The sequence below is a fragment of the Choristoneura fumiferana genome, chromosome Z (assembly GCF_025370935.1).
Source record: "Choristoneura fumiferana chromosome Z, NRCan_CFum_1, whole genome shotgun sequence".
Taxonomy (NCBI): domain Eukaryota; kingdom Metazoa; phylum Arthropoda; class Insecta; order Lepidoptera; family Tortricidae; genus Choristoneura; species Choristoneura fumiferana.
In genome coordinates, this window is record NC_133472.1 from 34,283,378 (window position 1) to 34,400,235 (window position 116,858).

Here is a 116,858-nt window from a genome sequence, read left to right on the forward strand (position 1 = left end):
TGTTGCAAAGTTTCTGTTGGTCCAAACTTTCAGCTAAGCGTGGACAGTTAAGCCATTTCACAAATTAAACTAGAGTCGAGGCGAGGTCTGTGCGTCGCCAAACTACACTCCATCTTATTTAGGGATGACGCTTACTCAAAGAAAAATTTTAATCATGCACACTAGTGGATTTCAATCCTAACAAAATTTCAAAATTAACGTTTCACTTAGTCCGATTTGCTCTCAAATTGAAGCAAGCTTGTTAAGGCGGCAATTGTCATGCGGTTGCTGGCAACCCTTGCTGCAAAGAGTGCCGGCTAAGGTGCGGAAAGCGGGCTAGTTCACCAAGTGAATATAAATCAGAGTTTAGCGTCGCACTTTCCTCACAAAACGATAAGCGTCTCTCGGACCGACTGCATTTTCTAATTGCATGACTTTAGTTTACCTTGTATTCGTAACGGGTTCCTTCATTACTAACTATAGTAAAGTAATTTTACGGTGATATCCCTGTGCTCTTCGGATGACATCATTATCTAAATATAGTGATAAAAAAACTACCCAAAGAACGAGTTGGACTCGCGCACCGAGGATACCGTATAGGCCGCAACCACACCAATGCTTAAAAAACGGTGACGATGCATCACTGCGATTCCGTACCGTAACCAGTTTTTAAGCAGCGGTGTGGCCGCTCCTTAGAATTATGTAGGTATCTATGAAAACCCGGTGTTAGCAGAGTCCCTCTCCTAAACAAAATGTACGCAGTGTGGTGTCGTTGTTGTTTCTTTAAAAAAATATGGCTCTGTCCATCGGAGGACAATTTTGCCAGTGTCTAGTAGTTTTTGCCGTTGTACGGTAAAAAAATTCTAGAAAACGAAATATGAGAGGTAATGGTGGATGAACGATGACCGCAAGTCCAGTGTGGTGTCATTTCAGATTGCTACTGACATGTCATGTCAGACAGACATAAAGAATAAGATTATTGGTTGTCATATTATAAGAGCTACTTTCATACCAAATTTCAGGGTACTTCCGGTTGTCCTACAAACTTGAAATTTAGTCTAAAGATAGATTTTATAGCACAAACCATGAGAAAAATCGTTTTTTTTTTGTCAGGTTATCTATCTATCTCAATTACTTAGCATGTAAAACGTCGATGTTTTTAAATAATTCTACAAATTGTACAGAATTGAACAACTACCACGTGGTAGTTTTATATTTTTCAGTGTGGTGTCTACAGTCTATTCAATATAGGAACGGACAGAAGGAAAATAGGTCCTTTATAATGCCAGCTTTAGGAAGTCATTTAAAAAATTGCATTTGTTTTAGTATACGGCCTAAACTTAATTGTAATTAAAATATCGAAGACGTCAATATTATTTTCAATTATTATTCATTAACTAACTGTTGCCCGAGTCTTCGTTCACATAGAATCCGTTTATTGCTATCCCGCGGGAACTATGCAATTTTTCGGGATGAAAACTATTATATGTCCTTCCGCAGGACTTGTACTATCTGTACCTGTACCTACCCAATTTCACCTAAATCGGTTCAGCGGTTAAGACGTGAAGCAGGTAACAAAAAAACATACAGATCTTACAAACTTTCGCAATTATAATTAATATTAGTGAGATTAACTTTGCTATTTTTCATATCATATTTAAAAACAATAAAATAAACTTTTCCTATTTCATTAAAAACAGAAACGTCTTCATATATAAAACACATTCTGCAAGAGACGGAACGTTTATAATATTGTTTACTCACGAAATATTTTGTACATTATTTATAGTTTTTAATCGCCAGTTTAGATCAAAATGTGATGACCTTTAATCATATACGAATAGTTAACTTTTCACAACTAAAGCACTGCACCAAATTTGATGAAAATTAGAATTGAAAAAAGCTTGAGCTTCATAGCAGTAACTACGAGTAGAATATTTTTAAGGGAAGACCGGATGAGTACACGAAACACAGTTATTAAAATTATGTATAAATATAAATCGAATTAATATTATGTAGCAAATTACGTATTAATATTGTATTATTTTGTAAGTACCTACATTACGTATTAATTAATCTACTTACAAACTAAACAAAATTACGACTTCATCTTATTACTTCTTTTATTCATCATCATCATCATCATTATTAGGACTTCACAAAAAAAATTTAGAACCCCTTCTTCTGTGACCTTCTAGAGTCCAATGTTATCCTGAATGGACTATAGGTACATACATCAATCAAAATCACACATAAATCCTGGGCGTGTACGACACGCTCTTGGCCGGTTTTTAATGTACCATCAGCCAAATAAGTGGTCTATCAATTTTCAAACAAGTTCCTATCAAATGAATATGTCGCTAAAGTCGAACTTTCAAGTTGACAGACACGTCTACTGGCATTATTGTTTTATGTCATGCAAACGATTATCAACTTTAGGGTGGTAGACCACATATTTGGCTGATGGTACCTAATTGTTATTCTAAAGTCAGTTGTACTCCGCTTAACCACCCCTTACAATAATTATGGTGATGAGAACGGTCATAATGATGAAAATTGTGAATAAGAAACGCCGCAGTGTGATTGGTCACAATCATAGGAATTTTGTGAAAAAACGTAACTTCAGTCTGTGTAGTCCACACTTGGTGGTATTTTTTGAAATTAATTTGGAGATTACATGAAAGACTGATTGTTCCTATTGCATTTGGCCGTGCCAGGATAAGCGAAGTGATTCTGCCCCCAGCGAGCTTCGGCTTGTAATTTTTATGGATGATGTGGCACCACATTAGTACTTAATCTGCAAAATTTCAGCCTCAAACTCTATAGTTAAAAGAAAAAATAATAATAAATAAATATGATTTTTCTTTAATATGTTTTTTTCCAGCCTACCGATTTTAGCGTACGTCACATATGTTGTACATTTACCAAGGATGATTATGATCATATGACATAAATACACATACATTCTACACTGCTATAATATAAAGCGGAATGATTGAAACCTCTCTAGAGAAACGTGCATGTTGCGTACTAAATACTGGCCACTTACATTTTATTAGGTTAACGTTTCGCTACGGAATATTTAAGTAATTAACTCCTATCATACTTAAAACAAACTTCTATCATACTATATTGTTGCTATTATTTCCGTAACGTACGACAATCGATAGGAGGATTTTTCTATAACCTAATAAATTCCAAGCTACGCTCATGATTCAAACGACACGAGATGTAAAAAAAACTTTGGTCTCGTGTGACACATACAACTTTTCACCTCAGCGGCGAGAACATACTAAGGTTAGACTAAAATCTAAAACCACATATACCTATTTACAAAACAAACAATATAAAAAATATATAAATAATCTGATTATTAAGAAACAAATGTAATAATCACATTAAAAACCTTTACTCAAATGATACGTACAGTAGGTACAGTCGCCATTACATCTTTAAAAAGTCACCTAAAAGATAAGAATCAAAAATCTCCGGCAAGTAGGTAGAGAAGTTTTGAATTCGGAACGAAATAGTGTCCAGTAGGTAGGTACATACAATACAAATCTCATACTCATAACATGCATTGTAATTTGAACTTAAAATTACTTGTAAAATAAGCTATATTTTTAACACTGCAAAAGGCCTAATCTTTGGGTTGAACAATAAACGTATACTTTATTAAAAATGTTATTAAACCTTTAAATATGATTTCATTAAAATTTCTATTAAATAAACATAAATAGATTAGTTGCAAATTCATTAAGTTTGACCTTCGATCATCAATAAGTTACCACAGTTTGAGTTTGACAAATATTTATTCCATATTTATTCCAACTCTATGAGGTAGGCAGTAAGTATAAAGAACGCTTTTATCTTAGACTATATTATATACAGCTTTTATTTAAAAAAAAAAACAAGAGTGGCAACTTTCGTGCAACGAGGTTGCATACTTTATTAAAATAGCGAGAAAATTTTGACATTTTGGAAATATTTCGTTTTCGTGTAATTTATTGTCGATATATTTTTAACACTTACTGTAAATTTAATTTGAGATTGTAATCAACATATTTATTATTATTATTATTATTCCCTCAATGGCGGCCTTAAGGCTTGGGCCAATGTCAGTTGCGATCAACATATTTGATCCTATCTCTCACTTTTTTGTGTTGAAGTGAAAGTGACAGATCAAAATCTGCACTGTCTAGAATTAAAAAAAAAAATTTTTGTCTCACGGAGTGAGCAAAATGTGACTTTGCTCATTGATTTTTAATAGCAAAACCTACCTGTTTGAGCTTCTGAGGTGAAAAGATATTGACAAGTAAATCTAATAACAAGAGCATGCTAAAAACTCTAAACATTTATTCAAGTCATTGCGTATCAACTTCTCCTTGGATTATTTAGAATTCAATTTTCGCGCCAAATCACAAATAATTTTAGACTGTGGCAGCACTGATACCTGTCAAAAGTACCACAGATAGTCTACTAGCCAGGTAATCATAGACTTCATTTTACTTAGTGATTGAAATACTTGTTTTTAGAGCCGAGCCAAGCTAACTCTGCAGAGATTAATATGGTAACACTGCAAATGTAACGCATATTATGTACGTGATTTGACGTTAAAATACAGTGTTGCCAAATTATTCCGTTGTAGACTTAGTTCAGTAAATTTAATTCTAATAGGCATCACAGTAATTTACGTTTTCACCTTTATTTAAAAAACTCTTAAACTCGGTATGTATTATTTATTTCAACAATCGTCTTTGAAATTGCTTAATTTTACCTCTCGTTATTAAAACAATAGGTAACAATAAATTGTAGTTGAGGTTTCTATTTATCCCAAAAATTGATAAATTAATAATATCCAATCACAGAGCCACTAAGTCGTCCCGCCTCGATGAACTCTCCACAATTTCCACAAACAAACTTCGTTTAACTTATCTGTGGTCCTACCTAGCTAGCTCGCTTTACTGTCGATGTCGATGTCGGTCGAATGAATGAACGCATCATAACTGCTAGTTTTGTACTTTTCTTGCACAGTTTGCCAGCTGGGCGGATCCGATATTTATTTGCAGTTTACGGTTAATTAAGTGATTTACGTCAAGACCACGCAACACAATTAATGATTAATAGAAAAACTGTGAGTACTTACTTAATTAGATACGTGCTTATTTGTTTCCATACGTGTCGAATCAATACCCTGACGGCTGACAGGCGGTCTAAATATTGAAAGTAACAGTAACATAATTAGAAGACTCTCATCAAATTACTGACTACGTGAACAGTATATCGGTAGATATCTTTCTAAAACTTCAAGCTGCTGATAATCTTCATTTTTAAGACTTGCTAGACTGAATGTAAACTAATTTTGTTATTTAGCCATCGACATCTATGTGCCGTAAGGTACAATAGATGTCAATGTATTTAGCGCTACCTTTATACTTTTCCCATACTTTTTTACCCATATTTTATTTTTTCTTACAACTGACTATTAGCTCCAGGTACCTACAATTATAATTAAATAAAATTAACACTAACTAATATTATTATGTTAAGAGGACAATTAAAGCTAGACTATATTAGCCTGCAAATCAACAAGTGAAAATCTCTTTGAACTAGATAAATAATGTAAGCAAACTCTTACACCTGTATTGAGTCGGTATTTATTTATTCCTACGCTATTACTATTAGTGACTGCTGAACGGTGTGTTATTTAGTTCCATCCCTGTTAGCATCCCTGTGCTATGAAACGCCAACATACTATCCCGTTCCATGCTGTAAAAAGAGGATGACAAGATAGGATAGGTATGAAACTACTAGCTCCTAGAGCCTGGCCAAGCTAACTGCAGAATAATATGGTAACACTGCAAATGTACCGCATATTATGTACATGATTCAATGTTAAAATACAGTGTTGCCAAATTATTCCGTTGCAGACTTAGCTTGGCCAGCCTCTATTTATAGGTTGGCTCAGTGCACCAAAGCAATTTTTGTTCCAAGAAAATACAATACTTTCATCTGATGAACAGAGACCCCAAGCATTATAATAAAAATTATGCTACTGAATATGTCACTGACTAAGGTTGCTGTTATATTGAATAAACAAAGAAAATCAGTCATTATGCTCATATGTTACCTTTGCAATCAAATGAATTGTTTTATTGTTACCTGTCTTTTAAATGGTTGTTTGTACAAATGATAATTGTTCTCAAAAAGCAACACTTGGCAAAGAAGGATCTATTGCCTGCTTTTATATCAGTTAGTTAATTCTCATGAAATAATATAATAGTCGGCTTTAGTTAAGCTTTCTGAGAGGGAAATCTTTTTCAGAATTTTCTCATCAATAATTTACACACCCTGTTGAAGATGCTTATTATTGCTTATTGCTTGTTTAAATAATGTAATGAAGCATATATTCAGTTTTTTTTTTATATTGTTTTATATTAACCCATTAACCCCCACTGGCCTATTTTTAAGACACCATATTTTATATTAAAAAATTAAAATATACAACCTAACATTATAAAAAAATGTTGAATATTGTGTCTTAAAAATAGGACAGTGGGGGTTAATGGGTTAAATAGACTATTATAATAAGTATTTTTTAGTAACATTTCAATTAATATAATCTCTACAGATTCAGTAGCAATGTACTACACAAACTTGGGCTTGTGAAGGCTTCCCATAGTCATTCATCAACTCCGCGTTGTCTCCATTAGCTCTATCGAATCGAACATACAAACTGAAACACAGATGCACATAAAAACCAGAAAAATAGACCAGCACTGGGAATCAAACCCATGTCCTCGGCATTTCTTGCCACGTGCTATACAGCTACACCACAGGTCCAGTGGTTTGTCCAGGGGTGGTGTAGCGGTATAGCATGTGGCATGGAATGCCGAGGACCTGGGTTCGATTCCCAGCGTTGGTCTATTTTTCTGGTTTTTCTGTGATCTGTGTCAGTTTGTATTTTCAATATGGGTTTTATGGGATGACCATAAAAGTAACAAAATTTGGAGTTGAAATAAAAAATAAAAAAAGACTCCAAAAACCAATCTCCAGCTCTTTAGCTGAATAGAAGGATTGAAAAGCCTAGGGTTTTTCAGTTCATTGTCTTCTGCATTATTATTTAATTTATCTTTAAATATTTATTTTATAGATGAGATAGGATATAATTATATGTATAGGCTGGGATGACGATGATGTTGATGAAATATATTTACTTTATTAATCATATATTGAAATAACACTAGATACGCCAATGCGCATGAATAAGTGTAAAAAAGTAGGACATTGTGAGCTGGTAACTCTTTTTGTAAAACTTTAGTTGTATTATTTTGTCACTAATTTTACTCTTTTTACATTCATCATAATTAAAATCTATAAAATATCATTATTAACAAAAACTACATTGCCTGTGTTTATTTTTTAATTCTTGTTCCTTTGCAAGAACTGAAAATTCGACTGCGAAAGGAATAAAGGCGATAAAATAAACACAGTTCTTCTTTCATCTCTTGTGAAGGAACTAGTGCGAAAAAAAGAACGCAATATTTCCTTCGAAGGAACAGCAAAAGGATCTACAGCGAATAATCCGTTTTTTTTCTCACTATAAACAATTTGAAAGTGGGAAGATGTATGACAAAAGGCTCTGTAGTCAAAATAAAAGTTAAATAGTACTTACCACACACAACAATTGGTAAACTGCTGGAATAAAGACAATTTATGTTGATTTTATTTATGGTGCAATGTATCTCCAAATTAAGTACCTACTCATTACGCGCTATTTATTACCCATATTTTGTATGCCACAGTTCAAAATATAGAAGGAGCTTATAGCTCCGCAAGTATTGATTTTATTCAAACAAAAAACTGATGAATTATTTCTTCACACCATCTGTACAATACCACATTTTAAAATATGACAAAATTCATGTGACCTATTGACAGATCTTTTAAAATAAAATATTATAGATATTTTTTTGCATGGACCAGTATTAGAACAGTTTGTTCTTGAAATTGAAATGCACAGTCTCATGAACTTAGGAGTGTTGAGTTTTTAATTATAGGTTTTGCGAAATTTTTGTGTGCTATGCCAATTGCTTTGCGAGTTTTTTTTTAAGTTATCGAGATGGGTGCATGTTAGATAGTAATTATATATTTTTAAGTTAAACTATCTTAAAGGATAAAGTTTCTTTAACAACATTTTAGACAAATACTGTTACAAATATATGGCCCTGGGTATCCAATATCATGTAACTCATGTAATATCCAAAAATGTGTGTAGAGTGCGAAAATGAAGGGTAGAAAAGGATGAATAAGGAAAATTGTTGCCATATTTAGGCACAGCATAATCCTATTAAAGCCTTTCCACTGATTGGGGATACCAGAAAAGAAAGAAAATTGAAGCTATTTTCAAATATCTCACAGATGTAAAGAAAGAGCGGCCCGCGCTTAATTGTATTATTAACCCTTAATATGGCCCCATTTATTGGAGCATACTACCACAGAATCAAAAGCAGTTATCGAATGCATACCTGACAAAGGATGTTTTTAAAGCTAGTAGTATTTTCAATAATCACAAGGATATTGTATCTTATAACTAATACAATAAGGTTGAATTTCCAAGTCAATGCATGTGGTCGCTAAATCGCCTCTACTTTTTTAAGGGTTAAAACTAGTGTGCATAATTATAAATAATGATATTTAAGAAGCTTAATCATCCGTCAGCTGACCCGCATACTCGTTTGCCCCTCTTATATATTTATATTCTCTAGTATATAAAATTCTCGGGTAAAAAATGTTTGTGACCAAACTCCTTTGAAACGGCTTGACCGATTTTTATGATTTTTTGTGCTATTTTTCATACTTCTACGCAGACGGAGTCGCGGGCAACAGCTAGTAAATATATATATTAGTAGGTAGTACTTGTAATACAAAAAATAATGGGCATGGGTTGGTGTCGGTGGTCCTCAAAAGTCGTCTTGGCAAATAACGCCCCTTAGTTCTTGACAGTATACCATTAAATGGTTCCATGAACATTTTAAGATAATATCTAGTCTAGGAGATATGTCTCTCTTTGTCTAGATGATATGGACAACATTATTATTATTATTATTAGCCTATTCTACCCCACTGCTGAGCAAAGGCCTCCCCCAATACTTCCACTGCTCTCTGTCTACTGCATACAATCAAGGGCTGGCCCTTGTATGCTTGTATGGAGACGATGGCGGGATGAACTGAAGTAGTCCAGTTCATCCTGATATCGTCGTCTAGGTCTGCCAGGTCGCCTTTTCGAGTTAGTGGGCGTCCACTCGGTGGTTACTTTAGCGCATAACTCGTCCGGCATGCGGCAAAGATGACCAGCCCAATCCCACTTCCTCTTAGACGCCGTTGGACCTACATCAGTGATTTGAGTCATGGACATGGAGCGCAGGACGGTGTTCCGGATCCTATCCACGAGTTTTAAACCTAACATGCTGTGCTCCATGGTTAAAAAAAAAGAAAGCCTTTAGTATTACTTCTGATCTTATCATTATTAAAGTATGTATTGGAAATATCAACATTCTCTACCTATGCCTTCTTCTGCCGCAACAGAGTTAAATGTGACTCGAATTTTATGGTACATTGGCATGTGAGAAATCGTTCTAGGGCTATATATGTAATAATTCAGTACAGTAACCTCTAAAGGCTCCGCGAACTGATTTAATATCCTATATATTAATATTAATGTCTATGTTTAATTGCAACGAAGTGTTATGTATAAAGCGGCTCGGTCGTCATTTATTATCCGAACATCTGAGAAGTAAAATTCCCTGCTTGCGTCCTGTGTTTCTTGATTGCTACAATCTGGTCGTCTTCAGGCAGGCGTGATCTATCTTAGTCCAAATTCTAGAATTGCCCTAGGGCAGTAGTACATTTTGAAATATGTCACTATTCAATTAAAGGTCAATTTTAACGCTCCCTTTATTTTAAGTTGTGTCACTATCAAATTTAAGCAACGACATCTTCGCTTACCATCAGGGGGGCTACTCCAAAATTCGAAAATCGTATCGTACCGACCCTCTCACTCTCGCAGTATAAGTGCCAGAGGGATGGAACGACATGAACTTCAATTTTCGAATTTAGTAGTAGTAAGCAGGCGCGTGCGATTGTGGTCTAACGCAAGCCTATTTCTGTATAAAAATAAATTACAAATAGCACTTTTAAGTATTAGCTTAGAACTTTAGTTTTGAGTTTAAAAAAGGGCCAAAAGCGTGTCGGACACGCCCAAGATAAGGTTCTGTAGCCATTACGAAAATATCAAGTAAAATTCTTCTAAGGATTTCGTATGGTGTACGGAATCTTCCAAGTTTGGATATATTTTATACCTTGGGCTGCTATTTACTCTTAAACTACCAGTAATTCTCAAGCAATATTAGCCGTTATAATTTTCCTTGTAAATTTGATATATTTACTACCATTCTGATTTTTTTCACCCAACTGTTTAGATTTTAGAGGGCGTCATCATCATCAAGCGTCAACGGTTTTAAAGAAACTTGCACTTTAAAGTTGAATATTTCGCAAACAAATCACTGAATCGAAAAATCGTCTTAGCAACCCCCAAAAGTTTCAGAAGACCTATCCAACGATACCCTACACAAGGGTTAGTCGAGAAAAAAAATCACCCCCACTACGTCAATGGGAGGGAGGTACCCTAAAAAAATTTTTTTGTTTTTTTTTTATTTTACCACTGTCGGCTTGATATCAATGTAGATTCAGGCCAAATTTGTAACCGGCTAGCCGGTCGGAGAAATGAAAAGGCGTGTGGTTACAAAATAAAATATAATACAAAAGAAAAATATATACAATTATTTCAGTCAGCACTGCTCTTGTAGATAAATTTAAAAAAACACTGGCCTGAGACTTGTAGGATAGGTAGGGAAACAGGGCAGGGTGTTGAGGTAGCCTCGAAGCGTCCAGTCGCGACGGCGATCTGCTCCGAGGCAGCAGAACGGAGAGGAAGTGGAGATGATGATTTGGATTCAGCAGGAAAAAGGAAGGGCTGGAATAAAACACCCTGCTTTACTGCTTGCTTGCAGCACCCATCCAAATCTCGTTATATAGTGTCGGACCAGCGAAACAAAGCTAAACGAGACTTGGATTAGGTTTCACACAATATAAACAAGAATAAATGTTACAAACAGAGCAAATAATATTTACAATACCTGCAATAGTGGCAGCCCTTATATCACAAGTAAAAGTCAGTGAATTAGCTATCACAAAGTGAAATAATTAATTATTTCTATAAATAATCAAATTTCGGCTTACGCCCTGCCAAATATAGTTAGACGCCAATCGCCGATTTTGTACGAAAATTCAATCACATGTCACTTGGAACAGTCGAGCTTTATACCCTGTACCGAATTTCAAGGTGCTATTTTTTTGTACGACCTAATAATCGGAGCCAGTTGACAGCATCCGCACGATTGAAGTTTTTCGTGTACACAATATTAATAAATTTAGTAGTACTTAATTTGGTCCTGGCGCTTCAACGCTCGCTACGCTCGCTCGCTCGCGCAGACAATTGGACCTAACACAACCTAACACAAATCTATGGTCATTCGATTCGATTGGATTCGATTATAACGACGACAATACGAGTATTAACCCGAGCAAAAATTTGGTAATAATGCACGTTAGTACGACTTGATAATTCAATCCAAATGAGTTCGTATTATGTTACAGTGATGGCTGAGCAGTATGTCGAGCATTACTGGTCCCCCAAATAGTAGAGCCAATCGCCGAAAAAAAACAAATGAGTATCAATAATTTAGAATTTAGATTTTTTTTTCTTCTGTAAGCGGCCAGTTGCGCACCGCGGAGGTTTGCCATGTTACAAATTACAGCTTTCTAGTACTAACGGTCTCTAAAACTTAGCCGCGGACAGACAGACGGACAGACATGGCGAAACTATAAGGGTTCTTAGTTGACTACAGAACCCTAAAAATGGTAATACTGTTAGGGTCAATTCCAAATAATTTGTTAGTTTGCGTGATGCGAGAACGACCTACATATGAATTCTACTATAACGTAATTTATTCATTAGAGTTAAATATAATTAAGTCTGTGTGCAAGGTCTTCACTTAAATGTGGTGAATTTGAATTGTTTGCCAATAAATTAGACAGTTTATGCATAGCATTTTTTAGGGTTCTGTACCCAAAGGGTAAAACCGTGATAGCTAGACAGTTGAAATTTTCACAGATTACTTATGTATTTCTGTTGCCGCTATAACAACAAATACTGACGTATATTCACTTTAAAAGTGAATATTTAGGGAGGCTCACACACAACAAACTTTTATTGCTAATGTCTAATGTTGTATTGATAATGGTACTAATCCGACTCGCACTTGGCCGGTTTTACTTTATTTAATATAGTCAAATAAGTAAATTAAGAAAAGACTAAAGTTTCTGATCTCAGAGGCTTTTTTTGCACAGAATCTTATACGTAAACTACTTAAAATACCAATTAATTAATTACACTATTTTAGTGGAACAAATATACTAAAGACAAAGTAATAATAACATCGTCTTTCGCGACTTATTTAGGCATTCGTTGTTTAAATAACGCAAAGAAATAACGGCAATATTCACAGAGGTCACTATTTCATCCACTAAAGATCCTCTCCGAACGATTATATGAGTATTTACTGTTTAATAAGGAAATTATTAGATCAATGCAGCAGTCTACGTGTGTAACGTTTTTACCCGACTGCGTCGGGAGGGAAACTTTTTTAAACGACGACGTCACGCGAGATGAAACTATCGTGCGCCAGAGAGTGGAAGAAGGACGGCTATTGGGTCGATGTACTCTGGGTTACGCGATATAGGTAGGTGCAGTACTCTGAGCGGTGAAGATAAACATTATTAAATAATGCCGCGAAATATTTCAGATTATTTTTCAGTTTTTTTTTTGTTGCACAACCACATTCCAATTTAGTTAACTTAGGGTAGATGTAGGCAGTAGAGGACGGATGGACAATTCTCGCACCAAAATCGTATTTTATATCTTCAAACTGTTTTTTTTTTTAACTTTCTGATTGCCAGTGCCAGCTCGCCCCAAAGTCTCGTGCTGCGGCTGCGACCGCGCCTAAGGATACACAGGCTTACGAATATTAATGGAAGTCGGTTTGGTTGATGTATTTCGATTTTCGGTCCAAATGCAAAGCAGATTCAAATTATATTTTCTACGTGTGATTAGCTTGCTATTATATTACTAATAATCGAATATATATAAATTTGTACGCGTTTACGTCCCAATTTGGTTTTAAGAAGTCAACCTGAAATAAAGGACGCGACATCAAAAGACCAGGATTTTATAAAATCACGTTGAATACACTTTTTCTAACCACACCCGGCCTTTCAATGGATAACTATTACTGACGTCTATCCCGCCGATAATAACGTCACGCTCATTTGTTACGGTACCGGCCTGGCCGTAAAAACCTTGCGAGCACGTTCGCAATGTTTTTTATGAAAATACGTGGATGTAATATTTTGTGCCTCAGGCACTCGATCCACAACTTACAGGTACTTGCCTGCATGCTCGTCAGATCGAGATTTGTATCCAATTGGGTTAGCGAGCGACTACGTCGTTATTTGAAATCAATTCTTAATTGAGCCAAAAGTACCAATTGTATCTTTACTAAATAAGGGCTAATAATAACTAATCAGAGTAATTGGTTTTAGTATGCCTGGTCCGAAAGCGTGGGCCCTAACTCTCATTATGTCTAACTTTTCTAACCATCAGGAAACTTTACGTTAACTTGTCATTGGCGCTAATGGCATTTGTTTTGATAGGTATAGGTATAGGTAGAGTTGTATAGGTAGAGTCATTCACGATGACGCGTGCCGTGGTTATTATTACAATGTCATTAATGTCTTATTTTGACAAAATCACGCGTCTTCGTGGATGGCACTAGGTATAATCGTGTACGTACGAAATATTTGATTGTACAGTCGAGTTCAAAAACTTGTGAGCAAAATTTTGATCAAAATATCTGAACACGCTTCTATAATAATAATTCATTTATTTATCAGATTACATAATTGATCCAGCTATGCTGTCAAGAAGTAAACGATGAAGATTCTGATTTGGCATCAGTTCTTATACAATTAGTTCCATAAAAATTAAAGGTGTAACTCGTAACGGAACTTGTCTTCACTAATTGTTTTTATGTAAGTTACAAAAACTTAGCCATCGGTATGCGTGGCTCTGTATTACTATTATGTACAGCTACACCTATTCATGCAGCAGTCGACGCACGGTAACGTTTCAAATTGGAGAACGGGAAATGTCGGTAGCTAGAGCTGCGCATGAGTCACGGAACGCTCGTTTACCTGCCCACGTGGCGCGCGTGTGTCCTTGTCCTCTGTGTGTATACAGGGCAAGCCATTTAAATTTCTGAGTTCCCCACACTGACCAATAGGGAAGACAAAATATAAGGAATAAGCAAATGGTTTTAAGAACAATGGTGTTTGAATGCTTAAAACCCAAGTAGAATAGTTTGTGTTCGACTCTGTAAAAAAATGAAGTTATATAATAAATAGGTAGGCACATTTTCGATTCCACTCGGTTATCGTGTTTACGGCTTTCGTTCTGGTTCATCTAACTAATAAATGTTTTACCGTGCTTTGTGTGTAACTAAATTCAATTAATACAATTTAAAGTCACATTCATATTTCTGTTGTGTTGTGATTCTCTCGGTCTCTATCTATATATATACAGGGTGTAACATTCAGATCGGTCAGTATGGGAAAGTCTGAAACTATACGACATACGAAGATCTGTTCTTAGGAACCATGTCATCAATTTTAGTAACAAGAAAATCTGCATTCATAGATTTAAAAAAAACATGTACTCAAAACGGGAATCGAACCCGGTTGATTTGAAGTATTAAACTTATCTACATAATTTCTATTTGGATAGCGATAGTGTAGGTCATAAGCAATAAATGTTACTAAGAAGCACGATATCTAAAATGAATAAAATGCATTGTACTTATTTCATATTCTTTAATAATGTAAGTTTTATTTTTTAAATCGTCTAGGTTCGATTCCCAAGCTGAGTATAAGTTTTTTTTAAATGTTTGAATGCAGTTTTTATTTTTACTGAAATCGATGACATGGTTCCTAAGAACAGATCTAGTATGCCTTATAGTTTCAGACTTTCCCATACTGACCTGAATGTTGCACCCTGTATATAGCTTGTAATGCACAACACACTGCATCAGATAAATGTGAACGCAACCAAAATGTATGAAACTGATACCGTTCTGATGCGTCACGACACAACACGACAGATAAAAATGTGAGTGCGGCTTAATTCTTCGACTTCTTGCTTGTCAATATGTTTGGCATCGTGAAATGGGACAAGGACAAGGAAACAAGCTTGCGTGTATGTATGCAGAGGTAAACGTTACCTTTGTTCATTATTATATCATGTCCGCCAAATTGTTTACCTAACAATAAACATATTATACACATTGGACGGCTGAGCCAGTCAAGGGTTAAGTTATTCATTATTATTTGATTTATATTGTATAATAATACTAGCGGACCCGGTAGAAGTTGTCCTGCCCGAAAAAACACTACATTCAAATTCGTATAACATACCAACAACAGCGCCATCAATTTCAGGGGAGAGTTTACTGTATCGACGGGATGAACATAATGTTTGACAGTTACAAAACCCATGAACATTTTGAGTCTTGACTTTTAGTTTATAGACTCCTGAGGATCTCACGGACCAAATAAATTATCTTTTCACAGTCGCCTGATGTACTTTACAAGGCCTTATCGGTATATTTTGAAGTATTTTATACTAAACTTAGTTTGCTTTGTTTCAGTTATTTCATGTTTGAGCCGGCACCAGTTGCAACGACGACTTTAAATCCCATTGAAGGTAATTGGTGACGTATGCACAATCTAACATTATTATCCTTTTGAAAATTGAGCCTTTTGAAATAATTGTCCTGATTTTTTTTTTGCTATCAAGTTGTGCACTGCTTTGAATGCAGTAAATTAGTCTTATCTGCATTTTGATTTTGGCTCTTATAGTAGACATAAATGCTTATGAATGCCCAATTTTAGCTACCAGACACTATATAATCCACCTAAATTATAAATCAGTGTTTAGAACTACTTAATTAAATTTATTATTTAAGTTTGGAAGTTGTGGTCAGTCTCATTTAAAACATACATGTATCTATATAAAGTAGGGAAAATGAACACTTATTTTTTAGCATATTATCAATTAGGTAAGTACATAGATTGCTTTATAAAAATATCGGTCTTATTTAGTAGTATTATCAATTCAAAGCGACCAAATACTTCAGTTTGAATCATAGGCATGAGTAACTGAATACGTAAATATTTTAGTTGGTTTATAAAAGCTATTCTGGTGTCAAATGCCGACTGGATATCTCGCCAAATTCAGTATTAAACACGACTGAATATCTTAACCGTGACAGACGAATCAATAGTTGCCGATGCTTGATATATCTACAGTGAATTATAGTAGTACCTATATAGTTCCTCTGGATACAATAACGTCACCGGTTTCCAGTTCTAGTCGCTTCTTTAATAGGACAAAAATGTGTGCACTAGCACTGTCGTTTGAAGTACCATTTTAGCTTGCCTGCAAACTTGGTTTGTCCAGCCATTAGTTCTCTGTATTCAGGCAGCGTGACACATGATAAAATACTTTGTTTAGCCTTTGAACATGGAAGTTTGCTAACCGTAACGTTACAATTACATTTTTCGCCTGTTTGTCACGTTGCATTTTTCTACTCTATGAATGGAAGCCCTCTGATGCATTAAACCCAATATATTGCCTTTTACATATCTGAACGACTTAAAAAAAAACACTTCTCTAGCAAATAGGCATACGAAGCGGTAACTTCACACATTTGTTCCATTGGAATCAACTTCCAATTATGATTTTAGTATTTATTTTAATTAATAAATTCATAAAATTTCTGTAGAAAGTAAAAAACAATAGTCCCATTTTGTCCTCATAATTGTATCGCCTTACATAAAAAAAATGTATTCGTAAATAAGGATTATTTATTGAAGTCTAATATAAAAATAAGTTACCAGCAACATAATCAGATAGGGCAAAGCAAAACACCCTAATGGCTATACGAATTAAAGGTGCATTAATTATTTTTGAGTGCTCTATCCTATCAGAGCCTATTGCCAGCGACTGTACCTAATTAAGAGCTCTATGAAATCTATTTAGGTAGTCAGCTTAAGAGTTCTGAAGTCTTACGGTATGAATAGCCCGGGCTCCAGTAAGTGGCCGGGTGTAATTGATGTCTCGTCCGGTTCCGTTATGAAATTGTTTCTACTTAAACTAAAGTGTTTTGTACTCTTCAACCCCCTATCTTCAACTCCTTTGCCAGATTGTCAGTTTAATATTTCTAATGCATTTTAAATTAAAGAATTTTGACGTCATTGCATTCGCTTTCGCCATCAGATACTTCGAGTGGTATTCATGATCAAAACGCGAAATAAAGTGACCATAGGCAACTAGATTTTATCTGCGCTAAGGGCAGTAAGTGATCTTATATTTTTGGACACCTCCACCTCTCCTATTAAAACCGTTTCGGTGTAGGTAGTTTCTTAGGTAATGACTGTTGAATTGTAAGAATAGACAAGTGGTAAGTTTAATGTGTCGAGTGTGTCGTTGAGCATGAGTCAGCAGGCCTACTACGAAACTCGAAGTTCGTGTCGTGCGGTCCCTCTCGCTCGCTCTCTTATTTAATAGTATAAGTGTCAGAGGGACCGCACGACACGAACTTCGAGTTTCGAGTTTCGTAGTAGCCCTGCAGTCGCGCGGCAATCTATAGTACTGGTATATATAAACTGTAACTTGATTTGTTTGCCGGCGCCAATGTCAACAACTCAACACCACCGCTTCTTTAATCGAAGCTCTCCGAGAGCTTTTTCGCTCTTACGAACAAAAAAGGTTGCCTATCAATTTTTTCGCAGTTTCCAATTACGCTTTTGTAAATTCAAATTATACTTCTCGTATCCAACCCTCTCTATTTGCCGATAGATGCACAATTTTAATTCATAATCATAAATGAAATACATATAATAAAAACAATTCATTTATCTTTGGCACTTCATCTTAAACATGAAACTACCGTGAGGCTCACTCATATTAAAATTATATTGTAACGGATAACTCACGTCTTAAACCGAGTTTAGCTCGACATGTTTCGGGCTATTTCGTAGCCCTTCTTCATAGGAGCACGCGACTCGGCGGCTGTCGCAACTTCACCTTACTCTAAAATTTCTTAGATTATTCCTTATCGACTGCAACATTTTATTTACAATGCTACCTACCTGCTAAGGAATCATTTCTTAATCCAATTTGCAAATACATATACCTAATCGATCTTTCATACCTATTCGTAATTATTTTTTCAAAACGACATGGTTTTTATATCTTGGAAAATCCTAGATAATCTTAGCGCGTAGACACTCGCATGTTCCCGAGGTACTAGAGCTACATACACCCTGTCCAAATGCTCACGCGCGCTTCCATAGCGAGAGTATAATTATTGCCTTTCAAAAATACATTAGAGCTTATTGATGCCAAAATTTGAACATTAAATCTCGCTTAGGTACTTAGTTACTTTGTTTTTAGTTGTTTTTGTTCATGTATTTATTATTAATAACTTATTTATTAGTTATAGCTTTCTAATAGATGGACTGTCCTAAGCTGTCTACCAATAAGTAACAAGTCACGCCCTCTTTGGGGTGTATTGACCTTCTCACTTTTCCATTTTGTCGAGAAATTCTGTAAAAGCAAAGTAATAAACCTTTCTCATATCTAGGTTATTAGACCTAGGTTCGTTTAAGACAAATCGAGGGCACAAAAAGCTAGACTTAATGCCTTTTTTTTTTGTAAAGCTAAACGATACGTATATCTACACTAAATTATTTTTGGTATAGCGCCACCTAAATAAACGACTAGTCGTGATAAAAATTATATACTATGATTCTTCACATAATAACTTATCATTCAATAATGGCTACTCGGGCTTATGTTAGTACCTAATAAAATAAAATAATTTTAATATGATAAAAGCCGTGGTGGCCTAGTGGTTTGACCTATCGCCTATCAAACAGAGGGTCGTGGGTTCAAACCCCGGCTCGCACCTCTGACTTTTCCAAATTCATGTGCGGAATTACATTTGAAATTTACCACGAGCTATGCGGTGAAGGAAAACATCGTGAGGAAACCTGCACAAACCTGCGAAGCAATTCAATGGTGCGTGTGAAGTTCCCAATCCGCACTGGGCCCGCGTGAGAACTATAGCCCAAGCCCTCTTGTTCTGAGAGGAGGCCTGTGCCCAGCAGTGGGACGTATATAGGCTGGGATGATGATGAATATGACAGATAAATTGTTTTAAATTCTTCTCAGTTACATTTAATATTTGTCTACCTGTGATTATGATGTTTCTGATGCATGCATGATGAAATATCGTGAGTTCATCAAAAGTAATTATGTTTTATATCCCGTGTAAAGTATGCCTTTGATAAATTGTTGGTGAAGAATTCCACGCATCATAGCATATAATTGTGTCGGTATTGCATGCATGCAGACACGCTGCCGTGCGCGCGAGAAGACGTAGCATACGTGGACCAGTCAGTTTTCATGAACGTACGCGCTGCTGCGACCTTCATGCTTAGTGGGCGGATGACCGCCACGAATCACTCTGACTTTCACCAACATTACCACAAAACAAACCTAAATCGTATGCTAAAATAAATCTTTTATCGTTAACGCTGACTTTATTGCGCCGTTTTTGTGTTCGTTAGTGTTGTGGCTCCAATCCTTTCATAATCGTAAATCACCTATCTCGTCATTCATAATGTGTGCATGTTTGGTGGAAATGTCATTTGCATACCTTACCGAACCTTACCTTTCGAACTTTTTTGAAATTGGGTCATCTTTCGACGAAATTTTGCTCTAGCTTCAACGTAGTAGGTATTAATAGAAATTGAATCTTGGCTGTATTTTGTTTATTTCTTGGAAAACAAAAGGCATGTGATTTTATTTGTTTAATGAAATAAATTAAGTTGCATAAATTCCAAGTCCATAAACTAAAACTAGTGCCATGAAGTTTTTTTTCATGATAGATAGATTTCATACGTGTTTATAGTGAAACAGGTTCGTAACGAAAAACTAATGAGTACCTATTATATTCCTATAAATAAATAAAGACTTCATTACAAGTTACAGCATTCAGTGCGATGGATGATGTGTGTTGTAGTAACGAACAAAATTAAGTATTTAAATCAGTAGCCATCCGCATTTAAGTTATGGTCAGATGGCGATGCCGATGTAGGTACAGTCCGTGAGTTGTTTGTGAGTATGGAGCTGATGGCATGTCTGCGCGTGTCTGGTGCAGAGAGGCGCGCGGAGGCGGGGCGAAGGGCGAGGGGAGGGCTCTATATGGCAGATCCAGAGTCGCAATGAAGGTGGAAGCCGAAGCCAAGGACGCGCCGGCCGCAACTCCCGGAACCCCGATCGCTAGTAATACCGAATCGCCTGTGTCATCTCTGGACGGTTTGTTGGTTTAACACTAACATCACTAACCTACAGCACTATTCTAACCCCGCATGCTACCCTCGTGCGTAACACACGCCTCGTCACTTACCCCTAACCTGCCTGTTTGTGCTTTCACGCAAGGAACCCCGACGCGACTCGCTTTCCATGCCACTTGTGAAACAAACAATAATCACTTCATTTATTAGTCCTGTTGGTTTTGCAGACAAGTTTTAGTAATTTTTTTAAGTAAGAAAAATATGAATAAATGTGCAAAATATTTTATTTATATATTTTAGGTGTAAAGGGTAAAATTAGCCACGCGGCGCTTAGAACTTATTACATTAATTTTATTTTATATTAAAGTTATTAAAAATAAAGCTTTTTGTAAACCAACTGAAGAATAATTATAACATTTTAATTGGCTAATCCCGTTGACTAAATAGTTGTGTTAAGGTGCTAAATCCATCGCTAAAACCGGTAATGTGCTTTTAGGAAGCGCCTCCGTTTATTTATATACTATTGTCGCTCCCTATTCCACGATGTTAAAATACGTGCCTTTTACCTAAGATTGCTCATCTGCGTACTAAGCTAGGTAGGTACTTTGTCATTATTAAAAATATTTTGGTATGTGCTTAACAATCGGACTTTATTTATTTATGTCTATGGTTATTTAATCAATATTAGTATTACGGTTGGTTTAAAGTAGTGCAACTGTGTTTATGTCGAACATTATCATTCTCAAACCGTCAAAAATCTTCAATCGGCAATTTGTTTGGTAGAAGGCCGGGTATTTTTTTTAAATAACGGATATATCAATTTTGTCTTATTTCACTAAAACTTGTAGCCTGTACTTGTATGTATCCCTTGTACATAATTGTACAAAATTCTGTGTACAGGTTTCGTAACGACAGAGGCGTCCTACGTGATACCAACGCCCGAACGGGCGCTGCTCGCCAAACTGGAGGAAGCGAACAGGCAGATAGAGGCGGACGCAAAGAGCCGCTCACTGACCACCGTCCACAGCCGAAAGAACTCCGACACATCGCAGATATCCTTGGCCTCTGGTAACTATGCAATTCCCACTAGGCTCTACACCTAACGCCGGTCTTAACTATGGTCGAGGTAGAGCGAATATGTCTTACCCCTGGCAGCGTGATTTCTCTAACAATCCGCATTCAAATTGCCTTTCGGACCTTTTGCCACAATATGCCTATGTTTTTTTTTTAATTTCAAAAACCACCTTATTCCGTTTATTCTATAACTTCCCTAGACTAACAAAATCGCGTGCTTTAATACATTTGTGGAACGTTTTATGTGGACACGGCACGATGGTTGTTCGGCACGTTCTGATGATACCGTAGATCAACATACTTTTAACATGATTATAATATTTGCTGTTAGGTTCAATCGAATTATATTCATTCGAAAGCGAAAATAGATAAGGAAGTGATGTTATCCAAGTATATGTATATGAATAAAGCCTTAAGGATATTGTCCCTTGTACTCACATGGTGATAAAAGGGTAAGATGAGAAAAATATATCTCGCATAACTACTTTCTTATCTGTGGTTTATCTATGGTAGAGCGACGCGACCATGATTACACACAAAACTAAGACGACTCAGTAAAATAATTAAACTGTGCGGAAGACGCTCGTGTTTAACCCACTTTACATTCATTAAATCACTGTAACGGCGCTCATGTACAGAAATGACCTACGAAGGAACGTTATCTAATTGGGATATCTACGAGTCGGTGTTTGATTTTTACCATACACGGTTGATAGCGAATGATGCTGTGAGATATGAAACTGGTAAATATTGTCAATTGCCCTGCAGATTTTATCACGTGCGTTTTAGTATTCCGGTAAACGGCAGGTCAATAGCCTAGTACAGTGAATGAGCTCTTACACAAGTGGACTCTTCGAATATTAGAACGGTTATTTTGCGCAAGAACGTTGCGCAACTTAACTGCACAATGTCTGGATTAAAAACATTGCCAAACTTAACTATTTATTACCATTTTGTGTTATGAGCCATTGTATACCTTATGTCATCGTATAATGTCAGAGCTTCAAATTGTGACCCACTGGCCGCACTTGTGAGAATTTGGGTGGCAGAATCGTTGAGTCACAAACTTGTTCTGTTTTGAATTAACTTTGCTATTTTAATTATGCAAATTACCTCACCCAAATGCTGTCAGAATGCTGTTATTGTGATGTTTGCGAGTTCGTTTACTCTTTGAGACTGCTTCTTGTAATCTAAGTATTATACCTAAATAAAAAGCTAATTCGTCTTCGTCCCGCGTATTGAACTGTCACGGAATAAAAAGTACCTATGCCTACCTATCTATAAATTTCTATTAGTGAAAGATTTTTTTAATCAGTTCAATAGTTCTACTGATTATGCTCTACCAGCATACAAACAAACATTCAAATTCAAATTCAAATGATTTATTCAGTAAATAGGCCGCAAAGGGCACTTTTACACGTAATTTTTTTAAACTACCAGCGCTTTCGGAAAGACCATCATTGCCAAGAAGAATGCGCCGCAAGAAACTTGGCAGAAAGTCATTTTTTCATAAAAATATAATTACAAATAAAATACTTAAAAACTATATTATACAATTAAAGAAAAAAAAAAGAAAAAATAATAATAAAAGAAATACAGGGATGTATGGGGTCCCTTAGTTACAATACTAAACACTAACTATATCTAAACTATATCTACGTTCAGTGGAAGTGTAGAATGCTTCCACCGTCATAAATTTTAAAATAATAATAACAATAATTTAGTTCTGAAATATACATTTCAGGTCAAGTAACCATTAAGCTTTTGGATTTCGAAGGCAAGTTCACGTCTGCCGCCCCCAAAGTTAGCTCACACGCATTATTAAATTTACCTCTTGATTATATTAGTTTAAATATACCTATCTTTGTATAAGTGTACTGATTACCCAAGAAAACTACACGTTTATTGCATCACCGACGGCAACTTTAGAGCTGCGCACTTTTCATTAATCCAGTATAGAGTTTAAGCTTAACTGACAGTAATAATAAAATAATCCGGTCTATTAACCTCTGCTGCTGAACACATGCCTCCTTTCAAAATAATATGAGAAATCTTTCAAAAACTGAAAATAATTATGGGTTTTGTGCGATTGGCAAATTAAGCTAACTTTGTCGTTAAATAAACTGAATGAATGAATTAATGCCTCACCATTCACTAACCAGTTTTCCTCCATTGCATGCATAACTCTCCTCCTTTTAACTTTTAGGTCCAAATTGAACAAATAATCGAGTAGTTCTTAATTCTAGTTCCCATTTTAAACTGGACCCTGATGGGAGCTTAAGCTAAAATTCGCTCAATTATTATTTTATGTTATATTTAGGGGCTGTTTCACCATCCATTGATTGGTGTTAACTGGCGGTTAGGTGTGATGCCGTCTCTTATTTGTTTTGTTCGAATAGACGGAGACGGCATCACATTTAACCGTCGGTTAACGCTAATCAATGGATGGTGTAACAGCCCCTTAATATTATACTTAAAGCCCCATTAATTAAAGCCGAGTTTAGACTTGCAAGAAAAATCGTGCAAGTTGCATTACATTGCGAGGCCGTAAACCCAACGAGTTGTAGCGGTCAATCGAGCGCCGCAATGTAATGCAACTTGCACGATTTTTCTTGTAAGTCTAAACTCTGCTTTAGACTATACGAGAACTTGCATGCAAGTTTAATTACATTGCGGTGGTATTCGTTTGACCAACTGAATTCATTGTCCCTCAATAGTCTGCGATGTAATGCAACTTGTATGCAAGTTCTTGAGTGATCTAAATGGGGCTTAATTCACGCTTTACTTGTTCTGTTTAGCGACAAGCTCTAGTTATGAAGCCGAGGCGCGAGTCGGCAGCGGCAACGGCGAAGAGGATCTATGGAGCACCTGGGGCCGCATCGTCAACAACTGGGAGACCGAGTGGAAGCGCCGCAATCAGTACATTCGCGATCTTGTGCGGCAGGGAGTGCCTCACCATTTCAGAGGCATCGTTTGGCAGCTACTGGCCGGAGTCGACTGCTCCCCGGAAAAGAAACTATACGCTTCTTACATTAAGGTAAGTATCTAATTATTTAGTTAATTCAGGAATCATTTTAAAACACTGCTGTATGCGCATTAGTCATTTACTGATTGTAATTTACTAAAACTACTTTCCAGGCGAAGTCAGCTTGTGAGAAAGTGATCCGTCGAGACATCGCACGCACTTACCCAGAGCATGATTTCTTCAAAGAGAAGGACGGACTCGGTCAGGAGTCGCTGTTCAACGTAATGAAAGCGTATTCCTTACACGATCGGGAAGTGGGATACTGCCAGGGTTCTGGGTTCATTGTTGGACTGCTGCTTATGCAAGTAAGTGCCCCCGTGCCAATTAAAACCACGTGCCGCCGTGTGGGCTAAACGCCAAAATTTAAAACGTGCCAAAATAGGTTTTATTCCTAATAATGAAGTGAATGTCTTTTAGTAAATTAACGCTGCTAGCTACTTTCACGCGACACGATTAAAGTTTGATGTCGAAAGTTGTGTGCACATTTGTTTTAGAAAACGTGACATTTTTATTATTTTCGGTGCACATAACTTAAATGATAGATAATTAAGGGTAGAACTCGACGACGAAAAATAATATGGAGTGCAGCTATACAGTAGTTAAGTTGATACTGCTCATATATTTAATTTATAATTAATTAGAAAAACCTTTATAGTGACTGCCTCAATTAAAAAAAACTTTGGCATCATTCACAATTAATATTGTTTTTATTATTTACGGCTACAACTAAGCGATTCGTTATTCTTTAATTACTTTTGTGTTCACAATTTCACAAAGACACGGATAACTAATGACATTTAAATATAATCGACGCATTTTGAAGTAAATAGTAGTACACTTAAGGACTTTAATTCATTCATGAACCTCCATGGAACTTTTTCAAAGGAAAAGTCAATACGATTTTCATTGTTACATTAATCAATGCGATGAATGAGGGCTATCGCGTATGAATTCGCCACTAGAGGCGCTAGTGTAGCGTGAGGTCTCCGAAATGTCAAATCTCATAGTTTTTGGGTGAGCTACGCGGGTTTATTTATAATTAAAATAAATAAAATTTTGTAAATATTTTTCAATATCTGATGGCAAATATGCGTTCCGGGGCAATGAATGTCTGTGTTTTGAGACAGTTTTGTCTTTCGGGAACCTTTGTCCTCCCTTTTTTTCCGAACAAAACGGGGACTATGCAACACTGTGGCATGCTCGATATTTTTATGGTACGGTTTTAAGGTGTATTAAATATGATTTTAATCTAAATTTGTTTTTACGCCCGTAATAACTGACTTTGAAAGCCATACTTAAAAACCTCACGCAACAGTGCGCCATCTAGTGAGACAAAAAACGTTAGCCCTCATTGCGATGTCACTACGACGTTTACTGTGAAATGGTTCCATGGTGGCTCATGAGTTAAAGTCCTTGACCGTACCTATGCAGTGGTTTTTACTGAATTTACTTTTATTTTTCCCAAGATGCCTGAAGAAGAGGCGTTCGCGGTATTAGTAAAGATTATGCAGCAGCATCGGATGCGCGACATGTTCAAGCCGAGTATGGCGGAGCTTGGTCTCTGCATGTTCCAACTTGAGAACCTCGTCCAAGAACTGCTCCCAGACTTGCATGTCCACTTCCAATCACAGGTAACCTTTTAGAATGTATATATAAAGAGATATGAATGTAATGAATGTATGTGTGATATATATATATATATATATATAATGGCAGTTCCAATTCTGCTCGGGACTAGACCGTTTTTAATGTGATCTTTCACATCTCTTTAGTGAGCAAAGTTTCAATCGAATGAGCGCCCGGCGCTGCTTACTTTTATTGTTACCTTATCCTGTGTGCTGGTAACTTAAAAAATGCACATTTTGAAATATCCAAACATTGGTTGAGAGACTGTTCAGAGCAACGTCCTGTAAAAACGTTTTGATTATTTGAGTAAGTAACTCGAATCCGTGCATTTTAAGTATAACGTGCTAGCTGTTGCCCGCGACTTCAACTGCTAAAAATTTGTTTGAGGCACTCCCTCGGTAACAATTCATTTTTTTCCGGGATAAATGGTATTCTAATATTTATTCTGGTCTTTTAATGTGATGTGTGCACAATTTCATGGCAATCGGTTCAAAAGTAAGGCGTGAAAGCGAAACAAACTCACTTTCGCATAATAAATAGTTCAATAGTACCTAATACTTTAACATTTGTACCACAAAATATGGCGACTACGTTTAAAGCCACCTGTGATCTATTACAATGTAGAACAAGTATGATATTTTACAGATAGCCCAGGTGTCGAAGTACCAAAAATATATTTTGGGACACAAAAGTGGGAGATCAGAAAAAAAATATTATAGAGTCAAGGTGGGGTAAAGTTGGAGAAGCTTAAAAATGCCATAATTCACATTTGTGCGTGTTACACATGCTGGTTTGGGTGTCTGTTGTGTTGTCGAGTCGGGTATTTTGGAACTTCATTTGGGGCGCAAATGTTACTTAAATAAGTCACTCAAATAGTAGGTTGTAGCATTAAACGAGCCACTTTACCCGAGACTTTCATATAGCCACCCGAGCCAGTACGGCGAGGGTGGATAGAGACGTCGAGGGGAAAATGGGCTCAATGCTCGAGTTTTACAATCTGCTTTTCAATTCGATTGCGAGGAAATTCAATAGCATCATTGGAAACAATTTGTTCACTTACTAGGTACCTTTTATTTTTCATGCATTCCTAATTATAAATTTTTACTTTTATTACACGAAATTTTAAACTATATCGCGGTCATTACTATTTTATGATTTAAATTCGGCTTTTGTTCCGCGTACCTTGATTTTAGAGAAGCTCAATATTTCGGCACAGTTGCATGCGCCATGATCAGTTTTATTGGTTTATTTCGATTGATTTAAATGATTTTTAGTTTCATATAAATCAAAAATAAAATAAAAGTATGTGGAAACTTTTTTGTTTGTGGCTGTTGACACCTGATTGACTTGATCTTAGACGAAGATTTTACTTCATGCGCAAGACCATAAAAAGTCGTTTTATGCCGCCGGGATCCAGCATAAATGCAAAGTTTACGAGCATGAGAAGTGAAAGGCTACTTCTTTAAGATGTGATGCCGACACCAACGCGAAGGGTACTTCGCTGGTAGGTACTCACTGACATACTGGACAACGAACACGAAGTTCTATCTCATTCGTACGTTCAGCGTATAAGAGATATAGACTTCTTATACTGTTAGGGGCATTTAATTTAAGACTAATATCGCGTCTCTGTCGTATCGCTTATGAATGTCGGGCCCGAGTACTATGAATCAAGAGGTTGTTGATGAATCAGTGATGTTTATGAATCTTTTGACACGCCACGTTTTTTACGTACAATGCTTTTTTATCGTTTACAGAGTTTCAGTACATCTATTTATGCGAGCAGCTGGTTTCTGACGCTGTTCACGACGACTCTGTCGCTCCCGCTTGCTTGTCGGATCATGGATGTGTTCCTGTCCGAAGGCATAGAAATCGTATTCAAAGTGGCCCTAGCTATGCTCACCCTGGGTAAAAATGATCTTCTATCACTCGACATGGAAAGCATTCTAAAGGTAACAAAAAAAAACGATACGCTTCAAGTCAACATACCAAAACTAGAAGTTCGGTAGTGATATAAATTTTCCTTTGCTTTACAGTATATACAAAAAGAATTGCCAACTAAAGCAGAGGCTGATCAGGACATATTCATGAATTTAGCTTACTCAATTAAAGTTAACCCAAAGAAAATGAAGAAACTAGAAAAGGAGTACACTGTCATAAAGACCAAAGAGCAAGGCGACATAGCAGTGCTCAGGGTAAGAATTATCAGTTTTGAAACAGCTTGGCTGCGTTGTACAATAGTTGCCTTCATATCAAATTTAAAGTTTATACCAATGAGCTGTACACATAACATGATACAAATAATTATAATATGTAATAACAATTGATTCCTCCACGCGTTCCTGACGAACGGACAGACTGACAGGCAACAAAGTAATCCTATAAGGGTTCCGTTTTGCTAACGTACGGAATCCTAAAAAGACTAAACGAGTTGTTGTGTGTGGTATTTGAAAATTAAGTATTACCTCCTGTTCCAACAGTGCCTTCGGCAAGAGAACCGTCTCTTAAAGCAGCGAGTGGAACTCCTGGAAAAAGAGAGTTCGGCGTTAGCAGAGCGGCTGGTCCGCGGCCAGGTAATAACTTATAAGAAAGGAGAGTTGTGTGGGATATGTTTTTCGAGTGTAAGTAAGTACGTATGTATGCATATTTTTTTAACTGATTGGCGTTTAGACTTGCACGAAAAACGGTTCAATGGGAGGTTGCAAATGGAACTACTTTGAACTGGTGAATCGAACGCAGCAATGAGATGTAACTTGTGCGATTTTTCTTGCAGATTTTTCTTGAACTGGGCTTATGAATCGGCCTCATTGTGAAAATTTCATAGGATAATAATATTAAATATGTGAGGTATAAAAGACGAGTTTCTTTTTCATTAATTATACTTGTCTAAACATTATCTAATATTGCAATAATAGTTGAATTAGTTTGACTGAACATCCCTTTATGGTTTTATATCTGCATTTTTGCGTCCTACCTGCTCTAGACATAGAGTCGTATCAGATATTTACGCACGCTTTGTTGTATCAGATATTGGTGCTGGTGACTGTACATCGATCAATGTATGGTGACATTTGTAAACCAAAACTAAAGAAGAATCCTGATAAAATTACAGGGGTGTTCGTTCAGTCAACATAACCGTAACCACGTGCTAAAATCAGGGTAATTTTATAACTCGTCAGAACTTTTTCTGTCTTTCACCAAATATTCGTGGGTTTTTGACTAGGTGGACCGGGCGGAGGGTGAAGAGGAGACGTTTGCGCTCGCTCGCGAAGTGCAAGCGTTGCGGCGAGCCAATATGGACGCGCAACAGCGACTCGCCGTCGCCCAGGACGAGATACGGTCGCTCGAGATGACCATAGCAGAGGTTAGTTACACGTCACGACAACTTGTCAACTCGTTCGGGGCATATTATTTGTATGAAAAAATGTTTGATATCGAGTCTTTGTTGTTTAATATGTCTTTAAGTATGTATCTATCTATTTAAGTATGTCTATCTACCCACAACACAAGCTTTCCTTAATTTGGGACTAGATCAATTGGTCTCATTATTTATTTATTTATTTATAACTCTTTTGTTGGCACATGCATGCGTACTCACCTGCATTAATATCTGCCACAGCGGGGCGTGCAAAAATATTTGATACGTGTGCCACCCTAGAAATAGAGTCGTAGCCGATATTGACGCACACTTTTCATTTTCTGCATTGCATTTCCTGATAAATTTGTCACTGTTATCTGTTGCCACAAGCAAATGAAGCTGGAGCCGAGTTTATTTGCATGTGTATGTTTTAATGATATGCCCGTTTATGATTTTGATATCAATTCGTTTTATGAGTTAAGTTGCAATCGCAAGAGCTTACATTGGCACATAAGTTTTCGACACCTGTTCTTAAAATGCATATTTTGAAATACTGGGCCCTCACGTCAATTGACTGCGTTGTCATTGGTAAACGTGAATAATTAGGCTATGACTTCCGATAGTTTCGTAGTATCCACAAGTCTAGTAACAGAGTGGTCATTGATATTCCCAGCCTTAGTATTTAAAAATGGTATTTACCACCGTGTTACCAGCTTTTCGCGATATTAAATATGAATCTATGCGTTTTTATTAAGCACTCCCTATTGAATGTTTATTAAGGTGCTATTTCTGATTATGATTTGTATGTACCACTTTATGTACACATTTTTTCACAAAATAAAATGTTCTTGAGGTATATATACTCACAATGGGAATGTCTGAAAAAATGTTCTTGAGGTATATACACTCACAATGGGGAATGTCTGAAAAAATGTTCTTGAGGCATATACACTCACAATGGGGAATGTCTGAAAAAATGTTATTGAGGCATATACACACACAATGGGGAATGTCTGAAAAAATGTTCTTGAGGTATATACACTCACAATGGGGAATGTCTGAAAAAATTTTATTGAGGCATATACACACACAATGGGAATGTCTGAAAAAATGTTATTGAGGCATATACACACACAATGGGGAATTTCTGAAAAATTTAGAAACGCTTGAGACTTTTTATATCAATAATAACCTTTCTAATTAACAGTAAAAGACTTTTTATATATTTTTAAGTAGCATCAATTAATTTTAAAAAATGTAAGAGTTTTCTTTACCGCCGGGCCGAATAATACTGACATAGAAATACCGACCCTGTTTTTCATGTACACACCCATAGAAACTGATATGAGCTTCTATGGGTGTGTAGATGAAAAACGGGGTCGGTATTTCCATGTAGGTATTATCCGAGCCGGTGACGGTGTGACCTGTCAAAACGATCGAGTCAAAGACACATAAATTATTTTTTAATGTTTTTTATTCTGGACTATGGAACAACCCGTAACCGCGACTGTCGTAATTTGGCGGTAAAGAAAACTCTCATTTTTTTTTAAATTAATTGATGCTACTTAAAAATCTGATATTTTTTTCTGTTAATTAGAAAGGTTACTCCTATCGATAAAAAAAATGTCAAGCGTTTCTAAAATTTTCATCCATTCCCCATTAGTCTATTATACTAAACATGGATAGTTTTTCGATGTGAAAGTCGTTTTGTCGACCCTAATGTTCATTGTATCCACATGAACAGAACAATTCGCGGCAGTCGTCTCTGGAGGGTATCGAGGGTACAGAAGGCAGCAGCGGAGCGAAGGGCGAGGAGCTGGCGCGATGTCTGCAGCGGGAACTGGTGCGGGCGCGGTTGGACGCGGCGGAGCGAGAGGCTGCCGAGAGGGAACTGAGCGCGCGTATCGATGAACTTGAGAACGAGAATAAGAGCTTAAGGAGACAGCGCGTGGACAATAATGTGGCGCACTTGCAGGTAGCTCCTTAGAGTAAAACAGTAACGCGCGATTTTTTTTCTGGTTGTTTATAATCAGCGTACTGAATCTGAACGTACCATCGCGGACCGTCACCACCACACCACACGCCACTTTTCATAATTTACCCGGGTTATACGTTATCGTAGTAAATATTGTTATTAATAAACCGGAAAAATTGTAACTGGATTTTATTATATTGTTTTAGGACGAACTAATAGCTGTGAAACTGCGTGAAGCTGAAGCTAATCTATCTTTGAAAGATTTGCGTCAACGCGTCACTGAACTGTCTGAATCATGGCAGAGGTACCTTCAAGTAAGTATTATCTTTTATGTATTTCATTCGTAGGTAGTTTACTTCATTGAATATATACAAAAGAGTAGAGTCAGAAGAAAAGGTAGAGGTAATATCATTATTAACGAAAAAATATTGAAACAGGAGCACCGGCAGGAGCCTACCACGGCACCGGTGCAGTCTAATGTCGTGTCGGACATAATGGCGACGCCGAAGAAACTGCTACGGGCGTGGGAGGGCCGCTCCGCTGACATGCAGAAACTGGACGAGGAACTCATGAACACTCGGATACGGGAGGTGGAGGCGCTCACAGAACTCAAGGAGGCTAGGCTAAAGGTCAGCTTGATATTTTTTTTGAAATAAAACTGACCCGAAAATTGATCTTTATCTTACCTGATGAAAAGTGCAGATGAGGCCAAAGGTGTTACTGGTTCAGTGACAGCCTATTTGCGCTAGCCTTAAAGGGCCCTAGGTTGTGCTATTAGGATGTGTAAGTGATAACGATAACTAATATGTAAATTTTAACGAATCCATAACCGCCAGCATAAAGTAAAGAAGGGTTGCTTTTGGTAGTAATAATGTCCCCACAGTGTTGTACGACTATTAAATACTAGTATTAGGTGTTTGTGTTTGTTGATTCCCTAACAGGCCTTGCCCTTATATTACGAAGTGCACCGCTTTGGTGGAAACAGTTGAGCAGAGCGAGACGAGGTAAATTAAGCGTTTCTATTGATTCATGAAAATCACATTCTTTGCAACACATCCTCACACATCTCTGGTGGAAAACGCAGCCTAAAGCTGGCACTGGTTAAAAATCTAAATACGTGTCCTTACAGCTGATGGAGCTAGAGACCCAAGTGCACGTGTCTACGAACCAGCTGCGGCGGCAGGACGAGGAGGCGCGGGAGTTGCGCGAGAACCTAGACGCGGCGCTGCGGCGCGAGCGCACGCTGCAGGCGAGGCAGAGGGAGTTCCAGCACAAATATACGGATCTCGAAAGCAAGGTAGCATGACCAAACACCGAGCTACAGGTCGATTCAGGAGAGCTGGCACGAATGAATCACAGTTCCCGGCCATAAAAATTGCACATTGGTCTTTGGAAAGAAACTTGGCTAATTTCGGCTTCGTAGAGCGTTGTCACACACTACTTATGTCGCGTTTGTCAGTCGTTGTACACAGGTGCAATAGGGAATATTACTGCAGTGTTCTGCCGTCAGAATGCAGCACAGCACATACAGTAAACAGTTTTTTGAGTGTCTTAAATGTCTTTCAAATGTCCGTGGGATGCTTGTTGTAGGATGCCATAATATCATATGATTTCAATTACATTTTTGTAAATAATAGCTCTATCGTTACTATCAATGTAAATGTCAATTATTTTGTTACAAATAAATATATCATGATCCAATGGCGGTTTGTTTACGGTTTGTGCAGTGTCGCCCCCTTCGCAGAGCTTTGAGCAATATTCCCTATAGAGTACGGACGCATTTAGATGAAAATATTAATAACGAGTTGTTGAAACCCCCCAAAGCATTAAATTGTACGATGGCATATTTAGGAAAAAGAGGGAACTATTCTTTTTGTAGTAGTTGCAACAGCTCTCTATAGATATGTGAAGTTTACATGTCATTAATTTGACGTTAACTAATTAAGTCCATAAAGGTGATTGATGTACGGTCGCCAGTGTTCGGAAATCGTCGTGAACAGCAAATTGTCTTTTTCCTAAGACCGATGTGCAATATTTATCGCCAGGTACAGTAAGACCATAGTTACCATCACCACCCCAGTATTTCTATGAAATTTGAAAATATTTTGTTCTTGTGTGACAAACCGCCTTTTTTGCAAAATAATTATCTCCTGTTTTAGGCTAAGTATGACTCGATGCAGGCGAACATAAGGAATATGGAAGACGCCCAAAGAATAGCAGAACTGGAAACCGAAGTATCGGAGTATAAACTCAAAGTGAGTGTTTAGAGACAGTCTTGTTGTTGATGTTTGTAGAAATTAACACACTAATTCTTTGTGCAACTTGTTCAGAACGAAGTTATGGCGACGGAAGGTGAACTCCGAAACAATATGGACGACACTGAGCGAGTTCGTGAATTGCAAGAGCAGGTTGCCGAGCTCAAAGCTGAGGTAATTATGTGGTCTTTTACTCAGCATAAATTTCAAGGAATCTGCGGTCTAATCTGTAAATTTTCTCCCCGACTACATCACATAATTAACGTACTAATATGGCGCCTTGCTTCGCTTCACTTAACACATTTACACATTTGCATCAGACAATGTTTAATTTAACATGCTTCATGTTTCTCACGACCAAATGTAAATACGTGTTCGAAATTGTGCACTACGCACTGAAGTTACATAAGGATTGTACGATTGACAATTGCACTGTGCGTTCCATAATCAATTATAAATATTTCGCCGACTTTCCGCCGGCGCCGGTTTTTCGTCAGAAGATTTTGATTACGATTAAAGTAAAAAAAAAATTGTGGCAAATTATAGATGAGAATGAAAAATACCGCACGGATTCAAAAATCATTACATTGTATGTAAGCCTGACGTATGGCCAAAAAAAAAATCGTATGTGTCATTGTCTATTTACAAAATATGGAAAAAACTGATCATAAGGTCGATTTTGCTTACCATGCTGATCAATATTTTTAAATAAAGTATCGTTTTATTATGAACGTATCAGACGCTTTAAATTTGTTGTTACTCTTAACTATATTAAATTGGACATAATGAATAACAGTCTTGTGTAGCTTACATCTTGTGAATTTGTATACAAATAAACAATGCGCTTCCAGTGATGTGTCTCATAATCTGTTTGGCACTGCACAGTTCCCAACACCCATCACCACTCCGGACACTGAGCCCTGGAAATGGCTCGAGTAAGTTCAACCAACATGTCATTCCAACATTTTGTTTTAGCTGTTATGTGAAGTCGTAAACATTGGTTGGTAACATCCGCAGTATGCTTGAAAACTGCTCACTAATTTTTCCAATTTCCTAGCCTAACTTACCTACTATTGTACCAGTACCTGTTTTTTTAGAAGCTTTTATTTAACCTCACCTATTAGTGTGTAAATATATTACTATGTTTGTTACAAATCTTTTTAGTAATTTTCACTCACATTCAGTGGTCGGATTGACTTAACACGTTCGGCCCCAGTAAGACAACGTCTGTGTCTTTTTAGTTCTTACTCCTATGCCAGTGCCCCGTAGTTGTGACTGCTGTGGGATATGCGCTATGCCCAGGGACCGGCCCGCTATCCCTTACAAAGGGTTTTGTATAAGTTTTGCATAAGGCTTAACTCACCATACCCATTGCCCAACGAAACCTATTCATTTTGCTTTTAAAGCCCTTATATAAACGCTAACCCATTTGAGTAATCGGTATCCCAATACCCTTACAAAACCCCTATCATCCGCTCACCAACATCTTGCATATCGCTTATAAGGGTTAGCCTTATAAAAGGCTTCCCTTTTAGCATATAAGCGTGCTAATTTAAATCGTCTACCTGTATGTACATAAGCGTAGATATATACTAAACCTGTCTTTTTCACGCCAGGCTCAACTACGACATTACTAAAGGGAAAGCTTTATAAAAAGCGCTAAATGATAAGGGTAACCCTTATTAAGGGATTGCAAGGCATATAGGATAGCAGTAAGCAATTGCAAAGGGCTAGCTTTATATTTTGCTAAGTTTTTCGGTAAGGGGTAGTCAAATGAATGGGCTAGCAGTTCAAACTGAAAAGTCTTTCAATGGGTTAGCCGTGTTTAAGGGATGCCCATTGAAAGGCTTTTCTCGCGGAAAGGGTTGTCCGGTCCCTGGCTATGCCTAGCGTAAGAGCTTAGTGAATCGCATTCGGCTCCGGCAACGTTCCGCTAAACCCGTACGCTATGCCAGCTGGGAGGGTGCGAAGTACTAGGTGGGGGTGATGAAATCTATCGCAGCGCTCATAGTGGGAAAAAGTAGAAATAATGTAGGTTCAGTCATCTGTCATTAACAAAGCAATTTGTGTAGACTTAACTGACTAATTTTAGTAATAGATGTTTGTCTTCTTGAATTATATATGTTTACTAGTAAGTATTTAAAGAAACCATTAAAGTAGCTTTATCTTTTTGTTTTACAATAAAAGTACGACTAAACATGTAGTAAACAAACCCTGCCATAACCAAAATAACGCACTTTTTGAATAAATTTTACTTACCTCATTTAATTTTAATGACCAAAAATGAATTCACAGCCCTTTGTCCACCCAAATCACGGTATCACAGTAATTATAAATTAATACGTGATAGGTTTGATTTTTGTCACAATGTCGCAATGAAATTTCAAAACGTCAGAACCTCAGAGCCGACAAACTGGCGGACGCTAGGTGGCGCTGATGTCGTGCACAGAGCCAATAGATGGAGTGAAAAAAGTATTTATCTTAAGTCAATGTCATAAAGACTTTGACACGGAAAAACTTTTCTCACTTTAACTATACGAATTATTTTGACACGACATTCATTTCACTGGCATAGGAGTAAGAAAAGAACTAATAAAGAAAAATTTTAACAAAAAAGTAAAACCGATTCCAAAAAAATAATAAAAAATGGAACCGACTACAAAACCCTTGAAAATATTTTTCTAGGTACGTACTAGCTCGAACTCGGTGCCTCAGCACGAGCCAGCAATGTCAATGGTGAACAAGAATAAAAAAAAATACAAACATTGGAACATAGAACCTCCTCCTTTTTTGAAGTCGGTTAAAAAGTCACAGACGTTATGTCACTGGCATCGGAATGTATTACGTCTGTGACACGAATACGTGTCACTGGCATAGAAGTGACTGCAGTGGGACATGCGTAGGTATAAGGCCGAACGTGTTAAACTTACATACTTGTACGTAAAATAGAGATCAGCCAACATAGTATGAAAAGTGGTATCATAGTAAACGAGAACAAGTAGGCTCACTACGAACAAAAGTACATCGCGCGGCTTAAATGTGTGCGCGCCGGTTGGCGCCGGTACGCATGCACCCTTAAGTTTTTTTTAGTCAAGCAAGGCTGCGCAGCCGTCGGTGCCGTACGTTTTGATTTTAGCTCGCTCGTCTTGCGCTCACTTTTTACGTTCGCGTACTCGTACTTAAGTATTTTTTGTGTTAGGTATAGTTGTAAATTAGTGGTATATAAGTTTAGTGTAATAGTTTCGTGAAAAATAATAAATACCTACCTACCTATAAACAATATAGTTATAGTATTATGTGTAGGTAAACATGAGTAATATGTATACAGTCGCCATCACAGTTCCGGCGAATGTTTTTTTTTTTTATTTAGTATAATAACTAGCTGTGCCCGCAACTTCGTCTTTTATCTCAGTCAGTTATTTATCAGATATTTATTATTAATACTTATTTTTTGGTGTTTTACGTAATTTACGAAGTGCGAATAAATATTTCTATTTCTATTATTGTTTTGACTGCCTAGCAGCTTACAAAAGATACATGCCATCAAAATGTTCACTTCTTATTCATAGTTACCAAATAAAATACCCGTGATTGTGGACTTATCCCGATTAGTTTTTATCCCATTTTGCTTTTCTACCGCATGAGGGGTTGGTGGCATTTCAACGGCTTTATTGTTACCTATTATCACTAAGGCCCTGGTTTCTCAGGCCCTTCACACGCAACCGGCGGCATCTGGATGTGCGTCGCACCACACGAATTAACGGTGCCTAGCCACTTCCACTTGCATATTTTACCAGCTATGTTGGTGTTTCCAGTTATGTATTTATTTCCCTACGTTTTTTGTTACTTTTGTATTTACAAAAAATATATTATAGTTAACCAAAGCTTCGGGTACCTAAACTGACAGTATCATCATCATCATCCAGACATCAGCCAGCAGGTCGTCCACTCCCTTAGAACACCACAATGAACTACAACTCCCCACTTGCATCCATCGGTTGCCTACAACTCTCGCAATGTCGTCCGTCCACCTAGCGGGAGGCCGGCCAACGTTCAACTAACAGTAATTGTGTCAAAAGTGTTCTTTGATTTTTTTATATTGAATTGATGTATCTTTTGTTACTTTTGATGTGAATCGATTCGTTGATCCAAGAAAACTACCTGCCTACAATACATCAATGAAAACCACATCCACTTCGGTTAAGCCACTCCTAGGATTAGCGCGAGAAAACGCACAAACAAACAAACTGACAATATTTATCGCAAATATTTTCAATTGTACAGTACTGACAGATATCGGCCAGTCACAGTTTTTTATATGTATACCCTGAAATCAATCAAATTCTAAAATAGCAAATTCTGATATACCTACCTAACTCACATGAACATGTCCAACTTAAGAGGAACCCTATTTATTATGGTGACCCATATTGTTGTCAGCTCAACTTACGTTGGAAAATAATTTATACGAAATATCCATTTATCGAATTTTATATTCCTGAAATCATTTTACAGACTATAATTAATCAAAACTTTAATAGATAACCGAATTTTTGGCGAAATCAACAACGATTCTTTGAAAAGTGTTTGACAAAATTCTTTAAATTAACATATCTTTTTTATTTGTGAACCGATTCGAATAAAACAAACACTAAGTGTTAATCCAAAGCAAGGACAACACATCAGTGAAACCGCATCCTTCTACGTTGAGTGGTTTCTGAGATTAGCGTGTGCAAACGCACAGGCAAACGGACAATAATTCTAAAAATCATTGTTTTGGGTTCTATTGCGCTAATATAGGCCCCTAGTAACAGTTTTTCTCAAATATTTCCAATGTACAGACACCTACTTTCTACAGATTTATTATATGTATAGATAGATATAACGGCATAGAGTCTGTCTCTGGTTTCTCTAGACAGAGACATTAGACAATTTTAAGTTAACTTTCGTATTAAAATTATTTGCCGGTAGGTAATGAATCTAAAATGGACGTCGACAACCCTAAGCGTCCGCGCCGGAGTAGGCAGTTAAGTCTCCTAAAGGGTCGGAGTGGACCTACTAGTTCTCTTTTACTATGGTGTTATGTTCAATATTAAACAAAGGAACATCTATCATAATCATAGGGCAGTTTAAATCAACTGAGACCCTATTAGTTGAAGAAAATACACATATATATATATATATATATATCCTCCCTGTGTGTTTATATATATATATATATCATAGCTCTCGTTATACATCGCCACTACTCTGAAAAAATCTCGTATTTAAATTCAATATGTCAACAAAATTGAACCTTGACTGATCATAAAGTTAACTCAGAAAAAATATCTATTTTTAGATAAGAGTTTTTTTAAAGTAGTGACGACATGCATGTTAGTTTGATCACCTTATATGTTTTTTGGACGATACGACTGTGATGTAGTTCGCATTCTATTTTGGGTTGCAATTAAGTAGTCATGTTTATTCTGCCACTTCTTCTACGTACTTATTTTTTTAAGGATGTGTGTGCCGCTTTGATTATTTTTTAATTAATTCATCTTGCATTTACCAGAGAACGCTACACAACTAGAAATATATAATTGTCTTAACTTATTTGTCCCTTGTATTTTTCACTCAAGTAGATGAGAAAATAGTATATGTGTGTTTTGATCGTATTTCATTAGAGATTTTATTCGGATACAGTTGATATACTTAGCATGCAGCTCTGATTGGCTCCTTGTAATGTTCTAATTAATGTTTCCTTGTATAGGTCATGAGGCTAGAGGCTTCAAAAGCGCGATCAATGGGTCTGAGCCATCAGTCAGTAGGTATCACTCGCAACATCTCCTTCGAAGACGACCCGTTGGACTTGGAAGACACACATTAATACAGACCCCATCGTGACTCCCCTGCCCCTAGCACTAATATGCAACACTGTCTATGTACTATTGGAAGAACGCATTTGTTATGAACATTGCGATGTAGGTAACTCGTAAGTATTTTGTTCGTTTCTTTGTACGAAGGCTACTTGAATAAAGTCTGTGTTATCGCGGTAATTGTACTCATAATGACAGCCACTGTATTTTTGACTACATGATATTTACCAACGTCAGTTTTTACGGAATAGTATGAAATTCCTCACAATAATAGTGACGTAAAATCTTAATAAAGTCCCTGTAAATTTAACTTGCAGGACAGTTCGGTGTATGTACGTCAAAGTAAATGTTATTATTATTATCTCTGTAAAGTTGTTATTTTTTGTTTTTTATATTTATTGTGCTTCTCTGTGGCTGCTCTTAAGGGAGTACACTGTGTGTGTCCGCAGCCTGAATGACGGCTGAACTCGTAACTTGCAATCTATAAATGATTGATATGATATGATCTTATATCGTAAATTTATACACTATTTTGGAAAATGAAACAGATGCTTATGTATTTAATTTTTAAATAATGACACATTAAATCATTTTAACCGCTAACCCTAAATTATGGGCAACGATGCGCTTTGGCGGTAAAAACATTGAATGAGTACCTAATAATACGATGTAACTCAAAAATAATTACAGATACAAGTCCAGCTGTCAATGGGTTGCACAATATGCAAGGAATGCCCTTAAGTTTAAAAAAGTATTATTTTTAATTATGCCTTTTGTAAAATTTAATAATTGTTTAAATCCTGCGCATGCAAGTAGTTATAGCTGATCAGCAAACGAATACTATGTATTTTTTGTGGATGACTTGCAAGTATTTGTAATTATCCGTGTCAATTCTTTTTAAAAATAGCATTAAGATATCCCAATAAATGTCAAGACATTGTAAGGTAGCTCTAATATAATCCACATTACAGTAGCGTGTATAGAATGTAACCATAGTCTGTAGATGACTGGCATAATATGCTTACGATAACCAAACCGATATTTATGTAACTTCTTTACTTGAAATAAAATTACATACGACCTGCCTGGCTAAGTAAGAAGTAAGAAAAGGAAAGTTATAAACTTTCAAGACGTTTATTTTGAACTTACCTTACATACCAATGTCGTTAGGTTAGACAACAACACAATATTATAAAACTAGAGATAAATGGAGCGGCCCAATGAAATAACATTGCTAAGGCATCACTCGTATTGGCGCTGTTCTCTTATTACAAGGACGCTGTACAGCCCTTATAAACTGAAAGGAACAGTTGCACTCACCGTGTGAATGTGTCGTATGTAATAGTTTTGTACGTAAATCACCCTACCACCTGCGTTTGCGTCGTAACTGTATCTACGAACATCTCTTTAGAAAGTCCACTTAACATATTATTAAACGCAATACGACAGCAACGTGGAGTGTGATTCCTCCATAGTATCTGATAGAGTTATTACTCATGTTGCCAACTACATTGATGCACTGTAGATGTAAATTTTTTATATGGTCGAAATGTAGATTAATATATTTCACTACCTACTTAACTTACTAAGCGGATGGTAGAAAATATTATTATAAGCGTTTGGTTTACAACGTCAAGTATGAGCAGGCTTAATCGATTAAAAAAAGACATGCCAAATTGTTTGATCTCAATTATGTCTTTACTATTGCCGATCCGATGACTGAAAGCCTGCGCTATGCTGTACGTTTTACCGTGTACCGTGTACTGTCTTACAGCCAGCTTGTTTTGCAATAAATTTTCTAGCTTATCACACATTTAATAATCATTTCGCTAAAACATTCCAATTAATTGTAGGTTTTTATTTATAAAGTATTATTTTACTAATGTCGTTGAAGTGAGCGCTAGGAGCTTAGCTATTGATTTCTAGAAATAATATAACGTTTCTTCTACATGATAAGAACGGAATGTCTTTTGTTTTTATAAGATGTGATGCAGGGATCGTAAATCAATTCTTACAGCAAATAGCAGTACTTATTAAATTAGTACATTTAGGGGCTGTTTCACCATCCATTGATTAGAACTGGCAGTTAGGTGTGATGCCGTCTCTATTTGTTTTGTTCGAATAGACGGAGACGGCATTACATTTAACCGTCGGATAATACTAATCAATGGATGGTGAAACAGCCCCTTATTGTTTTATTTAGAAATGTAAGACTTTAACTAACTTCTTAGGTTCGTATTTCGGGTACAATACTCATTTCAAGTGATGTAATCGTGGCGACTTAACTCTTTATTTATTGAATTGCTTCGTGATGTTGTAGTCGCGCCACTTTAATGAAACTGTGATCTGTGACTCTGACTAGCGACTGATTTTGGGCAGCTGACATTAATTAGATACTTCCTCTGACTGGTCCTGACCAGAACAGTGAGGCATTCCAAAAACTACACTTCTACGTAATATTCGCCGTTAGGTTATTTTCGTGTCACCGGATGTAATTTTCCTTGTTTAATAATTATTACATTTTTTGTGACTGTCTTATCTCTCTCTTTCTCTGTGTGTGTGTGACTTTGTAACCAATACTTACTCTGTGGAACAAAGAACGAAACACGGAAAATTCTAGCGGCAAATAATAAATATTTCGTTCTAACTAAGTATAATTAGGTATATTTTTTACAGTATTTTAACGAAAAAAGTACTGTAAGTACCTACTGCCAGTGTAGATCTACTTAATTTTATAGGGTCCATATCGGCTCGCATACTTATAAAAAGTCCGAATGTAATGTTTGTCAGAATGATCATTTGTCATATCTCTTTTTTTTCTCGGAATCCCATAGTAAAATTGTTCAGAATTGTTATAAAAAAAAAAACAACCTAACCTATAGTTTTTCTATAGAATGACCATTTAAATATTTCAGAAAAATTTAAGCTTCCAGTGGGAAAAAAATTATGACAAACGATAACTAGATAACTAGCGAAGAGTATGCGAACTTTGGCTCTCCCAATTTTATACCATATTCCTGTCAAATTTTAATAATGTTATTAATGTAGTACCTATAATAATCAATCACCTCTCGCTTTCTTGGGTTATCTAGTAATTTTATTAAATAAAAAAAGTGTATTGACTTATTCATGTCATAGGAATGTCTCAATTTTTAATAAATTTTAATGCCAAATCGATATTTACAACGGATAATTAATTTGGTTTGCTAATTATAGCAAAAGGTCACTATTACATTGTCCTGTGGAACTGTGTACACCTATCATTCCGCAGTTCACTATCTAAACCATCCTTACTAATAATTTTAAATGCGAAAGTGAATATGTTTGTTTGTTACGCTTCCACGCCTACAGTACTCAACCGATTGTGATGAAATTTGGGTTTGGTTGGTAATGATTTGAGACACTGAGGAGGATATCGTTTTTATTTCCAATAAAGTATATTAGAAAATACATAGCAAATTCATTTATTCAAGTAACAAAACAAAACATAAAAATACTTAGAAACTACAGTATACAATAGGAGGACATTAGATAGTTTTTAGACCGGAAAACGCGATGAACAATTTTTTTTGGAGACAAAGCCGCGGTCATCAACTTACAGTACAATGTAAAAGCGGCCTAAAGTATGAAATTTTAAGATTTTATCCTTGGAATTTATTGCGATGATACAAAACATTAAGTTATTATAAATTTTCGCCACATTACGCTGCCTATCTGATGAATGATATTGTAAGATCAACGCAACATTTTATGCAAAATCGGATTGTCGGCAGAAGAGTTTTCCAAAGTGTTACTTCGATTCGCATGAGATGCATGCCTAATAGAAAACTTATATAGGTGATTGAATTATTTAAACCATGACTATATTTCTATTATTACTATTGATTTTAGTTTAAACAGTCTATAAACTATTGTGTTATTATTGTTGTATTGATTTTATTATTAGACTAAATAATTAGTTATGAATTAAAATATTTTATTTTATCAATATATAGCAGATTGTGAACAGTTAAAAGCACCTTTGATTATTCTTGTTTGTAGTATATTTGGTTTTATGTAAGTCGTTTGATACTATCCTTATTCCCGAATTTCGTAAGACGGATCATGTTTGCTTTTAAAACCGACCAAACATATAACTTTTAATTTAATTGATGAAAACCTGTTTGAGTGATGTAACATCGAAATGGCAGAATTACATATTAGGCTGTACATGTAGCATCAATGACCACTTAACTGTACAGATGCCGTCTGAAGGAAATACTAATAATTCTACTAGACAAACATTTGTATCTTGCCGGCGAATTGTATTTTCATACTGTGCTAGGCTAGCATAAGCATAACTAACTTCAATTTTTTTTAGAAAATAAACTACACTGTTTTAATCATTGGCTTTTCATTTATTTATTGCATGTAGATACTCTAGCTCTACTTCCATCGTCTCATGGATTCCCGAACTGGATTCGTCTATTATAAAATCTAGCAGTACAGTGACCAGCACCAATATCTAATATTATTTCCGGAAATCTTCACTTAATCAAAAAAAATTTTGAGAAACCTATCTTTCCAAAAGAGCTGTCGAACTGTGCCACAACTTGATCCGAATTTTAAAAAAAATATTTCAATTTCTCTTACATGTATGGAGTGCCCCCCCCCCCTATAAATATTTATTTTTGTAATTTAACTAAAAAACTAAATAGCGGCTTTTACAAGACATCTCTGTACTCCAAATTTCATTGATATACGTCTTGTAGTTTTCGAGTAACATACGCCTACGCCTGTGACATACGGACAGACAGACAGACAGACAGCAGACGGACTTAACGAAACTATAAGGGTTCCGTTTTTGCCATTTTAATTCAAAAACTACAAAATATGTGCTCGATGCCAGCAGCATTACGAGTAAGTCGGGAAGGCACGAAGTCTGCAGGGCTACTACGAAACTCGAAACTAAGTTTGTGTTATGCGGTCCCTCTCGCTCTCGTATTAAATAGTATAAGTGTCAGAGGGACCGCACGACACGAACTTCCGAGTTTCGTAGTAGCCCTGCTAGCCTATTTCCTTTCCAGATTTATCTCCACGGTACTGCAATATTTGTACGTGACAATGGCAAGCAAGGGTTATGAATTTGGCTGTATTATAATGCATTTGCGTATACTTACCTACTCCAAAAACACGTATGAAGATAATAACACGAGTGATTATGGTTTTACGTTTGTTCTCTTGTCTATAAGGGGTTGTCTAACAAAAAGTGGTAAACAAAACTCTGGTTCTCTTTGCGAAACATTGTGGCCCATTGCGAAACATTTGATACATTAGTTTTTTGAGTCACAAGTTTAAAATGGGTCATACTCTTAATAATTGAAATGGTTTATTTTAGAGTAAAATTAAAAAATTAAACCAGTTTATAGTAAGTACTTACTTATTTAATCTAACATAATTAAGGCACAACATTTACATTTGAGTTAATAATTCGTTATAAAACATTATAAAATATAATTTATTATTATTTAGAGTTATTTACCACAATTCTTTTTTTGTATTAGTAGGTAATTGCACTCTGAAATTATCTTAGTTATGGCAATGAATAAGTCATGGAAGTAAGTACTTCAGGCCATGTTTTTGTATTTGGTAAATAGGTTGTAGAGCACGCGGAGAGTCGATTTCAGATCTAAGTTTACAATATCTGAAAAATAAAATAAAGAGTTACATTAAAATGAAACCTGATAAACGATTTCATACCAAATCATCTTAAAAAGCAAATCAGTAATCACCTTCAGGTCTCGCCTTAGGTTTAGCAAGCCCAACATCCTGCATCAGTTCGAAAGCAAATGCAACATTATGCACTTTTTGGTCGAAGTCTTGTGGCGTCAAGTGGAAGTCGTAAAGAGGTACAAAGAAGCCTTCGAGGAGACCCATCAACAAGCAGAGATGGACGCCATCGTGAAACTGAGTGTCTAAGTCCATTACTTCGAGATTCACTTTATTCAAATGCTTGTTTACAAATGTAACAAGAGACTGAAACATTAATCGCAAAAATTAAACCAGTAAAACAGTTCCACATAATGAACAAAACTGTGATTCTATTGACAACTGAAGTTTCCATTTAAAATTGATGGTTCTTTTTGATAATCTCAAATCATTGTTCAGGCGAGGAAACTGAATTGTGTACCAGGGTGACCACATAGTCAAGTTTGCTATGATTACTTTGGCAGGAATGGATTTGGATTATATTATATAGTGTCAATATGACATCAGTAGGACAAAGGTTCCCTGATATGTGATTTAGCTTTTTCGGCTGTCTTTAATAATAGTATGTAGATTTCAACAACACAGTTTCTTCTAAAATTACTAGCAAATTAATACATACCTTTTTCACAACCTGAAGTTTATCTGGAGCATGGTCAAACAAAGCATCAAATGCATCGCGCTCGCCTTTCATGCCAAGGTCATCATAGGTAGTTGTGATGTCTTCAATGTATGTTCTAAAATTGTCATATATATCATATTATTAGTTACTCAATTGGGAATGGATGAAATTTTTATTTTTTTATCAATAGGAATAAATGACAGATTATTCCATAGGATCAATTAAAAAAAAAGTTTCCTAGCGCCAAATTATGATAGTAAGCTTGATTATGTTATTCCATAGCCCAGAACAAAAAAATTCCAAGAATTTATGTTGTTTGACTCGTTTTTAGGGTTCTGGAGCCAAAATGGCAAAAACGGAACCTTATAGTTTCGCCATGTCTGTCGGTCCGTTCGCGGCTTTGCTCAGGGACTATCAATGATAGAAAGCTGTAATTTTGCACGAATATATATCTAAACAATGCCGACAAAATGGTACAATAAAATTTTTTTTAATTTTTTTTTTAATGTAACTCCCATAGACGTAAAGTAGGGTTGTTTTTTTTCTCATCCAACGTTGTAGTGTGGGGTATCGTTGGAAAGGTCTTTTAAAACCATTAGGGGATTGCTAAGACGATTTTTTGATTCCCGTCCCCCTCTAAAATCTAAACGGTGGGTGGAAAAAATTCAGGATGATAGTAAGTATACCAAACTTACAAGGAAAACTATAATGGTTAAGTTTGCTTGAAAAAAGTAAATAGCAGCCTAAAGTATAAAATTTACCTAAACTTGGAAGATTCCATATAAAATACGAAATCCTTAGAAAAATATTACTTAATTTTTTCATAAAGGAACCCTATTATGGGCGTGTCCGACACGCTCTTGGCCGGTTTTTCTAGTATGTATGAGTCCAGAAATAAATATTCTCAGATGTTTCATTGTTTATTCATTAAGATACTGCTGATAAATGCTACAAATAAATAAATAATAATAAGACTTATTATTTGTTTGTAGGATAAATGTGAAGAAAAAATTACCTGTGTGAAAGTTGATTTGGCGCATCTTTTTTCACAACCACAACATTGACACGGACATTTTCAGGTAAACGGACCGGAGCGCGAAATTGACGAGCCAAAGCCACCAGCAAATGCAAAATGGACACAATATTTTTTGAATGGACTGAATCAACACTCCATTTTTGAACAGGCTTAGGTGATCCGTAAAGTGCCTATAAAAAAAAGGATATTGTACAAAATTATATTACAAGTTTCTATTGAACATTATAATAGTAAGCGATACAGAAAACAGGTATAATAGATAAAAATTATAAAGTAAACAATAGGTCGCTTTAGAGTGATTTCTTCCTGGCAACCTAATTCCATATAATATATTCCTTATTCAAATGCATAACTAAGTCCTGAATATAGACATAGGTAAGATCTAAGACTTCACTTCAATAAATGTATGACCATGTATGTATCCAGTGATTTATAGTAGTTAACGATGTCATTCATTCTAATTAATTGTACAGTGTGGTAATTGCATGAGACATCACCTATTGAATATTTTTTTGTCCGAGTATAGTATTTTTCAGCTCCTGATCAAAAATCATGTTTAATTCTAAACATGACCCTAGATGTTGTGAGCTTGAATCCCAGTAGAGCCTGTATGATCAATACAGATATCTGTCTGTACTCTGTACCCCAGGCACAAATATTAAATGCTTTTAAGAATTATACTAATAGAAGTTTTGCTTAGTTTGGGACTTAGCGTAATTTCCCCCATGTGAAAATGGTTCATGGGCAAATTTTACACCCTTAAAAACAAATTATAAATGTTTTTACCTTATTCACTTCTTTTAGAACAACTGACAACTTTTGCCTTTGACCTTCCTCTGACTGTGTAACCTCGGGCACATCAAGTTTCTTTTCAGCAAGCTTCTCCAGTAGCTTTTGAAGTACTTGGCCATCATACAAGTCCTCGCTGATGTCCTTTACAATGATCCTTTGCATGGCAAGCTCATCATTAATCCACTCAATGAGAACTTGAATCAGCTCTTTGACTCTTGGGTCTTCTAGCGAGCGGGGCTCAATGATAGCTCTCTCCTCATTGTCAACTGTGAAAAACAATCATTTAAACAACTGTAGCTTGCTTATTGATAATAGTTGATTTAAATGACTTACTTTGAATAATAACTATGCCCACATACTTATCAAGTCTCTTTTGAAACAAATGGTTTGGAAAAGTTGATAAAAAGTAGTAAGTCAGCAAATTCTACTTTTACAAATACAAATGAGAATATTGCTTTTACTATTCTGTGGACCTCTAAATATGATCCAATTATGGGGAAAAATTTGTTGTGTAATTTAATTAATGAACACAAACTGAATATGTTTTTAATAACAACAAAATTGCCAGCTGCTGATAAAAACCTTTTTGATGCTATAGTGGATAGTTTTATAAAACTTACGCAAACTGTATTCCTCTGGCGGAATTTCTGGAGCATTAGGACTTCCTGGTGAATCAATGGCATATTTGCCCTCAGCTTGTACCTCTTGAACTGCAAAAAAGATAACTTGGAAAATGCAAAATGTTTAAGTTGCCAGTATATTAGCTGATAATTTACACAATCGCAAAGCTACATACTTAACGAAATTGGCAACGGAAGCTAAACACTATTCAGATTTTTTTAAGATGAAGTCATTCCTGTGCAAGTACCTGATAGAGCAAGCAACCCACACATACAATGTGCATATGGTTCCTTATTCATAAATATTGAACTCATACCTTCTTTAATCCCCTTTTTGCGTCCAATAGTTCCTATTTTATCCCAAAATGACTCGCCCTTGTCTTCCTTTTTAGGCAAAACAGGAGTTCGAGGTGATTTTGGGCGTGGGGAAGACATCTCGCGTAACACACTGATTCTGAACTACAAGGAAAAAGTAACACAAAATGAATCATACAATTATTAACATTCAGTTTTGTTCAGTATTTATTGGACCACAAATACATACAAGGACAACAACCGATTACATCAAATATCAAAATTAGACTTCCTCTAGAGTAGCCTACTTTACAGAAGTTTTTAACAAGTACAGTACAGTACATCTAAAAACAACTTGACAGCTATTTTTCTTGTTCTTCTTACGAAAGGAAAGGACCTTTGGGGAAAACGTACAATATGAGTAAATTTTCTATATGTTGGCGACATTGAATTGGTTTAAACTAAGGTTTAAAAAAAATAGTCATGCCAATGCCAAATCAGAGGGTCTACTATGAAACTCCAAAATCGAAGTTCGTATCGCACCGTCCCTTTCACTCGCGTAATAAATGACATAAGCGTCAGCGGGACGGCAACATACGAAACGTAGTAAAGGGCCAGTAAGGCTACTACGAAATTCGGTAATCGAAGTTCGTATCGTACCGTCCCTCTCATTCGTATAGTGTCAGCGGGACGGTACTACACGAACTTCGATTTTAGAATTTCGTAGTACCCCTACAGATTAGTTAGTAAGTTAGTATACTTGTCGCACGAGGTCACTGCTGAATACTGGTACTGGTAAAATGTATATCATTAAGCCCTTCCTGTGATGCGAAACTAGGTTTTATGGAGAAGAGAATGTACAATAGAATTACATAGTGCATACACCGATACGATACCGCAAGGGGCATTATTACAGTTCTCTTTATAGTTCGTATATAGTACGATGGAAAAAATATTTGTACTTAAACTGTATTGTTTCTCATGACTACCAACATAATAGCTTTAAATTGTAAATAAAAAACGTTCCTTTACTAAAAAAGTTTTGCCAAAAACCCTCACCCGTAATCGTAGACCACAGATCTCCAATATTTTATATGTTTTGTGGTGTGAACTAGGTGTGAGTGAATGTAAAGCAAATTAAAAATTGAATTTTATTGTTGCATACATCTATCTCGTTTTCACCTGCGCAAACTTTGTAATCAATCAAATCAATCCTAATTTGCGATTGTTTTTATTAGCATAGCAGTGTGTCATATTTACCGGGGCTCTCCAGAGTTAACCAGTGTTCTCGGCATTTTAATCCACAGGTAAATAATAATTACTGAGAGCAAACCGCGTTCCGATGAGCATCTGCTTTATGTTGAATTGCTTCGGAATCATACCTAAAAATAGTCTTTAAGTTTGTATTGCATCATCGCATCTGTGATATTGATTACAGTCCGCGCTGTTGCTTTCAAAAGAATATTGTTTACTTGTTAGTAAAATTAATATCTGCGTTTTAGGCATCATGGAAAAAAGTGGTAATCCTCCCCCATATGGATGGGGCAATGGGCATACACTGCAACCCCCTCCGGCGGCTCCGCCTAGCTACTCCCAGGCTGTTGGAGGCGTAGGACCATCCAGCCCCTACACCCCCCAATATATACCTGGTAAGTGCTCAATTTGAATAAAACCTAATAGTTTATGCCATAGATTTTTTTCCTCAAAAATGGCCTTGTAACAATTTATGCAAGGGCATTCTTCTATATAATTTAATTTGTTTTAGACTTCATCAATCATTGTTCCTTTATTGTAGAGCTGTAGGTATAATGAAATAATAAAATTAAAATTCAAGACATTTGAAACTAACTAGTTTTACTGCTTCATGCTCAAAATGGCTTTTAATTTTGAAGGTTGTAACCTTGTTACCACCTAACTAAGTGATTCCAATTTATGTTTTTGCATACCTTGTTGTTTTTACCTTGAAATGTTAACTGTGTACCTGTTAAGTCTGTATAAAGCTATTTCACTTGTGAACTTTTAATTAATACAAACAATCAGAATTATATTACTCATACCTGATATTTTAGCCAACACTAAACATGGTTCCAAGGAATGCTAGACAAGAATTATTGTGCCCACATTATTAGTGATCACAGACAGATCTAGGACAGCCCTAGGCTGGTTCTAAGATAAAAGATATTTTTCTAAACTCAAATCTTTCTGAGGGCAAACAATTATATGATTATTTTATTTGATTAATATTAATTTACAATAAATAAGTTTTGGTGTTTTATTTGCAAAAAACAACTAGAATTTGACCATGTGCCCCTTGCTCCTGGCTATAAAGCTGGACCCGCCCTAATGATCACATTCATCTCTTACCTACGGGTACTGAAGAAGTAACATTGGGGTCAAATGTTGCAACACTGTTTGTATGAACATTCCTTCTAAAATATTGTAAATGTGTAAATCATATTTTTTATAGTACCTGGACCGCAGATTGTGACAACAGTGGTACCTGTTGGACAACAGCCTACCCATATGATATGCCCGAGCTGTCACGCTGAAATAGACACAGCTACTAAAACGAAACCAGGCCTCATTGCTTATATATCTGGTGCCATCATGTGTTTGTTAGGGTGAGTTCCATTCATTTTGCATCAATTTATTTCCTGTCAATGCTACATTTGATTGAAAATTTAAATTAACATAGTATCACCTCGGTCACTCAAATTAAATAATGTAGTATAAGACCTATTCATGGAAAATCTCACAGAGACATTATCTGACAATCAAAATCCTATCCTATAACCCAGTAAAAAAGTTCTACAGTGTGTCAGGAAACTAAAGGTTTGAGCATACAGTTGGTTCTCTATATCGGGCATAGGTAAATATTTACTTTTCTATGCAGTTAGTAAGAAGAAGTGGATACATAAGTAAGGGACCTGGCTATACTGACACCAGTACCATCATTTGTACTTGTGCTGGAAATTAATGTTTTCTAAAACATCTAACTACCCCGTAAATACTCACCAATAGTAAACAAAATTGTGTGAGTGGCCTAACACACACCACACATTTGTATGTTGAATTTAGAACTATACATTTTTAATTTATCAGTTTGGCCTTCACTTGGCCTCAACCTAGTTGTAAGGACAACTAATGTTTCATACAAAATAAGGTGTTTTTTAATGTTTTAACTTCAACATTTTACTGACATTGTAACTAAATCAAGTGAATCTTAGTATCTTAAATTTTATTATTGATGACACACTGCAAAACCAGTGCTTAATTATTATTTTTTTCAGATGCTTCTGCGGATGCTGCCTAATCCCTTGTTGCTTAGATAGATGCATGGTTGTACATCACAAATGCCCCAACTGCAATGCCTACCTCGGACGTTATCAAGAATAAGTACTTGCTTGCAGTATTATTAGTCACATAAATAATACATAATAGGAAGAAACTTAATGAATCGAATACATCAGTGTTTTTCAATCTGTGGGTCGCCCCTTAAGGGGGTCGCAGTATCTTTAAAATACTCTCACTGTTATTGTGTATGATTATTACAACGTAAAGATAATACAACTAACTGTAAGTGGAGGTAAGCAGGGGGTCGCTAAATATTTTTCAAACCAAAGGGGCCGCAACATGAAAAAGTTTAAAAAACACTGAAATACATGATCTGAAACTGAGTAATCTCTGCATTTAAATTTGTCAGGGATATATTTATAGCAACATAAAATATTAATTTATATTGTAATTGAAATTTTGCTACTAAATTAATATACACTGTAGTTATAAGTTATACAATGTCTGCTTACGAACACAAACCCTGGTTATAGACAGTTAATATGTTGGTGGTAATGGTAACTTGTAATTTATTTATTACTAGCTTTTGCCCGCGGCGTCGGCCGCGTGGAGTTCGGTTATCGCTCGCTGTTCCCTCGGGAACAGTGCATTTTTTCGGGTTGAAAGTGGCCTATGTCACTCTCTATGCCAAAAATGACGTCAATCCGTCGCTCCGTTTCGACGTGAAAGACGGACCAACATACAAACACAAACACGCGCATTTATAATATTAGTATGGATTCAATGGAATCATTTCTCATCTTAAACAAATCCAGTTAATATTATAATTTATTATTTGAATGAACCAGTTTATAACAACCTTGCATGCACCTTGTAAGTGGTAAGGTCAAAAAATATGAGTATTACATAACTACATAATAATAAGTGTGTTTAAAGTAGCAGTGATATTTAGGTGCAGTGTTTTGTGTCACTATATTTTGTATTTTAAGGCTAAGGGCTTGCGCAGATCTAAGCCAGCTAACCCAGTTAATTGTTAACCTAGGGTTAAGTATGAGTAGTGTCAAAATGTATGGCACTGTCATCCCAAACCCTGGGGTAACGATTTAATTTTTAATCCTATACCAAATCATTTACAAGTGACCCTTCATAATTCTTTGAAGGCCACTTGCACTTTCTTGCCAGTCCAGGGTTAAAAAATGACCTAAATCATTAACCAGTTAGGTAACATTTTGACAAAACTAACATCCGCGAATGAGTTTTAAAACCATTATGGGTAATGTAGCTAACCCTGGTCGGCGCAAGCCCGCATAAAGGTGATTTTCCACCGGCGAGGCGAGAATTGAAATCGCACTGGACCTTTTCCACTAAAAATTACGTTAATAGCTATCGCGAGCCCACGTGAGCCCGCGCGAGCTCGCTATTGACATTGATAGTCACCGCGAGCGTTAAAAAGTGGGTAGTCCATGAACACAAAAGAGCCGTGCAACCATCTACGTCACGCACAAATAAGATACTTAAGTATGATAAGGACAGTTGCAGGGGTCGCGCTTCGTGTTCATGGCTTGTACAATCATGACGGTATTCTCAAGTAATAAGCAATAGGGCTACTACGAAGTTCGTATCGTACCTTCCCTCAGACGCTTGTTTTATTTAATACGAGAGTGAGAGGGACGATACGATACGAACTTTGATTTTCGTAGTAGCCCTGCAGCAACGAACAACAAAACACCTATCGCGCGAAGCGTGTTGCTGTTGTATTCTCGCGATACAAAAATTTCAATTCTCGTCTCGCCCCTCCTCGTCTCGCCTCGCCGGTGGAAAAGCACATTGAATTTATATCTACTCTATGTCGGAAGCAATACGGTTTATTTTTACAACAACAAATATTTCAATAAAAGTCTAGCACATCCTCGTCAATGCTTACTATTTTCACCGAAGATGCGCTAGGAGAGGATTGAAAATTTGCCATACAAATTTCAATTCTCGTCTCGCCTCGTCTCGCCTCGCCAGTGGAGAATCACCTAGCCGGACCAATAACGCATTTTTATATGCAATTTAATGGTGTGTTACTGTCATTATGACTTCCTAGTTCGTTACGGACAAACGGAGACTAACAGAGTTTAGCACAATGTATGAAAAAATATTTTTATAAGTATCTAATTATAGATATCTATAACTACTTATCCAAAGTGAAATCGACTTATCAACCTGTACTGACATTATTTCTAGACGTAGAAAATCGGATTTTAGCGCTCAACAGTTAAAAGGGTTTATCCATACATATTCTGTAATGGGGAACTTATATCTTATATGTATAGTAGGTACATATAATATTTTATATTCATAATAATAGTTTTGTTAATCAAAATTATAAAAATAAGTAAAAATATTTTTTGGATTTTATAACCATTTAAAATTGAATAAAAAATATATATCTATTTCTAAAATTATATCGTATATTTTGGAACGCTTACCTATTGAAAAATAATATATTTTATTATGGTACCTACATGTAAAAATACTAAAAAAATACGCGAGTGATTGGTATATCTAATATATTGTAACATTATGTTATATTCTTAACTATTTCTGTGTTCTTAACATTTGCACAATTTACATCAGGCAACATTTTAATTTATGTTAATAACGAAGATACTAGCAACCAATAACAGTGACTTTTATCTCAACAAATTGTTCATCACATTCAACATTTCGACGGCTTGACTCAACCTCGTATAATCTACGTATAATATTCATACCAGTGGGTACTGTATACAAAATAAGAAATTATACCACAAAGCCGTTGATTTGTGTTAGGTAATTAAGTAGATTTATTTAAGCATACTTTTAACATGTTTAATGCTTGTATACGTGTACTAAGTACTGTTAGTAATTAAAACCCCTAATAGTTAACCGAAAAAGTATGTAATAAATAACTAATCATTAATCAATTTAGGCTTTTTTATCACATTAATAGGTGTTAAATGTTAATACCGTAATTCCAGTGTATTGTTTTTGTAAAGGGTTATGTTATATGGAAGTCACCAAAACGCATAACTGCGTTGTTGGCAGTGAGTGTGTTAAGCTTTTAGACTATTTATACAGTCGAACCAGTGAGTATATTTTTACTGATTCGATTCAAATCAAAATTACTTTTGCTGACATTCTCAAGTCGCTTATACTTAAAGAGATTTCAAAGGGAACAGTGATTTAAATGGTTTGGCTTGACTTACATATTCCATTGCTTTAATATTAACCCAGGAATCCGTAATATCCAAATAGGTTTTAAGAAACCATCCATAAATTACGTCCTACGAATAAATAATAAGTCAGAAATTGTAACTGCGTTAGAAAACCTACTTATTCTATGCAAATAAACATATTCTATTCTATTCTAAAGCCTTGCGTGTCCTAGTAGGCGGGGCTGAAAAACCGTGTTCTGCGCGTCATTTCTCGTGCATCTGACATTGCATCACGCGCGTAAACCAATCCCTGCTTTGTTTCTGAATTTTAACCAATCAACAAGCACGTATATTTGCAACTTCGAAAATGATTCATTGAATCGTCGTTTTGGTTTTAAAGTATAGCCACTTTTTGTTTGGAATTTGTTCCGAGTTACGCTTCCTGATTTATTATTTATTCGTAGAATACTTCACACTTTTTGAGGATTTGTGACACACGAACAAAATAATCGCGACTTCCAGAGAATTTAGTGAAGTCAGTCTAAAATTATCAAAATTGGTGTGACGTGATTTATGAATGGCCCATAAACAGATTGCCTTCCAGCGTTCATCCTAGTCAAGTAATAATTTGTTTTTGTACTAAAACTGAAGTCCTCCATTTTGCTGACTCCTGCCAAAGATAATATCTTTATGGCATCGTTTTTATCTGTTTATTATATTATAAGTGCTTACAGCAAATTTAATAGTAAATAAATTATAGTCCCATCTTTTCGACACTTTATTCGAGTGTTAAGATAGATAGTCTTTTGGTTGTTTTACCGCAACGCAACATAATACATATATTGATGATAATTGACAATATTTCATATTTATAAGACTATAATTTGATTCGTTCTCTGTATTCTGTTTGGAAAGAGAAAAACGCTGATATTTTTAAAATTTCGCTAGAACTATTAAATAATTTATTAAAAAAAAATTAAGATGTGCTTATTCTAAAAGGGCAAAACTACCACACAAGAGTACCATTTCTTTTGTCTAGTCTCATAAAAAAAAGCACGTAAATCTGACGTAGACGTTGCATAGACGTTGTCAAAATTATGACAGCTCCTTTTTGTGGTGAAAAAGGCAAAGGAAACATATCTATTCTGTGGTAGTGTTGGTAAATTCAAACTTATTTTTTCAATTTTTTGTATTTTTTTTAAATATGGAGAAATCAATTATAATAAATATTTTCCCATGTTCAGGAGGCAAAACTCTTTCGAATCCTGTAGTAGAGATCTTATTTTATACAATGTTATTAATATTTTTATTAATAAAGTATTTTTTATTTAAATAATGTTATTCTTAAATTTTCCTGTCTCAAAAAAGTTCACCGCGCGACAAATAAATAGCTAAGATATTGGATCCATAAAACCTATTGACGTGACGACCGGATGGCCAAGTGGTTAGAGAACCTGACTACGAAGCTTAAGGTCCCGGGTTCGAATCCCGGCCGGGGCAGATATTTGTATGAATAATACGAATGTTTGTTCTCGGATCTTGGTGGATGTTTAATATGTATATATCTTTAAAAGTATATTTATCTACATGTTCAGAAACGACTATCAAATGGCCTTTATTAAGAAACCTGGTATCTGCGGGTGCAGTACAGTGCATCTTAATGTTTACATTAAAGTAATACTTTTTTTAACAATGCATATCTGTACATATTGTAGAAAACTTATGACATGCATGCAGATAACAATTATTATTATCACAGGTTAAGGCTACTATTTCGTACCTACCTATACCTATACTACGAAGTGCATTAATCGAACTTCGTATCTTGGCGTCGCGCTGCCGCTAATATTAATAATAATAATACGGGAGTGAACGGACGGGTACGATACGAACTTCGACTCGAATTTCGTAGTAAGTAGCCCTCCTGTATTATTAAGTATATTATATTATATAATATGAGATTAACGTTATTTTTTAAATGTAGGTAAGTATATAGAATACTAGCTTATGCCCGCGACTACGTCTGCGCGGATCTAGGTTATCGCGCGGCGGCGCCCTCTACCGGAATAAAAGATATCCTATGTTGATCCTTGGGGTTCAAACTACCTATATACCAAATTTCATCAAAATCGGTTCAGTGGTTTCGACGTGAAAGGGTAACAGACAGACAGACAGTTACTTTCGTATTTATAATATTATAGTAGGGATTGGCCAATGGGATAATTAGCGAATTGAACGTATACCTAGGTACGCTTAATACGTCTATGATATAATAGGTAATTATCGTTGTTTGTTTTTTTAGAAAAATATGTCTCTGTCCGTTGGAGGACAATTTTGCCAATGTCTAGTAGGTTTTGCCGTTTTGTACGTTAAAAAAATTCTAGAAAAAGAAATGTGAGAGGTACTAAATGGTTGATGAACGATGACAGCATGATTCACATTCAAAATTAATTTATATACCGTCTAGGTAATTAACTTAACTAAATGCAAACAAATTTCAGCTGACAGATTTAAACAAGGATTTTAAACATTTTACGTATCTATCATTGTTAGCATGTTCATATTGTTTAATGGTGGAATTTCAATATTTAACGCCCACTTGCAGGCTTTTTAATCTAGGTTTAAGTGGTCTTAAGTTCAGTCAGATCCATACAAGAACCAAAGAACTGTCAGTTTAAGCCTTACATCGTGATTTAAAAAACCTACAAGACGTCCAACCAGACACCAATTGACGTTGTTTTGTTTGGGTACATTTAGTTAAATATTGCGAAAGCGAACTTACGAACGGGACATTTTATGAAAGGGACGTAAGTAAATCATATTTTTAAAAATTAGCATTTTTGGCTTTTTAAATATGTTCCAAATGCATGCCTGAATCCTGAAAACTGAACTAAGCAAGATTACTTAGAGCATTATCTATCACACTGGTGATTTGAGGCCTAGAAAATAAAGCGAGTGCGCAACAATATCCCTGCGGGCTCGCTCGCCCATAAAACCATGCAACGCCGGTGTGATAAGGCTCTTATGTTAATCTACTGTTAGTAAGGTGTAGTAGACGCTTTACATCTAAACGAATGTATGTACATTGTCCTTTTGTTAGACTCAACGGCATTGTCTCAAGAGTCTCTTATATTGTTGTGAAACATGCCTTATGAAAAAAAAAAACAATTTAATGATTGAATGAAATGTAAAAATATTTTCTACTCTGTGGTAACATGACATGATGGGTTGGGGGCAGAAAGATCAGTGCTGCCAACGTAGGCAAATTGTCGCCAATTAGGCTACTCGGGATGGAAATCGGCGGACTAAGACTTTTTGAGGCCCGGGGCGATCTTTAATTTTGCCAACCCCCCCCCACCCCCGGCTCCCTCCAGATTTGAATATTTACTGCATGGAAAATTTACAAGTGAAGCGACATCCGTCACGCAAACTTTTTTCCATGTTTGCCAATGCCATACCGGCCCCCCCCCCTAGGCGTGGGCCCGGGGTAGACCGCCCCTGCCTCCCCCCTTAGTACGCCACTGCCTTGTAGTAGTTGAGCGAAAGAATCATAACACAAATTAACATAAGCACAAGAAAAAAATTCCGCCCTGCAAAATGTACAGTTGTATGCTAGGATCGTAGAGCGGCGTGATTTCATGTATGTATAAAATGTAGTTTAAGTGGAATCAAAAAGAAAAGAGTGGACGAATTATTAAAATATAAATAATTGAAAATAACATGCAAAATTAACAATAAAACTTACCAATCGCAGTGCAGGGCTCCGTACTAATATTTGCATATCTTACTAATCTTTTATTTAGGTGACCTCAGTTCAAATTTGGCTACATTAGGCTGCTCAAGCTGTAAAAATTGGCCATATCAGGTTCCGAATTGTTGGCAACACTGAAAAAGACAAGCAAGACAGTAGAGTAGACAAACTCACGGAGGTCGTATTTTAATTTAATAAAATTGTTGTATAAAAATATCTTGTTATAACTATTTTTAGATTGTTTAATGAATTAAGGTAACTACTTTAACTATGTCGTGGTTATTTGGATACAGCACTAAGCCTCCTCAACCGCCTACCGATGATCCACCGGCTAATAGCGGGGGTGCGGCTGCACCCCCAGTTGCCCTTACAAAAGCAGAGAAAAAGGCTATGGAAGCTTATCGGTTTGACTCCAGCGCTCTTGAAAGAGCAGCACAAGCTGCCAGAGAGCTAGAACAGTCAAGTAAGTTCACTCTTAACTACTGTTATCAGTCACATTTCATACTATTGCATAATGCGACCCTATAACCTATAAGCACATTGCGGTTTGATTTAGGCGAAGTACGACAATTATTTTCCTATTTTTTTTTTGTTTACGCACTCGAATGCTCTACACGATATTGCTTCAATATTATTTACACACAACTAAAAAAAACTTTATAATTAGAATATGGTAATAAATATATTTGAATACTTAACATACCTACTTGGACTAGAATAAGTACTGTTAATCAACCTCAAGTTTTTATGCTACTTTATTTAGATCAAATTATCTATGTATGTGGCTAGTGAATGAGCAGAACATTATTATTTATTTTATACCATGCCATCAAGGTTCGGAGAAAAAGATCAATTTTACTTGTCTCCACTGAACATGCGAAAACTCGTATGTTTGTCACATTGATACTTACCTAAAAATATTTTGTCACATATTCCTAAATTTTAAGAATTATAACTATTAATTATTATCACCTTTTTACAGGACATGCCAAAGATGCATTGGAACTTAGTAAGCTGCAAGAAGCTTCGAGGCAGCAGGAACAGATGGCCAAGATCAAGGAATATGAAGCCGCCATAGAACAATCCAAGGTGGAACAAAAGAAAGTTGACTATGAAGAGAGACGGAAGACTTTACAGGTAAAGTGTAATGAATAAGGCTTGGAATTTTGCGTGCGGCTATTGACAGATTGTAGGAAGAGAGCACCGCTTTTCATTGATATTATCGATTATTATTATTATTAATTTATCTATAAATAAAATAACACTTGCAAGCCAATACCTTCTTAGGTTCAACTCTTTATATATATCTAATATGTATTCGTAGTTATAGTGATTTCAATAAGGTAATTTAAATGGATTAAACTTTCCGATATTTCAAATTTTTTTCATCATTGACCGCTGATAAAAGTACAGTCTAACAAGTTGAATCATGACCCAGGGCGGAACCTTTTAATAGTCAATTTCACTATGATTTCCTTGGCAAAAGTATGAGATGTCAACATGACATTAGTAACACAAAGGTTCCACCCTGCCTGGGTCTTCAATTTCTTCGACTGTACGTATCATCGGAAAGTTAGAGGTTTTATTGAACAGAAACATGAATAAACAACTGTCAATTTGTTGATAACATCGATAAAAAGCGGTGCTCTCTCCCTACAATCTGTTAATAGCCGCACCCAAAATTCCGGGCCCTAGTAATGAAGTAAAAAAGTGTTTGAAACATATCTAGTGCATCCATATTTGTAGTGTACTTCTGTGAAGCTTCTATGAAGTCTGTGCAAAGGTTCTGACCTTAAAAAAATAAAAATATTATGTACTATGTTAGGTGTACAGTAAAGTTGCAGCATCCTCCCATCAAATTAACTGTCCATAACTATTTTAGAGGTTGGGCAAATATTTAGTTAATTTATTTAAGCAGGCAGGCGTTACTTTGCGGACGTCCATATCAATGAACTGGAACAATTACATTGCTCCCTTGTGACCTTATGATAGCTATGTTTATGCAAGAAATGTGTGTTCCAATCACACAAACCCATCTATCACCACCACCACACTACACTGACGCTTTTCGTACTTCATCATCTTCGTCATCTTGAGATTCAGTGTGGAGGAACTGCACCTGGTCGGGACCTACTGATAGCTATGTTTATGCAAGAAATGTGTGTTCACCCGGGGCTGAGCAAAGTAATTGTTTCAGTTCATTAAATATTTAGTTTTCCAATAGGGTTCTGTCACCAAAAACAAAGGTTGAGAACTACTGACGGATCTAGTGTTTATGAAAATTTTTATATATAGGTACTTCTGTTTTATAGAAGTTTTAAATTTTTCTTATTTTGGATACAGCAGAGTTATAAATTTATAATGCTCCTTGGCTTGATTATTTAACTGTACAACGACTGCATAGCCTAGTGCTTAGTCAGTCCTCTTTGCTGATGTTCCATAACCTCTAACAGGAAGAAACAAAGCAGCACCAAATGCGGGCACAGTATCAAGATCAGTTGGCGAAAAAGCGTTATGAAGAGCAGCTTGTGCAACAACAGAAGTCACAAGAAGAAATATTGCGAAAGTGAGTACTTTATATTTTTATTTAGGAGGTACTTACTCTGTACCTGTTTCTTAGTCTAGCTTAAGTTTTGTTTTTTAAGAACAGATCAAACTTTAAATTAATTTGAGCACTAGGTATTTAATGTTTTTTTTCTTGTATTTCACAGACAAGAAGAGAGTGTCGCTAAGCAGGAGGCATTACGCCGCGCTACCATAGAGCACGAAATGGATCTCCGTGAGAAGAATAAACTCAAGGCGATCGAGGCTGAGGCGAAGGCGCGGGCGAAAGCCGACCGCGAGAACCGAGACATCACCCTAGAACAGATTAGACTGAAGGCAGCTGAGAACAGAACTACTATTCTGGAGAGCATCAAGTAAGTTTGTGATAACTAATAACTTTACTTCTGACTTGGTGACGGTTGCTGGAGTCCGGGAATGTGGGCGCCGCTAAGATATATTGTTACAGCGTTTTCTTTGCGAGGCCTATGTCATAGTATATATATATGCTAAAGCAGTAGGGAAGCTACGAAGAAATCTATTGGAACGAGCACACTCACACAGACGCGCGCTCTATACGGCCTCTAAGGGGGTCTCGCGACTGTCGCGGTACTGCAGTCGCGAGTGACGCGTCGAGACAAGTAGTCGTTGCGTCGCGTTGTTTCAATTGCGTGCGCCCCAGACAATCTGCGATATTAAAAACTATGCCTAGGATCGTGCAGTGTATAGCTGTTTGAACACGGATTCTTCAAAACCAGGGCTTTCATTTTTTAAACTCCCTGCTGATCTTGAAAGGGAAGAATTAGTATTAGAAGTAATAGTAAATCTATTACTAAATAAAATATTTTTCTTTTAAATAAAATGTTTGGTTGTTTTGGTGATAGGAAGTCAAATTTAACTTGCAAGATTTGAACCGAGTATACAAATATACATACAATAAGTACATACAATTTCAAGTTAAATAAAAGCTTGTAATAAAAGGCGTAATAAGCTGAGATACAGCGCGAACTAAGCTTTTTTTTAAAATAAGTAGCCAACCCTAACGCTCCATTGGAGCATAGATATTTATCTCAAAAAATATGCCTAGCTTCTAATTATATATACTGTGCTTATGTCCAGCAATGGATATCTTTAGTCTGACGATGATGAAGGTATTAAGACCATAGGTATTAATTGCACTACTCAAAAATATCTGGGAATTGTGTAATCATACATAACAGACCTATCATTCTTTTTTTGTGTGCACATTCACATTGGACACAATCGCTTGTAGTGTTGAACTTTGGATTAAATAATGTCTTCTTCTTTTATAACAGGACAGCTGGCAGTGTCATAGGCGCCGGTGTCAACGCTCTGGTTACCGACTGGGACAAGACTTTGGCTGCTGCTGGCGGATTGTCGCTTGTGGCGCTCGGTGTATACACCGCAAAAGGCGCTACTTCTGTCACTGCTAGATTCATCGAAGCTCGGATTGGTATGAATTTTAAACTGTAAACCCTATCACAAAACTAGCCTTTCAGCCAGTGAAATGTACTTAATGAAACTTACTTCCTTTTGTTTGGTGTAGGCAGGATCACGAGATTCATGTCTTTCTATTTACTCGTGCTTTTTAATTGAATCGTCAAAAATTGCCTTAGGGTGTTTTCAATACCAGCGTTTTATTGACCGTTTCCACAACCGCAACAATGGTGTCAATCCAACATTATTGTAATATACAAAAAAGGGGACCCTCATAACATTAGCAACTATCGTCCAATTAGTATTATGTCCAATATTTATAAAATATTCGCCAAAATTATTTTAAAAAGGGATTGAAAAGAAACTAGATGAACAACAGCCAATTGAACAAGCGGGATTCCGCAGAAACTACTCAGTCATAGATCATATTCATGTCGTAAGACAAATATTGGAAAAGTATAGCGAATACCAACTTAAATATTATGTCGCTTTCATTGACTACAGTAAAGCTTTTGATTCACTGATCCACACAGCAATATGGCAAGCTCTTAAAGAACAAGGAATAGAACAAAAGTACATCAGACTAAATGAAATGTGTACAAGAGAAACATGGGCTGCGCTGTATTCAACTGGAAAGGAAAGGGAACATCTTTAGTATACAAAAAGGAGTCAGACAAGGGGACCCCCTATCTCCAAAGTTGTTCTCAGTAGTCTTGGAGACAGTCTTTAGAAACCTCAATTGGGAAAACTTTGGTCTAAACATTGATGGTCACAAACTAACACACTTAAGATTCGCTGACGACATTGTGTTGTTCGCCAAAACACCTGAGGAATTAAATATTATGATAAACACCCTGGCAAGTGAAAGCGAGAAAGTACGACTGAAAATAAACTCAGATAAGACAAAACTAATGACAAATGGAGTGAATGAGACCATAAAGGTAGGGGACACAATAATTGACTTCACAGATGAATGTATTTACTTGGGACAAGTGATGTCCACAAAAGATAACATAAATAAAGAAATAGAAAGAAGAATAGCAAATGCTTGGAAAAAATACTGGAGTGTGAAGGAAGTTATGAAAGACAAGACACTACATACAACTACCAAGGGCAAGTTGTTTAACACATGCATACTCCCCGTTCTAATATATGGATGTCAGACATGGCCTTTATCACAGAACAGTATGAACAAACTCACAAGCTGCCAAAAAGCAATGGAACAAAGTATGCTGGGGGCAAGAAAATCCGATAAAATAAAAACCGTTGCTATCAGACACAAAACAAGAGTACTCGACATAGCACAAAAGATTAGACGTCGCAAGTGGAAATGGGCAGGCCACACCATAAGAGGAAGAAAAAAATGGTGCAGAATAGTAACTGAATGGTACCCAAGAGAAGGCCAGCGAAAGAGAGGTAGACCACAAAAAAGATGGGTCGATGACATTATGTTGGGTTGCTGGCAGAACTTGAAGTAGGATAGCGCGAAATAGACATGAGTGGAGAAGGCTAGAGGAGGCCTTTGCCGAAGGGCAACCAGACCTACAAAAGAAGAGCAAGGCACAAATAATGGAGTTCTAAACAATACTCAATTCTGGAAAAAAAAGGCTTAATAATAAAAAATATGGCCGTTTTGGTCCATACGCGCTTACACGAACACTAGATTACACCCAATGTTTCTGCGTGTTCAACGCTCGAAGAACACAAAACCGTACCTGTACATGCGTACACGCGTTTATATGGGCAGCGGACACTTGCTTGTGTTGTGATTGTGTCTTTAGCACTTTAATTCCTTTTCCAGGTAAACCGACTCTTGTCAATGAAACATCGAGATTTTCCCTTCTGGAAGCAGTGAAACATCCCATACTGACTGTATCAAAGGCCATAGCGAGTTTTAGAAAGCCGTCTGATGCTTTAGCTGGGGTCGTCCTTGCACCAAACCTAGAGCGAAGACTTCGTGATATAGCGATTGCTACTAAAAACACCCGCTTGAATAAAGGCTTCTATAGAAATCTTCTTATGTATGGCCCTCCTGGTACTGGAAAAACATTGTTTTCAAAGGTAACTATATACTTGTATCATTGACTTCTCTTTGGTAACTATGAATAATCCTAAATGTACTTAACTGTTTTTTTAACCCTAATTTGCAGAAACTGGCTAAGCATTCAGGCATGGAGTATGCCATACTGACTGGAGGTGACGTCGCTCCTATGGGCAAAGACGCCGTTGCGGCGATCCATAAGGTGTTCGACTGGGCTAATACTAGTAAAAGAGGTAAATAAACATTGGAAAGTCATTGACAGGGCAATGGAGAGAAACTAAATTAAATAGTGAAGATTTCCTATCTTTTGATTCTATCATTGGCTTATATAATAATGAATTTTGCTCAACTTCTGTGTAATGTGAAAGACTGTCTGTTCCATTCTTGATCTCGTTGAGGCGTAATAACATTAGAGTTATCCATTTGCAGGCGTACTGCTGTTCATTGACGAAGCCGATGCTTTCTTGAGAAAACGTTCTTCCGAGAGGATAAGCGAGGACCTCAGAGCTGCTCTGAACGCATTCCTTTACCGCACTTCCGATCAAAGCAACCGCATAATGCTGGTGTTGGCTTCTAATACGCCACAGCAGTTTGACTCCGCCATCAATGATCGTCTGGACAAGATGATTGAGTTCGGCCTCCCAGGCTTGGAGGAACGCGAGCGTTTGATCCGTCTCTACTTCGACAAGTTTGTGCTTCAGCCAGCTTCAGAAGGAAAGAGGTATTTATTAATTCAAAATGTATTTAGAATGTATAAGTACTATCCAACGTGATGTATGACTTCCAATTACACTTTTATCCCTTGTCTGTGGTATGAAATGTGCTTGTGGTATACAACCACTATACAACGTATGCCGTTTTTAAAATTATTTTATAAATGCGCATACGATCACGGTCTTTAATCTGTGATCCATTATGTAAAAATAAAATTTGGATTGAACAATTAACAATGACAGAAATTCGATCTTAAGTGGGTCCTGAATTAAAGATCCAGAAAATAAAGAGAGAAGGTTAATCTTTCAGTTTCCAGATCTTTTCATAAACTCTAACATAAAAAGATACTTTCAGAGATGGTTGAAGTGTTAATTATTGAAGATGTTAATTAAATAACTGAAAACCAGAAAGTAGTTTGCTCAGAATCGAGAGAAGAATCGATTACACTATGTTTTAAATTAGGTTGTGTTTGTAAAGATAAACACAAGGAAGGAAGCAAGGGATTTAAAAAGTTAATTCCCTTTTTATTGCGCCCAGTCCAAAAGTTACTACTGCAACAGGCGCCAATTAAATAAATAAATAAGTTAAATAATTTTTTGAGGTGTCTGAGGTTTTCAGTTATTTAATTCACACCTTGATGAACGTCTATTAGTGAGTCTTAAATTGGTTAGCTTCCTGGGTAACAAAATATATCCTATTTAGTCCGCCACTTAGATTATTACCCGAATAATAATGTTAGTGACGCACTAATTAGATTGATTTAGTTAGGATATTAGCCTATTGATTATAATAGTGTACACCAACAAATTGACATGTTGAATATCCCTAGACTGATATAATAGATGTCTTGAATTGTGTCGTTCGTTTTTCAGACGTTTGAGCGTGGACCAGTTTGACTACGGCGAGTTGTGTTCGACGCTGGCGGCGCGTACGGCGGGCATGTCGGGCCGCGCGCTGTCCAAGCTCGGCGTCGCGTGGCAAGCGGCCGCCTACGCCTCCGACGACGGACGTCTCACGCAGCAAATGTGCATCGACATCTGCGACGACGCCGTCAACGATCATCGGCAGAAGGTAACGTTATACAGTACAACTGGAATGTTGATGTCGCTCGGGCTGGACTCGTCGGTTTTCCAGAATGAAAAAGATAAAGAAAAGCAATCTTTTGTTTCGAGTTCCCAAAAAAATTAGCAAACAGTATCAAAAGTTTTATTAAAATTAATTTTACTATGAACGGCCAGTTGCAAGAAAATATAAAATCTAAATTTGTTGTTTGATAGTTCCATACATACACTTGACTGATCTTACCACAATCTATCTCGACCTTGACGCTTGACAAAAGGCATTTATTAAAAAAAAAAAACGATTTATTTCACTCGTATGCGAGTCTACTGATTTTTTAATACATTTATGACTAAGTATTGTATTTTTCACCAACGATGAGTTATGTGACACTTGAAAATTTGCCGAATTACGCATACTATGTTCGCAAAATATTATTTAGTACGAGTGCGTCTGCCTTGTATACGAGTTGAGTTTCCGTTGCATTTTCTTAGCATTGTATTTTGTTATTGTTCATTTCTGTTATTATTACTGTTGACATTTTGTTACTGTTTCTCGTTAAGTTCGTCGTTATTTTTTGGCAAAATACCGAAACGGTCTAAAAAGACTCTTTTGAACTCCCAGAGTCGGGAGTTTGTAATTCGTTTTAGGGATTATTTTGAGCGAGAACGAGAAAATGGTGGCCCGGTGGGTGGAAAACTGGAAAATATATGTTTTTTTAAATATAATGCAACTTCTCCAAAAATAGGCACTGATAACTCTTAGAAAAATCGATAGGTAACTCGATAAATGGTACATCTCTAAAACTGTCAAATTCGAAACGTCACAGAACTCATCATTCATAGGTGAAAAATATTATAGGTATATGTGTGTGTTTATTTACTTAATGCCCAGTTCACATTATTCTAGTAAAATCGTGCCAGGACCGATACATTGCGGGGTCACAATCCAAACGAGTTACAGAAGATCGATCGAGCACCGCAGTGTCATGCTACTGGAACGGTTTTACTGGAATAATGTGAACCGGGCATAAGGGGCAGTTATTTATTGAGTATTGTTGTTTCAGATGGAATGGCTATCAGCAGAAGAAAAGTCGCGAAGCATGATGCCCTACCTCCTAGACTTGCCGCCCTTGGATACTGAAGCTCAGCCCACCAACAAGGCCACTGTGACCGAAATCCAAGATATCGTAGAACCTCCTACGGTTAAGTCCAAATCCGCTATCAAAATGAAGCCAGCTGCAAAAGACAGCGAGACCGATAAGTGACCCAGTCTAATTGCAGATAGTGAACCAGAAAGGGCAATAGAACTTCCAAAAGTAAACACCGATAGCGAGACACAAGTGAACTGTGATAATAAACACAAACAAACATTTGACTTCAAAATTTCCAAAAACAATAAGTTTGTATCATTGACTGATAGTGACATGGCACGGCTGCACTGGCTATCACAAAGATTAAAAGTGGTAGAGTAAAAGAATTTGATTGAAATTAGATTTAAACTGCAAATGCAAGTCTGTTAGATTGCCTTGGAGTTGTATGTACGCTAAACTGCCTACTAGCCTGCATTTTTATGTATATAAAACTGTTTTAGCTATAGTCAGTAGCAGTTTATTCTCTACCTACAGGGGTGAAGAGTTGAAAATACCAATTTGGACATATTCATCAAAGAGTTTGTGCCTATATAAGTATTGGTGTGTAATCTGTCATAAAATACATTACTGAAGCTTAGAATTGAAGAATTTCTCCTACTGACTGCTCAGATACTGAACAAAAACCAATTATATGAGTGCACGTTTTAAATCATATTATTGTGTCATATAATTATAAAGAGCATGTTTTGTAAGACATGTTTTGTAGTACAAAGTATATTCGTTCATCATCTCATCACCAAACTAGGCTTTTGTTGATTTAAATCATAACCAGTCAAATATCATTCGTAAGGTTTATGTTTCGAATAATGCAGTGTTTGCATTTGTATTAACATTTGTGTTAATTAATCAAGTTTCTATTAATTTGGGTGAATGTATGATGGATTTCGGGATGGGTGGCATTGAACGAGAAAATATATTTTATTTACTTACACCTTTATTTAAAAAATTTAAACTGTCATATTGTATAGTAGTACGAATTGTACTGATATTGTACAGAAATATAAGCACATTCATAGAATCTGAAGACACTGTTCAGCATTTTCGGCAACATTTAGTTAGAATTTGTTAAGAAGCCTTGTTTGCTGTTGTGAATTTTATTAGCATCTAACAAGTAGCATATTAGAAAGTTGTTAAACCTGATATACATAGTTTTATTTAAATCTACCCTGTTTAAATTAATATTATTTTATTACGTCAATAATCCATAACATTTTAACCCTTCCAATGAGGTCTGAAATTCAGATACATGCGAAGTGGCCCAAGATACTCAATATATAAACACGCTGTCACGCTCTGACGCGCTTGACTACAATTATTTTGAGCACTTTGGCCGCTCGGTTATGTCGGATTGATTACAGTAGCTAGAAACGCTCAGGAGCAGCAGTCAGTGAGCCTTAAGTCAAAGATCGTGGAAAAATTTCATAATAACATAGTAAAAGAGAACAAGTAGGCTCACTACGAACAAAAGTACATCGCGCGGCTTAAATGTGTGCGAGCCGGTTGGCGCCGGCACGCACGCACCCGCCGCACGCACACACTGATAATTTAACGAGGATTAAGTTTTCTTTAGTCAAGGCTGCGCTGCCGTCGGCACCGTACGCTTCGATTTTAGCTCGCTCGTCTTGCGCTCGCTTCGCGAGATGACCACCTTTTACGTTCGCGTACTCGTACTTACGTATTTCTTGTATTAGGTATAGTTGTAAATTAGTAGTATATTATATAAGTGTACTTAGTGTAATAGTTTCGTACAAGGACACAAAAAATAATAGATATCTACCTACCTATAAACAATATAGTTATAGTATTATGTGTAGTATAACATAAGTAGTATGTATACAGTCGCCATCACCGTTCATCACCGTCCAATGTTATAAATAACATTTCTAAATGTAGTATTATAATAATAATATAACGGCATAGAATCTGTCTGATTTCTCCAGACACAGACATTAGACAATTTTAAGTTAACTTTCGTACCAAAATTATTTGTCGGTAGGTAATTAATCTAAAATAGACGTCGACAACAGTGGCCATACTTGTTCTCTGTACCCAAAAAATTTCAAGTGCTACAATTGCTTGTTATCTTTCTCATATAAAAAGTGACAATTAAGCAGCGTTTCCACCAATAATGTGCGAGGATGTGTTGCGAAGAATGTTTTTCATTAACCAATAGCACAGCACATCTCTGGTGGAAACAGCTGAGCGGAGCGAGGCGAGGTAAATGAAGCGTTTGTATTGGTTAATGAAAAACATATGTTGAAATTGAATGTTATTGATAATATATCTAAATCCCATTAGGCCCTATAGGTACCTGAAAATTCAGGGTTCTAGCTTTACCCATAACAAAATTACAGGATGTTGAAAAAAGCCTGAATGGCTTCGAGAAAAGTATGGTAAAGCCGTGCCTTTGTTTTTGTTTTGCTCGACTTGGCGGAGGCACTGCCGTGCCCCCAGATTCTTCGCAATGCATCCTCGCACATCTCTGGTGGAAACGCTGCTTTATGTAGATTTGTGGCACGTATAGCGGTTGATGTATAGGAGCCTGACCCAATGCTCTCCCATCTCGCGGGGCTCAAACAAAAAGTAGTAATATACAATTTGTCTCTTTAATACAATGCAACAAGGCGTAAACTGGATACATATTTTTGTAATGGACCATACTTGAAAACAAAGGTCAAAACTTCAGTCCCAGTTAGACTACCTGATCTTTACATCACTTATTATTTACGCTTCATAACGCGCATTTAAAACGAAAGAGGTGTAAAAAATACTTATAATTATTTCAATGTGTTTTTTAATTACTAACTACAAACAAGAATTAACAGAATATTAACAAGGTATGACATCCAATTAATAACAGGCTGTTCATATGCGCGCGAGTTAGACATAACATACAATAACTATTTTCCAGGCATAGTGCACGTACACAAAAATTCAACCTTGCTAAATTTACAGTATATGGTACAAAATCAATAGCAGTCGTTAGAAATATTATTCGTTTTTAAATTTCAGTATATAACTATGATTCATTTTGTGGTGGCCTATCTAAATTCGAGGGGCCTGAAAAAGGGTTTGTTTCTCGTAGTGGGCGATAATGCTCGCTTGTAGCTATGGAAGATTTTCAGGCAGCGCCAATAGAACTCTCAGAGAAAATAAGGAGGTGTTGCTTAGTAAGGGGAAAAAGGTGGTTGCTTAAAAAGGGGAGCTGTCGAAAAAAAGTAATCTCAAGGGAGCGATAGGCATACAAGCTGAGTAGCCTCTTGCTAGGTCCACAAGGGTGCACTAATACGGTTTACGCAATAACCCTCCTTTAGGACTCTGCTGCAATCGGGTAATAAAGGACAATTTTGTTACAAAAGCTGCCAGACCAAGTTTGTATCTGTACTGTCAAGGTCACCGGTAATAATATATTTCTGCTAAAAGTTTCAAACATAATATGTATCTACATATACGTCCACCTTATTGTCGCACCGTAAGGACAGCAGACACTGTGCAGTCAATATGTTTCAGACTTTATGTTGAATACATATGGGTAATCTTGGCTGTACTAAACTTGACTGCATATACGTATATTAGTTTACAAGTTACAACCGATAATCAGTAAACAAAAAAAAATCTACCATCCGTCTACTTTGGCATTTGCGGACTAATCAAAGCGATGGTATTTTTTTTGGAACGAGCTTGTTTAAAAAAATAGGACTATGTACTTCTTCTAAAAACGGTCGTGCCTTCAAAGCCTCTTAAGTTTTACAGAATTTATCTGCGGAATGCTGTTAACACTAAGCAATATGACGGAAGTCTTGGTGAGGAGAGTTGCTTACTTCAGCGAAGCACGTCAATAATCTCAATAATAAGTCAAGAATCTTTGCTAGTAGCCTACACTCGCGTACTGCTTTGGATTGCTGTTGAATACTTGTTACTTTTTTTACTTAGTTACTTGCTGACTGTAGACTGGAAAATAGAACACAGTCAAGTGCTAATTTATAACAGTATAAAGAATAATAATCACGGGTGTGTATGAGGATATGGTTATTTTGCTATCGGCTTTATTCTCCTAACGCCCAGAGTCCTGTATAAAGGACTTATTGTAATTTTAAATTAAACTCTATCATAAATGACATAAAGTTTGATGTTCATAAATCAAAAATTTGACTTGGGCGTTAGGAGGTTAAAATGCATGAACTATATAAAATGAGGCATAATATAGCTTTACTGTTCGTTTGATCTGTTAAATTACGTACACTTAAGCCTAGTTTAGACCTGCAATAAATATTGTGCAAGTTGCATTACATTGCGTGGCCGTAATGCGAACGAGAACGAAGTGGTCAATCGAGCGCCACTATATGTATAATGCAACTTACATGATTTTTTTTGGAGGTATAAAATGGGCTTTACGCTGTTTTATAATTGTCTCAATTTCAGTGTAATCGGCTACAATTAAAAACAGTATAGACTTCATGAAAAATCCTATTATATGTGAACATTGTCGCAAATAACACTGTCAACTGCAAATCTAATTCACGTTGATACAACTATGTTTACATATCTTTAAACGTATATGACTCTGTCGGCAAAATTAAAACTATAGGCTCAATTGGCAGTAATACCTAGACCACACTTGCGCCTAGCACCATAAATTCGCATGTCTCCGCGACAAATAAGTACGCACCCGGCAATATATGGCCCCAGTATTAGCATTATCAAATGAATTTATTTACATTTACGACGATCTAACTAAATTAAAGCCTGTGATTTGTTCTATCCAATGGTTAAAAACAATAAAAAAATCTTCCGGGCACAAAAATCACGGTACACTGCTTTTGTTTAAATGGGGCGCTTTGAATTCATTTTTCAGAGTTACAACACGAAAATGCGTAGCATGATTAACGTATACAGGACTGCATAGTGCTGTATAGTAAAAAGTCACTGGCAAAATAACTTAATTCAATAGCTCTGTGTCTAATAAATATCCGAGTAATAATTAACATTACACTAAGAAATAAAGACAAGCAATAACACTAGCATCTTCGCTTTTGATTTAAATAATACAGTGTGTTACCGGCGGCCAGGCTCTTTTTAAGGGAGGTTAAAGTAACGTATTTCTCTTAACCATGGCATTAATTTAATTAATAAACTAAAATTCAGACTTCGTTAACTTTCTAACAATATTATAATTGCCAGCAATGTACAGCAAAGTAAATTGACAAGAAATAATCAAAGTATCTGTAGGCTGTCATTTACTTTGCTGTACATTGCTGGCAATTATAATTTTGTTAGAAAGTTAACGAAGTCTGTATTTTAGTTTATTAATATAAATAAACGTTACAGTTTCATTACAGAAATACGTTACTTTAACCCCCTTTAAAAAAACCTGGCTGCCGGTAACACACTATATAAATCTTAACTGATTATAACAAAATTAATTAAGGATTAAACATAAGAATTATCATTGCATATAGGTCACAGACATTTCTATACCTAACAAGAAAAGCTTTTAACTTATGTAAGTTTTTTTAGTAAAATATAGAATGTATCAAGTATCAGACATTTAAAGCACAACAATTCACAAACTGTACTTACGGGTGCCATTTTATGAATTGAAGAAAATAGTATTATTGTATACACCTACTTACATAACATTAATACATCTTTCATAACATAACAATAGCACACCACTTTTATTTAATTTTCACGTCATCAATAAGTGACCGATTAATTCACCGACTTTTATTGCATCGATTTTCGTTTCGCGGACAACTATTCGCAGATGTTTCGTTTGGTAGTGTTACGTTTAGCATAATTTCATTACGCAATTTACTCGTGTCTATAAAATAAACACAAATACGAAACCAAAAAGTTGTTAGAGTAAATTTTCAAAATGTGCTAGACGAATTTCTGCTAAAGGTTGTGTTATGAAACGTTAGTCTGCGAAACAATAAGTACATCTTCTAACAAATCCATTTATTAGAAGATGTATACTTATTTATTTGCGTACCGTTACTCAGCGAAACGTTGTCTGTCAATCAATAATCTGCGTAAAAATAGTCGGCGAATCATTAGGTAACCATTTACGGAATATTTTCTAAACAGTTGGCTATTAATTATTTGATAAGTGTGCATGCATTGCATTAGCAGTTATAGTTACATACATTTACATTAACATTCATTAATTCTCATTAAAATTGATTTTACAGGTATCTATATTAATAATTTCGTCCAGGGGTACGGTAGACTCGAACGAAATGCACATCAAATTGAAGAGCGTAAAAAATTAGTCGATCCGAGTCGACAACATATATCCGCAAAATTCGGATTATGGAGAATTTCGTTAAATTCTAATGGCACTGACAAACAAACCGCAGTCGCCATCTTGGGTAGTTAATAAACGTTCCGTTTCATACTAGCTAGGTCTTAGATACGGCTCGCCTTCAACACATCGCGTGCGTCACGCCAAAAAAGTATCCATTACAAAGAACTGTGACTCATGTGACTGTGTAAAACGAAACGTCTTGCCGGAAAACTTGAATGGATCTTATCAAAACTCAAAACTATCACCAACTACCTTCAACTATAACTATCTTCAGTTGTTGACGTTTGTTCCGAGTCGACAACTTGTAGGTAGAAAATTCGGATTTAGCGAGTATTTTCAATAAAAAATGGAATAAATTACTGAGTATATATAATGGCGTTGCGAAGTAAACATGTCAAAGTCATCACATCAAAGTGGCGTGAGTGTCACGTCATCACGTGTCACAGGTTTGCATTTCGTTCTCCATTGTGACCTTTTAAGGGCCCCACACACGGTACGATTCGTCGATTTTCATCAGATCGATCGTACAGACGGATCGTACCTTATATGGGGCCCTTTAGGTCTAATTTCTTTGATTATGAGACAGACATACGTAGTCGGTCCCAAAGTTCTGTCACTGGCACATTATTTTTAAATTTAAAACATGATTTTAAGAAAATTTGATTGAATTCCATTTTTGAATGTTTGTCAATTATTTTAAAACAATAAACAGTCATTCGCTGCAATTTCTCACGATGGAGTGGACGTTGAAAGAAAACCGAATAGCTGTTTTAGCATTGCACCGCTGTGGGCACTCGCCAAGTACCATTTTCAAGTTGCTCAAAAATGTAAATATAACGCTTAGGTTTGTGTACCGTACGATTGACACGTACAATGAAGTCTCCAGTGTTGAGGACAAGAAAAGAATTGGCCGGCCTCGCTCCGTACAAACACCAGCAGTGATCAAAGCGATCAAGGCACGCATAGCAAGAAATCCTGTCCGAAAACAGAAGTTGATGGCTTTGCAGATGGGTGTCAGTAGAAAAACCGTCAAAAAGGTTTTAAACGAAGATCTTAGTCTGCGAGCATACAAAAAATAGAGTGGGCACTTACTTAATGCCCGTCTAAAAACAATAAGGTTTAAAAGATCCCGGAAGTTGTTAAAGCGGTACGCGAAAAATCGACACCGTGATATCCTCTTTACCGACGAAAAGATTTTCGATATTGAAGAGAAGTACAATAAACATAATGATAGAGTACGCTAGGAGCTCTGAAGAGTATTCTCTGATCTTATTACGGGCCAACTGAGGTTCATTTTTGCGAAAAAGGGGTCAAAATCAGTGCGAAAGTGTACCAAGAGACGGTTTTGGATAAGCATGTCAAAGATCTGCCCAACACGCTATTTTCAGGTCATAATTTTGTGTTCCAGCAGGATTCTGCGCCAGCACACAAAGCCAAGACCACTCAAGCCTGGTTTGGCCGTCAAAAAATCGACTTTATAAGACACGAAGATTGGCCTTCCTCCAGTCCGAACCTTAATCCTCTGGACTTTAAAATTTGGCAGGTCTTAGAGGGAAGGTCTGTGCTAAACCCCATAAAAATTTGGAGAGCCTGAAGTCATCTTTAAGAAAAGCAGTCGCTGAAATAGACATGAAAATGGTGCGTGCTGCGATAGACGACTGGCTGCGCCGATTAAGGGCCTGTATTAAAACAAAGGAAGTCATTTTGAATAATTTTAAGTACTTAATTTTTTTTTTATTAAATGTACTTTAAATTGGTATATAATTTATTAAAAACTGATTGGTACTTTTGTTTTTATCATTATTTTCATTTGTGACAGAACTTTGGGACTGACTACGTAGTTATTTGGGCAAATAAGATTTAGGAGAAATATCTACTGGTGAAATACCGATACGTAGGTTAGCCGTTAAAGTGTTTGTGATAATAATTAAGGCTGGGAATATACGTCAGATTTTTCGATAAGTACGACAGTCTTTACTGGCAAAAAATTTTTTCAAACATATTATTATGAGTCTACATTTTACCCGAGCGAAGCCGGGTTTTCATCTAGTTTACATTATAAAATCTTACTTCCCTTGATTGTCCATCGTCCAAAGATTTATGAGGAATAGATGTATGGAAATGATTGACGTTATTCCCGTTACACAGAGGTTCCCAAAGTGGTACACGTGGACCCCGGGGTCCACGGGAAACCAGACGCGGGTCCACGTTGGCGTGAAAATAAAATGGATATTTTGTAATTATATTAATAATGTAGCAGCAGGGGGTTTTCTGAAAGCAGTAAAATTGTGAAAGTGGTCTATGAGAAAAAAAGTTTGGGAACCTTTGTAGCATGACACTGCGGTGCTCGATCAATCTATTACACCTCGTTAGGCCCTGTTTACATTAATCCAGTTAAATCGTTCCAGTAGCGTAGCATTGCCTGGTCGCTTGCTAGCAAGTTACACAAGTGTCATGCTACTAAAACGATTTTACTGAAATAACTAGATGAAAACCCGGCTTTGCTCGGGTAAAATATAGACTCATAATAACATGTTTGAAAAAAAAATTTTGCCAGTTAAAGACTGTCGTACTTATCGAAAAATCTGACGTATATTCCCAGCCTTAATGTTATCACAAACGTACTTTCACAGCTAACCTACGTATCGGTATTTCTCTAGTAGATATTTCACCTAAATCTTATTTGCCCAAATAACTATGGTGTCTCTGTCTCATAATGAAAGAAATTAGACCTAAAGGGCGGACCTAAGGGGGCGCTATATGCGGTACGATTCGTCTGTACGATGGTTCTGATTAAAATCGACAAATCGTACCGTGTGTGGGGCCCTTAGAGGTCACAATTGTGAACGAAATGCAAACCTGTGACACGTGATGACGTGACACTAACGCCACTTTGATGTGATGACTTTGACATGTTTACTTCGCAACGCCATTATATACTTAGTAATTTATTCAAGTTTATATTGAAAATACTCGATAATCCGAATTTTCCGCCTACAAGTTGTCGACTCGGATCGACTAATTTTTTACGCTCTTCAATTTGATGTGCATTTCGTTCGAGTCTACCGTAGACCGGTACGAAATTATTAATATAGATGTAAACAGGGCCTAGTGGAAGAATGTAAACAGCGCCAACTTTATAGTATTTTTTCACTACAGACGCAAAGAGGTGTTATAAGTTTGACCGCTATGTCTGTCATCTGTCTGTGGCATCATAGCTTCCAAACAGATGTACCAATTTTGATGTGTTTTTTTAAATTGAAATCTAGCTTAACAGTGATGGTTCTTAGCTAAGTTTTATTAAAATTGGTTGAGCTGTTTTTGAGATATTGAACTTTTCGAAGTTGGCTAGGTTAAGTGAAAGATTAAATTACACATTGAAAGCTGAATTCGCACTGCATCTAAATTTAATAATATGAGTTATTAGTGTAGGTAGTATAGTAAATGTGCTACTTGAAAACTCTGCATGTTCACTTGTCAAATTATACACACTTTTGCCTATTGATTTTTGTGACACAGCTTACATAAAACCAATTTTTGATCGAATTGTAAGATTTGACTATGCCCTAAAAAGTATGTGAACCTTTCTAGTGACTTTTAGATTGGGCCCAATAACAATGTTAGTTACTTCTGGTCCCACCACAGCAAGAGGATTGAGCGGGGGCTTCATCATCAACTACTAGGACCCGGGAAGTCCTATTCACTTCCTTCTGTGAGTTTTGTTCAAATTTTTCCATCATTTCCTTGGCCAGCTCGAGGAAGAGGTCCTCTACACATTGATTTAACTTTGCAGACGTGTAGAAATGTTTAGCACCCACCATGGCCGCGTAACTGAAAAATGTAATCATTGTGTCACTATACGACATTTCAAAATCTTACTCATTGTGTTGTTGTTGTTACTCTTCTACATACATGGATTTAGGTGAAACTCGGTGTGTAGAAAACTGGGGATGGCTGGAGAAATATAGTAATATTATATTTCTTGAACATGAAACTACTGTGAGACTCACTCATATTAAATGATATTGTAACGGATAACTCACGTCTTAAACCGAGTTTAGCTCGACATGTTTCGGGCTAGTTCGTAGCCCTTCTTAGGAGTACGCGATTCGGCGGCTGCCGCCACACTACGCGCCACCGCTCTGCTCGCGCGACTGCCCGACGAACCCTGCTGCTGCTGCGGCTGCTGGTGCTGCTGCTGTTTCGTAGGGCAGTCGCGCGAGCAGAGCGGTGGCATGTAGCGTGCGTGTTGCGGCAGCCGCCGAGTCGCGTGCTCCTGAGAAGAAGGGCTACGAACTAGCCCAAAACATGTCGAGCTAAACTCGGTTTAAGACGTGAGTTATCCGTTACGATATCATTTATTATATTTCTTATTCCGAAATTCTCGTGAAATTGGGATCTATGCATGTAAAATTCTGAAATGTCAACTACTAAAAATATAGTTGCATGAGGCTTGGCATTTGTGTTCTTGAGGTAATTTATGCGAACTTCCACATTCTGTCTGATTTTCGGTTTCAATTTCGTTGTTTCAGCCGAAAGTTCGGTTTCCGGCTAAAAAGTGCAGAACCTCGGACGCACCGAAACTTAAACAATTGTATTTTCGGGTTTCGTTCGGCTTGTTTCGTGTGCCGCAATCATGCAATTTTAATTCAACAGTCAGAAATAATTATTTGAGTGAATTGAGATGTAGGTTTGTTAACAATAATGAACAAGCAATACGGTATTTGACTATTTTGTATATGTTTTATAAATTAAAACTACACAATGCCTGCTTTCGAATAGAAAAACAATTTTTAAGCTACCTTTACAAATAACAAAGTTATAAAAGTTTGAAATTCAAGATTAGACAGAGAAAGACATACTGGCATGTGACGTCACACGCCAGTACCGCCATACTTGCTGCAAAGAGAAAAGCGTTTGAGAAAAAGACAGGTATATAGATTTTTCAAAAACCCACTATAAATCCAATTTCCAACTGATTTAAATTTTCTCTTCACTAAACACTATCTGTATATCTATCTATATTTTCATTATAATAATAAGATATGGCAAAATCAGTAGTTGTCAAATACCGTATTAGGAATACCTTTGTGCAATAATTAACTATTACATTAGAAACTAATTATCTTAAAGAACAAGTACACAACAGGAATACCCACCTTTCTGCCTCTTCAAGTGGCACAGTTCTTTCATGTTCCAAGTCAATCTTGTTACCAGCTATTAACAAAACAATGTCCGGCCCAAGCATTTTCTTTAGTTCTTTAACCCAATTTTTGACCTGCAAATTAAGATCAGTATTTTGTCATGTCTAGCTTAAGTTAACTTAAGCTAAGGTAGGGATAAAAGTTTCTGATTGATATATTCAGAGACCATACATTTGGTGCCGATGACATCAATTTGACGTCATGCTGCATATAGGATGATTCCAATTAACATTGTTTCGTCATAATTAATATTTCGTCAACCTGTCAAATACTCAGTACAGCACGTCTAAGTAAGTAATTTTCGGAAATTCCCACGGGAATTTTACAAAACCCCACAACTTCAATTTAACTGCTGTATCAAATAACTTACAACAGGTTGCCATCCTAGCCTATATACGTCCCACTGTTGGGCACAGGCCTCCTCTCAGAACAAGAGGGCTCGGGCCATAGTTCCCACGCAGGCCCAGTGCGGATTGGGAACTTCACACGCACCGTTGAATTGCTTCGCAGGTTAGTGCAGGTTTCCTCACGATGTTTTCCTTCACTGCAAAGCTCGTGGTAAATTTCAAATGTAATTCCGCACAAGAATTTCGAAAAACTCAGAGGTGCGAGCCGGGTGGCCTAGTGGTTTGACCTATTGCCTCCCAAGCAGAGGGTCGTGGGTACAACAGGTTGACAAATGATTAATTATGACGAAATACTATTTGGAATCACCTATATGCAGCGAGTGTGACATCAAATTGATGTTGTCTGCACCAATAGTATGGGCTCTGAATATATATATATAAATACTTGCGCACCATGTGTCAAGGACTTTAATTCATGAGACACCAAAGAACCTTTTCGAATGAAAAGTCATTACTTTGTTAATGAGGGTTTTCACAGAGGCGAAATATCGCTTAGATAGCGTTAGTATGGTGAGGTCTATTTGACGTTTGCTTGCGATTGGCTCATTTAGTAACAAATAGACGGCGTCACATTTATCCTCACATTGATCTGTCAAATAAATTTAATCACTGGATGGTGACACAGGGGGGAAAACCTCCCAACATTGTGCATATGTATGGTCAAGGACTTTTATTCATGAGCCACCATGGAACCATTTCACAGTAAACGTCATAGTGAGATTGCATTAATGAGGGTTTTCACAGATGCAAAATATCGCTAGGTGGCATTAGTATTGTGAGGTCCGTTTGACGTTTGCTTCTGATTGGTTAAGTAACTAAATGAGCCAATCAGAAGCAAACGTCAACGGACCTCACAATATTTCTCCTCTGACTCAATATTTTGCCTCTGTGAAAACCCTCATTGAAGCTTTTGTCGTTGACTGTACTTTTTCTTAACTATACTTGCATTGTCATGTAAACTGAATTTCCTTGCCAAATTTAAAGTTAGTATCAAACTGATGTGCAGTTTGCTGGCTGGACCACCAATTGTATTGTGTTTACATGAATATATTAAATTTCAGCAAGTTGATACAAGAAAGTAGGTAGCCAGAAATGGTTTTCAAGTTTCCAGCACATAAGTATATATTGATAGTTGAAAGAATAATTTATCTAAGCACTATTTTCGTGTTTTTTTTAACACTAGCTCAAACAATGGAGAAAAATTCACTGATTCCGAACATGTAAGTATACTTAATATTTCAAAAAATGTTGCTTAGATCAATTAATCAATTAACCTTTCAACTGCTGACATGGGAGTTTAATTTTTTTTTTAAATATCAAAAAAAATATTAGTTAGGTATTTCATACCTTAACAAAGGAGTCTTCGTCAGTTATGTCGTAAACGAGAATGGCGCCATTAGAATTTCGATAATATATAGGTCCTAAGGCATGAAACTTCTCCTGGCCTGCTGTATCCCAGATGGAAAGGTTTATACGCTTCCCATTTATGTTAATCTTCTTATTTAAGAATGTTGCCTGAAAGCATTTAAAGGTTAGTAAAAAGAACGGCGTTTATAAAGATTAAGATTTACAGGAGATGTACCTGAAGCGTAGTAAGGTGTTTGTCGTTGAATTTATCTTCGATGTAGCGCAATAACAAAGACGTTTTGCCGACACATCCCTCGCCAAGCAACACTACTTTAAAATTATACGCCCCGCCCGCCGATGTAGTCATGATTAAGGAATTAGATTACAAGAACACTTAACTATTGTTGCACACCGACAATTTAACAATTTAATTAATCTTGCAATCGTCACAGAGATTAGCTATTTTCAAACATCAAACAGCTGATGACATTGACACTTTTATCTTGGAATAGAAAACAATAAACACTAAATGCTGGATGCCGACACTACAAGAATTTCCGCCTAATCTAACAAACCGGTTGTTACAGTAAGTAATGTGACTTTATTATAGAAACCAGATAGGTAATAGGAAACTCGAATTTACACAGTCAACACAAGCTATCATTGTGATGTGACATTTGTTTTTTTTTAAATAGGTTTAGTGCATTCATTCATTTCATTTATTCTAAATCAGACAAAGATATCTTAGTCCATGCAGCTAATCGTTTACGGTTTTTTTTCTGTTCCGTTAAGAAGGTACATGATAATAATATTAATTCAATAAGTAATATCGTGTTTTACAAGAGGTATTATGTAGTACTTGTTTTTACGAAATATTAAGAGGCCTCTGTTTATATAAACGGCACTCACAGAATGACAAGTGACATTACATTAGTGAATTTCAATACAAAATTGCTTATACGATTAGCTTGTATTTTGTTATGCAATTGGGCCAAGGATGGGCAAATAATAGTACATTACTGTAAAGGCCGGGAAGTAAGGGGTTGCCGGCAACCCCACGTTCCGGCCGAGGCTTGTATAGTGCTTTTCTCAAACATGACATGAAATAAAATAAAAAACGGCCAAGAGCGTGTCGAACACGCCCATGATAGGGTTCCGTAGCCATTACGAAAAATGTGGAAAAAATCAAGTAATATTTTTGAAAGAATTTCATATTGTGTACGGAACTACTCTTAAACTCATGCAATCGTAGCCGCTATAATTTTCATTGTAAAGGGTTTAGCAGGCTAAGGAAGGACATGTGGCCCTTGTGAGGAATATTTGAATTGATAAATGTCAATGAGGGCAATCGTTTTTTGTCTCACTAGATGGCGCACTGTTGCGTGAGGTTTTTAAGTATGGCTTTCAAAGTCTGTTTTTACGGGTGTGAAAACAAAGTTTAGATTAAAATCATATTTAATACACCTTAAAACCGTACCATAAAAATATCGAGCATGCCACAATGTTGCATAGTCCCCGTTTTGTTCGGAAAAAAGGGAGGACAAAGGTTTCCGAAAGACAAAACTGTCTCAAAACACAGACATTGATTGCGCCGGAACGCATATTTGCCATAATTAATTTCAGATATTGCAAAATATTCACAAAATTATTCTAATTATAAATAAACCCGCGTAACTCACCCAAAAAGTATGAGATTTGACATTTCGGAAACCTCACGCTACACTAGCGCCTCTAGTGGCGAATCCATACGCGATAGCCCTCATTGTTTGTCACCTCATTACTAACTAGTAACCACTCCAACTTTCAAAAATGTACTTTCTTAAAAATGTTTTCACTCATTTTTCTCCTAATCCATAGCAGCTAACGCATTGAAACAAAATCACAGCTACGTAGTTTTTGTGAGTATATCCTACAATTTTATTAATATTTTATAATTGAAAAATAAAAATAAAAATAACAATTTATTTTTTGACATCTCTTTTCAACAAGTTTTCTTAAAGGTACACGTATGAAAAAAATCATTTACTATCATTCTGTATTTTTTTTTTAATTTTCCACCCAACCGTTTAGATTTTAGAGGGGGGGGGGGGGCGCTCGATTTTAATGAAAATTTGCATTGTAAAGTTGAATATTTCGCAAACAGATCACTGAACCGAAAAATCGTCCACACCACTCCTTCAGAAAAATAACTTTGCCTCCCTGACGAGAGGGATCAAAGTGCAACTTTTCTGTTCAAGGCTTTTCTAAGTGTTTTATTGCAAATGCAATTTTTTGAAGTTGATTATTGTAAAGCCACGCCATTTTCTATGCTGTTTGTTTTTTAATTATATTTGTTTTTTTTTTAAGTTCTTGGGCGTTAAACACTTGAATCCCTCATTACGCTAAGGATTCTACTTTAGAATCCTTCGCTACATTCTGGATTCAATGTACGCCCTCGCCGTAAATACACCATTTTGCTCCCTTGTGAGACAAATAACTATTTCTCAAACATGACATGAAATATTGACGTTGTGTTACAAATAATAGGCCGAGAAGTATCGGGCTGCAGGCGCTGCGGCTCGCCTGCCTACCCGCGGTCACTCTAGCGGCCTGCTAAGAGATTTCATACAACATTGCAGGCCGCTGGCCGGCAATGCGACCGTCTTTTGTTTCAACGCACTCCGCAGCCGCCGCACCAGCAGCCAGCGCGACACGCGCGTAAGCAATAGGGCGACCAGACTAGCGTCCCGCCATGCTTGATTTTTCGTTTTTTTATTTTATTTCATGTCATGTTTGAGAAAAGCATTATACAAGCCTCGGCCGGAACGTGGTGTTACCGGCCTCGCATCCCTATCCGGCCTCGCTACACTCGGTTGTACTGCTTGGCCGGCAACCCTCTACTTCCCGGCCTCTACAGTAATGTAGGTACTATTTCTCAAACATGACATGAGATATTGACGTTGTGTTACAAGTAATAGGCCGGGAAGTATTGCCTCGCTCGCCTACTTCCTTTTTTTGAAGTCTGTTTAAAAAGCTTGGGACCCTCGCCTCTTACGAAAATAAAATCGGTCCAGCGACGATACGACGTGAAAAAGTTTTCCAGCAAAAGAGGGTATCTCCATGGCACTTAAGTCATTATGTTGAGAAGCGCAGTTTTTCTGCAATAACTTAAAACGGTTTATCCGTTCCGATCAAGTTAAAACCAATTTTGGTTGAAAGAATTTATTAAGTATTTTTTTTAATTTTGTGATTTTTATAACTGTTTGGAAGATAAGGGGAGGGGTCACAATTTTCACAACTTTCGTAGAGGTCAGGACGAAATTAAGTATAAGGTTAGGTTAGTTAAGGTTACGTTTTGTCGTTTCGACTACAGAACCGAAAATTGGATACACGGAGACAGTTTTTTTTTTAAATCACACCGGTGAAAATACCAAGAGCCAAGGGGTAATAAATTGAGCCGTCTCGGAAATTTGAATAAAATGGTAGAGCCGTAACTCTAAATGAATTCGAAAGTTTTGATTGAATTATTTCCGAGCGTTTCGGGAATTTGATGAAATTTTTAAACAACTTAAAAAAAATGAGAAGGTTCTCAACTCGGTTATGTTTGTTACCTCAGAACTCCGTCATTTATAAAACGATTTGAAAACTTTTTTCTTTGAATTGGGAATATCTCCAATCCCCAAACCCAAAAAATCCCACTCCAATGTCCCATAATCGTTAAAATCAGAATCTGATGATTGGATCCGCGATCCTAGGGAAATCGAGGGAACTCTTCAAATATTGTAGGGACATCACAGCACAGGTTTACCACCGGACCTACTCAATAACAAGTATTTCACGGGTTGAATTTCAATTACCTACTTCAAGCAATTTTTGCTCGTTGCAATTTTTTACTATGGTGCAGCGGAACAAGTGGTGAAGCACCAGGACTCCTCTATAATGAACGTGTTTCTGCATCGGAAAAAGCAACCTTTTGTAAAAAGGTGACAAGCGGTTGACATTAACCTATTATATATTAAATTATTTACACTAAAAAGAGTAAAAAATAGTTAAGTAACAAAACAATTTTTTTTTACCGACTACATAAAACCATAAAATAATTTTCTACCACTTTGAAATCGTTGCCTCAGCACGAGCCAGCAGGAGTGAACCAATAGTCATCTACCTATATTGGGCTTCTATCACTCCTGCTGGCTCGTGCTGAGGCACCGACTTACTTCAAACTGAAAGAGACTTATTTTCATGGTTTTTTGTAGTCGGTTCAACTTTTTGTTATAAAATTTTCGATTATTTTTTAGACGTCCTCTTACATTACCTACATGGAATCTTTAAGCATGTCAAAAAAATGTGCCCACGTAAATGAAATAAAATAAACGCTCGAATAATGACCCCCGAGCGTTTCAAGCATAAAAAAATCTAAAAAAACATGTCGTTACTAAGTAGGCACCTACTTGTAATTAATGAAAGTAAGGTACCACTTTTTTGTTAATTTAAAGAATTGGTAGTTCTTATTTATTAAAATGTGCATGTTAGAGGTATCTATTATCTATGTCATGTAGATAAATCAAAAATAAGTGTTATTAAATGCGACGTCATTTTTCACTCTAACGCTATTCTACCAAATAAGTATTGAAAAACCAAATGGTTTTTTTTTCTGCGAGTTCTTTGCGTCTTGATCTTCTTGTTAGCAATGGTATTTCCAAAAGTGCTGGTAGATAATAGTATATTACTGCAGAGAGCGGGAAAAGTCATGAGTATGGTTTTGAAGGACGAGGCGTAGCCGAGCCGAGTCCTTCAATAGATACGAATCCACGAAATTACATTCCTGCCGCGGCCTGTATACTGCTTTTCTCCAAATATGCGAGGAAATAAAACGAAAACATTATATTTATTCCACACAATATGTTTATATAAGTAGTAAATATATCAAATTTGCAAGGAAAATTATAGCGGCTAAGATTGCTTGAGAATTATTAGTAGTTTAAGAGTAAATAGCAGCCTAAGGTATAAAATATACCTAAATTTGGAAGATTCAGTACACAATACGAAATCCTTAGAAAAATATTATTTCATGTTTTCGTAATGGCTACGGAACCCTATCCTGGGCGTGTACGACACGCTCTTGGCCGGTTTTTTTTTCTTTTTTTTTAAATTTATTACCTATCGCATCCATGCATATAACGATGGACTTCCCGGTCAATTTTTCTAACATTAATGAGAACATTTCCGAGCAAGTTGGAGAAAAAAATAATATAATAATATAGATTATAGGGTCTGCGCTCTGTTCTTGAGTGGACCGTCTTTCGGCTGATTTGATGATGATGATCCATAAAACATTGATAATTGATTATAAATGAATTTGAGAACAACTACTTAACTGTCATAATTAGAAATGGTGATAAGGGAAGTGGAAGAGACATTTTTTATGGATAAAAAATGTACGAAAAAAGTGATTAAAGTAATAAAAAAATGTTATAAATTAAATTTTAAACTAAATCCGCGTCCATCCCGGGTGCTTTTATTGTCCACGTTACACAGCTTATGTGTTTCAACATATTGAAATAGCGTTAGACATCAATTAAAATTTTATGTTAAATCAACGAAACTATTATCCGCAGTAGTTAAAACGAAGTAGGATGGTTTCTTTATTTTATTTCTGACATTTGAATTGAACCATTCCATTGCACTCTTTGGTGTATTCCCTTCTTGCTCACCTTCTGATTCTTTTATTCCTTCTAAGGATAAGTCAGACATTAATGTTGTAGTAGAAATAGTAGTTGGATTGGTGGAAATTGTCGTTGGTAGCGAAGATATTGTGGTAGGTAGTGTAGATATCGTGATGGGTAGCGTAGATATCGTGGTCGGTAGCGTAGAGATTGTTATATACGTAGATATCGTAGAAATCGTAGTTTTTGTGGCGGTCGTTGTTGGCGTGCTGGGCTGAATGGATGGCGTGATAGATACTTTCATTGCGGTGAAAGAAGTAGTTCTAAGCTCAGTCGTTGATGTTGTTTTAGCAGTAGTCAATTGCGTAACGGGAAAGGTTTTTGTTTCTTGAGAAAGCGATGGAGGAGCAGCCCTTAAAGATGAGATGTTTTCGTCTTTTATTTTCGTTTTAAGGACATGGTCATCCATTTTTTCATTATTTGAAGTTCTTAAACCTTTTTCTTGTTTATAATTTAGTATTCTTTCATGGATATTTGTCTGATTTCCCAAGTTTTCAATAAGCTCTACTATGGAGTTAATCCAACTAAGTATTGGACCTACAGCTGCGAACACGATTTGCTCTTGTCCGCAGATTTTGGAATTAGACGCTCCCGAAATGCCTATTAATTTATCGTTGAGAAGTAATGGAGCACCTTGCGTTGGAAAACAATTTTTAGATGGTTTGCTATTCTTCATACTGCAGAGGGTATAACCGTGAAATCGGTATTTCTTCTTGCATCTGTTTATAACAGTAAAGTGCATTTCAGGTTTTATTTTATCTAGGACGGGATATGAAGCTTTTAAGCCAATCAGAGACACCGTTTCAACTGCACTAAGTTTGACACCTGTGCTCATTTTCAAATTCACGTTAACGTATACTAATGCAATTTCGTTATGTAAAGGATAAAAAAATCTTCGCTGAGTACCTTTTGCGTACTTTTTAATGACTGGAATTTTTTTATTTTGTTTTATTACAAATGGGCAGTATTTAGCACAATAGGTTGTTGTAAGAACTAAGTTCTTGTAAATTATTGTTCCCATGCAACATTTTGTAATTTGAGGTGCACATATATCACAACTAAAGTGCACAATTTCTTCAAATCTTATTCCCAACGAGCCACTAATACTTGACAGAATAAACACGCTTGAGAAACACCATGTTTTTAAACGTAAAGTCATTTTCCTACAGCTACTTTTGGACATAAAATGCGTGGGTAATATAAGTAAAGCCAATATCATTGTTTTATGTTAGCCATTTTATTGCCTTCCACGACATACTCGTAATACACCGAGGTTATTCAAAATTTGCTCCGTTTTTTAAACTACTTACAGGTGTGAGAAAATCCTGAACCGATACCTACCTCCAGCTACTAACTTTATCCCAGTCTTACTTATAGCAAAGTAATTCTTATTAACAGACGAGTGTTTACAGACGCTGTTGAAAATCAATTTATTATAGCCATTAATTAAATGTTCCCATCCCAGAATGTTCCAAATGAACGAGTGTTTGAATTAAAGTGTGGCGCCGGCGCCTGGCCGCGCCGCCCAGGAAAGTGCATCCGCGAATACCCGTGCCACAACGGGCCTCGCTCATGCCCCCCCCCCATTAAACTATCACGCGTCAATGCACAAAAATAGAGACATTCCATTCATAAACAATGCACATCATGAATGAAATCCCACTGGCTCCACCACATTACCGGCTAAATGAGGTACTCGAGGAACGCAATGGGGTATTCTGGTCCGCCAGCTGAAAGCACGTAACTCGATAAATCAAGATAACGTCATGTAGCTATGCGAATGGCTCCGCTATTAAAATACCAATAATGTGCCAACTTTGATTGCAATTCATATAGATTAGTACCAAAAATAAACGGAATAAATATCATCTGGCATTCCATTCGACGTGCGTTTGTAAAGTTAATAAAACAACATTTAAGGATTTGAGAGTGATGCGATGTTTTATTAATACGCGTTTGTAAGGCAGGTCGGTAATTTTGTATAGCTCGTTGCTGTGCTCTCATTGGTTCACCAGTATCCAATTATACTCAATACAGTTTCAAAATAATTATGAGCTGCTTACCTATTTATTATAATGTACCTACACTGCTCTTTCACAGTAGGTAGATAAAAAAGTGATTCTACCTAAACTATTACGGGGGAGGGGATCCCTGGTAATGTTGAAAAGTTAAAAAAAGCGGCCAAGAGTGTGTCGTACACGCCCAGGATACGGTTTAAGGATTTCGTATTGTGTACTGAATCTTCCAAGTTTAGGTATATTTTATACCTTAGGCTGCTATTTACTCTTATACTACTAATAATTCTCAAACAATCTTAGCCGCTATAATTTTCCTTGTAAATTTGATATATTTACTACCATTATAATTTTTTTCAAATTTTTCCACCTAACAGTTTAGATTAAAATCTAAAGAAGGGCGGGGACGCTCGATTTCAATGAAAATTTGCACTTTAAATAAATCGCAAACAGATCACTGAATAGAAAAATTGTCTTAGCAACCCCCCGACGGTTTTAAAAGACCACACAATATAGGGTTAGTCGAGAAAAAAAAACACCCCCACTTTACGTCTATGGGAGGTACCTAAACTAAAAAAAAATTACTTCTTTTATTGTACCACTTTGTTGGCATGATTGATATGTATATTCATGTCAAATTACAGCTTTCTAGTACTAACGGTCTCTGAGCTTACCTGCGGACAGACAGACGGACAGACATGCCGAAACTATAAGGGTTCCTAGTTGACTACGGAACCCTAAAAAAGACATAAAGATATGCAAATCCCTGATTAGCAAATACCTATTTTACATTTAACTCGGGATGGACAAAAATTTTAATGCAATAGTTATTTGTGCAACAAGAGAGCAAAGTTGTTTTTTGTTGCGAGTGTTGATTTTGAATCCCGAGTAAGCGAAGGATTCTATAATTGAATCACGAGCATCAGCGAGTGATTCTAGGTTAGAATCCTGAGACCAGCAAGGGATTCGATACACGAGATGCAAAAAAACTTTGGTCTCGTGTGACACATACAATTTTTCACCTCAGCAGCGAGAACATAATTTAAATGTAACATAAGAATAAAACCACATATACCTACCTGTTTACAAAACAAACTCATTTTTTTAAAATATAATTCGATTATTAAGTAACAAATACAATAATCACATTTCAAACCATAAAAAAATGTCCGGTACAAATCTTATACTCACTGCTTATACTCATAACATGCATTGTAATTTGAACTTAGAACTTCTTGTCCTAATGTCACACTTATTTTTTTAATCTGCAAAAAGCCTCCTCTTGGGGTCATTAAAAAGGTTGAAAATAAACGTATAATTTATTATAAATGTTATTAAACCTTTAAATATGAATTTTATTAAGATTTCTATTACATGAACATAAATAGATTAGTTAAAAATGTATTCAATTCAACCAATATTTATTTCAACTGTAGAGGCAGTATACGGAAATCTTAAAAAAAAAACCAAGAGAAGCGGCTTTCGTGCAACGAGGTTGCATACTTTATTAAAAGATCGGGAAAATTTACATTTTGTTAATACCAAAAATTGTCACGATGCACATAGGCGATCGCTGACATCTTAGTTAGCTCAGCTCAAGCTAGATGGCGCTTTCCTCAATAAGGGATCTCTGAGCAGAATGACGGACGAACTCTAGAGGTCGCCACCGTAGTTTTCACTTGATTCATTTATTTACGTAATAATATGTATTTAATATTTATTTATTATTTACTTATTTATTTTATAAAAGTAGGCATTTTATTACACTCATTTACTACACGAGTTTGTACGACTAAATATATCTATAACCAACTCATCCTTGACCGTTTTTGTCGGCCAAGGGGGGTGCTGTCGATCAGCTGTGACCGGGGGAATTCTAACTGTAATATTCTCGCCCTTAAAAGCTGAAGCACAGCTGTAAAACACTGATTCAACAGCTCACATTACACTAAACAGCTCTCTCGAAAGCTCCATACGCCCAAGACTTGGGCACCTTCGTACGGCTCACAAGCTCCGTACGGCTACAGCTTCCACAGCTCCATACGGCTACAACCTTCACAAGCTCCGTAAGGCTTCAACTCTCACGGCTCAGGCGGCTCCTTTACGCCCTAACCTGACACTAAGCCCTGACGGCTTTAACTTCCGGAGCTCTGCATATCCTTCCTGGCTCGTCCAAGACCCTGATCGTTCCGGCGTGGAACACTTGTCCAGGCTGCTCGTCTTGCCGCCCTAAGGCCCCTTTTGACCTCGGCACCGACGACCACTCAGCTGGACCAGGCCCCCCTGCTGTGGCCAGCCCTCTTCGCTCCGGGTTCTTCTCTCCGACTCCAGGGAAGTGTAGGCCAGATAGACCAAATAATCAGAACCGATCTCAATAAAATCGCTTAATTTAAGATTGTAATCAACACATTTGATCCTATCTCTCGCTTTTTTCGTGTTGAAGTGAAATGACAAATCAAAGTAAAGTTCAAATATTTATAATTCAGTGAGTAGACCCAACACTGTACTCAGTATTAAAAAAAATAATTAAAAAGCTACTTTGTCTCACGGAGTGAGCAAAATGCGATTTTGCTCACTGATTTCTCATAGCAAAACCTGCCTGTTTGAGGTGCTGAGGTGAAAAATATATTTCCGGAGAATCAACAAACTTGCAGTGCAGTTTGCAAAATCGTTCTGAGGCAAAAAAAGTACAAATCTACGAGTAAAAAATACACGTACCAATTACTTTTTTAACCTACTTACTTCAAACAAGGAGTTTCTCAATTCGACTCTAGTTTTGACTTTTTTAATTAGGTATTTAAAGCTGGCGCTTCTCTCATAGTCTTACCGACTTCAGATTGGTAGAAAATTATTCAAGGTACCTATACCTAATTATAAGTATTTTTTTACCCCCGATGCAAAAAGACCCCTCTGAATGGCTGTTATAAGTTTGACCGCTATGTGTGTCTGTCTGTGGCACCGTAGCTCTTAAACGAGTGGACCGATTTGAATGCGGTTTTTTTATCTGAAAGCAGGTTTTCTAGCGATGGTTCTTAGACATGTTTTATCAAAATCGGTTCAGCCGTTTCAAGATCATCAGTTCTTTTGTTCGCTGAGGTAGGAATATTAGACGCATAATTTAGTTTACTTTCAAACATATTTGGGACCTAAAACTTGAAACTTTTTTTTTAATCTGAGCTTCGTCGGTGTCGGGGGACCGCTAAGGTTAATACTTTAAAAATACAACATAATATGTACTATAGTTTACAGGTAACATTAGCGGTCCCCCGACACCGACGACGCTTAGATAAAAAAAAATACTAGTTACTTATACTAAATTAACTTAGGCTGATTTAGCGGGAAATCAGCATAGTCCCCGCGGGATAGGAATAAAAGAATTCTTCGCAGATGAAGTCCAAGGCAACAGCTAGGTAGTGCATATTTTTTTTACTTTTAAGTTGTCTTTTTTGTTATATTAATTTTGCTTTCATGGGATATCATGGTGATTTTTTTAAATCTATTTTTGTCTGTCATCGACTGAAATAAAACAACAAAATACATTAATTGTTTGTGTTTAATTTAATAATAGGCTACGTATCAATAATCTTTAAATTTGGGAGGTCCATAGTTTTCGTGCGGTATACCTTGACTCGTGGGAATTGAGTTTCCTTGACCGACCCCCCCACTGACAAAGGCCGAGGATTCAGTTGAAGAGATGCTGCTCGCAATGTGACCAGTCTCATATCCACCAGTGGCTGTACTAGCCTGCACAGGACTACCAGTTGACACTTGATATCCTGAAGAACCTCCGCTAACTCCAAAGGTAGAAGATGACGATCCGGTGTTGAGTGAGCTTGAACTCAATGTTTGGCCAACCGAGGATCCACCGCTTTCATATGACTGTGATCCGAAAGACCCAGATGAGGGTTGCGTTGCAGTCTGTCCACCGCTTGACTGAACTCCAGAGACAATAGGTTGTGCATCATATTTAGCATCTGATATCCCGTCTAGAGTACCACTGGACTGAATGGCACCCGCTACATTGACGGTCCCTTTGCCGCTGTTGTACTCACTAACAATATTGTTAATAACAGCCTGGCTATCTTCTTTACCTTTATATTTAATGAAGTAAACTTCAGGCTTCGATGGGGGTTTTTGTTCAACTTTGGGTAGAACAACATCTTCAACCGCATCCGGTTTCTTTACTAGAACGTAGACTATAGTTTTTTCTTCATTTTGCTGTTGGATCGGTACATATTGAGCCGAGTTGACTACTGGGGTGGGTGTCTTGATGAAGATGATCTTGTAATGTTTTTGCGGGGCGGGCAGGACCACTGGCTGACGTGGTCTGACTAGCTCAGGATCTTCTGGGGCCGCATGTACGTAGAAATGTTTGAATATTTGAGGAGGCTGTTGTTGCACTTGATTGTAGCTTTGTTGAAAACTTTGCGCGTTGGATTGATACTGATTTGACGTTTGATATTGATTAAATCCTTGGTATCCTCCTTGTCCTGTTCCAGTTGACAGTGCTATGCCGGCGTTATTGATGCCGCTTAACCCACTGGATTGGTACTGGTTACTCGAGCTATCTGTTACTGACTGATAATTCCCCCCCGTTTGGTATCCTGTACCAGATTGATAGCCGCTGGACGGAAAACTGGAAACGGTCTGGTAACCAGAACCAGTTTGGTAACCCGTACCGGATTGGTATCCCGTACCGGACTGGTAGCCAGATCCAGTTTGGTATTCGTTTCCTGAGTTGTAGCCGCTTCCCGTTTGATATCCCACACCAGAGGAGCCTTGGTTTTGGTAGCCGGCAGAAGTTTGATACGGGTTCGATCCTGCACTTAGAGTCTGGCCTTTGTAGCCTGTACCTATGGTTTGTGCATACCCGCTAGTGAACCCAGTATTACCGCTAGAGGCACTATAGTGAGGTGCTTCATAGGACGTCTGCGGGTTTTTATAATGGTAGCCTTCGCTGATATCAGCTGATGCGACTGCTGCAATAGCTAGGATTACCTGTGAAAAGAAATATATTGCATAGAGCATTTTAAAAAATTGGTATTTTCCCTAATTGTATTGGTAATTAATATTCTAAAAACCGTGGTACTGGTCTAGTAGTCTGACCTATAGATTCCCAAGCAGAGGATTGTACCTAAGTTCAAACTAGAGCACGCACTTTTGAGTTATTCGAAATTTATATGTAAAATTAAATGTGAAATTCACCGCGAGCTATATGGATAAGGAAAAAATTGTGAGGAAGCCTCACACACACGCTCGAACTATGAAATGGCATGTGTGATGTTTACCTATATATATGTAGGCTGGCTGTGGAAAGCCTCGTAACATGTGGTTAGTAATTATTATTTACGCGCCAAGGGGGGACACGGAGGGGCAGCTGGCCCCCCTAGAGATTCTAAAAAAGTTGCCAAATCTAAAGCAACCAAACCAAACTCCTAAGTACCAAGGTTCATGTGCTCTAGACTTATATACAATTTACATTCTCCATATCAACGTGCCCCCCCCCTCACCCCTGGCCATCGGCTGGCAACGACCTTCATTATTTAGTTCGTTTTCGGTAAATGTGTGGCACGCGGGTGGAGTGCCCGTTGCATCGGAGCGTTGACCATGGTATGTTGCAATGCTGCCGCGTTCCACTAAAATGGGCCCTAGTCACTCATAGTATATCATACCTAATGTGACGTAAGTGAGCTTAAGTTGCCATAATTATGTTTAAGGGCTAGATAGAGGTACGAACAAACTGAATCATGTACCAGGGTGGAACTTTTGTGCTAGTAATGTCATGATGACATCGCATACTTTTGTCAAGGAATTCATAGTGAAATTGATTATCAAAACGGTCTCCCACTTAGTACATGAATCAGTTTGTTCGACCGTACATACTCGGCTCGGGCTAGTTTTATCGATAATATGCAGGGGTCGGACAAAAAGTGCGTATGACGTAAAGATGTCGTAATGTTGCACACAAGATGATGTTTTTATTTAAACTTTCGTGTGACATGTAGTAACAAAGTAGCATTAATGAAGTAATAAAATAATCGTAAATAAATCAATGGAATTCAGTGAATAAAATAAATTTCATATCGTTTAATAAAGAGGTTGATAAATGATAAGTGATAATTGTTTATCAAAATCAAAAATACTATTTGAAATCATCCTATAAGTGGTTTGACGTCATCGGCACTTTTTGTCCGACCCCTGCTAATATGTAACGTTAATACTATACCAATGTTACTGAGCGAATATCGCCACGGAATGAAAGAAACTAATCTAGAGATTTAACATCTGGCAGATAATGTTTGAGGCTGTTTGAGGGTCATGGAGTTGCAAAGATTTCTGAAATTCACGTGTGATAGAAAATAAAAGGGAAGCGAGAGAGTTTGACACAGAGCGCTTATCAAGCTCTACCGCAATAACGGTGGCACATATTTTGAAAAATTAGACAAAATTTAAAAATAATTTTATGCTCTACAATATGGTAGTAGATATAATTATATCCAAATCATAGGACACGATATAGTTGCAAAAAAACTCGATTTCAATGGTCTGACCTGAGAGATGAGATTTTATGACACGTTGGGTAAATTTTTTGAATGCCAAAATAAAGGTTGAAATATATATTACTTATCTCCGATTTTGAAGTCGGTAGCTGTTTTAACATTATAATATAACAATAAGCATTAAATTAATAAAAGTATCCTAAGCTTATAATATATTAGGGTATATTACTTACGACTGCGTACATAATTTTTTACGTTCGCAAACTTGATAGAACTAGTAGGTACGTAACGCACACACGAGGGTAAAAGCTCGTATAGAGCCAAATGCATGTCGCACTCTTAGGTCAAGAGTACCTAATCAATTCAAAATACCACCATTACAATTTTGACCTTCTAGAAATTTAATGAAGTCTAAATGGGGTATTATTTTCAGTTGAAAGTACTTTTGATTTAGGAGTGCGATATTATGCGAAGGTCCTCGTGCGTCTACGAACGTGATCTTTAATTAATGAATGCCAGTTTTAATTAATGCCTGTATTGATATAACTGTTATCTTCTGAAAAATGGACTTCTTTGCGACTTGTCATAAATAAAAAGTATAATGATAAAATAAATTGTCATAAAATTTGTTGTCTATAAATGAGTTATTAAGTATGCCCGTTACTTAATAAAAGATCTTGAGTGGCTGGATGTGTAGTTAAAAGATAGTGCATCAATTTGTAAGGTATATCCGGGATAGAAAGTGTGGGTGCAAGGTCAATCTCGCCCACGTCTAGTGGTGTCCGGCCGATTTTTCGATTGCCGAAGAGTGCTTGTCTTGCGCAAGAGCATGAGTGCGATGAACTTGTTAGATAGAACTTGCGTCTGAGAACGTCATAGAACCACGGTATATTTGATTTCGGTGTTGTTGTCACTTCATTGTTTATTTATCTTGGTTCACTTAACGTAAAATTATGTTTTAGGTAAGCTTGTGGCAAAGATTTTAAATTTTTAAAACACTTTATTTGATATTAAAATTTTGTATTATTTCGTGCGATGCAGTTAAATGGATCTCATAAATGAGGGTTTCTCAAACTTATGGCTCCACGCACCCCTGTTAAAGTTTCTAGACGACAGCGAACCCCTACCTACTGACTTCAAAAAAAGGGGGTTATAATAATTCGACCCAATGTATGCATTGTTGTCAGGATAGCACTGTTTTTGTGTAGGTATGTTATTCTAACCAGCTTCTAAACGCGTGTGTCCATAAATATACGCATGTTCGCGTGTTTGTATTACTAACTTTTGTCTGCACATATATCTGAGAGCAATAAGTTCGATTTAAAAAAAAATGTTAAACTAGGGATAGACAAACTTAGGGAGCAGCGTAAGTTTCGTCAAAATAGGCTGGAGTTTGTGAGATATGCTTTTGGGTCAATCAACTATTAAGCGTGTGTTATTCTGCCCCGCAACTCAGTCAGGAGACGTCATTTCTTAGTAAAATGTTTACAATGTAGGTATATTGGCATGCTTAGGAGATGAGATGAGGAATTGTCCTAAAACTGTCACAACTCTTATCTTTTAGTGGATTTGTACCCCATAAAATCATACTTTTAATAGTAACGCAGCTGCAGGAGACGTTACCATGGCAACAAGCCACATTAAAAAGATTGATCCTTTCACTCGTTTTATTACTTATAGTGGAAACTCAGCTTAATACAATGTTCAATACAGACCGTCTCTAGTATAAAATAAAATAGAAAATTGGATTCGCAGCCAGCCAGCCCACTTTATAACAATGCATGTTAAATAGTATTCGCAAAGAATGATATTTCACCATCGGCAATGGCAATGGCAATCCCTAGGCATGATAAGTGACGCCCCGTTCTTATTGAAAAGAGCACTTGCAATTAGATTTTGTCATTGTCAACAATAGAAAGATGTTCGAAGTCGTTGCCTAATTCATTGCCTAACTCTTGCCTAATTCTTGCCTAGGTCATACGAAGTCCTTTTGGAACAAATTGATTGTCAGCAAATCTCACAATATACCCAGCGTTTAAATTTAATTATTGTTCTTAGTAATTGTTCGGCTATTTTTTATTGAGGCCGAGCAAAGTCATTCATTTTATTATCAACAATTTGCGAATTAATATCAATTAAAAAACTTCGTGTCATGATTGAAGTATTCAGTCCTTAAATGCCGTATTTACCTAAGTATCTACTTAAGTATGAATCAACAGAGTATTTATCGCGTGGCGAGTTATTTACTCCCTTAGAATGAAGAAATACTGACTCAAGTTTTACTTATCGCATTGCCCCAACTAAAACAAATATCATCGCAAATTATTTATGTACTTAAATAGTACTTTACTTTTTGAGAGTGCCCTCCGTCGTCCCCTACTCAACTAAGTAAATGGTTGTTTTTGGATAGGTACTTACCTACATAAAAAAAATCACGGCAATAATATAAATAATGACTTTAAAGACGAATAACGCAACAGTGTAAAATGTAAATAAATATTGCGTAAATATATGAAGAAGCTTATTTAGTATGGTACCCTACCCTACACTACGGATGGCCCGAAATGCCCTTGGCTGTAGATTATGGTCGTGAAACTCGCGGGTAAGGGCATAAGGGCTGCTAGTCGGATCGAATTCAGCATTGATAAGTACGGTCGGCCAAATAAGTGGTCTATCAATTTTTAAACAAGTTCCTATCAAAGGAATATAAATATGTCTCTAAAGTCGAACTTTCAAGTTGACAGATACCTTTATTGGCATTATTGTTTTATGACATGCAAAGGATTATCAAATTTACGGTGGTGGACCACATATTTGACCGATGGTAGGTACGAGTACATTACCAAATAATACCTCGGCCATTCTCATTTTAAAGTGCATCTGTCTAATTACGACTTGAGTGCACAGTTAAATCTAAATGGCAGCCGTCCTTTTTCTAGATGTGCAATCAGTTGCAGTATGGGTTATTATTTCGAGAGGTTCAATTGTGTTCAGACTCAAATTTTCAGTTATAAAATTAGAAATATATCGTTTATTGTTTTTAAGTTGCTTAGGATATTATCACTGAAACTTGTGGTAAATACATTTTATTCTATTTTATCTTTTTTTCCACAATAACTTAAATTTTCTGCACAAAAGTCAGTTACGTGGTCAGGTTCGGATTATCCCTGATTACTTTGTAGTATTGTAAAAAATACAAGGTATAGAAAAACTTGCTGTTTAAAACATGGATTGAATGTTCATAATATGATATACCATGCATGCAAACATAAAAAAATTACGACATTGATAAGACTATTTTTTTCTACATTTCCCGTTGTTCCAAAATACACCATCATTTTCGTAGCCACACTTATTAAGTATATTTTAAACAAAAAAAGAGGTCAAACCTCCTGTAAATCCTTTTTTTAACTATAAGCAACTTTGAAAATAAGACTGCGTCAATATAACGTATAATGTTTATCGCAAGTCATAATTATTTATCTATAATTAATGTAATAAAGGTTCAGTTAGATTTGCGTCAAAGATCGAGCGTCATTTTCGTTACGGTTGCGACTTGGTAAGTATTGGGTAAATAAATATAATGTTTTACTGGTGCTGTGTCATTTGCAGTTAAGTTATTCAATATTGATTTCATTTGCTTCAAACCTATAGGATATTTACTGCAGAGCCGCGAAAGTAAGAGCTTTTCAATTTCGTGGTCATCATTTTCGTGGTCCTATGGGCCACGAAACTGATTAAAAGACCAGGAAAAAGATGATTTTCCCTACAAGTAGAAAAAATACAGAACACTTTTTATAGAATTTTCTGCTTTTTACAGTGTAATCGTTTATGCCGTTATTGATTTAATTGATTTAAACGAAGAATGGTTGACCGTCAACAACATTTGCTCCAGGTGTGGTTATAGGAATTATGACCAGTGCGTCGCCAATTTTGTTAACTGGCGAGAGGTTCAAGAATTATTTTGCCCTGAATGTACGTGTGAAATGTTTATATCTAAATATTAAAAGAAAACTTCGTCATTTAGAGGAGCATTTTGTTGTGTTGTTTCGTTGTAACATAATTTCGTTCTGGTCTGCTTTCGCATGACAAATTAAGCGGTGCGGTAATTAGATAGGTGCACGATAAAATGAGAGAGGCCGACCTAATGAAGATATAGGTGTGTTTTTTATTATTCGCTAAATTTAGATACATGAATAGTAACTTAACACCAACCCACGTAAAAACACCGCTGCCTAGCATGTATACTATACCAATTATATTGTACAGTTGTCTATAAATGTCAAGTTCATGCGTTTAACATATTCGTTTACACTATGAAATACGATGATGCAAGCGTTAAATGAGTGTCATATTAGTGAACGAAGTCGCCTTTTGTGTGTATCAGGGCCCTTTGGATTACCGATATTATTTTGTGCTATTTGAACCGAAGATGTGATAAATACATTTATAGAAAAATATTTGTTTCATAGTTTGACCTTCTGCCGCTTGAAGCACAATGTAGGTTCAAAAGGTTAAGGCAATCATTACTAATCCTATTTTAATAATATAATAGAAAAGTTCGTGTGTGTGCAAACTGCGACGTAAATAAGTATCTATTGGATTTTTTAATGGGGATTTAGTAAAACCCAGAATTTCAGTGCAATTCTCACGCCTAATGTAATTAATAGTGCACGATAAGGTTGTTACGAGCAAATGCTAGTAGGTAACTAGGTATATAGTTGGCAACATATCAAAGTCATTATATAATTGCCGTTTGTTTATAGTTAGTAATGTCTCTGTATAGAGAAGTCGACGTTCCATATTCGGAAAAACCGGCCAAGAGCGTGTCGGACACGCCCAAGATAGGGTTCCGTAGCCATTTTTGCTATTTTGGGAGCGATTATTTACGGAAATCTTCACTTAATCAAAAAAGTTTTTGAGAAACCTTACTATCTTTTCAAAAGAGCTGTCGAACTATGTGCCACTCGTTGATGTGAGTTATTTTTTTTTTCAATTTCTGTTACGATTAAATATTTATTTTTTAATTTAACTACAAAACTAAATAGCGGCTTTGACAAGACATCTGCACTTCAAATTTTAAATCTGAAAGCAGCACGGTTTTATATATTTTATGACAAACGTTGGTATGGCAAGTGAAATTCGGGCAAATGACATTCGGGCAAGTAAAGGTAAACGGACTGGTACTGGTACCACTACTCATCTCGACTTGTATTTCAGATTCAACACAATATACTATTCTTTTCGAATAATATTAACCTATTATGCCAAATATACAAAATTGCATAAATAAATCCGTCGATCCGTTTTACTGTGAAGGAGTAACAAACCAACGCGCGAACGGGAGCACATACAAACTTTCGCATTTATATACCTATCTAATACCTTTAAACGAGCTATTCTTGTATATATTTCGGAGATCTCGGAAACAGCTCCAATTGGTAAGTATGTGTTTTCGGGGATGTCAAATCGATCTAGGTTGGTCTTATCCCTGGGAAAACGCTTATTATCAAGTTTTAGCCCGATCAAAGCTCGGTCGCCCAGGTACTAAATTCTAATATATGCTTGGGTTCATTTGACTGTACAGTTGAGTTCATAAACTTGTGAGCAAACATTTGATTAAAAATATCTGAACACGACTCTATTGTTAACGGCGTAGATGCGTGTTCAGATATTTTTGATCAAATTTTTGCTCACAAGTTTATGAACTCGACTGTACCAGGGTGGAACCTTTTAATGATTATTTTACTATGATGTCCTTATTAAAAGTATGGGATGTCAACATGACAATAGTACATAAGTAGCACAAAGGTTCCACCCCGGTACAGTCAAGGGCAAAGATATCAACACGGCCAAAGTTACAAAAATATGTATACACGACTTTATGCACTTAACATTAAGGCCGTGTGTGTATACATATTTTTGCAACTTTGGCCGTGTCGATATCTTTGCCCTTGACTGTACATGATCCAGTTAGCTCGACTGTACAACCTTGTCTTTTTATTTTTGGTTGACAAAATATTCCCATTTCCCATACATTAATCGATGTTAAAAATGTATTGAATAAATAATTTAGATAATAAACCTTAACAGGGGAGTTCAGTCAAACTAACCTGATAATCTGCTGATATATATTCCGGAAGAATTTAAAAACAACCTGTACCTCTGTACCTGTCTGTCTGTAGGTGTAGTTTCAAAATCAAGTTAAAATTTTCTAAGGATTTAGTATTGTGTACGGAATCTTCCAAGTTTAGGTATATTTTATACCTTAGGCTGCTATTCTACTCTTAAACTACTAATAATTCTCAAGCAATCTTAGCCGTTATAATTTAATTTTCCTTGTAAATTTGATATACTTACTACCATCCGGAGTTTCTTTCTTAAAAAAAATCCACCCAACAGTTTAGTTAGATTTTAAAAAGGGGGGGGGGGACGCTCGATTTTAATAAAAAAACCCCTGGTTTTAAAATACCAATCCAGCGATACCCCACACTATAGGGTTAGTCGAAAAAAAATACCTCTACTTTACGTCTATGGGAGATGCCCTAAATTTTTTTATTTAATTTTACTGATAAGTGTATTCATGCCAGATTACAGCTTTCTAGTACTAACGGCCTCTGAGCTTAGCTACGGACAGACAGACAGACCGACAGACATGGCGAAACTATAAGATTCCTAGTTAACAGTTAAAGTTAGTTAAAAGTTAAAGTACGCGCTGAAAATGAAATTAAGTAGCAGCGATGGTAATGATTTACTGTCAAAAGTAATGAAATTTAAGCATTGGAGGGTAATATATCACAGCAGGATGATAATGACAAAATCACTCTATAAAGTAATTATAAACCTTTGAACGCTAAAGTTTCGCTAATTTTTGACCCAATAAATGATAATTAGTTGGCAACAGATTTAAATATTGTGTCCATCTAATTAATATGCGCATAAGCATATTAGTTTTACTTGGGAAACGTGAAAACACTTTAAGTTAAGAGTTTGTAATACTAGCCACCCGCCCCTGCTTTGCCCTAGTAAACTAATGAGAAAAATGTAGCCGTTATGTCTTACTCAGCCATCTAATTTAAGTATTTAAATTTTTTGAACCGAAAATAATAGTAACATAAGTAATTACTGAATACGCTTCCGTCTACCTATGCCATTGCTGTCTTCCGAAATATCAGTCAGAATAACGTGCAGTTTTATAAGATGAAAGCACCTAAGTATTTGGAAGCTCACCAGCACACTGAATAAATTTTGTTCTAAAAATAGGTATTAAGTATAAATGCACGTCTACCTCTAGAATGCCATTAAAAGTCGCGACAGCTTTTGTCATCACATTATTCTGTTTGAAACATAAAAACTCGTTTATATCCGGCTTGTCCTTCTGCGACAGTGTTCATGGCTAATTAAGTTAATTTGTATTTTTTTGTTTGTTTCCAATTAAAAAATCCGGTGGAAATTCTTTGAGGTTACAGGTCAAGGTAAAATAATGAAAAATCCGGTTTTTTTAGAAATTTAATAATCAGTATGGATAATTAAATTAAGTGTGGTTGCTGTATAGGGTCAGAAAAAAGTAAATTTTACTATATATAGTAAAATATTTTTAAAACATATGTTTTAAAAATAGTGTTCAATTCAATTTTAATCACTCATTCATAAAATTCATCTTACCTTCGACTATCAACCCCCACCTACAGCACTGTTGAATATAAACGACTTGTGTACATAAAATGACGCCTTTTACGCGCGCTCGTTATAAAATCTACTATTTGATGGCTTTTAGATATGTACGGAACCCTCAGTCTCAGAGAGTCCGATTCGCACTTGGCTGGGTTTTTGACCGAAATGCAACGCGTAACATAGTTATGTATATGTCGGCGGCCGATCGTTAAATCCGCCAGATCACGAAATCCCTAGGCATATCGTGAAATGACGCCATTTCATGATACGGCTAAAGGTTGACCAGGCATATCACGATGTACCTGAGAAACAATACGGCAGTTCGATTAGAGCAACGCATTCGTCGATATTCCTAGCTCTATACGGGGCACATCGGGATAATGCCAAAAAATTAAAAATTTGGTTACGACGAGCGAAGCGAGGAGTGTTTAGTATTAATTGTGACCATAACGCACGAGCCGAGCGAGCGAAGCGAGCGTGCCGCGGCAGCGGCCGGCGAAGTGCCAGAACTGATATGGCGGCGTTTCATGATATGCCAAGGAATTTCGTGATCTGCCTAAACTGGCCAAATCATGAAATGGCGGCGTTTCATGATATGCCTAGGAATTTCATGATCTGCCTAAACTTCACTAGGCAAATCGTTAAACGGTGAGTTTTTAACGATATGGCGGATGTCCCTTAGCCAATTCATGAAATGGCGCCATTTCACGATATGCCTAGGAATTTCGTGATCTGGCGGATTTTACGATCGGCCGCCGACATATACACATGGTCAAGGTCATAGATACACTGGAAAACAGCAACACTAATAAAACGTACTGCGGCTATGCCGATTCCACTGCCACCACTAACAACCGTCTGGCTTTATACACATTTTTCACACAAACTATCCTACCAATTGAGCTTTAAAAAAAGTAGAAGCGTTTTTGCTGGCTGAACTTCTTATTGACTGTACACTATACTTACATATCATATCAAATTTCGGATCGAACGGTCAGCAGGAAGCGGGTTAAATTTAAATTAAGTATTAGATTTGATCTACCCAATTCACCATCGAGGGAAGCTAAATAAAAGTTTGTAACGAAACGTCGCATTAATCTGAATTTGTAAATGTTTTTTTTTTCAGGCTTAAGCATTAGTTAAGAATAGTAAATTAAAAATGGTGTGGTAGCGCCATCGATGTTTACAACTATAATCTAACTTTGAACTGTACTCGAAAATAAAGAACAACGTGTTATCCCATTCATACATTTTTATTAACCGTAATAAGTAGCTATTGACAAAAAAATACTACTTATTATTTGTTATTAATTTTAACTCTTTACGGGCGTTTTGGACAAGCATTAGCTTCGCTTTTAATTAAATAAACAATTTAATTAAATCAGGTCTTTTGACCTGATTTTTATTTAATTCCAAAGAACGGATTGACTTGAGATTTATACATGTGTAGAGCTTCGTTGATATGCAATCAGGTACCTACCGCCAACAAAAAAGATAGTCCTTACCATTTCAACAAATAATTATTATAATGAAGAAAGGTATTTTTGTCACAGATATGCCTCGTTAAGTAAGGGATCAAATTTTAAAATTAAATAAGGTACATGTGTAGCTGACTACATTTGGTTTTAATCATACATTCCTAGCTAAGAACGAAATTTGTGTTGAATTTTCATTGCAAATAAAACACAAGTAAAAATAAGAAAACAATAAAAAAAAAGAAATCTTAGCATTATTTATCATTAGTAACACCACATAGGATAGAATTCAAATCAATATCGCATAGACTCTTTTACAAACTTTTAAAAGCCCGACTCAGAAAAGCCAATTACTATTTACCTAATTGTCTTTAGTATCGTATTCCAAACGATTTTTTAAATAGAACGTGCTTATTTTAAAGCTACTCATAATTGACGTTTCTCAGTACAGCGGTCCACGAAAACAAGAGTACGTACCACAAACGTCTTCATTGTGAAGCGGTGGTGACCACGGCCCCGGGAAGTGCGATGCGTGTAATGTCGCCGGGTCCACTGGCCGGCTTCTTTTATACCGGGACAGCAGTGTGGACACTGCCTCACGCCTCACGCTGACCGGCCCACAAGGTTATGTCAACGGGTTCAAACTAGTGCCGCATCGTCAAAAACTTCGCGGCGTCGTCGGAGCTTTACCGACTACAGCAATATTGCTTGATATCCTAATAAATATTTATTAACATAACACACAACATAATACTTACAATAAGTAAATAATAATAAATATCATGGGAGAGTTAACACCAATTGACCTAACTAAACATAGCTTGTAGTATGGGTGCACGGATTAATATATTTATGTAAATAAAATACGTACCAAAATACGAGTACATATTAAAGATCCAAGACTCGAAAACAAACATTCGTAATATTTATACAAATATCTGCTCCGACTAGGGGAGTCAGGTTCTCTAACCACTTGGCTATCCGGTCGTCTATCTAATAACAAATTTAGTCATTCCAAAAACTTAGAAAATAGAACTAAAACTATAGTTATTCTAATCCTAAAAACCTATATGTATTTTCAAAGGTCCATATCATAATGAACTGCGACCCTTAACCGTAGAAGAGGAGCAAAGGGAAGTAGTAATAATGATAATAATAATAAATTCATTTTTTTCGGGCAACTTGGCCCGTACAATAAATACATTACAGACTAACATACATAATATTTAAAACTAATTTGGTGAAAAAACGGCGAAAATAAAAAAAAAGAATTAAAATTAATAATAAATCAAAAATTAATTAAAAAAATGCTGAAGGGAATTATATTTCTGTTTTACAACTACAGTAAACTATTATTAAATATTATAAGTTAGGTATATCACACATATGTCAACAATCATTCGAAAACTTGCACTAGAATCGCATTACGAGTACTTAAAAATTTACAGCCGTAATAACTTTTCTGGTTTCAAATGGGTAAAAAAAAACAAAAATCAAATCTTTTTCGTGTTAGATAGCGTTCTGATCGTCAGTTGTGTATTATATTAAAAGGTCCAAAAACAATACGATTTGCCTTCTACTGGACACGACTGATAAAATCGCTGTCATTAGTGTAGCGTTAAATCTAGAAGGCATTGCTATAATTTGTATTATTCTGAAAATGTTGTTCACTAGGCAGTGAAGTATTATTATATTTAAGACTAAACTAATCTTACGCTTGAGTAGAGTAGGTAGGTATCTGCAACTCTATGATAACTGCTAGTTAGCCATAATACGGGTGCAATGTAAAACTCTTATTTTAATATTTTTTTAACGTAGGTACAACTTTACAATGCTGACGAGCATTTTCGTGCAAAGTATGTAAATAATAGTAGATATATTTAGTAGATATAATTAAGTAGGTATACTATAAAATAACTTTTTAATCGACAGCATAGTTCTAAGATAGGATTTCATGTTTTTTTGGATTATCGTTTTTATAAACACGAGAACGGTCACACCTGTACCTACGTATACGTTTGCTCATAATCTTAAATGCGACCGGTTTTGTTTAGAGATGACCTGACGTTTGAACTTACATTAAATATCCTTTTAACCTATCAAGAAAATAAATCGCTCTTAGTTAATTTATGATGTGAACTCCAAGTAAAAAACTTAGCTTCTCTCGTTAGCCGAGTCGTATCGTTTCCTGATCAAGCCCTTTACGTCATTTTCAAAAACTAATAACAGCAAAGAATCATTTTTTGTCTATTGGGTAAAAAGAGGCAGCTGTTTTAGTAATGCATGCAAACCTTTTTAACCAACTTCTAAAATGAGGTTAGTCAAGGGTTTTTTTTTCAGGTTAGCTCAGCGCTCCGTCCTCAAAGAGTATAAGTACCAATGTAGAAATCCGTCATTTACGAACCGATTTTCAAAAATCTGTTTACTAGGGAGAGCAAGTATTTTCCGTATAGTGTAATAATTATAAATTAGTTTTTTTTTGTTGAAATTTTTGCATACCTTGTTCCGAGTTAGCGATGATCCTAGTTTAAAATTTTGTTTGTTTTCGTAGTATAGTAGGTATACCTAGTGCCATTCACGAAGACGCGTGATTTTGTCTAAATTAGGCACTAATGACATCGTAATAAGAACCACGACACGCGTCATCGTGAATGACTCTACCTATAATATTATCTGAAGATTAAATAGGTACAAGCTATCAGCCCGATTCATCTGTGTGTGCTAAAATTACACGGATGCCCCTAAACGTTTACCTCGTGTGACAAAGTCAAACATTGCAAGAGAAATCACAGCATGCATAGGTACTACTGTCGCTGGTCCCGGCTGGGACGGCCGCCGATGCATTACCTATACCTATCCGGCCGAGCGCGCCCGAATTAAGCCGAGCGCTCCCGATGCGAGAGCCGCGAAGCAATTTCGGCCGGATTCTGGCCAAAACCGAAACTTCGGCCGAAATCACTTTTTTGGCCGAAATTGACCGAAACCGAAACCGAAACTTCGGTCGGACACTATTTGTAAAATGTTCTATGATTTGTGGTTGCGGCAAGGATGTAACACTGTAGGTACCTATACGTTGTTCGTATGTCGGTGTTATTTACATAGACGTAAGTATAATGCTGTTGCGCCATCGGAACAGGATTGCTACAGTTAAGTACCTGTTAGATTGATATTTACATCACAGTGCAGAGTCAATGTATCGCCTGCTCTGGCTGAATGGAGGCAAGCCACAATGCTCGACTTTCATTCAGTAACGCATTCTCATTAAGCTCGATTTTGTATTTATTTTTTTACAGTTGATTCTTGATAAGTTCTTAGTGATTACAGATTCTTTTACGCCTCATCATTCATCGCTCAATGGACAACGTGGAGTGCGAAGGAATACGCATGGATATGCACATTAGTGTAAGCACACCTGTGCCTTTGAAATCCTCCACTACGCTCAGGATTCTTCTTTTCTTTGCCTAGAATCCTACGCCTGCTCGACTTTCAATATAAGCACTCGAGCCAAACAATTAGGTACTTTCCAGCCTTGCATAACAAATAACTATTTATGCTCTAGTGCATAAAGTAAAATTTTCGTCTAAGGCCAAGTTAATCAGGTGTAAACTAAACATCCACAAACAAAAAGTTGCTATATATTTTTTTAGAAATTTTTCTTTTAGGTAAAACTAAAAATCAATCAAAATAAATCAATAAAAATAAAAAATTATAATTATATTATAGCAATGCATGAAAAATAAAAGGTGCTTACCTAGTAAGTGAACAATTGTTTCCAGAAATAAGTTCCTCTCAGTCGAAGTGAAAAGCAGAGTGTAAAACTCGAGCATTAAACCCATTTTCCCCTAGATGAGTCTATCCACCCTCGTCGTACCGGGTCGGGTGGCTATATGAACGTCACGGGTAAAATGGCTCGTTTTATGCTCTTGTTTTACAATCTACTATTATTTGAAAAGTACGCCAAGCTGCTGCGGTCATTACTGCATTCTGATTAGCTGGGCCCGAGAATTTTGACCAATATTCATTTACATGTCTTAATCATAGTGGGCATCCATACTTACTCGTAATATTATAAATGCGAAAGTGTGTGTTTGTATGTTTGTCCGTCTTTCACGTCAAAACGGAGCGAGGGACCAACGTGATTTTTGGCAAAGAAATAGGTTATAGGCCAGAGAAGATAGTGACATAGAGTACTTTTTATCCCGGAAAATGCACAGTTCCAAAAGGAAAAGCGCGCGATAATTGAATTCCACGCGGGCGAAGCCGCGGGCAAAAGCTAGTAGTGAATGAAACTCAGTTGCTTGTTCAGAAAAAAAAAGATATTTAGGTAAAATCTAAATTGTAAAAATGTAAATGCAAATGTTGAAAATTGTAACGGCTTTGTTTGTTCCACGTAAAATTATTTCCATGAAAAAAAACAATAATGAAAAATGGTGCCAGTAGGTAAGATTCAGCTTGTTATTTACTTTAATGTTGATATTAGCTCCTTTTAAGCTCTATGCGATTTATGCACAATTTATAAGATGTTTATTTTTAAACCAAAATCTCTGGCCAACCGTGCAAGGTTTTGTTTAAAATTCTTATTTCTAGGTCGTCTTGAGTCATTGATTTTAGCAGCTTTAGCATAAACGACAAGATGTTCCGTCTCTAAATAAATAACAAATAAAGAATAGATACCTACATTTAGATAGATTTTTAACCGATCTCTTCTGCATTCTGTTCTCACTAGCAGCTATTGCCCAGGACTTGCCATTGTGGAAGCACTTTGCGAAGCCTATTATAATAAGAGACAGCGTACAGCAGTGGTGTGGCCTCCGGCTTGCCCAAATCTTGACCCACTCGCCCACATCCGCCTTTATAGTATTTTTCGCTTTGGCTTGTCTACCGAAAATTTTACGCATCAGCCGCCACATGTAAAATCGAGTGCATAAACTTGTGAGCAAAAATATGACAAATAATCAAAAATATCAGAACACAATTCTATTGTTAACGGTATTTTTAATAAAATTTTTGCTCATAAGTTTATGAACTCGGAATTTATTATGGTATTTACTGTGAGAACGTTCTACGGTGGGTCAGGAATCAGATGGTTCGACTGTATACTGTCAAAAAACCGGCTAAGAGCGTGTCGGACACGCCTGAAGTAGGGTTCCGTAGCCATTACGAAAAAAAAAAGTAATATTTTTCTTAGGATTTCGTATTTTGTATGGTATTTACTCTTAAACTACTAATAATTCTCAAGAAAACTTAACCGTTATAGTTTTCCTTATAAGTTTGATATAAGTACGTACCTACTTACTACTATCTTGATTTTTTTAAATTTTTTCCACCCACCAGTTTAGATTTTAGAGGGGGGCGGGACGCCCGATTTTAATAAAATTTTGCACTTTAAAGTTGAATATTTTGCAAACAAATCACTGAATAGAAAAATCGTTGTAGCAACCTCCTAATGGTTTTAAAAGACCCATCCAATTGGATGAGAAAAAAAATCACCGCCACTTTACGTCAATGGGACCTTAAAAAATATTTTTTGAATATTTTATTGTACCATTTTGTCGGCATAGTTTACATATTATATTCGTGCAAAATTACAGCTTTCTAGCATTGATAGTCCCTGAGCAAAGCCGCGGACGGACAGACAGACTGACAGTCAGACAGACAGACAGACATGGCAAAACTATAAGGGTTCCGTTTTTGCCATTTTGGCTACGGAACCCTAAAAAACTGAATCATGTACCAGGGTGGATCCTTTGTGCTACTAATGTCATGTTGACGTCCCATACCTACTTTTGCCAAGGAAATCGTAGTGAAATTGATTAGTAAAAGGTTCCACCCCAAGGGCCAATTGACTAATATTTCTGAGACTCGTGATCACAACCAAATGACAGTTTTTGTATGCGAAAACTGTCATTTGATTGTGATCGCGAGTGTCAGAATCGTTACGCAATACGGCCTCAGTCCGTATTGTCTAATGTTTCTGACGCTCGCGATCGCAATGAAGTGACAGATGTCACGTACAAAAACTGTCATTTGATTGTGATCGCGAGTGTCAGAATCGTTACGCAATACGGCCTCAGTCCGTATTGTCTAATGTTTCTGACGCTCGCGATCGCAATGAAGTGACAGATGTCACGTACAAAAACTGTCATTTGATTGTGATCGCGAGTGTCAGAATCGTTACGCAATACGGCCTCAGGGATTGGCAATTACTTACCTAGTTTCAAGTAGGGTCCGAGAATGCAGTTTAAAATTTTATCAAGGTCCAGAATTTGTTTTTGTGGAAAATATTATTTATTTATATGCAAATAAGTAAGGTACATACATACACTATACAAAATAAATATATAAGTAGGAAAATACCTATATTCAAAGACACTGGGCGGTCCGAGGCTTAGCCTTCCGCGGTCCGCCTATTGCCGACCCTTGCAATAGACCCTTTGGTACATGAATAAGCTTGTTCAACTGTACCAAGATGTGTGACAATGTGATTAATATCTACTTATTTGAAATCCTCGCTCTCGTATGAGAGATATCCTGAATGACATCACAAGAATTAGTCGCTTATAGACACTAAAAATAGCCTATAACTTTTTTTTATCGGTTTACCTTAATGTTTTTGTAATAACGTTGACCTTGACGAATAGAATTTGCAAAACCGCAGAAAAGCATCGTTTAAACTCGATTATCACTTTGAGAATGCTGGCTCAGAAAAAAGTTCTTTTGGTAAGTAGCTTTGACTATATAAACACAATAAGCGGATGTTTCACCATCCACTGATTAGTGTTACGTGACGGTTAAATGTGATGCCGTCTCCGTCTATTCGAACAAAACAAATAGAGACGGCATCACATTTAACCGTCACTTAACACTAATCAATGGATGGTGAAACAACCCCTAAGTGTTTATATAATTAAAGGTAAGTAGGTATGTACAATAAAAAATACTCTACAAAAGCTACTTACTGTAAATCGTCATTCATTACTTTTTTAAAACCTCGTAACTCAACATCAATAACTTTTCTAATTTAACTTTAGGAGCATTATTTTAAGGGTCGATTTTGTTTTGAAGTATTGATTTGAGATACGAGATTTTTTCAAAGTAGTGACGAAATACTCTGTATTTCAAGTACAGTCAAGGGCAAAGATATCGACACGGCCAGAGTTGCAAAAATATGTATACACGGCCTTAATGTTAAGTGCATAGAGTCGCGTATACATATTTTTGCAACTTTGGCCGTGTCGATATCTTTGCCCTTGACTGTACCATCAGCCAAATATGTAGTCTACTATCCTAAAGTTGATAATCGTTTGCATGTCATAAAACAATTATGCCAATAGACTTGTCTGTCAACTTGAAAGTTCAACTTTAACGACATATTGATTTGATAGGAACTTGTTTTTAAAATTGGAATACCACTTTTTTTATGGTATACGGGGAAAACGAGCAGGCTGATCGCCTGATGGTAAGCGATTACCGTCGCCGTAAAGTAATCGTTAAAAGTTTCATCTAAAGGAGCGGCCTGCTTAAAAAACGCTGACGGTACGGAATCGCAGTGAAGCATCGTACCTATGCGCACCGTTTTTAGGGTTCCGGAGCCAAAATGGCAAAAACGGAACCCTTATAATTTCGCCATGTCTGTCTGTCTGTCCGTCCGTCCGCGGCTTTTCTCAGGGACTATTTATGCTAGAAAGCAGTAATTTTGCACGGATATGTAAACTATGCCGACAAAATGGTACTAAAACAATTTTTTTAACCTCCCATAGACGTAAATTGGAGGTGTCTCATCCAACCCTATAGTGTGGGATAATAGGTGTTTTAAAACCATTAAGAGATTCATGATTTTTTTGCGAAATATTCAACTTTTAAGTGCAAATTTCATTAAAAAGCGTCCCCCCCCTCTAAAATCTAAACCGGTGGGTGGAAAAATTTGAAAACATTCAGGGTGGTAGTAAGTATATCAAACTTTCAAGGAAAACTATAACGGCTTAGTTTGCTTGAGAATTATTAGTAGTTTAAGATTAAATTGAGCCGTGGTGGCCGAGTGGTTTGACCTATGGCCTCTGAAGCAGAGGATCGTGGGTTCAAACCCCGGCTCGCACCTCTGAGTTTTTCGGAATTCATGTGCGGAATTACATTTGAAATTTACCACGAGCTTTACGGTGAAGGAAAACATCGTGAGGAAACCTGCACAACAAACCTGCGAAGCAATTCAACGGTGTGTGTGAAGTTCCCAATCCGCACTGGGCCCGCGTGGGAACTAGTGCCCAAGCCCTCTCATTCCGAGAGGAGGCCTGTGCCGTGCAATGGGACGTATATAGGCTGGGATGATGATGATGAAGATTAAATAGCAGCCTAAGGTATAAAATATACCTAAACTTGGAAGATTCCGTATAAAATCTGATCTATTTTTTTTTTTTGCAAGCGAGCAAGAGGGTCTCCTGATGGTAAGAGATCATCACCGCTCATAAACATCTGCAACACCAGGGGTATTTGAGATGCGTTGCCAACCTAGAGGCCTAAGATAGGATACCTCAAGTGCCAGTAATTTCACCGGCTGTCTTACTCTCCACGCCGAAAGACAACAGTGCAAGCACTGCTGCTTCACGGCAGGATTAGCGAGCAAGATGGTGGTAGCAATCCGGGCGGACCTTGCACAAGGTTCTACCATCTGCAAATAGATTTACAGAACAGATTAATTATTTTGTAATAGGTTCTAGGTTTTCACATCACTAAAATGTCTATGGTCGGGTTAATGGCGTCTTTGTTTACGCTTTTCATCAATTGGATCGGAATACAATATACATAATTGCATAAGGATAAGATTGTCATTGTCATTATGCACAAACTTTTTAAAAAGGTACTAGTCTCGCTATCGAATTATAAACACTATAATCATCATTTAAATCGCTATGGTAACGCAGCATACATAAAATTATATGCGATTTAGTTAATTTGTATGTAACTTTAATAGAGACTACACACGACACACATAAATAAGTGTGATCATGCATGCTTATGCTGTAAATATTATTAAAGAAATCAATTTGTGTTTTATGCTTGATATTGAAGGTCATCTACCGCGGTAACGCGGGAGACATCTTTTTGGGAAGTTAAAGTTTGGGTTCTTTTTGGGGACCGCTAAGGTTAATACTTAAAAAAATACAATATAATGTACTTTAGTTTCCTGTTAACATTAGCGGTCCCCCGACGCCGACGATGCTTAGATAAAAAAATATTACTAGGTACTTATACTAAATTAACTTTGCGGGAAATCAGGATAGTCCCCGCGGGATAGGGATAAACGAATTCTTCGCAGATGAAGTCGCGGGCAACAGCTAGGTAGTGCATAATTATTTTTTACTTTTTAATGAACTAAAAGAATTTCCTTGCTCACCCGCGACCTTACGATAGCTAAGCTTATGCAAAATATGCGTGTTCATGCAGTTCCTCCACCTCCACACTGTAAGAACACACACAAATCACACAAACCCATCTATCACCACCACCACACTACACTGACGCGTTTCAAACTCAACCAGTTGTTAGTTGTTGTCTAGTTCTTTTAGTTCATTGATATGGACCTCCGCAAAGTAACGCCTGATTCAATATTTTTTTTACTTTTTAGTTGTCTAGTGCGTTTTTTGTCGGCGTTTTTTTCGGGCGTTTTTTTCATTTTTGCTGGCTTTTTTGTGTCAAGGGTTTTTATTTTTTTTAATTTAAGTTATTTTATTTCATGTTTAAACTTTGGTCTATTTTTTTTAAAGTGTATTATGTATTGGATATTCTGGCTTCAGCAACAGCTCATCATGTTGCCACCATTGCATTGTATGTAGAATGAAATACTGACCAAAAGGAATCAAACACGACATATCTGCTATTATTTTTTACAGAGTATAGTGGTGTGCTGGATATCCTGGCTGCAGCATCAGCTCGTCGTTTTGCCACAACTGCATTGTATGTAGAATCAATTACTGATCAAAACGAATCCAAACACGACATAGTGCTACTATTTTTTACAGAGTGTACTAGTGTGCTGGATATCCTGACTGCAGCATCAGGTCATCGTGTTGCCACCATTGCATTGTATGTAGGATCAAATACAGATCAAAAGAAGTGAAACACGACATATCTGCTATTATTTTTTCAAGAGTATACTGGTGTGCTGAATATCCTGGCTGCAGCATCAGGCCGAGAATTCCATAATTTTGCATAGTTATATAGCATACCTTTAGCATACATGGATGTTTCAAATTTTAGGTCCCAAATATGTTTGAAAGTAAACTAAGTAAGAACCCATTATGCGTATAACATTCCTACCGCAGCGAACAAAAGAGCTGATGATCTTGAAACGGCTGATCCGATTTTGATAAAACATATCTAAGATCCATTGCTAGAAACCCAGCTTTCAAATAAAAAAACCGCATTCAAATCGGTCCACCCGTTTAAGAGTTACGGTGCCATAGACAGACACATAGACACACAGACACACATAGCGGTCAAACTTATAACACCCCTCTTTTTGCGCCGGGGTTTAAAAATCAGTCCTTGTGTCAAATGGAGTAAGTAGTAGGTAAATAGTTGTGTTTGTTGCTAAAAACGCCTTTGCTTCCAGCCCGATGGGCAGAGTTAAATGAACCTAGTAAAATATTATAATAACGTTCATAGATAATATATTCACATATAATTCGGAAATTCCTGGTACCATTCGGTTTTTGAAAACAAGTTTGGCGTCCGGGTGGAAACGGTGCGTCGTCTAATGAGCTTGGTTTAGATAGATACTGACTGGGCTGTTTTTTTATATTAACAGGCTTCATTAAAAGAAGAATGTTTTGTAGCAGACTACATTTATTTAATCAGAATTTAGTATAGAATAAGGTAGACGTCCGAGTGTAGGTCACTGAGCAAGAAGATAGCATCTTTAATTTTATGTCATAAGCAACTCGATGTCAGATATTGTAAAGCCTTTTCATAAGTTCCATACTACATTATTTTTCTTTAAGAAATATGAGTAACTATTTTCAATCTACTTTAACACCGATCGATATATATATATTATTAAATATTTATGTTTATACTGAGGTCGTTTCTCTTATACGTACCTACCTCGCAAGGTTGCTATGAAAAAATAAATTATACGAATAAATAATATGTACCTAGCGCCATTAAATGTCCAGACATAAGTTCATGAAGTTAAATCCATGAGAAGCCATGTTTCATGGTTTTGTCTCAAGTACCTAGTAAAGATATGGCGTTTTTCAATACTGAAATACGTAAAACGACAAAAAAAGTATCGACTTGAGAAGAATAAAATTTCATATACGAGTACAATAGTACATTAAGGGGCGTAAGTAGGGGATTACCAACGAGTCTATTAGAAGCCCGACGCCGGAGGCGGAGGGCTTTTAGTGACCCGAGTTTGTAATCCCAAACAATGATTTTAATCACATTGCGAGGAGAAAAATGCAAAAAAAAAAATATTTTGTGTCCAAACACACACACAGCAAAAGCAAGACGCTAAGAAAACCACTGAATAAAATATGGCTACCCGCCAATACCGGGGACTACAACAAAATTCGAAAATCGAAGTTCGTATGGTACCGTCCCTCTCACTCTTGTATTAAATAATATTAGCGTCAGGAAAACGATATGAAATTCAATTTTCGAATTTCTTGGTAGCCCCCTGATTGACACTTTTTTCGAGCCGTCAACCATAGATAATAGTAAGAACCGTGTTTCGTTTAGAATTCGAATGGTCTTACGGCCAGATTATTCCAACATGCTAAAAAATATTTACTAAATTTATTGCAAAACAATTTGATATAAATTTAAAATATAAAAATAACGAAGTTTCATGAAGCGTGGCAAATTTTTATGGTGTAAAAGTAGGTTATAAGAGCTAAGTTTTAAAAATGTTAATAAAACGTTGGCTGACTTGAAACCTCTAGTCTGAAATGACGTGTCTACTAACTTTTTAAAACTAAAGTCATAACTCCCTAGGGGAGGAAAACTATACGTAAATTTGAGGCCATTGTCTTTTAGTATACAGGCATGGAATAACGTCATTGACGAGCAAGTGTGATGAAAAAAAAATACAGTTTTTAGTAGGTACCTAATTTTGCTATCCCGTTTTTTACATTCGATACTATTCATCATCCATCAACACAACCCTTTACC

At 36.5% G+C, this 116,858-nt stretch overlaps 6 protein-coding genes across 10 annotated transcripts; 3 read left to right on the forward strand and 3 right to left on the reverse strand.

Annotated features, from left to right (window-relative positions):
- The first annotated feature begins 4,937 nt into the window (after positions 1-4,937).
- Positions 4,938-44,131, forward strand: Evi5 (ecotropic viral integration site 5). Of its 5 annotated transcripts, XM_074098168.1 has the most exons (19): positions 4,938-5,113; positions 15,861-15,916; positions 20,442-20,599; positions 21,478-21,645; positions 24,450-24,688; positions 24,790-24,981; positions 26,143-26,307; positions 28,060-28,254; positions 28,339-28,497; positions 28,783-28,875; positions 29,526-29,666; positions 31,405-31,635; positions 31,842-31,949; positions 32,073-32,264; positions 32,765-32,932; positions 33,795-33,890; positions 33,966-34,064; positions 34,776-34,825; positions 39,643-39,735. In XM_074098168.1, the coding sequence occupies exons 3-19, from the start codon at positions 20,506-20,508 to the stop codon at positions 39,647-39,649; spliced, it is 2,397 nt and encodes a 798-aa protein (XP_073954269.1). In that variant the 5' UTR covers positions 4,938-5,113; positions 15,861-15,916; positions 20,442-20,505; the 3' UTR covers positions 39,650-39,735. The 5 variants fall into 5 exon arrangements, with proteins under 5 accessions (XP_073954269.1, XP_073954245.1, XP_073954252.1 ...); XM_074098144.1 differs by lacking the exon at positions 34,776-34,825 and having other exon boundaries at positions 39,643-44,131; XM_074098151.1 differs by lacking the exon at positions 34,776-34,825 and having other exon boundaries at positions 20,442-20,566; positions 39,643-44,131.
- parvin (beta-parvin) lies at positions 43,153-49,189 on the reverse strand. Its single transcript, XM_074098184.1, has 8 exons — positions 49,108-49,189; positions 48,881-49,022; positions 48,564-48,653; positions 47,938-48,209; positions 47,131-47,321; positions 46,116-46,230; positions 45,520-45,763; positions 43,153-45,431 (listed from the first exon to the last, which is right to left on the reverse strand). Exons 2-8 carry the CDS (start codon positions 48,996-48,998, stop codon positions 45,355-45,357), a joined length of 1,107 nt encoding a protein of 368 aa, XP_073954285.1. The 5' UTR covers positions 48,999-49,022; positions 49,108-49,189; the 3' UTR covers positions 43,153-45,354.
- A 749-nt stretch (positions 49,190-49,938) lies between these two features.
- On the forward strand, positions 49,939-56,663 carry LOC141435499 (lipopolysaccharide-induced tumor necrosis factor-alpha factor homolog). Its single transcript, XM_074098193.1, has 4 exons — positions 49,939-50,164; positions 50,360-50,506; positions 51,325-51,478; positions 52,148-56,663. The coding sequence occupies exons 2-4, from the start codon at positions 50,365-50,367 to the stop codon at positions 52,251-52,253; spliced, it is 402 nt and encodes a 133-aa protein (XP_073954294.1). The 5' UTR covers positions 49,939-50,164; positions 50,360-50,364; the 3' UTR covers positions 52,254-56,663.
- A 2,553-nt stretch (positions 56,664-59,216) lies between these two features.
- On the forward strand, positions 59,217-69,190 carry bor (ATPase family AAA domain containing bor). The gene is made up of 10 exons (XM_074098206.1): positions 59,217-59,547; positions 60,067-60,221; positions 61,538-61,650; positions 61,796-62,002; positions 62,942-63,099; positions 64,885-65,144; positions 65,234-65,357; positions 65,554-65,845; positions 66,711-66,909; positions 67,964-69,190. The coding sequence occupies exons 1-10, from the start codon at positions 59,355-59,357 to the stop codon at positions 68,162-68,164; spliced, it is 1,902 nt and encodes a 633-aa protein (XP_073954307.1). The 5' UTR covers positions 59,217-59,354; the 3' UTR covers positions 68,165-69,190.
- Positions 68,963-81,980, reverse strand: Rab21 (RAS oncogene family member Rab21). Its single transcript, XM_074098217.1, has 4 exons — positions 81,554-81,980; positions 81,319-81,486; positions 79,520-79,638; positions 68,963-78,191 (listed from the first exon to the last, which is right to left on the reverse strand). The coding sequence occupies exons 1-4, from the start codon at positions 81,683-81,685 to the stop codon at positions 77,981-77,983; spliced, it is 630 nt and encodes a 209-aa protein (XP_073954318.1). The 5' UTR covers positions 81,686-81,980; the 3' UTR covers positions 68,963-77,980.
- Positions 81,981-92,573: 10,593 nt separating this feature from the next.
- Positions 92,574-105,272, reverse strand: LOC141435621 (uncharacterized). The gene is made up of 2 exons (XM_074098367.1): positions 105,165-105,272; positions 92,574-94,036 (listed from the first exon to the last, which is right to left on the reverse strand). The coding sequence occupies exons 1-2, from the start codon at positions 105,177-105,179 to the stop codon at positions 92,615-92,617; spliced, it is 1,437 nt and encodes a 478-aa protein (XP_073954468.1). The 5' UTR covers positions 105,180-105,272; the 3' UTR covers positions 92,574-92,614.
- Positions 105,273-116,858: the final 11,586 nt, after the last annotated feature.

Coding starts and splice junctions, on each gene's coding strand:
- Evi5 (XM_074098144.1), top strand. CDS start 20,506: ATGAAGGTGGAAGCCGAAGCCAAGGACGCGCCGGCCGCAACTCCCGGA. Junction 28,255..28,338: donor ACATGGAAAGCATTCTAAAG/GTAACAAAAAAA, acceptor TTTGCTTTACAG/TATATACAAAAAGAATTGCC. Junction 28,498..28,782: donor GCGACATAGCAGTGCTCAGG/GTAAGAATTATC, acceptor CTGTTCCAACAG/TGCCTTCGGCAAGAGAACCG.
- parvin (XM_074098184.1), bottom strand. CDS start 48,998: ATGTCTTCCCCACGCCCAAAATCACCTCGAACTCCTGTTTTGCCTAAA. Junction 48,210..48,563: donor GCCAGAGGAATACAGTTTGC/GTAAGTTTTATA, acceptor TGTTTTTCACAG/TTGACAATGAGGAGAGAGCT. Junction 45,432..45,519: donor ACCTAAGGCGAGACCTGAAG/GTGATTACTGAT, acceptor TTTATTTTTCAG/ATATTGTAAACTTAGATCTG.
- LOC141435499 (XM_074098193.1), top strand. CDS start 50,365: ATGGAAAAAAGTGGTAATCCTCCCCCATATGGATGGGGCAATGGGCAT. Junction 50,507..51,324: donor CACCCCCCAATATATACCTG/GTAAGTGCTCAA, acceptor TATTTTTTATAG/TACCTGGACCGCAGATTGTG. Junction 51,479..52,147: donor GCCATCATGTGTTTGTTAGG/GTGAGTTCCATT, acceptor TATTTTTTTCAG/ATGCTTCTGCGGATGCTGCC.
- bor (XM_074098206.1), top strand. CDS start 59,355: ATGTCGTGGTTATTTGGATACAGCACTAAGCCTCCTCAACCGCCTACC. Junction 60,222..61,537: donor AGAGACGGAAGACTTTACAG/GTAAAGTGTAAT, acceptor AACCTCTAACAG/GAAGAAACAAAGCAGCACCA. Junction 66,910..67,963: donor TCAACGATCATCGGCAGAAG/GTAACGTTATAC, acceptor TTGTTGTTTCAG/ATGGAATGGCTATCAGCAGA.
- Rab21 (XM_074098217.1), bottom strand. CDS start 81,685: ATGACTACATCGGCGGGCGGGGCGTATAATTTTAAAGTAGTGTTGCTT. Junction 81,487..81,553: donor AACACCTTACTACGCTTCAG/GTACATCTCCTG, acceptor AAATGCTTTCAG/GCAACATTCTTAAATAAGAA. Junction 78,192..79,519: donor CCACTTGAAGAGGCAGAAAG/GTGGGTATTCCT, acceptor TACATTTTTCAG/TTACGCGGCCATGGTGGGTG.